Genomic DNA, 144,179 nt, shown 5'->3' on the forward strand with positions numbered 1-144,179 from the left:
TTCTTTCATAGGCTTTGAAAGCTAATTGTCTCAGTTCAAATTCTAATTCTACCATTTACTAGGTCTTTGTACTTTGAGATCATTAAGGAAGTTCTATAAGCATTCAGTTTCCTTGTTGGATACATGGAGATGATAGCTGAGCTTAGCCAGTAACATTTCTGTGAGGATCAATTGAAATAATATATTTAAAATGCTCTCTACATTATTGGCACTCAATAAATACTATTAATAATATTGTAATTAGGGATCCCTGGGTGGCGCAGCGGTTTAGCGCCTGCCTTTGGCCCAGGGCGCGATCCTGGAGACCCGGGATCGAATCCCACATCGGGCTCCCGGTGCATGGAGCCTGCTTCTCCCTCTGCCTATGTCTCTGCCTCTCTCTCTCTGTGTGTGTGTGTGTGACTATCATAAATTAAAAAAAAAAAAATAATAATAATATTGTAATTAGAGTTGATCTACAGCTGCCTCTATTACGGATCTCTTGACCTCTGGGTCAGACATATTTGAGTGGATAGTTAATGCTGATAAAATTTAATTTATTAACTGAACTATAATAAGCTATTATTTGTTCACTCCAAATGCTTTATATAAAGAGAACTGTCCCAAGCCTCCAAGTCCTTGGTATTTTCTCTCCATACTTAACAAAACAGAATCACTAAGCTTGATGATCTATCCCTTTTTATTTTAATTTTTTAGCTAGCTTTAAATAGTATGATGTGTTCACATATATCTTATAATTCATTGGTTATTTAATCTGAATAGAATATAAACCCACAGTACATTTTTAAAAAATCTAGTTCTAGTGTGTTAGTCTTAAAAGGATGTTGACACAGTTACTCAATATGCCTTTACTGTGAATATATGACACTGATTCAAGAATTGAGAGGGTTTAATTGCTAAAATGATTAATTTTACTCTTATTTCTGAAAATGAAATTTTTGTGAGGAGTATTTTATTGGATTCTACTCAAGTTTACTAAAATCATCATTGGCGTTAGGAATACCTTTATAAAGTTCAGAATTCACGTTTGATGTCCAGATTATTTAATAAAGTCTTTTGTGCTACATGTTAGCCAGATCAAAATGATTGCAACCATAGAACTCTGGAGCAACAGCAAATGAGCTCCCTTGTCAATGAATACAGCAAAATATTTAGAAAAAAAGGAGAGTCCATCATCAGATGGCAAATTAAATTATATTTTGAAGATCTATCAATGATATAGAGTATATAACTTCTAATCCAATTTCACATATCATTTATTAAACATAAAATACATTAGTCTGGGGGTACCTGGGTGGCTCAGTCGGTTAAGTCTGCCTTCAGCTCACATCATGATCTCAGGGTCCTGAGATCGAGCCCCACATCAGGCTCCTTCTTCCTCTCTAATTCTAATTCAATTCCTTACAAAAAGGAGAAATTTGACATGTGTGCCAGGAAGTCTAGGAGCAAACACATGAAATCATTAACTTAAGTAGCATGTTTGTCATGGATGCCTTTTCCTGATCCTTTCAGGTCCTAACTATTTTAGTCCTTTGACTAAATTAGAGAACAGTTTACACTGTGCCATACCTGCTCCACTTTCTCTGTGTAACCAGCTACAGCTCAAAGTCATTTTGGTATATAAAATGGATCTTGATCATATTCAGGGATATTCAAATAAACTTGAGATCAGCAATTTGAGATTCAGTGTCATGACACTCACTGCCAGTTTGACTCACCATATGGGTTAGTTCTACTTTCTAGTTGTCAAATCAAGTCCCTATTTCTAGAAAAAGAGTAAAACATAATGTTCTTCTTATTATATTTCCACCCTTTCCCACAGAGGATAGAATGTCCAGCCAAGCATGTGCTTCTGACTACCCACCTTATTAGCTCCTCTGAGAGGATGGATTGATTAGTAAGATTAATCAGAAAGAAAGTCATTGAACAGACCACTTTTCACCAGCATGCAAAAATGCCATGTGTGTTTATATGAGGATGAAACAGGGGGGTGGGCAGGAAAGAGGGTGGAGAGGAACAGAAGTACTGCAGGAAGCATCCAACAGACTCCTAGATCTTAGCTTTAGCACTCCCTTCTAGCCAAACTCTGAGTGTGGTGAGGATTGACTGCCAGGGTATCAGAGGCTTCTTTATTAGAGAAGGGAGAAAAAATAAAGTACAGAATTCAAACACTGACATTCATTCCCCAAAACTCTGATTTCTCAGATCTTGTCACTGCATCCCTGTTTTGTTCTCTAAATCCAGATTTCGGCTTGGACCAAAGATTTTCAGTTTTAGAGAAACTTAGTTACTCTATCAAGTCCCAAAATTAACTAGAATATGTGCTAGAAATCCTGTCAGGAGCAGGTTCCTGTGACCAGCCATAACTCCCTATGCCAACTACTCTCAGATGAACTAGTAGTTTGTATGTCCCCCCTTCCTGTCTTTGAGGCCTCATCTTACTCCATGTTACTACTGCCAAATGTTGGATTCTGTTTTGAACTAAACTGTTGTGATTTCTTGTTATATTTCCAACATTCTAAGTTTCTCTTTCCTCTCATCCTTCCACCTGAAGTAGTCAAACTCTCCCCATGCCTCATTAGAAATTATTGCAGTTTTAGCTCTAGGCTGTCGATCTTCTTTTACAATTGTGCTGTGGTTGCTTGGTCCCTGTCTGGTCATATTTTGAAATATGGTAACTTTACTTGGCTAAGAATGTCAGGACAAAGAGATCCTTTGTAAAAAAGTTTCACCTTTGAGTTTATGTTTCTGTCATGAAAAGCCATCTGGATAAGGAATAGCTCAATAGATAAAACATTTAAAGAGTTATCAAAAGCTTCTTTGTTACTTTTAGCCTATGGCAGTTTTGTGGTTGCTACCATCTTGAGAAATATTGGTATGCCTTATACAAGTTTGTATCCTCATCACGAATGTGGAAGAAGTATTTAAGAATACTAGCCAGCATCCCTCAGTAGGATGTCTGGCTGGCTCAGTTGGTAGAGCGTACAGCTCTTGATTTCAGGGTTGTGAGTTTGAGGTCCACAATGGGTGCAGATATTACTTAAAAAATAAAGTCTTAAAAAAAAGAAGAAAAAAAAACATAGATAGCATCTTGGATTTAAATCAAATCTCAGGAAAAGTCTCATTGACTATTTAAAATATATAATAAATAACAAAATAAATGTATTTTCAGCAGGGGAGACACATTTATTTTGTGGTCACTTTTTTTGTGAAAAACAACAAAACAACAACAACAGAATAAAAACTCATTTGCTTTTCTCTCCTTTTCCTCTTCTTTTTCTTTCTTTTCCTTTTCTATCTCTCCTTGGAAAATCTTAGTGTGATTATCCAGTTCAATGCAGGTTACTTTCACATCTGTCTCCTTCTTCCCTCCTGAGCTTGGATACACACTATTAATTGTTGCCTACAACTAAACATCTCATGGGCATCTGAAATATAATACAATTGTAAATGACTCATCCTCATTGTCCCTGCCACAGTACACACCAAGCTGGCTCCTCCTTCTGTATGCCTTATCTCTGGTAAGGAAACCATGCAGTCTTCCAAGCTAAAAACCTAACAAATATCCAACGCTCATCCTTTTATTCTAATAAAAATCATATATTTGATTAGCAGGTATTTGCTCTAATCCCAAATTATTTAGCAACTTTGTTCCCTCTCATTCATCCTGCCGTGCCTCTGCATTAGTTTGTCACCCACCAACAGTTTTCTTGGGTTTACTGCAAGAGTCTCCTTGTCGAATCCCATGTCTTCACATTTCCTCCCAACCAATTCTCAGAGTCACTTCCTGGAACTTCTTTTTACAAAATCATCATTATCAGGGCACCTGGGTGGTTCAGTGGTTGAACATCTGCCTTTGGCTCAGGTCGTGATCCGGAGATCCTGGGATCTAGTTCCAAGTCGACTCTCTGCAGGGAGCCTGCTTCTCCCTCTGCCTATGTCTCTGCCTCTCTCTTTGTGTCTCTCATGATTAAATAAATAAAATCTTAAAAAAAAAATCATCATCACCATCATCGTCACAGCAACAATAATCAAGTTTGCTCCATACTTAAGAGACTTCAAAGATTTCTCACTGCTTCCAAAATGCAGTCTAAACTTTAGCTCAACACATAAGATATATAATTCAGCTCTAAACTTTCTTTTCTGACATTAACTGCTCCTTCTTTGCACCCCGATAAACACTGAGATCAAACCACACAAACCTCTTCATTGTTTTACAAAAATGTCATGCCTTTTAAACATTTCTTTCTTTGTATATGCTTTCCTTCTGTCTAGAGTATATCCTCTACTTTATTTTACTGGCATTCAGTATTTCCATTATGGCTTCTCATATACAATACTGTTTATTTTTGACTCTTGGCTCACTAAACTGTGTTCCTGAAAGGAAGGGAATATAAGTAAACCATAGATATCAAGCGAACAATGGACATTTAATTTCAGTGACTGAATAATAAATGAATCCAAGGCAACATGCATAGTAATTACATCTATAAATAAGGATCTTGGTATTGTTAGAATAAGGTTGATAAATCAGTGAGTAGTAAATTGTTGAAGACATACACACTTAAAGGACGAAAACTCCAGAAAGATAACATTTTTTTCTCTTCTGTTACTTGAAGAATGAGGAAAAACTTGACTCTACATTGAAAGGAACCCAAAGAAGGTTACTTTACATTCCCATAAAAGACCAATTCAGAAATTATGTCATACATTTCCAACATATAGTATCTATTCAGTCCCCCATGAGTAATGTCAGGCATACTTCAGAGATAGTGACCATGAATGATACAAATAAACACATTTTTAGGTATTTGATGTTATTAAGGAATAACTGATAGTGGTATTACAGTTACATCAGGAAATATTCATTAAATTTTAGTGATGCATAGTGAAAATACAAGTGTGACATCAAAGATTGCTTCAAAAATAATATGAAATGGTGAGGTAGTAAGAATGTAGATATGGCAACTTTACCTAGTGTTGATGGGTGTTTAGGACAGGTGATGGATAATGGAAATTCATTAAAATATCTGTCCACTTTTGTATGTGTTTGAAATTCTCTCAATATATTTAAACAATATATTCAAGAACACTTTCCATTCATGACCAGTGCCTACATAGTTGTGAACAATCAAAGTGACATCCAATACTTGTTATTGCTACTTGTAAGGCACTCTGGTACTTTCTATTTTTTTCTCTTCTCTTCTATTTTATTTTTTTAAAAAAACATAATGATGAATGATTAAATTTATTTGTTTTTGCTAATGAGTCATGGGAAAACACGGTTTTACACAATGGAATAATTCTTCATGTGATCATTTCGCCCCTGTCCAATGCACAGTGTTTTCTACATTTCATATTAAATATCAACCATCTCATAAGGCTCCCAAACTTTTAAGCATCTTATAGCTCCCTGATGTTGCTCCAGTTTTGTCACATGTCAAAATGTAGCATCTTAAAAATAAAGTGGCATATTAAAATTATGTTCCCAACTATATATTCGAATGGAAACATTACTTTGAATAAAACAGTATAGTTCCAAGTGATGAAATTGTATCCTTTATTCAAACTTGACCCTAGTATAAAAGGAGAGTCCTCTTGAACATACACTCTTCCCTATGTTCCACTCTGTATGTAATGTCTGTATTCTGGTTTTACTGGTCTTTCTAGAATTATGTTCTGATCGTTCTTTGACTTTGAAGCCACAAATAAATGTCCAGATTCATAGACTCTCCAGGCATCCAAGTCATTCCTTAGCTTGTTTGGAGAGCCTATTTTTCAGATTTTTAAAAAATGAATGTCATTCTGTGGTTTTACTTTTCCATATACCAAGGTGATTTTCTATCTTTTTTTCTATGGCACAAGCTAGGCTTCCTGGGATGGCGCCATCTACAAAAAAATAAAGACTTTTTATATAGAAGAATCCAGATAAATGATAAATTTGAATACAGTCCCACCGTACAACTTTTTTTACTGTCACCTCAACATAGTGATACTTTATTTCAAGCCTCAAACCTGTTCTGATCAAATAAACGTAATAAATAAGGAACAACTGTGTACCACTAAGTTCTTGCTGCTAAGCCATATAGATTATCTAAAAAGTGACAAACAACAGTTTGGGGGTGATTTGATAGATATTCATTTACAGTACTACATTTAAGAACCATAAAACTTGATAAAATGAACATACATATAAACTTACACATTGTGTTATAGTCTCTAGCCTTCTATAATTGTTCTTTTGCGTGTACATAATTTCCACAAATGTATGTTATAATCCTTGAGATCTGTACTCCATAATGTGGAAGATGGTATTTGGTGTCTGCTAGGTAATTTAATATTATGCATATTGAATTAAAATGCAACTGGTCCTATTTCAGTATTACTCTGACATAGGAAGAAATAAAGACAAATATCCAGGCACAGAAAAAATAATTTGTTGAGTACATGAAAAAATTTACCTACAAATAGATTTTGGTGATTCCATATGGAGAAATATTATGAAAACAAACAAACAAACAAAACCTTTAAAAAAAAATAAAAGTTGAGTCAGAAGGAACTGTGGACTTAATCACAACATCTGGCTTCAGTATAGTCATGTTTCTGCAGTATCATCTCAACAGCATGGAGATGATGTCTTTACACTGAAGAAGCCTGACCCGGTGGGACAACAGACCTCCTTGGCTCTTCCTGCTGGGCTCTCTCCAGATGACAAATATTCTCGACACTGAATTACCATCAAGAAATACGCCAAGGTGCTCATGACCCAGCAACTAAACCCTGTGCTCTGAGGGTCCCTTAAATTTCATGTCTCTTCTGTCTCCTGATCCCCTGAGACTTCTTGAAACCAAGATCTTCAATCTGTGAGCCCTGAAGCCTTCTTACCCCCTTGCTCTTCGGAATCCTGTGTCATTGTTGCCTTTGATCACATTTGTGTGAGGCAATCATGGTAGCATCCCCCTTAAGGTAACCAGTTTGAAGCTTCTTTCCTTATTTTGAATCACTGTCAGGTTATTAAAATGATTTTAAAGAAAAAAATAAATTTGAATTTGGATAAGTCAATAATGGAGCCTGATGTAGAAAAGTAAGTAACTAATCTAAAAATCCATAATTTAGTGTGGATAAGGATCATGATCAGTTGCCACAGTTTAAAAACAGGTTTTGCCACTTAACCAAACTAAGGTGTATTGCTATCGTAGCACGTGGTCTGTGAGAATCCCAAACATTCTTAAGATTCCCTGACATGAGACAAAGAGCACTTAAAACTGACTTCTCAGGTTCGCTGTACATTAAGACATCTCACAATCTCTAAACCATTGCATTTAGGAATCTAATAAAAGTAAATGGGATTCTATCACTTTGACAAATGGAAAGGCTGTTACTTCATGAAAGTCACAGAAAGGCTGGGAGGGAACACGTGTCGCAAGCTGACACTGGCACAGCACCTGTGACCCACCTGCTGCCGCCCACCTGCCGCCCACCTGCCGCCTACCTGCCGCCCACCGGCCTGCCCCACCTCCCAGTCATTCTGCTCTAGCGAATCTGTGACCTCTGGTTTTCTATTTCTTGTAACTTGCTCAGAAACATTTCAAGCTAGATGATATTTATTATTTATTTATTTATTTATTTATTTATTTATTTATTTATTTTTAAAATTTTTATTTATTTACGATAGTCACACACACAGAGAGAGAGAGAGAGAGAGAGAGAGAGAGAGAGAAGCAGAGACACAGGCAGAGGGAGAAGCAGGCTCCATGCACCGGGAGCCCGACGTGGGATTCGATCCCGGGTCTCCAGGATCGCGCCCTGGGCCAAAGGCAGGCGCTAAACCGCTGCGCCACCCAGGGATCCCAAGCTAGATGATATTTAAATATTTTCTTTACCTTCACATGTTTAAAGTTCTAATTCCCAACATCTGAAAATCAACCTCTTTGTCGAACTTGGAGTTCACTGGAAAAATACTGCCAAGAGTTTAAAAGTTATTATCGCCTTCATCCAAGAAAACACATTTAAAAAATGCTGGTCCTACTATGCAAATATTTACCTGTGCCCTTTTTTCAAGGGCCCTCAAATCACATGGTAAATGTCTTTCATATTCAAAGACTTTTATGAAATACCAAATATTATTATTTTCATTATAATAAAGGAAATCAAGCACAAAGATGTTCAGTGCCAATACGTGGTTTGTCAGAAGTATATTCAGCTTTTCACTTTCCCTCTGTTCTTCCTTCCATTTTTATCTAATTTTATTTTAAAACAAAGTCTTTCATCTTATCATGATTGGAATGCAAAATATTCTCAAGTTTTCCCTCTGGAAATCAAATGAGATTAGTGCTTATAGACCCTCCCTTGTGCCAAGCACTGTGAAAGCACTTGATACAACAAATGTTTAACTCTGAATCTCATAAAACACGTTTAAAAAAAATTCTTTGCAAAGCTCAATACACGTTGTTTTTTGTTGTTGTTGTTGAATTAGCAAAATATATAACAGAATTTTCTCTTCTCTTTAAAAAAGCAGTATTATATTCTGCTTGAGGGATAACAATAAAACATCAAACCAAGTTTAGACTCCCATGTGCATGAAAACTGCAGTAGGTAACTGATGCCAGCCTTCTGTGAGTGTCTCAAGTGACCACAAGGAGATATAAAAACAGGAAGAACCAGAAAACCAGTGAAGCAGAGGCATGCAGGCAGTACTTTTGAATAATCAGATATGACAAAATCATAATGTATTAAGATGACCTAAGGGTTTTTCTTGTGTCTAGGTGGAAATCAGAAAACCCTCATTTTTATAACTGTAACAAATTATATCTTATGACACAGAACTATTTGGAGAATTGCTTGTAACCATGTATCCCCACTTCTCCTTTTTGTATGTATAACCCCCCCCCCCCCCCCCCCCCCCCCGCAGTTGCTAACAAGCTTTGGAGCAGTTCTTCAGAGCAATCTGAAAGACTGCTTCCTAGGCTATGGTCCTCAGTAAGACAACTGATAAAGTATTTACTAACCTATTTTGAGGTTGGCTTTCTTTCAGTTGACAATGTGGCAACCACAAAGGGACCCCAAAACAGACACCACTTTCTCATCTGGATTCCACCAGGAAACAGAGCTTTGGTACTGGTTCTTGTGCCCAAATGTGTCTTTACATTGAGTACAATGGACTGAGTAAGTTCTTCCTGAGATCCAGGGCTCCCCACTTGATAGATGATCCAGAGCTTTATTCATTGTTGCTATTTTTCTTTCTTCTGCAAAGTTAGGAAAAGGTGCCATTCTGCATATGAACCATATTTCAGGTCTTAACCTTTATTTCTCTCTCCTGCAGTCAGGAAAGAGCCCCATTTTGTACTTAACTCAGGTTCCTGTTCCATCCTTTGTCCCTTCTTCCTGCGTACTTCAGAAAGGGGTGCCGTGCTGTGTAGAACACAGGTTGCAAGTCTATTGAGGGACAAAATTTTTATCTCAGAAATTAAAAATTCTTCAGAATTTTGCCAATTTGAATACTCGATGCTACAATGGCATAAATGAGAATCTGAAGAAATTCAAAGACAAGGGACAGGAGCTCCTCTCATTGGAGAGTGTAGAGGTTAATCTTACACCCTGTAGTGGTCTCGTAGGGATCCCCATTTACAATACAGATAATTTGGTTTCTCTATGGAGGGATACATATAAGAAACTTTTGCTCATCATTCTGAACACTTTCGTTTTAGCCCGACTTAATGGAGAGAAACACTGAGACACAAATACCATCAACCAACCCCAGGATGAGACCTGGAGGTACAAGGTCACTTTAATCAGCACACTGGTCCACACCTAAAACCCCTTAGATAGTACCAAGCATTTAAACCCACTAGGAATGAGATAAACCATTACAACCAGAAAAACAGGATGAGTAACACTTTCAACATTCCAGGGGATTCATGTTTAACACACATGGATCATATATTTGCAAGCTTCTAAATAAATGAGAAAATGTTATTAAGGATGATTCTAATGTTCAAATGGCCTAACCGGGGATCTTTTGAAATACCTTGGATTTACCCACCCAACTCAAGAAAGCCAGCAATTAAATCCAACAACTGGAGTGGGAGGCATATTTTGATTGGTATTTAGAAGCTTCTAAAAAAAAAAAAAAAACACTGGCCACATACTATGTATGCAAGAAACTAATAAGAACCTTTCTGAAATAGTGACAAAATTGAGCTTAAAATCATCAACTCCTGAAGAAGTATTTCCTTTTATTCCACTTTCTTTTTATCCTTTAAATGAGTTGCCAGGAGTGAGGTATTAAAATCAAAGCCTCCTTCTCCTCACCATGCTAAACCCATGGTGGCTTTATAGTCAAAAGTTGGCCAGATTAGAAGCTGAAATTCAAAGCCTAATGGTTTCTTTTAGGTCTTCTCCCCTAAATTAAAGTTAGAACTATACACCCAAATGGAAAAAAAGGAAGTTGAGGATAATGTAGTTGGATGGGTAGATAAACCTGTGATATTATTTAAATTGTCACCCAATTCCTTGAGGGATTCAAAGCAACTGTCTTAATCTTACAAATCTTTGCAAAACTAGACCTATGGCCCCAAAAACAATTCAAAGTACTTCAACCTGTCCTTTTCAGAATCTCCAAACCTCCTTTATTTAGGTCAAGGTTTGTAACCTCTCTGGTAACTCTTATCTAAATTATCCCTATTCCTGAATTGGAAGAAAAAAAAAAAAAAAGGAAAAGGAAAAAGAGGGCTTTTAAAAATTCAAATGAGTATAGAAACATGCCTGCTCAAAATCTAGCCCACAGCTTCTGAGAAAGTTTACTTACCAAAGATAATATAAATATGAAATGTCTTTCTCACAAATATTAAAACGAAGAGCTTTAACAATCTGAGGAAGTGTCCTTAACTTATTCTATCTGCCGAAAAACCCCAGTTTGGATCCAGTTGTTGTGTTGTAAACTCACGTGTTCTGTATTATCATACCCATCTTATGGTTTAAAAATTGAAAAACAATAAGACTTCTGCTTGAGAGTGTCTGCATTGTAGATTTGTGGTATTTTCCACCTCTGGATAGTATTGCCAAAAAAAGTAATTTGTAAAAGAGTTCTAATTGGCTTACAGAAAATTCAGCATTTGTATGCATTAACTTCTCAGAAATATAATAGAATTAGCCCAAGTAAGTTTTCAGTTCACATGACCTAGGATTAATCTTAAAAAAACAAAACAAAACAAAACAAAACCCTAAAACTAATTGAAGTTTGTTGGTTTACTTAAAACAAGTTTGTTTTTGTTTTTAGAACTGTCAACATTCAATATACTTGTATCCTATGTTTACTCAAAGTCAAATAAGCTCGTGTTACCTCTATTACAGAATTTGTCAGCAAGAAAGATAATTTTTTAAAAGATTTTATTTATTCATGAGAGACACACAGAGAGAGAGAGGCAGAGATGGAGGCAGAGGGTGAAGCAGGCTCCATGCAAGGAGCCCGATGTGGGACTTGATTCCGGGACTCTAGAATCATGCCCTGAGCCAAAAGCAGATGCTCAACCACTGAGCCACCCAGCATCCCTGCAAAAAAGATAAGTTAAAGATGATAGCTGATAAGCATCTCAAATTTTCTATTAATAACAAGTGAATTAAAATAGATATAAAAGCTTTAAAATTTGTCACCAATATTTGTGTCTACTTCAAGTATTTTCCCCTACTTTTTTTTTGTTTGTTTGTTTGTGTAACTTAAAACCTTAGAGTTTTGCAAAGTTACATGATGGATAGTCATTAAATATCTAGATCATTTTCAAATAAGATAAAATACTGAAACATTAATTACTAACGTAGGTTTATCTACCTTTGACTTTCTGTTATACAGAAACTAAAGGTATTTGGGTCTATTAATAAACATTTTGTGCCATGTTGAAACATATACTATAGAGAAGGCATGTATTTCTAAAAATTACTAAATGTATTTGTAAATTGTTCATCTAAAGAATACTGGAACCACAGGCTCATAATTGCTTACTACTTTAGTTTCCACTAGAAACTGAGGTTCCCAAGAGTTAAGAATTCTAGTAAATGTAATTAAGATTAATGAACATAATAAGGAAAAAAACTCTATACAAGGAAAGTGGGATACATGCTTTTGATATAAAAAACAAAAGGCATGAGGAATAGGAATGCATTTTTGTTGAGGAAGACAAACATTATTTTGTCCAAAAGTGAGACTATTTAAATAGGGAAAACACAGGACAAATCTAAATGTAAAAAAAAAAAAAAAAAAAAAAAAAAAGAGAGAGAGAAAGAGAGAGAGAGAAGTCAAAAAAAGAAAGAAAAGAAAAAACAAGTTGTAAAAAGTTCTTAAGAAGGAAATCTTTGGAAAGTAATTTTATATATGATCAGTAGTGGCTAAGATTAGAATTAATTTATATAAAATGAGTTTTAATGTCAAAAGTACACTGGTATAAGATTGGAATTTGGTTTTTCTCTGATAAAATGACAAAGTTTTCTTAGACTATTGGTCTACTCTTAATGTGAAATTATAAACAAAGTTTCTTAACCTTTAATGTTATCACCTAGAAAAACAAAGTTTCTGTTTTGTCTTTATGAAATCTTTGACCACTTAAGAAAACTGAATCTTATATTAAAAGAGCTAAATTTTGCCAACAACTTGTAATTTCTATATTTGCCTCTAGAATCTTTTATTGCAAAAATAAAAGGAATCTTTTATTGCTACCTTGGTTAAATAGATAAGCATTATTAAATATTAAGTTTTGATCTATAATCTTATTTAGGCATGTTCTTTAAAACTTTGATATTTTGACAAACTTCACAAAATTTAAATTTTAAGTGAAGTCTTTTTGACTCATTAGTCTTGTTTATTGATATGTTAAATTATTTGGGAAGCATTGTCAGATAAATGATAAAACTTCTTAGATTATATGAGTGAATGCTACTAATATAATTGTTCTAGATATTACATGAAATTTCTCAAGTTTTGATATGTTTTGGTATAATATTATCACTTGTAAGTCTAATTATTGAAATGGTGTGTGTCACAGAAATAGCCAGATTTCCTTGTCAACTGCCTTAAAATGAACTCTCATCAGATCTCTAACCATAGCCATTTTTGAATCTTTTTTCACTTACCATTATTGTTTTTACCCTGAAACTCTTACAAATGTGTTTCAGCTTCAAGGAGATTCATGGAAAGACTTATGACACATGCAGGTATCTGATACCCTTACGGTTATAAAACTAATCTGGGTAAGGAGTTGCCAGAACTAGTGGGAAACTGGATTCAAACAGAACAAGAATTAGTAACACAGTAGTGAACGGACTTTTGTTTGAAACATTTACTAGTTCTATAATGTTTGCTCTTCCAGATTTAAGGAAACTTTCTCTTAAGCTACCCATGATTTAGAGGATTTGGAAACTCTCAGTAAGTACTCTTACTTCCAAGGCAGTTATAGTTATTTGCACGAGTTCAATAAGAATTTGTTCTCCTAACAGGACATCATTGGAAACATCACTTATATTACCAAGGCTTTGACTGGAATGTCATTTTTGAGAGAGACATACATAGACTCAGAGATGACTAGACTGCTTTGAGGAACTAAAGTTGATTTTATGTGGCCAATGAAGCCCCTTGGAAAAATCAGCCTGATACTGCTGACAGGGTTCCAGGGAGCCTTACCAAGTGAATAAGGAAGGTCACTTCCTGGCAGGTGTGAACATCAGAATATTTCGGGGACCTCAAGAAGAAAAGAAGTAACCCAAATCTATAGGTATTACAGGCAAATCTGATGGCAAGTATTTGGCTTGGCTTCTTAGTCTCAAGGGGCTATTAAAAACTCAATTCAAAATTCTTGCAGCAACACAGATTTGAAAGGATCTATGTGGACAATTCCTATTATTGCTGGCATTGTGTAAATAATTAGGACAAGATTTTTTTTTTAATTTTTTTATTTATTATTTATGATAGTCACAGAGAGAGAGAGAGGCAGAGACATAGGCAGAGGGAGAAGCAGGCTCCATGCACTGGGAGCCCGACGTGGGATTCGATCCTGGGTCTCCAGGATCGTGCCCTGGGCCAAAGACAGGCGCCAAACCACTGCGCCACCCAGGGATCCAGGACAAGATTTTTAAGACTGGACTTATTTACAGACAAAGTGGTTTTAATTTGGCAATCTTCAGTGGAAATGAGAGTGATTTCTAAGAGAAAAATTGTTTTAGTAACATAATTTTGTGTATGTTAGATTCTAGCTCTGATGGTCTCTGAGTGTTTGTTGTTTGCCTATAAAATTGGGCTGGATTCTGAATTATTCTGGTTTCCTCCAATATCTGGCTATGATTCTCCAAACTAAGATTTCCCATTTTCTTCTGTTCTTCTGACTTAGAATCAGTGAGAACTTTAGACTGAAGCTAGAAAATTTGAGGTCAACTTCAGAAAAATTGCCACAACAGTCATATTTAGACAATCATCATACTTGTTGCTAAATGGGCCACTCAGAAAAATCACCAGAGATATTCCAAGTGAACCAGGAAAATCTGTCAGACTGCACTGCCTGCCTTACTCCATCTGAAGATGCTTTGAGCCTGACATCTAGACTTGGTCTTACGGATAGAAAGTAGGACTCAGACACTGGGTTTATAATTTGCTCTATTAACCTGTGTTTTTCTTTTCTTTCCACTGGAAATGCCTCTATTAATTACTTGCTTGCTCAATGAGAGTCCAACTGTAGGACCACCTCTTAAATTAAGACAACTGTTTAACTGAACTAGTCTCAAGATGAAGACTGGTTCATGAGATGTGAAACACATTTCTTACCTAAGATCCAGTTAAACTCCAGCTAGGAGGGAGTAAGGTTGATATGTGATGTTATTCTAAGAAAAAAAAAATCTTATCAAAAGGGGGAATGTTAAATTGTACCCACACTACAAAGACTTTTGGTGAAAATTTATTCCAGATATGAGACAGATTTATCTGGATGACTCTCAGAGTAGCTTAAGTCAAAGGGCTCTACTCTGCTGGAACATGCCAATCATACCAAATATCAGCCTTAAGTGACCCAACACCCAGTCTCAGGAAAATTTTAGCTCAATGGCTTGGTTCTGAAATTCTTGGTTTTAAATCTATTCTAATGGTTCTGGCTAAGATGTCAGCCTTTTTACTGCTAACACACAGTACAAATTAACTTGTGTGCACTGGTGTACTCAGACTTGCCTAAGCTAATGGTCAAATATCTAGATGCTATAAATAATATATACATTTCTGTATAAAGTTTGACAGTTTATGCCTAGACACAACAAAATACCTCAGGCTATAAAATTCATAAACTTTAGCAAATGTAAAAGTTTATAGATAGTTTTCCTTTCTAGGAGATATTTGCCTCGTATATCAGGATAACTGAATGAACCTTCCTAATGCCCTGGGACAAAGAGATATTTGGTCACCATTGCCTGCCATAGGTTGCAGTTGCCAAAAAGAGGGATCATGCATGAAAACTGCAGTAGGCGACGGATACCAGCTTTCTGTGACTGTCTCAGGTGACCTCAAGGAGATACAAAAACAGAAAGAACCAGAAAACCAGTTAAATAGAGGCATGCAGACAGTACTTTTGAATAATTAGCTATGATTAAAACATAGGTATTTGATGAAGAAATCAGAAAACCCTAGTTTTACAACTACTACAAATTATACCTTGGGACACGCACATATTGGGAGAACTGCTTACAAGCATGTATGTCTCCTTTTCCCCTTTTTGTATATATAACCCCCTGTAGCTAGAAATTTTCAGAGCAGTTCTTCAAAGCAATTTGAAAGACTATTTACTGGGCATTGGTCCTCAGTAAGACAACAACAACAAAAAGACATTTACTAATTTACCATTTTGTGGTTGGCTTTCTTCCAGTTGGCACCCCAGTTATAAAAACACTAAGTCTAAGCTTTCCGGTAGACTCTTACTAACAAAAATGCTTATTTTGATTTAAGAGTATCTAACTTACTTAGCCTTAGTAGTGAACTCAAAATTTTGATAGTTTGTAAACCAATCAAATGAATAAACCAAAAAACACTCCCTCTCACAACCTAAAAGAGCCTTCTTTTAAAAATGTGGTCTATTATTTTTTTTTTTAATTTTTATTTTTTTATGATAGTCACAGAGAGAGAGAGAGAGGCAGAGACACAGGCAGAGGGAGAAGCAGGCTCCATGCACCGGGAGCCCGATGTGGGACTCGATCCCGGGTCCCCAGGATCGTACCCCGGGCCAAAGGCAGGCGCTAAACCGCTGTGCCACCCAGGGATCCCAAATGTGGTCTATTAAATCTAATCAAATGAGCCTGATACCTGAGACACAGAGAGATTGTGAAAAATCTTTATTCCTATAGCTAGAGAAAAGTTTAGAGACAAAATGTGTTAATGTCAGGATAGACCCTGAAAGTTTTTCTTTAAAATAAGTCCCTGATTAAATGTTCTTGGTTTCGTTTTGTTTGGGGTTATTTGTACCCCCCCCCCCCCCCATTTACCTCTTTCTAATTAAAGCAAAATCGTGGGAACTATTCTGTCAAGTTGATTTTGGGAATTTTGTCACAATGTTTTGTGTTTTCTTGTGGCTCTGTTACAGCTGCAACTTGTACTTCCCAAGCCATTCGCATTCAGTAAGAATAAGGGAACAGTAAGTTCCCATCTAAATATGTCCTGGTGGGGTGTCCACCTTCCCTTATTTTTTACCACATATGTTCTAGGAGTCCCTAGAGAGACTTACTAGCTTGGCTTCCTCATGGTACCTATTCTTCACTGCTCTGGCCCTCTGTGATAATACTGCCAATTACTGCTCACACCAAAAGTGGTAGATGTACCTACTTGCTGCTCAGCAGTCTGCAGTCATTGCTGTAACATTTTAACATTAGCACAGAGGCTGCTGTTGCATACAGGAAGCTGTGCTGAGGATCATGGTGTGGATGTCCATGGTGGTGGCCCAACACCTGACTCCCTATGCACCAGCCATGTAGAATTTAGAGAAGCCACTCTTCCACTGGCAGTGTAGCTGACCTACATTGATTGCCGATTTGAATGACTTTACACACAGTAACCATTTCCTTCCCTTGTGTGCCAACTGTCTTTCAACTGAATTTGAATAGCTCTACTCCATTTTCCTTTAGGATATATTCTTCACCAGGGGCTTTCTTTCCTTAAAAAAAAAAAAAAAAATTGTCCTCAGAAGACTAGCCCTGTTGGATCTATAAAGATGACAAGATCCTAGGGTAATGTGGCTGAAATTTAAACTAGGACCCATGTTGCATTAATTCATTCATGTTTTTTTAATACAAAATGCATATTTTAATGTATGGATATTAGTAGTATATATATTTATGTAACTGTAGTTAAGGAAATGACTGGATATCCACATAGAATATTTATTAGGCATCTCTTCTGTGTACTTTGGTAAGCATTAGGAGTATATCAAAGCACAAATTTGGACAAATAGGCTTCGGGTAGCATACACATTTTTGCTATTTGTTTGGGCTATTCTTAAAACACTCATGAAGATTTGCTACAGCTTCTGATTATGCAGACATTCTCTTTTCTTCCTTACATCAAGTCTACTATAAGGGCACCTGGGTGGCTCAGTCATGATCTCAGTGTCCTGGCATCAAGCCCTGTGTAGGCTCCTTGCTCAGTGGGGAGTTTGCTTCTCCTTCTGCCTCTCCCTGTGCTCATGCTGGTGCTCTTTCTGAAATAAATAAGATCTTAAAATAAAAAAGAATCTACTATAACCTACATATTTGGAACAAAGTAGGTTCCCAGTATGTTAGATAAAAAATGAGCTAGATTGGATTCCAGTGGCAGCACTGTGGATGACTCCATGCATGGCAAAATAGAGATTTTGCCACGCATGGCAAAATAGAGCTGGAGGCAGCACCGTGGATGACTCCACACATGGCAAAATAGAGCTGGAGGCCAGATACACCAGCCTTGCTGTCTTCCCCCATCTGACTGTGGTGATCATTAGCATGTTCTTCACTATCTATTTCTGTTTATGAGGTTACTTCCACCAACCGCACTTGGGATAGCTAGAGTGCCTCATCTCCTTGGTGGCCTTGATCTTCATTGACTTTGGAATCTTATTCCTGTTGCTCTAGATTGGCATGTATGTATGAACTCCCAAGGCTTTCAACTAGGTGGCTTCACTGAATACCTGCTTTGTAAACCATTTTTTTTTTACTATTGTTGCAAATGTCCTACCTGCTGCTCACAATAAAGGCAGATGTGTGACCACCCCCCCCAAAAAAAGAGCCAGATTGTTAAAACAGCATGTAATTATTTCCCATAGGCAGGACACACACCTACTCCCTTCAATTCTCTTTTATCTTATGTCCAGCTACCTTTGATTGGTCTTTGACTCCTTAAATCAACAGAGCCTAGTTGTGGGTTTCCTCTAGGATGGTCACAAAAGTAAAACTTTACTTATTTTCCTCACCATCCCATTGTGAAACAGGGCTTTTTAAACATCTGTATTTATAGTAAATGGAAAAAAGAAATCAAGTTTTTTTCTTAAAATTATACTTACCTACTCAAAAATTACATTTGTCTTTAAAATGACACTATTTAATTCCCAATACACAGCATTTCAACTGCATCTTACTCTGTGATATATAAGGGATTATATAAGGGATATATATATCCTGTGTGAGATAAGGGATTTTTTTTCTAGGAAAAACATATTTTGAATTTTAAATAACTTTAGGTTGTTTAATGTCACTAACTGATCTACTACAGATGCATTTTTAGAATATTTTATTCAAACTAAATGCTACAAAGTTATACAAAAGACAGCTATCAGGTTTTTCTTTTTTTTAGCAAAATTGTCCTAATTTTCAACATCCCAAGTTATTAAAAATTAAATTGATGAATTTAAAGTAATGAATTTAAAGTAAATTAATTTAAATTAATTTAAAGTAATAATGAAGACAATGTGTATAGGATATTGTTGTTTAAGGGAAGAATACTGTCACTGGCTATCAAATATGGATAAATATTGTATGAAATATAATTGCTAATCAAAAGTAAAACGAAGTGTTTGACTTTATTTCAAAATTCATAAATATTAAAAATATGCATGATGTAAATCATATAAAAGTAAGTAAAAGCATGTATTTAAATGGAGAAATGCAGAGTATGAAGATAAAAAATGACTTACAATATATTGATGTTTGTACAAAATTATTTAATATTCATTTATTAGATCTAAAAACAAGCTACTTTGGAAGAATATTTCTTTGATAACATTTAGATATATAAAAAAATGACTCTTTGGTTTATAATTTCATCCTTTTCATTTTAAATATGCTAGAACCAAACTAAATATTAAAATAAACTTTTTAAGAAACAGTATCAGACATGGTTAATGTGAAATAAATGATTTACTTATTTCCCTTAGCCATAGTCACATTGAGTCATATTTGTCTTTCATGACAAATCTTTGGAATAATAGTTGAATAACTAGATAATCTTGAGTAAAGTTAATGTTGAATGTAGCCAGAGTTCAACTTCTTCCTTGCTTATCTGGATCACACTAGATGTCATCTTGATTAAACGAGATACTTGCTTCCATAAAAGTAGACTGCCAACATATACCCATTACTCAATATGCCACATTAGAATTATGGCTAATCCCAATCATTCTAATAGAGAGATACCAGCATGTTCAGAATATAGGCACTTAAAACTACTGTAAAGGTATCTGCCAAGACCTATTTGAATTCATACTTACTTTCTTGAGTTTCTGCTTACAAACTAATATATTACGTAGAGAGTAAAAACTGCCTTACCAACCTTTAATATGAAAGTACACCTAAGTGTCATTATCTTTCCACCAATATTAATATGGGGAGAAAACAAAAGTATTTTGCTTGAAATGATTACATTTGTGAAGTCTGTTTAAAACTTAAACTCTTGAGTAAATTATTTGAAGTGTTATGTGCTTGCTCAGCCTTCACCCTGAGGAATTTCTCAGCCCCAGAAACTTGGGAAAGTTACTACACAAAGATTCTGATATACAGATGTTTCTGAAGTGAAAAATAAATAAATAAAAGGAAAATAAAGACAAAAGTCAGAAGAGAATAAATCTGTACAAAAGCTGAAGCTACCTGTCACAGCATCCTGAAACAAAGCATCCTGCACTTCTCAATGCCACTAGGGAGAGGAGCAATTCAGCAACTATTTAAAAGCTGTCTGCTTCCAGAAATGGTAGCAGTTGCTGTAAAAAGGCAACAGGCTTTTTGCTTGTAATTTAAAAATGATTAAAACTAGTCTATGTAATTTCAGCTTCAAAGTTATCTTGTTCTACATCTTAGGACTTCCACTTTCAGAGCGGCCCATTATCCCCTTACACCTGAAAAATGTCCCATCTAACAGACAAAGAATGGTTAATATTAAAGTCAATCTGGTTTGGGTAACTGTGGGTTCTGTCTTTGGCAAGTGGGTAAAGGACCATGATCCAGAATTTAAAAAGTGAATTGTTCTAAGAGCAAAAGGAAAATTCTCTTTCATTCACTGGACTCCAATTCTAATGCTTTTTAAAAGTTGATACTAATATATGAAGATGATACAATTTCTAGAATTCTAAAAAATAATCCACTAACAATCAGATTGTTTCAATGCAACTTAATTCCTTACTGGATGATAGGCAAATGCACATTCCCATGGTTATTATTTTTTTTAATGCAAAACTTTGGTAGATGTGACTACTTTTCCTATGAAAGATAAGTTTTCTCTCTCAAAGTTTTATTTGTATGCTATTCACTTATTAGAAAGTCTGCAAAATTTTCAATCTGTTACCTGTAGCTTTCCAAAACAGTAAAATCCCATGTTGTAGTAGTTGGGAATTCCTATGTTATAATGGGAGTTTTAAAACCTTCTTTTATGAATGATGTTAAACTGAGTTTATATTCTGGATTTGTTTATAAAGTGTGATAAAGTGGCTATGTTACTGCAAGATTTCTGCAATTTGTAAAGATAGAGCAAAAGAGAGAGAACATTCAGAAGTTCCCTCAATCATAGTGGAGTAGGAGCCAGCAAAGTATGGTGTTGTTTAGTAATAAAAAGAGGCCTTTGCATTTAAAACCAATTTTGTGTTCAAACCTAGTTCTACCAATGAAGAACCGTGTGACTCCTGGAAAGTTATGTAACTTCTCAAAGGATTAGTTTTCTCATTTGCAAAAAGGAGCTACTGACTTCACAGGGCTATTGTGAATATTTAACAAGGTTATATTATTTAACACTGAGCTTCATTCCCTGCCTAGCTTTCTAACCTAATGGGCTGCTTTCCCTAGCATAGATACAAGTTAAATCTGTAGTTCCTTTCCCTTTTTCATTGTCACAGGTCAACCAGCACAGCAGATATTAACTGTGGGAACTATAGGTTCTAGCTCAAGACCTGGTCTATACATGTGCTCAGCTAAATGTTAGGTTTTCTTTTCCCTACTATTATGTTTTCTCTTGTCATGTTATCATGGTGTTTAACCACTACAGAAAAAGTATCTTAATGATTGATATTTTAATGCTCTTGTTTTATTTAATGACATGGATATTATTTGACTGAATCTTGAATTTTTGAAACAACATACTGCCCCATATTATAACTTAGAAGGTGTTAAATAATATATTTAAAGCGTTATAGAAACCCTTCACACCTCTCAAATGACACATTATTTCTTGAATTCTGTCCTTTGTGGATGAAGCAAAACCAAGGTAAAGTCTCTTTAATGCATGTGGGGCTTTAATTACTCTAAGAAGGTCAAAAGGGCATCTTATGATCTAAATATCATCAAGTTAAGATACGGAGAGATTTAAAACTTTCAACTGTCTATGGTCATGAAAGAATTAGGCTAGATAGCACTTCTCATGTTCATCACAGTACTTTTCATGCAAACACTATGCACTCACAGTATATTTGGCCCAGCGTGAAAAAGAGCAAGGACTTTTGCAAGCAAAACACCTAAGCATTGTCATACTGATCTAAGATAAAAAATTACATAGAAGTTTACATTTCTAAAAGCTTTTTTTTTTTTTTTATCTTAGAAAGAGAGGTATAACTCAGGTTTCCTAAATTATCTGCTGCTTGCTCTAATTTCAGGGAAGGAATGACTATGAAAGTTCAGCAGCTCACTGATGAGTGAGGTATGGGCTCCCTTGGTCCAGAATAGAAAGAAGGACAACGTGTATGGTTTTCACAAAATTAGGAAAATAAATTTCTACCATGTACTACATGAGGCTGATCCTTTGCAAACACTTCAGTCAAAATTAAAGATATGCTGAGCTACATGGTTTAAACTGCACTGTTGCTGCCCGACTAGTTGTATATGCTTCATAGGAAAATTAATGAAATATTAATAAAACATAACTTATTCTATAGAGTTTAAAGGGAATTAAAACCCAAAGAGGCTTTGTCCTATTTTCTCATAATTTGGAGATATGAAAACCCACAAAGATATGTTATAGAGGGCCACTGATAGTACTATGATCCTTTTTTAAAAGGAAAGACTTCAGAATAAATGCTTAAAATCCATACATTGTCTCTCCACTAAAGTTTCTATTTGAGACTTAAGAATATCTTGAGTCTGAAGAAAATATTACATTTTTTGCCATTACCATTTAAAAATCATGTATATAGAGACATTCCATTTACATTGTAATTAAGCACAACTAACTTTATCACACAGAGCAACTTCAACTTCACTGTATATCAGTACAGTGGTAAACATGTCGTACCACAAACTCTCTTCCCTACAAAAATCTATTGGCATGTTACAAAAACTGTCCACAATATTCTTTGGAGAAATATTTATAGCTATAGTCATTTGTGTTTTAACAACTATTTGAAATTATCCTATTTCATTTATTTTTGTGTATAAAGTTTCCAAACTTCTGCATAAATCCTCGGAACTTGTTTTCATTTGGCTGGTATGAGTGATAAACACCAGTGTTGTAATTAAGCATTGGGCTGGACCTGCCATAACTATTGCCCACAGTTGTGGATTTTATTTCTGGGCGGTGCACACCAGTATTTGGTACGTTGCTTGCTGGCTGAATAGAACTTTCGATCTTATAGAATGGCTCGAAGCGACTGTAAATGCGCCTGTCAGTTGAATGAGATCTTAGAAGCTCATTGGGTTTAGGCCTTGGAGAAGAAGCTGGTTTTCTTTCAGGAGCAAGAACTGTATTAATCTCCTTTGAATCTCGGTATTGGATCTGTTCAGTGTTAAATCTAGGGGCAGAGGCATCTCCTGCTCTTTCCAAGAACTTGTTTTCAACCGGACCTGGAGAAGGCATTCTTTTACTACTTTCATCGGGTGGAGAATTCATCCCCTGAGGTGAGCTAACCGTTACATCTTCCTTACTCTTGTGAATACTGCCTTGAGAATTTGATGAGGAAGAACGCTTTCTTCTAGGAGATGAATCCATTTTTGGTTCTGATTTTTTTGGTTTTTGATTATCTTCAGACTCAGAAACTAAAGTGTCAGAACTACTACACATTCTATAAAAGGCAGGTGCTTTATTTTTGGATAGATTTTCTTTCTTCTCTGGGGTAAGGCTAAGTAATGACCTTAACTTCTGAGATCCCTTTTTCAAGAAACTTGGAGAACCTTTAACTTCCTTCTTTGAAGTGAGTTCTTTGCTAGGTTCATCTTTATTCATATCAAGCAAAGCGGCAATGGAAATTGACTTGGCAGTAGGGCCACTTGGAGGTTCTCTCTTGATGACCTCCCTGTCCTCTTCTATGCTCTGGGTCACATTGTGCATGCTTTTAGAACTTTTCAACAAATCCTCTTTGGGTTTTTCTGGTTGTCTAACTCGATTCCTGGTAAGTGTACTATAGACATAATGCTTACTATGTCCGTGATCTAAATTGGCTTTTGAGTGATCGAAGAATGGGAAACTTCGCCTTTTGAGCAGATTCTCATTTTGTTGATTCTTCAGATTTTCTGTCTGCTTATTTACACACAAGGATGTATATAAATAGTTGTTTGAGTCTGTATGGCCATTTGTAGTTTGATTTAAGACTGCTGAGTGGTTTTCGGGAACCTGCAAGGTGTGCATTTTTGGTGCCTCTGACTGCAATGGGAGCTTAGGGGCTGATTCTGGCACAGGTTTGTCTGTCGTATGCTGTACACTCGTAGGGGTGTCCGGAACCTCTTTAGGTGTGTCACTTCCCTGGGAACCAATGACTGTTGAATTTGAGGAGCCAGTTGTACAACTGTTAACTTCTTCCTGTTCAGGTAATGTTGGTTTAAACACAAAAGAGGAACGAAGCCGAGAATGAGTGTAATGGGCATTGGCTTTCAAATTTTCAGAACTATCATAGCCCTCAAACCGGTCACCTAGAGCCGATCCATTTGAATCAGGTGCAGCTTCTGAATGATCATTTAAGTAGGATTCAATTCTCCAGTTACGCAAGAATGACTTTGTGGTATGTTCAAGGGTTGGCATTCTTTGCTGCAAAAAGCGAATATGATTATCCGTCCCATTGAAAGATCTCCGCACATTTGAGTTCCTTTCTGCAAGATTTGTTGTTTTTCTCTGGGCAAGCCGATCAGCAAAACTCTGGGCAGGTGTGTTACGGTGGCTTGCATAGCCTCCTCGTGATGAGGAGGCCACACTAAGACTATCTGAAGGCTTTTTCCAATTACCTGGAGGATTAATGTTTCGATTCAGAACCCTGTTAAGCAGCAGGTATGGTGCTGTTTCTGGCTGTTCCCCAGCATAACTATGCCTCTTCCAATTTTCATTTATCTGACTGGATTGATACTGACGGACTGTATTTGGACCATTAAAGTTTGGAATAAAATGAGGCTTGTATCCATGATTTCTTATGCTATATTTGTCATGTTCATTTAGAGTATATATTCCTCTGTTTTTGAAATAACTAGATTCTAGCTTATGAATTTTGTCTTGTCTGCCAAAAAGGTTTCTTTGGCTCGAAACGGAAGCTAATGAAGAAAGTGAACGCTGGTAGGTGCCATTCTCCCAGAGTGTTTTGCCATGTTTCACCCTTGCTGATTCTTCCTGAGCAAATGAATTGGGGACACAGGATCTGGCATAGAGAGTTCTAAATTCTTCATCAAAGGACTCAACAAGTTGTCCTGTAATTATCTGAACCATGCTGAGGTGAGCTTTTTCAAATGACCACATGTAGCTGAAAAAGAATCAAAATAGGAAAATTTCAATTTTTCTATCAGAAGATTAATGACAATATATACCTCCACTAAGAAAAATGTGTCATTTAACATCAACAGGAAGAGTATTTTTGTTCATTTTCCCTGGCTACCATTATTTAGAACATCTTCAATCATTAAATTATTGTAGTACCTTTATTTTCCTACTCCCATTTTCATATCCTAAATAACAAAGCAACTCAAGTCCTGGCTTTGAACCCACCCATAATTTCTGACATTACTTTCTAGAAGTCCAAAGAAAAGCCTGCTGTGCATTCTGCATCTCTGCCTACTAAGATTTTATGTATAGAAAACATTGCATTCCATATCTAATATCCTGGCAGAAGGTATCAGTGGAAAAGTTGAGAGACTTGGCTTTTATTGAGTTCTCTACCTACACAAGCTTGGGCCTCAGTCTCCAAAATACTAGCACAATCCTATCATTCCTTATAGTTCTAGCATGTTAAAATGCAAGATAGGTCATTGCTAATACATTCATCTTATCTCTGTGGCTTACTCAGGAAGTGCACTTTGGGATGCCAGGGCTTGTGGACAGAGAGAGGATCTGTGGGCAGTAGCCCCGGTCCATAAAGGGCACTTTATGCTTACTTTGCTGCACGCAGTGGACAGGGAACTAGTAAATTTAGCCTCAAAAGTCGTGCCAGTCAGAATGCCAAATAAAATCTTTTAATATAAAATATAATCTCTAGGAAATTAAAGTTTGTAACTACTTTATAGTTGTGAAACTATACAGTTTAAGTTATGAAACTTCTATAGTTTAGAGGGGTCAGATGAAATTTCATATACAATTTCAAACCTGATTTGTAAAAATTTAGATAATCTAACCTACAGAGTCACTGAACCAAAAAAGGAATTGCTAATATGCTCTGTACCAAATACTATACATGATATAATAGGAGTTAATAAAGGAGAAAAGGAGACAGAGACATTCTTTACCATGAAGGAACTTACTCGTTATAGAGGAGACACAATAACAAAAGCAGATGAAATACTAAAAGAATGTAGAGTATGAATTTAAAATACACAAAATATCATAAATAATAGTGTAAAACTTAAGAACTTTATTATTCTGATATACTGAGCTTTATACAGTGTACTTATTGAATACATGGTAGAAGAAGAATAATTCACTAAGTGCTCTTTTTGTACAGATGTGTGGGCCACCAGGCTGACTTAAAATAAATGATACAAAGTGAATCACTAAAGGAATTTTCAACCCCATTGAAAATATCAATACAAAATTCATAAGAAACAGCAAATAAAGGAATGAATAGTTAGTTATGACATATGAGAAAATTCCTGGAGACAAGTAGAAGTTAGCTGTATTTTGACAGAGACCAGACAACCCAGAAGTTCAAACACAAAAAGGTGTGGAACAGTTTGTGGGGGGAGAAGAAACATATGGGAATAAAAAGGAAATAAAAAGGCCATGTTTTGGTTGAACAAAGAAAACATATTTAGCTGATGAAGTTATATAGGAGACTAATGAACGAGTGGGGAAAGTCTTGAAAGCAAAGCAGAGTTTGCATAGGAATCCCCCCCCCCACCAAATTCAGATAAATTATCATAAAAAGATGTTTTGGGGTGATTTTTTTCCAGTAGCTATTTGTAATATAGACTTGAAGGATGAGCAACCAAATTTACTGTGATGAGTAAAATAATTGGAATAAGGTGGTAAGAGCCCAAACCAGTGTATAAATTGGAATAAAGGATAAAAATATTGAGCTGGTAACAAGAAGGGAGAACCAGAATATTGGCATGTCATAAAGGACATGTATAGATTCTGAAATATAAACAGCTTTCAGGTGTTGAGCTCAGGAAACTGAGAAGATAATGGTACTGAAATATATGTTGCAACTGGAGAAATTATCTTGCTTTGGTAAATCAGAAAACAATATTGTGATATCACTTTAGGTAACAGCAAGACATCCAACTGTATATATTCAATGTAGAAATTATTCTCCGGAAACACTGAACAGCCCTAAATAAAAGAGCTATTTTACTGACATCCAGGCAACTTTCAATAAAACTGTCAAGACTCCAGCCAATCACTCTCCTGTAAACTCAGCTGTTGATAAATATTTCCCATGCAATTTCCAATAAGCATTAGAGTCCCTCATTTTTTAACAAATTCACAGCATAAGATCAGCAGACATCTGAAGAAAGTTAGAAGATGGCTTATAAAAGCTTAAAAGCTTAGATGCAAAACAGAGACCAAAACAAAACAGGAAACAGGCACCTGGAGGAAACAGACATTGCACAGAGAAGAATACATATAAAAACAGAGACACAAAAATACTATAATTAATATCTTCAAAGAAAAAGAGAAAATGATGCATCTATAAAACACAAACAGGATGCATTGAAAATGGTACAAGTAGAAGACATTCAAAATATTTGACAGCAAAATTTTAAAAAGAAGTTGTAATATATGTGTTAGAATAAACAACTGAGGAAGATCCCCCAGGCAGTACAATGCCACTCGGCCCCAAACAGAAAATCAGAAGAAAAAAAAAAATACAATGGGAGCAGAAACCTAGTTAGTAAGAACCTGAGAGAGAGAGAGAGAGAGAGAGAGAGAATAGAGACAACTGAAGAGAGGAAATGATCCAAGAATAAATAAGAAAATGTCCCAGAATTGAAATATAGATTTGGATTGCCTAGAACAATACATTTTTAAAAAGCTTACACCTAGAAACATAATAAATTTTAGAATAGCAGGGGATGGAAGAGAAACCTTAGAAGTTTCCAGAAAGAGAAAAAAAGTTACATAAGAATGTGAATAACAATTGTTTGAGACTTCTCAAACAACAGTAATTTTGATTGCCAGGCAGTGTCTTTCAAAGTTGGAGGAAAGATGATTCGATTTAGAGTTCCCATCCCCGGTTAAGCCATTAATCACCTAAAATTATACATTTTATATTTATATTTATAAATTATATTTTTAAAACATTTTTATAAAAATATAAATTTTAAAATTCCATACTGATGGAAATTGTTCTTGAGCAAACATAAGAGAAAAACTAGGACTTGAAAAAAAAAAAAGAAGGCAAAATGGGATTAAATGATATTTAAGAAATTGTGGCTCAAACTACCCAGGGGTATGGGAAATTGCAGGACCCCAGCAGTGCTTCAAGTTAAAGATCTGCTAGTCTGGATGGGACATGACAGATTACTGGTAGTAAATGAGCATTTGGAAAAGTTGTTCATGTGCTAAGAAATCTGTAGAATCAACTGGAAAAAAAAATAGCAATAGATAAATAAGAAACAAAGACAATGAAAAAACCAAAACCAAATGGTCATTATTAACTTCATTATATAAAAAGGAAGCATATTATAAATGACTCCATGGCTCATCAATGATCAATTCTGACATAGTTTCAATAATGTGAACTGAGACTTCTCCTTGAACAAATAATTGTGATAAAACTGTACTGGGTGAATGGCAACTAGGAGGGCAAGTAGATATGGGTGAATAGGAAATGTAACCCTTCAATTATCATACTATAGAGTCAAGAGATAAAATCTAAAAGTGATAAAGTGAACATTCATAGTATAATCACATTATGTAAGAGAACGTAGTAACTATCAGAAGAACTAGCTGAGAGAATTAAATAACTGTATCTGGAGATGAGGATCCAGGAATGGATACAGGATGGAGAACAAAGATTGATCAAGGCTTGAGCTGAGATCAAAAGTCAGATAGTCTTCAAGTCTGATTAGAGATGGTACTCGGAAGCCAACAACTTCAGTGAAACTTATGTTTAAAGTAGCTTTTATAGAAACCATAAGATTTAAAAAGAAAAAAAAAAAAGCTTATAAAGCTCTCTCTCAGTCAAATTTGTGGACCATATTTACTAAATATGTTCCAGATTTTCACATGACAATATCAAATGAGGGTATCCAATTTATTTTTATTTATTTAATTTTTTGGGTATCCAATTTATAATTTGATTTGTACATATTGATTGAAAATGTCTATGTGTTTTGTCTTATCAATGTTAGTATCATGATAAGACAAAACACTTGTGTTTTTCTGATAAAACTGTCATCATGATGAGTGAACTGCCACACAATGTAGGAGTATGGTGAGTGCAGACAACAGGCCTCTTTGGAAATGCTTGGAGTTTAAAATATGAAGACATTTTATGGCAAAGAATTTTGAATTAAAGAAGGTGGCATTTTGATTTGGGGTATGAGGAAGATTATGGCAATATTGGAAAAGGAAACAATTTTACCCTAAAATAAGTCAACTTTTAATCAGTTTCTACAAAAACTGGTTCATGACTGTTACATCAGATCCTGTTACAATACTATTAATACGAAAGGTTCATAATAATTAGGAAAAAAAGATAATCATTTTTTAAAGAAGTATATTTACAATTAACATGTAATAATAAGGCAAGCAGAATTGGTACATAAGAATTTTGGTGAATTTTTATCATCTGTGGTCCTAGGCATTCTACATTCACTTTTATAAACAGTAACTTAAATTCTGCCTCTGTCTTATGATATACATAGACAAAGAGGTTTTGTTGCTGCTGTTTGTTTTTCCCAACAGCCCTTTAAAGTAGTTCAGGCATAGTCATTTCAACATACAGAACCTATTAATGCCTAGTGGTAGCAAAACAAAGCTAAGGCAAATTTATTGTTCATGGTAATCTTAAAAGTCAAGTTAAATAATAAAAATAAAGCATCCATTATGATGAGATTAATAAATACCATTCTATAAGTTAACTCCTAATTTTAATTAAAATTTCAATTAAAAACCCTATAAAACCAAGTGTGTCTGAAGAAATACATACATGTATAATGAGTCTTTAAAAGCATTCATTAATTTCAAGCACTGGTTGCAATTTCTGTTCTTAACAAGTTTTCCTTTAGAACTCCAAATGGCACTTTCAAAAAAGGTCCCTGAGCTTAAAGGGAAAGTTAGCAGGTAGTAACAACTAAAACATTCCTAAAATAATAGGTGACTTTAGGGGCTATGATGCATTTACTCCTTTAATTCTTACACCAATGACATGAGATAGGCTTTAGGATTATTATTACTTTACAGAGGAGTAAACGTAAGTGCAACCAAGATGAGTAACTTGCCTACGGCCAATCACTTCAACATGTTATCTCCTTCTTGTGGACTTTTTAAATTCTTAAGAGAAAGGGTAAAAGTTTTCCTTGACATCATCCTATTTATACCCACAGCTCTCCTGGCTCCTTCCACAGTCTTTAGTAATGAGTCTGTGCTGCCCTGGTGACCTAGTAGTTTGCATGTGCTTGTTGGTATTTTTATCTGCCTGTTGATATAATCTTATTGTTTATCCCATTCAGGACTGATGCCCAGAATTTACAAGAGACTATTAGGGTAGCCCTTGTACTCTGGAGACAGCAGGGCTCGGACTGGGCTGCCAGGGCTGCCAGGGCTGGACTGCTTCTGACCTTTAGCTGTGGAGTTTTTAGACTAGTCACTTAACCTTCTGGAACTTCAGTTTCATCATTTATAAATGTAGATGAGAACAGCTGCCCTCTAGATAAGTAGTAAGGATTGGGGGATGGCATAATGCAAAAGAGCCAAGCTGGAACAGAATAGATATTCTACCAGTGGTAGCCTTCAAATATGCCAGAAAATAGTAACCCAAGTAACCTTGTCTAATATCTACCATGGGATTTTAAATAGCCTGACTCTAAAATGCTTTTTTGGGTAGCCCTATATATAATGACTACATGATGATAACCATCAGATTCTTAATAATACTAAAATAAGGACAATCCATATGTCAAGTTGCTCAAAGTGATAAAGTACTTCTATTTTTACGAGCAATTGTTATTATTAAGTCCATACCAAGACTGTTTTTGTAAGGAGCAAAATCACTCCTAGCATTACAGAACTGTAAGGAACCTGAAATATTAGTCACAATCACCCCCCAACCCCAAATTTGGGGATGAAGAACTTGGAGCCCAAGAAAGTTATATGACTTGCCCAATGTCTTAATGTTCTTTAAAGCACAACCAGAACTAAAACCCAAGTCTCCAAGCTTCCATGCAAAGGTTTTTTTCTTTTATTTCTAAGAAATAAGTAAATAGATTATATTAAAATTTAAAACTAATAAATTCTATAAATGAATGATAATGCTGGAGGTAAACATAATGATCTTACCTGTAGGAACCATACATAACTTTCTGGCAGTCAATTAACAAAAATTTCTGTTCCAATTTTCCATGAAATTTTGCTCCTGTCTTGGAAAGATAATCTTGGCCTTTTACTGTCCGCACTCGAATATTCTAGAATTACATGTAAATATAAAGTAAAATTATAACTTGAAAAGAGTTATTTTGAAAGTGAAATACATGTCAATGTATAATCTTAGTAACAAAAGAGTATATTGAAATAATGTTTTAAAACACATAACAGCAACAACAAAAAATGGCAAAAGCAAATTTTTAAAAATCACCCAAAAAAGAAATACTCAGGAAAAAGTCACTTAAAATATGTACTTTGACATAACATGAAGAGGAGCCATTATTTTATATTTTACACAGAATGACTTCATAAATCACCCGGGATCCCATGTAAGAGAACCTTTCAGGTTACAGGTAGCAATGATTCCACAATAACTACGATTAAAATCCATGTTCCTTTTAAACGTCAAATGTAACTGAAAACACTATGCCTAACGATTGTGATAAGCAACATCTGCTGAGTGAAAGAATCACTTGAGTCAGTGGTTTCAGGGTTATGCATGGAGAAATTGAAGCACTTATTATGACTGAGCAAAGTTAATTCAGAAGCTTAAGTGCCCCATCGTCAAGAAAAGCACCTTATAAAACCATCATGAAGACGTGTGTTTTCAGCCACATTCCAAAAAGTACAAGGGTACCCTTCTGTGATCAAGCATTATACTACCTTAAATATACTAATGCATATTTGTATATGTTTTTATTTTTGGTGTAATACAGCTTACCTTGCCTTAAATTCAACTGAGATAAAAATTGGTACACAAAAGGGACACCTGCGTGGCTCAGTGGTTGAGCATCTGCCTTTGGCTCAGGGTGTGATCCTGGTGTCCCGGGACTGAGTCCCACATCGGACTCCTCGTGGGAAGCCTGCTTCTCCCTCTGCCTATGTCTCTGCCTCTCTTTTTCTGTGTCTCTCATGAATAAATAAATAAAATCTTTAAAAAAAAATGGTACACAAAATATTTGAAGAACAAACAAACAAAGATGGAATTCTTACCCTGAGTCGTTGAACTTGACAGCCCTGTTTTTCAGTCATATTTAGGAAATGATTAAAGTTGGACTCATCAAGCAGAATGTATATAGATATTCCTCGAGTTGATGCCTCTACTATTTCTTTGAAAATGTCCACATCTGTAAATATATCCATCACTAAAGCAATGACCTATTAAAGATGAGAATATGAAACAATTTTAGATACCCAGTAGGGAAAGGTTTAGAAATTGTTTGTTTTCAATAATAACTGGATAAAAGAAAATAATCAAATACATAATATTTATAAATATATACACAATATGTTTGCAGTTTCCTAAAGATGCAAAGGTATACTGAAAATAAACAAGTGACTACATACACATTTGAAGAAGTAATTTCATACTGACTTTAAGTCAAAGGGGATCTTCACTCTGCCTGTGTCTCTGCCTCTCTCTCTCTCTCTGTGTGTCTTTCACAAATAAATAAATCTTTTTAAAAAATGGGGGATCTTCATTTCAGTAGGATGCTGAACAAAGGGCAAACCCAAATCACAGTCAAAAGGATGCAAGTAGGGTAGTAGTAGAAGACAGGAAGATTGAAGGTGGAAACCAGTGTTACAAATTTTTGTGGGAAACATTTCAGGGGAAAAATAAGCTCTCTGAAACTAGTTGTTAGTAATAAATGTCTTGCAGTACTGAGAATGAGAAAAAAAAATCTTATAGAAATAGAAATATAGCTAGGAAGCAGCCAAAGCTGAGAAAAGGTATACGGCTTGAAGACTAGAAAATTAAATACATGTGCCTAAAATGAGCTTAGCAGGCAAAATAAGCAGAATAAACAAAAGAAAGAAAATGGCCAAAAAGGCAGTAAAATTAAGAAGATGGACACAGAAATTTCCTGAAGAACAGATCCCTAAAATGGAGAGAGTCCAAGTTAACTGTTGGCAACAAAACCATTATTGACTCTGAGAAGCAGTGGAGTAAAATAAAGCTTAAAGAAAGGGGAAATCATTTCACTGACCACCTACTATGTGCTAGACAAGAACACAAAATTCCTGCCCTTGGTGAAGATTACATTTAGGTCAGGGAAGAAACCATAAATAGAGTAATTCAGTAATAAGCTATATATATATTTTTAAAGAGTTATTTCAGAAAGAGAGAGTGCATGTCGGTGTATGCATGAATAGGGCCAGGGGCAGGGGAAGAGGGATAAGCAGACTCCTGGCCAAGCATGGAGACTGACACAGGGCTTGATCTCATGACCCTGAGATCACGACTTGAGCCAAAATCAAGAGGTAGACGGGGCAAATGAGCCACCCAGGTGTCCCTATACGATGAGAAGTTTATTTGGAAAAAAAATAGAAAAGAATAAGGGGGATCATGAGCCCCAAGAAATTGAGAAGGTAGGGTTTGGGACTTTCTAGATAGATCTCTTTGATAAAGTGTCCTTTGAGCAAAGACATTAAAAGGAACTGAGTTAGTTATCAACATGGATATCCTGAGAAACTGTGTTCTAGGCAGGGAGTACTAGCAGTGCAAAGGCCGAACATCAGGAATTTGCCTGGTATATTCAAGAAACAGCAAGGAGACAGTAGAAATGAAATGAAATCACAATGCCTTGAAGGTATTATAAAGCCTTCAGCCTTCCATCTGAGTAAGATTGTAAGCTATAAGCAGCTCTTCAGTTAAGGGAATATGCAATCTGATTTATGTTTGGAAAGGACTGTTCTGGCTACCGTATTGATTCTAAGGGGGGAATCGGGGTGGAAACAGAGAGGCCAGTAAGAATCACCGGAGCAATTTAAGTGAGGGGTGATGGTGGCTAGGAGGAGGATGGTCCTGGTCCTAATCACCATCAATGATGAAGACAAATGGCCAAATGCTGGATATCTTTGAGCCAAAGAATTTCTGAATGGATTGAAAATAGGATGTTAGGGGATCCCTGGGTGGCTCAGCTGTTTAGCACCTGCCTTTGGCCCAGGGCGTGATCCTGGAGTCCTGGGATCCAGTCCTACATCAGGCTCCCTGCATAGAGCCTGTTTTTCCCTCTGCCTGTGTCTCTGCCCCCACCCCCGTCTCATGAATAAATAAATACAATCTTAAAAGAAAAAAAAAAAAAAAGAAAATAGGATGTTAGAAGAAAAGAGGGGAAATAGAAGGTGACTAAAATTTTTAGTCTCACCCACCTGAAGGACAAAGTTGTCACCTACTGAGATGGGGAAGAATGCAGCTACACTAAATTTTAGGTAGAAGATTATAATGGCTAGTTAAGTTCGAGGGGCCAAGTGGAATGCTAGGTAGAGAAGTCTAGGCTAGAGATGTCAATTGGGTATCAGTTGTGCAGAGATAACAATTAAATCCAAGTAACCAAGGGAGACTAGTTTAAATAGAAAAGGAAACCAAGGATTCAGCCCTGGGACAAGAGAAAGTGCCAACAAAGAACACTATAGTTTTGGTGGAGTGGTAAGAGCAAAAGCCCTACTGTAAGGGATTCAAAAGGGAATGGGAAGACAGATACTGGAAAGCAGGTAGGTGCAACTCTTTGAGTAAGCTGGCTATAATAAGCAGCAGAGAAATGAAGAGGTAGCTGTGGGTAAAGCTGGGTCAAGAGGAGTTTTACTTTTCTGTTTTAAGGTGAGAGAAATAACAGCATGTCTGTATGCTAATGGAATGAGTGTGAATGAATGATGTAAGAGATATGAGGAAGAAAAGAATTTCTGAAGCAATGTATTATTAGGCAATAAAAGGGAAAAGCTAGTGTAAAAAATAATTAGAGCACGAGAATAAAGACCAGTAAAAGATCATCTATAATATCAAGACAGAAGACCAAGGGTGCAGATGCTGGTGGAAAGGCAGGTGTGGTAGTGATGCTGTGCAAGTTCTCTGGTGAATGCTTCGATTTTTTCCATGAACTGGGAAGCAAAACTTCAACTGAGAAGACCCTAGATTATGGAAGACATGTTAAAAGATGACAAATGGGGTATTTAGTAATCATTTAGGATGGTAGGAAACAGAATAAACTATAGAAATATAGTATAATTACAGGGCAGTATTAAGGATTCACTAAATTACAAACTTAAAATGAGAACAGAAGGGGTGCCTGGGTGGCTCATTGGTTGAGCATCTGCCTTTGGCTCAGGTTGTGATCCCAGGATCCTGGGATCGAGTACCATATCAGGCTCCCCAAGGGGAGACTGCTTCTTCTTCTGCCTATGTCTCTGCCTCTCTCTCTCTCTCTCTCTCTCTCTGTGTGTGTGTGTTTCTCACGAATAAATAAAATCTTTAGAAAAATAAAAAAAATGAAATGAGAACAGTCAATGTGGTTGTGAATTATTCTTCAACTTTATTGAGCTGCATGGATGTCGTCATGGAGCAGGCAGAGAGTTTTGACCTAATCATGGATGTAGTTATAGCCATGAGAGTACAATGGAGTGAGAGAAGGAAGGGGAACTGAGGACATAGGTAATGGGAAGAGCTAAAGTGACTGGTCATAGGATATAAAATAAACATCATGGGTATGAGATGCAGTGAAATGGGAATGGAATCAATGAATTTGTAAAGTCTTGAGGGGGTTAAAAAACAAATATTAATAAATTATTTTTTTTATGTTGACAGTAATATAATAGTAATAAAAGTCCTATCTTTTAAATATACATATTAACATATTAATATAGCTACAGATGAAATGATACACTGCCTTGTATTTTTTTCACACTGTAGTTGAAACAAAATTGGCAATGAATTGATAATCGTTGAAACTGGCTGATGGTACATGAGGGTTCTATATACTTACTCTCTAATTTGGAAACTTCCACAGCACAAAGTTTAAAAAATAAATAAACACAGGAATATTAGATGTTAGCAGGTACCAAAGGGAGTAAGTCATAAATATATAGAGAAGTGATAGTCAGATGGGGGATACCTGAATTAGGTTCTATAGGACTTGCAATTATAGGTTATGTTATTATCAAGGATATGACTGGGAGTCAACAGCTGAGGTATATGTAGGACAAGATCATGGGAAGCAAGGAATTGGATTTTAGAAGCATCTCTTAACATACAGCTAAGAAAGGATTAGCATTGCAAAGAGTGATAGAGACCAAGGAACAAAAATTGTCAGGAAATGAGCGAGGATGGAATAGACACCTGGCAACAATAACTAGGAAAATGTAATGGACATATCACGAATATGTTAAAAGATGAAGAAAGTCATGGATGATACGTAAACTTGTTTCTATTTACTCTAATGAGATGTTATAACAAATTACTGGACCATATCCAAATTATACAAGTTGACGACATTCTTCAATCTACCTATGAAACATACTTCAATCAGCTATTTTCTGGGAAGAACAATTTCAATCATTCTAGTAGCCTCACATGACCCTTTTGTTACTTATGAATGGTATGAGGTGTCAGAAGAAGGAAAAAAAAGTGATAATAACCTCATTCATGTTTTGTGCATATTCTTTATAAAACTAAATTTGTGAAAAAATCTTCATATCACATCAAAATTATTAATTAATGCATTCCTTCTGCAATAATAAGTGTTATGTTGATGTAGAATACTCATGTAAGGAAAAGAAAATGTCCATATTATAAACTTATTTTACATAATAACTTCTAAAAATATAAAAAAATAATAAAAATAAAAAAATATGTCTGGAGCAGCCTAACACTTTTTTTTTTTAATAGGGAGGAAACTAGCAGCTTTTTTTTAACTAGGGAGGAATTTTTTTAAAAAATAAGGAAACATTATTATACAACATGGTATTGTTTAAGAAATTAATCAGCACATCTAAAGAATTTATCTTTTATTTGCTAGAGTCTCATGTAATAAATTAATTAAGACTTTGGAAATAAACAAAGTCAATATACAAATATTACCAGGATAAATAAAGGTTTCTGTTTGCAAAAAGGTAATTGGAGTCAGTCAGCCAATGGATGATTCTAGCATACTAAATGTAGAACAAATTACAGTCTCTCTTGCATGACAGATAATACACTGGATCAGGATCCAAGAGACTAGATTACACATCTTTGACAAGCTTATCTGATGTCAACTGAGCCAGGTAGCTTATCAGAACTTCTGATTTCCCGCATCCTCATGAGATGGAAAATTACATAAAGTCTACAGAAAATTTCAGCTGTGCCAAGAAAAGCAAAATAGAATGTAGCTTTTTATTTTTATGGTGGGTTATATTCCTGGAGAGGAATAATAATTACTAATGAGGTATGCCAACCTGATCTGAAAGTATTACATTCCCAGGTAGTTAACTAAATCACACTGTGTTGTAGAAATGACCACAATGACTATCAATAATGAAAGAAAAATTATATACCTGATTAGCATAAGACTTTTCAAAAGGTAAATCAATTGATTTTCTAAGTCAATAAAGAAACCAGTCACACTCAATGGTATTCATTAAACTATTATGATGTTATATACTGTTTAAATTCTTATTTTGCTTCTTCATTAATTCCTGCTTTATTCTTACTGTGTAAATTGAAAAAAGTAAACAAATAAATATATTCATCAGCAACATGAGACCTAGGAAATTCTAGAAAGATATCCTGGGTCATTTTTAAAATCTGAGTTAAACCTCATATCTTTTAGTAGTTTCAGAGAACCTGACTCAAAGACACTGGTTTTCACTTATCTTACAGTAGCAAATTTTCCCAAAGTGACCCAGACACTATATTAAAATAATATGAATACTGACAATGAATTTTTCCTACGTTCATAATCATGACACAATTTAAGGCCATTCAGGAGATTATATAATCAGTTGTTAAGTAATATACTGTAAATATAATTTAGAGAAAGAAAAAAATGCTCTATACATGCATGGTTGTTAGGGGTTGGGTACACAGCAGAAGGAAACAGACTACCAGAGCTTCATGGATAAGCCTTAAATAATGAGTAAAGATTACTTTAGCCATCCAAGCTAGAGAACCAGCATTGCAAAGACAAAAAGGGAAAGATTCGAATGAAGATGATAGTAATATTTTTAAAAATGTTTATTGAATTAACCTAAAGTTAAACACAAACGTCATTACTTATGAATATGGAATGGACTTAGTTAGGATTTATACAGGTTATGAAAGATCTTGAGAATCTGACAAATGTTTAGATTTGATCTGGAATGCAATATAAACCCTGGGAAATTAAATATCTGGTCAGAATAGTGTCCTGAGAAAAGGAGTCCGAGAGCAATCTTCATATTGAAAGTACCTAAATTCCACTGAGTGATACTAAAGATTATGAAGCCCCATTATTCTCATTATAATGTTAGTATTTATAAATGCACTAAAATACAAAAAAAAAAAAAAAAAGGTGAGGTAGAAACCAGTGATAAAATGAAAAGAACTGAAAATTGAAGACGGAGTTGATAGAAAATGTTTATCACAATGTTAATATTCAATACCTGTATTGCCTTCGAAAAATGCTTCACAATCTTCAGAATTTTAATTTTGAGCTCTTATTTTTCTCATTGTAATCCATTAGGAAAGAAAGCCATTAGCAATATGCTTTTATATGACCTAGATACTTCATGAAATGTAAGTATACCTTGGGTTAATGTTCTGTATTCACAGAACTGTCATTATCATCCTCAAAATTGAAAAATTGAATATTATACCTTTTATGCTTCCAAATACTAAGCACCATTTGAAAGGGTTCGGACTTCCTTGGTAATTGCCTGCATAGATACAGGAGGACTTATTTTTTCCGACAGAAGAAAAGCTAATAAAGAGTTCAAATTTTAAAAAATAAATTAATGGAGTTCTATAATAACTATATTTCTAATAAAATTCAACATAGCTAGAAAACTTCGGATTGAATAATAGAAATCAAAGGCAATGATCACTTAGGGAATATATATTTTGAGTCTGTAAAACCTGTCAAAAGCAAAGAGCTAAGCAGATTTCAGAAAAAAAAGAGAGGCTGATATTAAGTGCTTTTGGCCCTTCTTCTGCAGCCTAAAGTAAAAGTGTTCATTTTTTGTAAACTGTTATATACAATACATTGTATGCACTATACTATTGTTTAGTAAGTTATAGTTTTACATTATGAATACCTTAATTTCACAGACATTTAAGTACCTGTACTAATAGCTGTTACCACTATTGTCATTTGCCTCGTCTATCACAAGAGACCTTAAGGAAGCCACTGAAACCATTCTGAGTGTCACTGACTTTTGTTATACATTAAATAAATGAGAGAAGATCTTTCATTTTATCAAGCTTTAGAGTCTGTTTAAAGAACTGTTGATTTACTCCCAATTACCCAAAACCCGGGGGAATGTCTGGATTCTAATATGGCTGTGACATAAATTTGTAGAACTAGTTATGTATGTCTGACAACTCAGAAGAGAAACTGCATAAATTATTTCCTACATCTTTTTACACTGTGTTATATAATTGAAAGTACTTACATACCACTATTATGGACTGAATGCTTGTGTCCTCTATGTGATGGTGTTTGGAGGTGGAGACTTTGGGACATAACCAGGTCATGATGGTAGAGCAATTGTGAATAGAACAATGACCTTATAAAAAGGCCCCAGAGACCTCCTTTGTACCTTCCACCATGCCAGGAGAGTGAGAAGAGGGCGGTCTATAAAGCAGGAAGGGAGTCCCCACCAAACCCCTGAAACTGCCAGCATGTTGACCTTGGACTCCAGAACTATGAGAAATAAATGTTTGATATTTAAGTTATCCAGTCTGTGTTATTTTTGTTATAGTAGCCTAAACAGACTAAGACATCTACAAAAATGAATTATGCTTTTATCTTTATAATTTAAGCAAAGCCTTTTATCAGCTCTGTGCAAGTAGGATCTTTGCTTTTTTTTTTTTTTTAAGATGTATTTATTTGAGAAAGACAGAGTGAGAGCAAGCGTGATCGAGAGGGGCAGAGGGAGAGGGAAAGAGAATCTGAGGCAGACTTCTTGCTCAGCACAGAACCAAAAGTGGGGCTCGATCTCACCAACCAAGATCACGACCTGAGGGGAAACCAAGAGTCAGATACTTAACAACTGTGCCACCCAGGTGCTCTTCTTTGCTTTTTAAAATAGCTTTAACTCTAATACTTCAAGAAATCAGAAATCAAGAAATCAAGAAAGAAAGAATTGGGGGCAGGCCTAAAAAACTGAAAACAACTTGAAAGAAGAGCCATACTCTTTTCATTGATTTCACAGTTCAGTACTTCGCCCGAAGTGGATATTCCTAAAGTCTGGCCTGGCAAGGGTCTGCTAGCCTGAGCCCCCAAAGCTGAGGTGCTAGAGGATCTAGACAGAGTAGTTAGCAGTGGGGAAAAAAGAGCTCAGGACTTCCTAGGGTCTGTGATCAGAGCAGGAGCTCCACCAGGAGTGACTTTGAGAGCCTGGATGAGAGGAGGCAGTACCAAAGCCAATTCTGTTCAACCAGCAACAGTTACAATCCCACTGACTTTGTCCAAACCCTAGCTCAGTGTGTCAAAAGGATGCTCTTTAAAGATTTGTGCTCTGTCATCATAGCACTAGAAATGCTAGTTTATTCTGCTGCTAAGGAAGAAACAGTCACATTTTAGTCAAATACTGGAAACATTTGTAAGAATATGAGAAAGTTAAATTTATATATTTATTTAAAAGTAATAATAGGGATGTCTGGCTGGCTCAGTGCGTGAGCATCTGCCTTCAGCTCAGGGTGTGATCCCAGGGTCCTGGGACTGAGTCCTGCAGAGAGCCTCCTTCTCCTTTAACCAATGTCTCTGCCTCCCTCTGTGTGTCTCTCATGAATAAATAAAGTCTTTAAATGAATAAATGAGTAAATGAATAAATAAATAAATAAATAAATAAATAAATAAATAAATAAATGTTATAATAGACTTTACTAGAAAATTATGAAGCATTCATAATTTTTAAAAGACACAGTACATGCTATATACTACCCTAATACTTAAGGTATATAGGTATATGGCAATACAGGTATTACCTCACTAGGAATGAGTTAAAATGTAATATTTATGTGTGGCTTAAAAAAAATCATTTATTATCAAAAGTGTCAAACATACAGAAGAGTTGAAAGAACACCAGAATGAATATCCATATTGACGCCAATATTTAAGAAGGGTTAAAATGTTGTTATGTTTAATTCTATGTAAATGTATTAAGAGATTTGGGATCAAAGTTCAGAATAAAAGTTGAGATAAATTGGATTATGGCTATAATTTTTACCCAGGGTATTGGAGAGGCTTGGGATGGATACAAAAGGCACCTGACTAGACTAGAACATTCACTTGATACCAACAACCACTCATTGATAGTAATAAACATTTCTCTACTTAATTTAACAGCTTGCTATTAACCTTTCAATTTTGTACTAAAATTGTATGTGTAATTGGTTATTTTCACTGATTATGTTTAAAAGAAAATATTATGGGAAAATGAGATTATAGTAATTATTATTTTAAATCATTAACTTAAACCAAGCAAAACTATGCAAAATTATGACCAAAGAGGTAAAACTATGGCAAAGGGTATATTGTTGTTATATTTTTAATTTTGGGGGCTTCTTAATTTTTACTAATCATGAATATTAGCATGGCATTAAAATGATAATTCTTTAACAATATTTTAAATTTAAGAGGAAGCCATTGGGAAAGAAATAATTAGGAGTCGAAAATTCTTAAAAATCATTTTTAAATCTTTAAATCTTAAATTCTTTAAAAATCTTATAAAAACTGTAATTTTAGATCAAACCTCTATTTAGATTAAAACATATTTAATTGTGCTGTTAATTATTTGGTCTTTCTATAATTAACTCCACAGAGTTTAAATATATTTACATTGTTACCCAGCTCCCAAGGTAAGTATACCTGAAATAGATCAGGTGCTTAAATTTTGTTGGGATGCAGTGGCTACAGGGTGCCTGCATTCAAGGAGTTTTATGAGACACTCATTTATAGAAGTATACATTAATGTGATACTTGCCATCATAAAATTATGACCAAACTAGTGTAAAGGAAAAATTCCTTCTAACTAAGAATTGTATGCCATCAGTACCTGGAGCCTGAGTGAGGTGTCTCCTTAGATCTTGTTAAATAAGGGAATGAGACTACTTTCTACGAATTCAAAGTCACTGAAGAGTGGATCAAAGCACTGGTACAGAGTCCCTTAGCAGAGAGAGCAAGGTCTGCATAATATGACTAGAGCTAAATGAATACAGATGAATGACAGCAACATAAACAAAAGTAGATACTTCAACAGAAGAATATAGCAGTTGGATGATTGTGGAAACAAAGTCACAGAAACAAATACTGCCCCAGTTCATTTAAGTACTGTCCAGAGAGACAGGTGAATGACCAAAGGCACTTATTCTTTCTGTAATATTGGCCAAGTAGACTTGGTTTAGTAACAGTATCTGAGCCAGACACATTTTAAACCTCATGAAACAAATTTCACTTATTCTAATTTTGTGGCCTTCAAGTATACCAGGGCTTAACTGTGCATACTGCCACAGGAAGACTGGAGACAGTTAGATAACTAAGATCTGTGAGGACAGTGAGCCCATACAACAGGCACTGTGAAAATGGCATTCTGATGTCAGATATCAGTGTTCAAAACTTAGCTTAAATAAGTTTACTTTCAAGTAATGGATGAGGCTTTTAAGTCTAAGGTCCAGAATGTAGATCTTAGTTAAGTTGACTAAACTTAACTTTCCTTCCTGAGACTCCTGGGAGATCTTTTTATTCTGAAACATAATCATCCATGGGCTTGAAATACCTCATATGTGAATTTCTGCAATATAATGGGCGTCATGAAGAAAGGAGTGAAGGGCACTCCAATCAGAAAGAGAGTGAAAATCCAGATGTGTTTAGGAACATCATAGAATAGTGTCTGAAGAGGAGGAGGAGTTTGGGTAATATGAACTGAATTATGAGGGAGGCTCAGAGCACAGCAGCACTAGAGTGGGAACAGCTAATGATCCAGTTTTGCTGAGACTTCATCTGCTGAGGAGGAGTTAGCCATTAGGCTAGAAAGAATAGAATGGTCAGTTTGGCCCAGATTGCAGGAGGATGTCCTTGAATGCCAGTCTAATCAGATTCCATAAGGCACAATGGGGAAACATTTAAAGCTTTATATTCAAAGAATGATGTGATCAAAACAATACTTGAGAAAATGAATATGTTGGTATGTATGGGATGAATTAGAAATTGGAATATCTACCAGCAGGAAGAGGAGTTAGGGGTTTTTGATCTTAATGCAGCATAAATGCATATGATCCCAAAGTTGATTGTTGTAGCAGAAATAAAAAGAAGGGGTGGAGGTAAATTTGCAAAGGATATTTTAACAAAACTCAATGGCTTGAGGAATACAGAGCAGCTAGTCTGGGATCATTAGGGATAAAAGACCTAAGTTAAATGGATAATTATAGCACCATTATAAGAAAACTTAAGTATAGTATTTCATTTTTGTATTCAGGGAAGCCAAAACAATGTGATAATGTACTAAAAAAGATGTATTCTTTGATTTTTCTATCTGCCAACCTGCCTACCATCCACCCACTCACTCATCCATGCATTGTCCTTTTTTTTTTCTTTTTAACCACTGAAACGTCAGCATTTTTAGGCATACAGGAAAAGTTGGGTGGACACCAAAACAATAAAATGGGAAAGAGGTGATTAGATAGATGGTATAAGATCTCAATGTTGTTAGAATGGGATGGGGTGAGCAAAGGAGGAAGAGTTTGTTTTTGACTTAGGTTACACAAAAGTGTCAAAACCACAAGGTGGAAGAAAACAAAGGGTGGTAACTAGGAAATTACCATACACTTCATAGTTGGATTTAACCTGTTCTTCTGGGTGTATGTTCAGTAAGAGCTCAGATTGTCTTTGCATAGGAATGAAAAAGAGCTGTTCTCAGGAATACAGTAAGAAGTTAAGGGGAAATTAAGTTTGCTATGTTGAGAGACCAACTGGGATAAAAAAATGTTAACTTGTCATTGACATTTTAGCACGTTTCTGAGAAATCTCCAGCAATGTTCAACTATCAAAGACATTTATATAACAAACAGGGAAATTTTAATACTGGTTAGATATTTAATAATAGTAATGATTTTTTTAGGTTTGATAATACATGTTTTTAAAAAATCTATTATTTTTTAGAGAATGAAATTGAACCAATTATAGATGAAATGATCTGAGGTATGCGATTTTCTTTAATTTAATTCTGCAACCTTGGGGAATATGGAGGAAACAAAATTGACCACAAGTTGATAATTATTGAAAAGAGTGGTGGGTGTATGAGGTTTTCATTGTATTATTTTCTTTTTTATGAAGGTTTGAAAACTTCCCTAACAAGATAAGGAATCTAGAAACTAGACTTTGACTCAACCCATTTTATTACTTATCTTCTCTTTTTTTCCCCTATTTTTATCTCTTTAACTCATTTGCTATCCATGCTAAAATTTCCATTTGTTTTTGTGCTCATTCTTCCTAAGTCAGTTTTCAAGGTTTCCTTATGTCCTTACATATTTATTTAAATCTGGGATCAGCCACTTTCTAGCTGGGTGAACTCCAGATAGGAAAATTAACCTTTTAAAAGAGTCTCAAATTTCTCACCTATAAAATCAAGTAAATAACTCTTATCCTAGGATTGTTAGAGAAATTTAGATGACGTGCATCAGGTTGCTGTTACGTGGGCCACGATAAAGAATGATACACATTATAAGCACATGGTAAGGATCATTAGATAGTTGCTATTATCAATAAAAATGTTGTTGATAACATAGCTTGAAGAACAGACACTTTTGTTATATTTGAGCAGAACTTTACAGTCCCTAACTTAAAAAGAAGATGAGTGAAGTGTTGCGCATTTCTCACATCATTATTCTCTCCATTTATAATGCTGGTCTTGATGAAATATTCTTGAATAATTATAAGAACAACTACTACAAAACTTTCTATTCCTGCTTAAAGAGGCTGTTTTCTTTACTTGAGCAATAACTGTTCTACTTTAATGCTAACCCTAAACAATTAACGTGACATAAAAAAAACCAAACATACCTCAAGGCAAAAATATGACAAATCCTATTTATTCTAGTAATTTCTATTTGAATAAGGAACTTCAATATCAAAGAGTTACATTAAAATCACGAAATCATTACAGCAGCTTTTTCATTTAATGCAACTCATTCCCACCTCTTACCTTACAGTCAAATCGTATTCACTTAATCCCCAGTTTATTTAACTTGCCTACACCTCTTTTCCCTCTACGGTAATTTTCACACTACTAACTTCTGTGAGTTGTGTATTATTTTTCACTTTGATGTTTGAAAGTTGCAAGACAGCATTCCTTTGGTATAGGGAGCAGTGTTTCTAAAAGCCAGGAGATACGGGCAATAATTTTCAGGAGACCATCAAACTAAATTGAAAAACTTTAGCCACATTACTTAGACTATTTCCTGAATAATCCCTCTCCCACACACTTCAGGTTTCTTAAGCAGTTTGAACACCTAATGACAGTCATTCTAAACAGGTAGACGATATACAGACACAAAAGAGTAAATGTTTTTCAGTGGGGCTCTAGTCAAAAGACACAGATTTTGTATTTTATTAGCAACTATTTTATTTTCAAGTTTTCAATAATATTATTAAAATCCCATTGTGAAAATCTTCATTTTCTCTACTGATAAAATGAAAAAGTATTATTTACTTGTTTTCCTAAAGCAGGTTCATAGCAAGAGATGGGTCAAATGTCTACATAAAGTCTGTTTCTCTTTATTATGTATTTTGCATCTGAAAGTTGAGGTTTTATTAAAATGAGGATGACATCAAGAGCTGAAATAATCACATTTATTCCAGCTATTTCCATTACATTAAAGCCAACTGTTTCATCTATAAAATTAAGTTCCATGTCCTCACATATCACCTTTGATTGATAATTTTACATAAATATGTCATTTAAAAAATAAAATGTGTTCCATATAATATATCCTCAAGGATTCACCAGTCAGTCTGTAAATATAGGCAAAATGGAAGTTAATGATTATAGAGGAACAGAATGAGATGAGGACAAAAAGAAGAACAGCCATACAAAAGCTCTCTTGGAATAATACATTAAATTTGTACTTCCATTCTAACAAAATTCAGACTGGAGTTTCAATTTGGGCAATAAAATAGTTTTTAAAAAATTTAAATATGCCTATAATTTAGGTTTCTTGAGGCTTCATTTTTGGAAATAGATCAAATGGTAAAGAAATTTATACCAAAGAGGCATTAAGACATTCAGATACTCACAGCAGAAGAAAAAATTATCCAAATCATTAAAATGTGGAGAAACTCAATAAGAAATTCAACCATAAGCTTCTATTATTGAACTAATATGCAGCTGTAAGCTTGCCTATTGATAAGGGGTCTAAAGTAATCTGTCCTCTGAGAGAATTGTAGGAAAGGGTTACATAAAATACTCTTGGGAATTTAAATATCTGACTGAATGCAGCATTTTAAATAACATATTTAGTTTTAAGTTAAATTCTAATTCATGAGCATCCAGAAGACTCACAATCCTACTTCATATATCCAGTTAAAAGATCATCTCACTGTTTTTTTTAGACTTAACGTTAGATTTGCCCTTTTTTACATTGAACTCAAACTTAGAAAGTTAAATTTAAGGCCATTTCCTTCAATTTTAGCATTTGGATCAGAAAATAAACAAACCAGCAGTTAGCAACATTTTATAGTATCAAAAAAAATTATAAAACATTTGTCTATTATACAAATAACACAGTTTGTCTAATTCTCTCCCCTCCCAGAGTAAAAATTACAAAAACAAACAAACAAAAGTAGACTAAGAAAAGAAAAATAGTGGGATGCCTGGGTGGCTCAATGGTTGAGCATCTGCTTGGCTCAGGTCATGATCCTGGGTCCAGGAATCGAGTTCTGTATCGGGCTCCCTGTGAGGAGCCTGCTTCTCCCTCTGCTTATGTCTTTGCCTCTGTGTGTGTATCTCTCATGAATAAATAAATAAATTCTTAAAAAAAAGGAAAAGAAAAATAGCAATATTTTCAGTTATGCCAGGGACAATGGCATTTTTATTTCATACTGGAGTATATACATTTTTTACAAAACTGAGATTATTTACATAATTCCATATGTTGTATATTGGTCATTACAGAATATTCTCCTATTATACAAACTGTCATAACATCACATGTTCAGAAAACATAGTTCTCCAAAGTAGTGTGAAGAATGCAGTCTGGATACTGGAAGACCAGTTAGAATTCTGCTACAAAAGTCCAGAAACCTAATTGGAAAAGGAGATTCCATCTTTTAGAATTCTGGTAGGAAAACAAATTTCCCACAGGGTTATAATGTTAATAAATTTATGAAAAGACTATTTACAGAAATGTGGGCACAGTTAAGGGTACCAGGAAGGGAGACAAAGGCCTGGCACTTAAGCAGGGAGTGTGTCAGCGTAAAAAACAAACAGAAAATGAACTTTTCTCTGTCCTGTTCACTCTCCTGCTGGTGCCTCCCACTGGGTATCCCCCATCCCCAAAAGGAGAGCAGGCAGCAAGGACCCAGCTGATGAAGCCTAGTGCACCAAAAACCAAAGGGCAGAGAAAGGTGGAAAATAGATCCGATAAGTATGGGCAAGCAGATAACACACTCGCAGATGTAGAACAGAAGCCAGATTTCAGAGATATTTAGGACGTAGGTGACAAAAACAACATGTGACAGTCAACTGGCTGGCAGGGTACATGAGGAGAGTGTACTCCTGGAGAACTTCCAGATTTCTAGATTGTGTCACTGAGTAGTTGGTATCACCGATGACAGACATAGGCAGATGGGAGGTTGGAAAGCGTGAACTTGGCTTTGGGTCTGCTGAGTTTCAGCCATCTATGACACAGTAGGTGGAAACCCATAGATAGAAGCTGCTGGTCTTTGGGGTCTGGGATTCAGGAGAGGACATGTGGTCTCCAATTTCACATATTCCATTCTATATTTCAGACAATTTAAAAATAATTTATGAAATCAAATGTAAATTCTTTATAATGGAATTCACCATCTATTACAATCTAGCTTCTCTCCTTAGTCAGAGCATATTCATGCATCCCACTCTGATGGCCATGTTCTTTCACCATCTTTCATACTGTACTTGTACAGTTCCTTTTGTTTAAAATCCCCATCTTTCCCTTTCTTTATGAAAATCCAACTTACCTTTCAGGTCTTAGCTTACCTTCAGGCCCCTTTCATAAAGCCTTTACCAATTCCCTAAGCCTAAATTAAGGGTGCATCCTAATTTATATTCCATCTATAGGTTATTTATACTTTTAGCATAGCATTTATTTTATTCAGATGCTTACTTGTTACTTTCAATGAAGAAATAAGCTACCAGAGGGTGGGAGGTATACCAGTCATTTCTCTGTCTCTACCAATTTACCAATAAAGCTTAATAAAATTCATTAAATTACTGTTATTTCTCCAAAGCATCATTTATTTTTAAATAGTAATCAAGTAAATATTTTAAACGAGTATTTACATATCTTCTATTGAACTCCTCAAAATTCTTGTGATTTTCTAAATAAAGCAAACCTCTCATGGTTCTTTTCATTTCAAACTGACAGAGTTGGGAGCCTGGGTGGATCAGTTGGTTATGTGTCTGCCTTTGGCTCAGGTCATGCATGATCCCAGGGTCCTGGGATTCAAGTCCCACATTGGGCTCCCAGCTCAGCGGGGAGTCTGCTTTTCCCTCTGCACACCCCCCCCCCCACTTATATATGTGCACACTTTCTCTCTCTCTCTTTCTCCAAATAAATAAATAAATAAATAAATAAATAAATAAATAAATAAAATCTTTTAAAAAGACACAACAGTGTTCTGGGAAAGAAGTATATATGAGCACTTGGACTGCTATTACTATGATGTTTAGAGTCTTGTGTTTGTAGACAACATTTTATGTATGTGTACCTGTATGAAAAAGCTAGAAGACTCCTAAAGGTTATCTGCATGCTATTCAAATAAAGTATGTCCTGAAATATATTGTAATTGCCACAGATAATAAGTGCTAAAAATATAGGTTTTAAGAAATTGGAATAATAATATTGGCATTGTGGAAGTTGTTGGTAAGAATCATATTTCTCAAAACAGCCCTAAGAGTTAGGCTGGACTAGTAGTAGTATACATCAATGACATCCATGACAAAAAGCTAAAGATCACAGAAACTAAGAAATGTATTTAATATCACGTAGGAAGTGATGAAGTTATGACGAGAACTAATTTTCTTCTAGTTCAGCACTCTAATACGATGCCATATGACCCCAGGCCTCTGTCTGAATCAGTGGAAAATGTATATATTTGAGAGAGTTCCAGGACATGGTGGCCATCTCATTTGGTAGAATCCAACTTGATCCCAGATGTGGTTAATGCTTCACTGATAATAAGAGGCAAAAAATAGTTTGATGCAGAGTTGCATTCTTGAAATAAAACTGTATGCTATGTGGGGATCCCTGGGTGGCGCAGCAGTTTGGCGCCTGCCTTTGGCCCAGGGAGCGATCCTGGAAACCCGGGATCGAATCCCACGTCGGGCTCCCGGTGCATGGAGCCTGCTTCTCCCTCTGCCTGTGTCTCTGCCTCTCTCTCTCTCTCTCTCTCTCTCTCTCTCTGTGTGTGTGACTATCATAAATAAATTTTAAAAAATTAAAATTAAAAAAAACTGTATGCTATGTTCTGAATTTTGTCTAAAAATTCTGACAGGGATCCCTGGGTGGCGCAGTGGTTTAGCGCCTGCCTTTGGCCCAGGGCGCGATCCTGGAGACTCGGGATCGAATCCCACATCGGGCTTCCGGTGCATGGAGCCTGCTTCTCCCTCTGCCTATGTCTCTGCCTCTCTCTCTTTCTCTCTCTGTGACTATCATAAATAAATAAAAATTAAAAAAAAAAAAATTCTGACAATCTCCATGTTATTATCATTGGATTAAACTAGTATTGAATTCTACTTTCTCTCTCTCTAGTCTATATAAAGCCATATCTAAAGTCACTATAGGTAGAACCTTATTCTGAGAGGCTCTATTCTAAATGCATTACAAGTGATTTTCAATACATGCATAAGTTTATGAGATACGAAAATTCGAGCTAGATTTTTTCTTAAAAAGTATAGTGAAAAGTGGTTATTTGAAAAATCTATTTCATTAATATAAATTTTAAAAATCAAGTAATCATAATGAATCATATATTCATCCATGCTAAAATTCATAGAATACTTAAATAAGACAGGTTTCAAAATGTTTAAAGGAGCTCTTCAGTGGTAGAATTATACCTTAGAGATATTTCTCAGAATGGAAGAACCTTACCTATCTATCAAAGGAGTCAAAACTGAAAAAGTATAAATAGAATGGCTCATCAAAGAAACTGCTTAGTCTGTAATAAAGAAATAGAAGAGAAAAGACTGGAATCAAAGAATAAGAAATTTGAGAGTGAATGAAATCACGGACTACAATTTCTATTAGTAGAATATCTTTTCCCAGCACCTTTGCCAGTATTTGCTAGTCCCCACCCCCCCATGAAATCCCAAAAAGGCAATGCCCTCCATTTGGTCAACAAATGAAGTAGCAACAGTTGCTTTTTATTTCACAAGCATCAAGTCCACTTATTTTTTTCTTCCTCTAAATTTTGGTAAAGGAGAGCCTTAAATAAGTAGTGGTAATTTTTTTAATCCCTTGAGTGGATTTTCTTTCCTGAGTTCTATATCACATCTGTTTAATGCCATTCCTTTGATAAAAATCATATGGTGACTCAAGCTAAATGTGTTATCATAACATTTATAATATTTGGTCTCTTTACAACCCATTATAAAAAACATGATAGCTTTAGAAATTGAGATTCCTTCAAATTTTAATACATTCTCTGAAATTTGGTCAATACTAGTGTTTAATTGGAATCCTGCACAGAATGGAAGAAATTAATTTGTTTATCACAGGAATAAGTTAAGTCAATTCTGACCTCTGAAATTCTTTCAAACTTTGAGATTCTATGTTCCTATTAAAAAAACAAAAACAAACACAAACAACAGCAGCTTCATAAAACACATCCCCTATGCAAATGTTATCAAGACTTCTATTTCCTTGGTCTCATGCTCTCAGGAGACTTCTTATGCTCCAAGAGCATAAGAGCATCTCTAATGAGATGTTAGGTATAGAAGTTGAAAGTAAAGATCAAATGAAAGCAAAGAGAATAAGGAACTGAAGAGACACAGAATGGCTAACAGTACTCAAAAGTGTTAGCCACATGGAATGAAACTTTTTACTTTTATATTTTAGCAACATTAACAATCCTTTGGAGTTTATGGTTTTCCATGGTAGAATTTCCAAACTGAGATCTGTAAATACAATTACACTGTCTAAGAAAAATAACACATTCTTAAATTCTTAAATTCTATTTGATTGAATAAAATAATGACAGGAATTATCTTCCTTAGTTTAGTTAAAAATATAATAAGACATCTCCATAATGGCTATAAAACACTACAGACGCCACAAAAGAGGATAGAATATGTTTCTAACATTTTGTTTGTTTGTTTTCTTTTGCAGTTAACCAGCATTCAAGAAAGGGCACAGGGTAAAAATGGATGCAAAGCACATATTTAAAAAGTAGGCTTTCTCCCTGTAACTCTAATGAGGTTTATATTTGATGGTGCTATTTACTCAAAATACATTGCCATAATAAAATAAAATGGAAACGGGCACTTCATAAAACAGAATGAATTTTAATATAACTGGAAAGGATGTCTAACCAAAATGGTTCATGAATACATATTGGATGAAAGAGACTGCATAATACTTGCTATACCTATGGATGGATATTTCACTATGTTGTTATTTAGTCATAATATTTTACCAGGACTCAAAGATAATTCTTAGCAACATTATATCAAATCTACTTATTTTTTAAATCACCTATAGCAACTGTAGGAATAGTCAATAACTTGTTTTGCTTTCACTCTGTAGTCTACAGTCCAGATTTAGATTGAGTTCTGAGTCTAGGAAAGTATGGATTTTTTGAAAATTTCAATTTAGATGATCAGATGAAATAGATAAAGTAGTAGCTCCAGTTAGTCCATGTATAACATATATGGGATCACTGTCAACAGCTTTTGGTGCTTTTATCTCTTCTGAATAACATAAATGACCTCATTTATTTCTGAACTGAGCCATTCTGTAAGTTGTGGCCCTTTGAAAGTGCCACAACTTGGGTTAGTTTAGGTTCTCCACAGTGATGGAACATGGTGGGCAGCTGAAGCAAGATGGGATGCTGCCTTTAGTCTGGTCAGCTCATTCACAGACACACTGAGGGCTCTGTAAGGGAGCACTGAGGGGGACCCATTTCCTGAGGAGTGGACTCCTGGCTCGTGGACAGTAGGAGAGCAGCTCTGAGAAGCATGGCTGGAGCCCACAGGGACTTCCACCTGCTCCAAAGCCTGACATTTTCTCTGCAGCAGTTCTTCTGCTTCCCCTCCATCCTTTCCTCATCTTCTCCCTCCTGCCTTGAAACAGAGAAGACTTTACACTAAGGAAGCAGCATGACACTAGCAGCTCCTCCTCATCTCTGCCTATTCTATTTCTACTTCCACAAGGCTCCTGCCTCTGGGAATCCTCTCCGTGCCTTGCCAGAACATCCTTTTCCTTACAGGTAATCAATCTTCCCATCCTGTCCCCTCCCCTCTCCTCCTCTTTCTCCTTTATCATTTTGTTTCTCTGTCTGTCTCTCTCTCTTTCCCGGTTTCTCTGTCCCTCTGGATATATATTATTTTCTTTCCTTCTCTTGACCCCTTGGCTTCTCCACAGAGTTAGTTTTTGCCTCCCATGGCCACTTGGCCAACTTTGGCTTGCGTGAGGTTCACTTAGCCCCAGCTAAACTCTGGGTCTGACTATTCTTGGCCTCATGACTCTAATGCTAATGTCAACTTAGGGCTCAGGCTCTGAATCTCTTAGTCTAATGTCTTAATGATCAGAACCTCTTAAGCCACACATGAAACAAACACTAATAACTGAAATGGGCAGAAGTGGGGTCATGTCTATCTGTATATTTTTTAATTTAAAAACAAAACAAAACTGTGTACTGAGCTCTCATTCTCTGCCAGTCACTATGAGAGGTAGTAAATCAGGGCCAGAGAGGGAGAAGGCAGAGTACTTTGACTATTTATCTTAAATTACCTTAGAAAAGCATAGGGAGGAAATAATCTAGATCACAACAATACTTAATCATTGGACAATAGTACTACTAGACAGACATGGCAATATCTGAAAATTCACTCAACAGGGGGCTTTTAGGACTTTTGGAAGATAATGCTACTCCCTGCTTTTGAACAAATTTTGTTTGTTCAGGTGAACTTGTTAACTGCCTTCATATCAACATACTTCCTGATCATCACTCCCTAACACTATTAAATATCTGAGAAGAAAAACTACTTTGCAAAGTGTCTTAGAAGAGAAATAGTCTTGCACTTGTAATTTTTTTAAAGCACTGACTTGTTACTTAATAACTGAACACTGAACAGTATGTCAACAAAGACTTTAAACCATTTATGATTAGTCATGGGAGCCTTAAAATAAAAAGCAAATATCTTAGCCAAATGGGATGGGACAATAACAATCTAGGGTGCATGACATAATTTTCACTCTGACGAAGAACTCTTCCCTTAGTCATACCGGATAGTCATTAGGGTTGACACTAATTCCTTAGTGAGGAAGAGCTGGGCAGTGCTATCAGAACCTACCATACATGTGCATGATCTATAAATATATGGAGTCATGATTCTCATATTTACTGGGAAAATTAAACATGAATATATAGAAATTCACAAAAACTTGAGTAAGTGAAAAGTAATATTTTGCTAGAATTAAATAGCATGCTACCAGCACATTAAAAAAAAAAAAAAAAAAAAAAAAAAAAGAGAGACCAGTAGAAAGGAATGGAGCAAAAAAGAAAGGAAAGAAGAAATAAAAAAATATACTCAAAATGTTTTTTGATAATGGTAATTTTACAACAGTTGAGAAAAAATAATGTATTACATTAATGGGGTTAGGAAATAAAGACTAACATTTCTATAGAAAAGTGATTAAAACCAATACACAGGGATCCCTGGGTGGCGCAGTAGTTTGGCGCCTGCCTTTGGCCTAGGGCGCGATCCTGGAGACCCAGGATCGAATCCCACGTCGGGCTCCCGGTGCATGGAGCCTGCTTCTCCCTCTGCCTGTGTCTCTGCCTCTCTCTCTCTCTGTGTGTGACTATCACAAATAAATAAAAATTAAAAAAAAAAACACTAGTATTAAAATAAAAACTTAAAAAAAAATAAAACCAATACACATAGCCAATAAACATATGAGAAGATGTACAAGACCTCAATTACAGACAGGATTGTAAATTAAACCAGCTATTAGGTTTTACCTATCATCATGTCAAAAAATTGAAGTGGTTAACAACACTCAATGTTGTAGGTAATGAGAGAAAAGAGGTACTCATATGAAATCTCAGAGGGAGTACAAATTGAAATAATTTTCCTAGATGACAATCCAGCAATGGTCTTTACAGTTAATAGGTTACCAAACTATACCTTTTTGTCACACCAGACCAATTCTCTGGACCTATCCCAAGCAGAAACATTACTCAAATGTAGAAATGTATGTACTTGCATGTTCAACACTGCATTCTTTATAATTATATAAGCAATCTAAGTATCCGGGAAATAAAAGGGCATTACAAATATGGCACATCCATATAATGGAAAAGAAGTGGCAAAAGTAAGCCAGGTTTAAAGCAGTATGTAGGAATAGAAACCCATATATTGAAATACAGAGAAAAACATACATAGAAAAAAACTACAATTACAATCACAAAATTAATTCAGGTTATTTTTATTGTCTTCTATCTACCTCTTGTGTTGTATTAATATGATAAGTAGAATTAATCCCATTTGTTAGGTTATCAAAATTTGTTTTAAATAGCTATGGAATTAAATTATATAGATTCTAGCTTACATAAGAGGGACTTCAGTCATTCTGAACAGATCATTTTGTTTTATCCTAAAGGCTGAAGTTAAAGAGCCCCTCAAGATTCTTGTGCTTAGAGAGAAAACACAGTAACCAGCACCCTAAAAAATTCTGTTTTAATAAGACTTACTTCTGTCTGAGTAAACTATGGGTTACACATATAAAAGATTTTGGTCATCACTAGAGTAGAGTAGTAAAAGTAAAATGAGAAGAATAATCTTAAATCTTACTCATACAAAATAAGGAAGGTCTGCCTGGAATTCTACAGTCCTTTTATCTTGAGACAAACACAAAAGTACGGGAAATTGTCAAAAACAAGGTAACTATAATTAAGAAGGGCATATGTAGCCTCTCCAATAACCACGACAAACTGATTAGAATTTGCAGAAAGACTATTATCACAATAGAATTGATGACTCTCAAGAGAAGCATAGACAATTCCTACTAATGTGTCCCTAGATAAGATGAAATTCCATATAGGAATCAGATTTCCAAAATTTCTACTCCTGGAAGTTGCTGGAGTCAAAACAATGGAAATATGATCCAAAATTACTTAAAGTGAATTCATGATTTATAGATTCACATATGCCTCTGAAAGAGAAATGCAGGGCCATTTAGGGACACAGTCTTCCAATTTCAGAGTCAACATCATGAAACACAATTACTCTGCTATCTCACAACATGCAGTTTGATTTCAGTATCAGAAGCAAAACACAGAGATATAGGAAACAATGTTCAACCCCAAAAGGCAATGCCTTTGCTATGAATTAAATGAAATAAACAACTCTCCTGAAAGTGATTCAAGCAAATAGTGGCACATTCGCATATTATGAATGCAAATAAAGTCAGTCTTATCCTCCCTAAATAAGAAAGACTCAAGGATGGGAAGACAGCTGACCTCTATAGACTGGAAAAGGAGGCAGGAGAAACTCCTGAAAGTACAGTCTGTCAGATTAGCTACTTGCCATACAAATGACATACCTGTCACTAAACAACATCAACCTGTCAGAGTTAAAGTGCTTAATTGCCTTAAATTATTTCTTTATAAAGCTGGTTAATAAAAATGATCTGAATGTAAAATACTAACTTCTCTTCAAAGTCATTCCAAGGTAGAACTTAGTATTACCTCAGCAGCATGACTTCAGCCAGCGACTGCTGTTTCTTTTGTTTCAATATTAAGGAATGGACAAAAGAAGCAAGGCTATTTTTATAAGAACCTACATGTTCTTTTATTAGCTGTCTATATCATGGCAATGCTGTGTCACCACATTTTTAAAAGCTTCTTTCAGTGAGAATGTGATGTGTTACATATTCTTTCATAGGGCAAGAAAGTCTTGAACATAGTGGTTTCAGGGGATAAGACCATCACCTCTTTGCCTTATTACAACAGGCTTCTGCCACATTTGTTTCAAGAGAATAATAATATACAATTTTTTATAAAGTGAGCAACACAGTAAACCTGATACAATTCTGCTTACTGAGATACTGTATTGAGCTAGGTATTTACCAAATTCTCCATCTCAGCAGTGTTTCCAATCTAGGAAAACATGGTAAATGTATTAAGAGAAGGGCAATAGATTTCAAGGATAATAACCTTAAAAAAAAGGCAGGATCAACATAAATTATATTCTGAGACATTTTTCATCTTTAACTTTTGTTTTTAGACTATTCAAGAATTCTGATTTGGCTAGATACATAGACAGATTCCCAGTTCTTCCTACATGTGTGTCAATAACAGCTTTTGTTGCCAGCAGGTCAGCAAAGTTGACTAGTGTCAAAGAACAGTCATGTTCTATTGAAAAAATTTAAATTCTGACCTATGATTGCCCTTTAATGTCTGAATACACAAATAACGTTGCTTTGAATAGTGAGTGCACCAGTGTCTGGTGTTACTTAGCAGTTACATCTGTAGACAGAGTTCTTGTGGTCTTGCATCCATATTTTCAAACCATTCATACTAAGTAGAATAGGTGGTGGTCTATCATGCTCTTCAGTTTCGACATCTCTCACTTCATTGTTAAAGGAACATTTTTGAGGCTTACTATTATTTAGCTACAAGCACAGAGTTGGTTCAGCCTTCCAATGTCAAGCATTGTATTTGCTATGTATATGTTACAGGTGTATATGCATATATTGTCACTGAGAGGTCCCTTCTTCTCCCCTTAGTCATCAATATTTACTTAAGAGAAAAGACAGAATCTTTAGCACCAAGATTATTACTTTACAAACGCTTCATTTTGAGTATGTGAAAATATAAAAGGCATTTTATTCTTGGCATTTTTGAAATCTGAAATCAAAGTGCTATCAACCACTGCTCCTTTTGCAATAGTCCTCTCATTTTTTTCTGCTTTAATATTCTTCAAGAATACCACACTCCCGTCAAGTAAAAGCTGTCTTTAACATAGTGAATCCTACTGCATCCAAGAAGAATAAAAAAGTTTGAAAAGGCATTGAGAGATTTTGATACACTGCCATGGTGGGATGAAGCTGAGATGCCTTACTCTCTTCTAAACACTCCACCTCACTGAAAGGCAATGATCTAAAGACAGATTAATTCTACATTTTTGCTTTCAAGTTGTGCTTTGTAATTTACATGAGGATACTAAAAGCTGCAAAGCCCCAGCATTAAGCTGAAGTATAATAATTATTACATTAATAACTTCATGCACACAAGTATATTTTGCACAGAAATGTACATTTTCACAAAATTGCAGTCCATTTTCATTGTGATACTACATTTTGTAATCATTCATAAACTATATGTCATGGAATAAATTATTTTAACCTATTTCATATACAGGTTTCATTTTTGTCTGTTTTTAACTGAATCATTTAATTTCATTATGATTAAAAAGTTGCTTTGAGTCATTGGTCCCCTGGAGCTCAACTTATCTTCATTCATCAATGAACCCTTGAAAAGCATTCAACTTGGCAGTGTCCACTAGCTTTTGAACCGAATACTAACAGAACCAGGTAGAGTGCTGGAATATTAGGTATGCCAAAAGACAAAATGTGTATCCTGAGTCAGGCACAGAGTTGCCACATTTACTACTACATCCTAAAATCACAGTGTAAAGTTATCTTTGCTTGTAATTTTTAAAATGCTTACAAGATAAACATTTGGGAAAACCTGGAACCTATTCTCCCATTCACATAAATGCTGTACACAATGTCTGTTTAAAATATAATAATAAGGCCTTCCTAATTTCCACTTTATCAATTTAAACCACCAATTTTGGATTTCATAACAAATCAGAACCTTTTCTATGTACCATTTTTATTTAAGAAAGATGCTGGGCATTTACTAGGTGCTAGGAATTTTAAAACATAGAAGGCAAAGATCCTATCTCGAGTGCTTCAAAGTCCAGTTGGAGAAACAGAGGCATAAACAATATGTGAATCACAGCATGAGTAAGTGCTACAAAGATGTGCATTGAAGCACAGAAAGTAATACCGAACTAATGTGGGGAGTTCAGGAAATGCTTAGCAGAGAAGACATGTTAATTAAAGCTTGAAGGTTAAGAAGAAATTAGTAGAAAGGAACACTGCAGGGGAACACACAGATAAGAGGTTCCCAAAACAGTATGGGCAAGAGACCATGCCAGCCTGAAGAAGAGCAGATGGCACAGGGGACAGAACAGATAAAACCAATTTGGCATACGTTGGTGAGAGAATCAACAGGTCTTGATCAAAATTTTAAATGAGGATAAAGGAAGATATATGGGAGAGGGAGGAGTTCAAAAACTGACTTCAAGGTTACAATTTTTTTTTTAATTTTTCTTGATTTATTCATGAGAGACACACACACACAGAGAGAGAGAGAGGCAGAGACATAGGCGGAGGGAGAAGTAGGCTCTTCGCAGGGAGCTCGTAGGGAGCCTGATGTGGGACTCAATCTCAGACCCTAGGACTACACCCTGAGCCGAAGGCAGACATTCAACCACTGAGCCACTCAAGCATCCCCAAGGTTACTATTTTTCATTGCATGGTAAGATGGTGATGTCATTATCCTAATTAGAAAATACAAATGGAATACTCAATTTGAAAGAAGGGTAGAGAAAAAAAGTTCAGTTGGGGAAGTACTAAGTTTGGGGTACCAGAAGCACTTGGATGGAGATGTCCAGAAGACAGTGACTGTGAACAAATGATAGGCAGCAATTTGTTCTTTCTGCTTTTGTCCCAGTCCTCAGCAAGAAACAAATGACCTGCAAGACCAGCCATCTCCATGTCTGAGTTTCCGCATGACATATAAGGAGTACCTGAGCCTGCTTCCCTCCTGAGCACAGCTAGTGATGAGTCTTCCCAGGATTCCTATTATTCCTGCACAGTTTTGGGGGGGGGGGGGGTGGCGTGCAGAAAATTATCTCTGGAGCTACAGGCAGCTTGGGAGGAGAAAAGCAACTGAGGGCAAGCAATAGGGCAGTTCGAGTATGCCAGAAGCTTCTTGATCATCTCAGGCATTAATTCCCAGGGGATATGGAGAGAGTTATGTTGGTTCCTTGAAACTGCTACTAAAGCCAAAATAAAAAAGAAATAAAATTTTTTTTTAAAAAGGAAAGAAAAAAAAAAGTAGCTAAACATCCAAAGGGGTAGGGAGAACATAACATTAGCCACTCTAAGAAAGGCCAATCTGAGTAGAAAAAGGAAAAGTATGTAAGTGATAGCATGATTCTGAAAATGCCTAATAATGCTAGGCAAAAATGTATACTAATTCAGATGTTTTCCTTATACAGGTCTTCTCTTTGGCACAGATAATTGTTTTACTTGATTATGCTATAACACTGCAATTGCTTAAACTGTAAGGTGGCTGATTAGGAAAATAGGACAGCCATTGTTTCTATTTTATACATGCCTAATCCCTCCCTGCTCCCCAAAAGCATTGCTGACTGTGAAAGGAGCTGCTCAATTCTTCTTTGGTCAGATATTTTAGTGTCACTTCCACATCTTTTCTACCGTCATGTTATCCTTACTAGTCCAGAAAAAACAAGTTACTAAGAAGTTCCAGAATATAAATCTATCAAACAAAAGCTTAAACATTGTGACCTGAATTTGACAGCTAACTTAACAGTTAGATTTTTGTGTTCTTTTGTATTTTTCCAATTCTGCATAATTTTTCAGATAGAAATTATTAGGATTTCTGTCAAAAGTTCTAAGAAAATTTCCTTAACCCTCTGCCCTTCGATTCTATTCATAGAGAATATGATACTATGTAAGTAAAGGCCAGACATTTTGACTCTACTTAAGAGCTTTCTATTTATAAGATTTAAACTTATCCAGAATACACAATAATGCAGTTAAGGCTTTCATTATCAGTAAGATGATAGACATTACTTTAGATTAATCATGGTACCCACAGCTGTTTCCCATCTGTGGTTTCCCTACTATCCAGATGTCATTGCTGTGGTTTTCCACTGGGTTACATGCTGAGTTATCGCCACACCAGTGTGGCAGCCAAATTAGCAGGTAAAGCCATCCTCAGGTCTGTCAGAGGGTAGTAAGTAGCCTAAAGGGTCTCAGGGAAAGGACATGGAAAGGAATGGATACAGTGTTGAATACAAAATTAAATGAAGTATTAATAACAACAGAGAAGACTCAAGTGAAGAAAATACAGGGACAACTTTTAACTAAATACTAATAGGATGGTGTCAAATCTATTTTTATATTATCTTGCATTCCTGTTTTTTTTTTCCATTTGACCTCTAAGAATCTAGGCTTGACTATAATACTCAATTATGTTGAAGTTTTAGTAAATATACTTGATTTTTTTTTTTTTTAAATTTTTTTTTTTTTTTTTTTTTATTTATTTATGATAGTTACAGAGAGAGAGAGAGGCAGAGACACAGGCAGAGGGAGAAGCAGGCTCCATGCACCGGGAGCCCGATGTGGGATTCGATCCCGGGTCTCCAGGATCGCGCCCTGGGCCAAAGGCAGGCGCCAAACCGCTGCGCCACCCAGGGATCCCTATACTTGATTTTTATTAAAGAAGTTCCTTCCAAGTATTTTGGCTAACACATATACACTGAACTAAGTAAATTTTCCTGACAGTGGTAGAAACTTTAAGTACTAAAATATTTTTGTTGTTTTTTTTTTTTTTCTATCAGTTTTGAATAGAAAACATTCTTACATATATAACATTCTTCCCTGACTTTTCAGACATAGTATACTGAATGTAATTTAAATCTGGAACTATTTAAAGGTTTCCTAAAACTCTGGCAATTTAGAAGGTTGTTGACAGTGCCAGTCACTACATTCAAGGGCCTTAACTACTATACTTAGGGTATTCTTTTGTCTGCTTCCTATAGTTTTTTTCCTGCTATCAAGATGCCAAACTAATCTTTCCTTTTCTTGTCAGTATGGCTTCTTGTATTCTAATTTAATAGCTGTAATCTGATCTGGGTTGGGAAAGATTAGGGAGTTTATTTTAATTGTGTGTAAAATAAAGGTAAAGGGGCTCCTGAGGAAGACCAGGAGGCATGCTACACCAAAAAAGCTGTAGTTTTTTGTCAGGTCTCTCTTGGCTGTTTTAGGGCTGACTCACTGATTTCCCCTTCTTTGCATCATTCTACATAAATGCTGTAAGGTGGCAGCTGAATCTGGAAAGGTAGAATGTTAAGCATATACTTTTGGTTTAAGCAATTGCTAAAATATTTTAACCTATGATTTCTTTAAAAATAAATTCTATGCCATGTTACTGGTTATTGGTTTTAAAGCCCATTTCCCCTAATTTAGTTGAAGTGTCTCTCAATAGAGACAACCAATTACACATACATACATTCCATAAAAAGTTAAAAGCATGAATGTGAACTTCACATGCTTAATTTTAGAATATGTGTCACCTTGGTGACACGAGTATTTATTAACAGTCTCTGATGAAACAACTGTGTTTGAACACATACCACTTGTGAAAGTAAAAGCCAGAACCACAAACTGGTTAGAAAAGGTACATATGTATTATAAAAAGAAACACACAAATCTTAAGGAAGTAAAAAGATGTATAATAGAATTTTATGCAAGGTTAAAATGATAAAGACTGAAGGGGCCTTTTACCCTCCCCTTTACCTTCCCAAGAATATGCCTGCTCCAGTCAAACCAAAACTTGTCCTCTCTCGGCTCAAGAGTAATCATTTCTTCAATAGGTCTTTGTAATGCTCATTCTCACTGATCCAGTATTTGGAAATTATTGTTGTTATTGTTTTCCCATATCCCTTCTGAGTTACAAAGTCTACAACAATAAAGTACTTGTAATACTTTGGCAATAAGTCAGAAACTGGTTACAGTCTTCGATCTACCATGTATTTCAGCTGTTAATCTTGGTCAAATTACTTCACTTCTTGAAATCTCAGTTTCTTTATCTGAAAAAATGGAATAATACATACACACAGTGTTTTCAAGGGTCAAATGAAATACTTTATTTAGGCATGTAGCACCATACTTAGCACATAGTAAAAGTTAAGTTGGTAGAGCTGAGATTCAAAGCCAGGCAGTCGGGATCCAGAGCCCATGCTCAAAACCACTGCCCTAAGCACAACATACACTTGTATGTTCTGAAGTTTCTCTCTGAAAGGCATAATATCAGATTTGTCCCTGCTTATTTCTAATACTTTTCTGGCCAAACAAAGCTATTCTCCACTAGAGTCCTAAATTTCAAGAGCCTGTACCCTTTCCAACACATCATCTACCAAAAATTTAAAAGAAGAGGTTTTGTATTCTATTCCAGTCAAAAACAAAAATGTTAATTCAAACACCAGATGGTTGAGGACAAACCCCTGTAGAGTTCTGTTTCTTAGGTTCCCCAAGATGACACATATTCTTAATTAAAACCTCTTCAAGTATATTCTCTCAAATATTAGACACCTGCCCAAACCAGATTATATCTGTTTTTTTGGCATATGTGTTTTTTATTGGCAGATACCACATACATATGTTAGGTTACAGAAAGTAGATTTCCCCAATTTACTTATGAACTGTCATCCTAAACAAAAATCAAGACATTCATCAGATCCAATAGATTATTTGTACCATCTAACCACTATTCTATCAAGAAATTTTAAAAAATGCTTTTAGGACTTAGGAGTTTACAAATTCTTGGAAGATCCATTGCTTCCTGAATTTAGATATGGAACACTTAGAGAGCCACTTAAAGCAGTGGACACCACAGTCATCAAAGGCCACTGTCTGCATATGCTACAGAATTAATGTGATTAAAGAGCAAAAGACACACTCTTAAATATGAGCCTAGAAAGAACTCTTCTCCCTTACCCTTAAACTAACCCTCTACAAATATAAATGTCCAAATGAAAAAGAAGAGTTTCCTTGGTGGAATAATTAAAGAATATTATTTTCTGACCACCATAAAATATAGTGATTCAGGTTAAAATAAGATGACAAAAAACCAATTATCTTTTAGCACTTGTAACACTTAAAGTGATTAGATTGTCAAATCACTTCCAAAATGGAGAAGTAGGAGGGCTATTGTCACAAATATTGAAGCCTCACACATACAAATGTCCATTATAAAGTACTCTTTGAGATTCCTTTTTCTATTTCTCTGCTTATAAATGTTATAAAAAAGTGTTATCAAAGAAGAAGCCTTGATGCTAAACTTTAGGTTTTTATAAAAAAGAATTACTTTCCATCTATATCACTTTAAGGATTTTCAACCTTAGATTTAACTTAGAAATTGGCCCTGTATGTAACTTGTAACTTGATATAGTACAATATTTTATTTGGTTCATGGATGTTGACATATACCTGGAAATATGAAACTTAAGACGCTGAGAATGTCTTTTAAGAGCCACCAGGTGATGGTAAACATTCACATATGGAATCTCCTAAGATTTAGAGTGTTAAGTTACTGAACTGATACAGGAGTTTGGTTCATATTTTAAGGTCTAACGTACTTACATAGTTAATAAACAGTTAAGACTTGCAAAAAATTGCCCTAACACACCAAAGTATAAAACTTATCGATGAATAACTACAATACAGACAGTGTCAAGAAACACGTCAGTGGTACAAATGAAGAGAATTCTAAGGAGGAGTATCATCTCACTAGTAGACATCAGGCTTCCTATGTTAGTTATCTATCACTGTACATTAAATTACTCCCCAGATTTAGTGGCTTAAAATAACAAATGTTTATGATCTCACAGTTTATATGGGTGAAAACCTTGAGCGAAGCTTAACTGAGTGGTACTCACTCAGAGTCAAGGTTATAGTCATCTGGAATTGGCTGGGGAGGTGTATCTGCTTCTAAGATGCTTCACTTACATATCTGTTGGTAAGAGGTCTTATTTCCTCACCCCATGGGCTTACTTATAAACTGCTGAGTGACCTAAGTCACAGAAACTGGCTTCCCCAGAGAAAGTAATTAAAAGAGAGCAAGGAATAAGCTGTCTTTTGTAACCTGGTCACACCATCACTTTTGCCATGTTCTTTTCATTGGAAGGGAGTCACTAAGTCCAGTCCGCACAGAACTGGAGGTGTAAGATGAGAGAGAGAGATGAATCATATGTGATTCCAAAGTATTATGGCCTCAGTGTCTAAAGAAATGATGATGCCTTTCACAGAGAGATGACAGGAGGGAAAGTCTAGTAAAGTTTGTAGACTTCCAGCTATTATGTTAGACATATTGCATTAAAGTGGGCCAAACAGGTAAGGATGTCGGATGGTCAGCTTGAACTAAAGGCCAAGTTCAGAAGACAGGCTATCCCAGAAGATGTGGAGTAGAAAGCAGCACTAAGAAATAAAATGCTCAGAGAGAGAGGAGACCCAAGGATAAAAACCTTTTAAACATTTACTTTCAGAAAACATTAAGAAGGGACAGCTGGGTGGCTCAGCCGTTGAGCCTTTGGCTCAGGGTGTGATCCTGGGGTCTGGGATCGAGTCCTGCATTGGGCTTCTTGTGGGGAGCCTGCTTCTCCATCTGCCTCTCTCTCTCTGTGTCTCATGAATAAATAAATAAATAATATTTTTAAAAAAGAAAAGAAAACATTAAGAAACATCAGTTAAAAGTACAGGAAAAGGATGAAGAGAGAAATATCATAGAAACCAATGGCATGGGAATTACAAAGGACGCTGAGCAAAGCAGAATAAACCTAGGGTGACTTAAAAAGTAGCCAGTGTGTCTCAATCACTCAGACAACAACAGCCTATAAGGTACCCACAGAGGAGAATGGAAGAGAAATCTGGACTGCAGGGTTGGGAGGAAAGAAAAATAAGGAAGTACAGACACTTGACAGCAACTATTTCTTAAGGAAGCATAATGGTTAAAACATGAGAAAAAAATGGTAGAAAAAAATGATAGCAGGATGGAGGCAAGCAATTCACTCTAGAGGAGTACCATACTGGAGAGCAGAAAGGAAATAACCATAAATACAAATTAAAGGTATCAAAATCAAAGTAGGGATCCCTGGGTGGCACAGCGGTTTGGCGCCTGCCTTTGGCCCAGGGCGCAATCCTGGAGACCCGGGATCGAATCCCATGTCAGGCTCCCTGCATGGAGCCTGCTTCTCCCTCTGCCTGTGTCTCTGCATCTCTCTCTCTCTCTCTCTCTCTCTGTGACTATCATAAAAAAAAAAAAAAAAATTAAAAGAAAAAAAATCAAAGTAAAAGCTTCCCTCATTCGGTAGGTTGCCTTTTCATTTTGTTTATTGTTTCCTTCACTGTGATAAAGCTTTTTATTTTGATGTAGTCCTGATAGTTTAGTTTTGCTTTTGGTTCCCTTGCCTGAGGAAACATATCTAGAAAAATGTTACTACGGCCGACATCAAAGAAATTACTGCCTGTGCTCTCTTCTAGGAGTTTTATGGTTTCAGGTCTCACATTGAGGTCTTCAATCCATGTTGAGTTTATTTTTGTGTATGGTGTAAGAAAATGGTTTCTTTTTCATTCTTTCACATGTTGCTGTCCAATTTTCCTAGGACCATTTTTTCAGAGACTATCTTTTCCTTACTGTATGTTCTTGCCTCCTTCGTTGTAGATTAATTGGCCATTTAAGTATGGGCTTATTTCTGGCCTCTATTTTGTTCTACTGATCTATTTTTGTGCCAGTACCCAACTATTTTGATTACTACAGCTTTGTAGTGTATCTTGAAATCTGGAATTGTGATACTGAGTAAGGGACAGGCAAGGCTGGGCAGGGAGAGATAGATTGGGGGGAGGGAGGGAGCAGGCATGAAATCAGGCTCACAGAAATCCCAAGGATGCTGAAATGTAAACACCAGAGATCAGGAAATAGACCAGACCACCTGTTCCTGGATGTTATGGAGTATTTTTCTTTGGTGGCTACAAAGTAATTACAGAAACTCACCAGACCACAGAGAAGTAAGTCATTAAGTGTGTTGTCAATAGTCCTTACTCAAACCAAGACTGCACAAGAATCTCAAGGCCACAAACTCCCTGGTCAAGTTTTCAATAAAAGATCAGCCTAAAAACTTTCGGTGGCAACACTCACTTCAGAGAGCTTTCTCTGTATCCTCACTTAATAAACTTCTACCACTTTACTCACTCTTCTTTGTCCAGGAGATTCATTGTTTGACTCTGTGAGATAAGAACCTAGCTCTCCCCTTCAATAGCTCCAGTATTTTTCTTTCTCAAGATTGCGTTGACCATTCAGAGTCTTTTGTGATTCCATTCAAATTTTAGCATGTTTTTCTCTAGTTTTGTGGAAAAGGCTATTGGTATTTTGATAGATATTGTACTGAATCTGTAGATTCCTTTGGATACTATGGACATTTTAACAATATTAATTCTTCCAAACCACAAGCATTCTCTCATCAATGTTTTATAGTTTAAAGTATAGGTAAGTCTTTCACCTCCTTGGCTGAGTTTATTATTTTTGATGCAAATATAAATAGAATTGTTTTCTTTATTTCTCTTTCTGCCCCATCATTATTAATGTATAAAAATACAACTGATTTCTAAGTACTAATTTTATATCCTGCAACTTTACTAAATTCATTTATTATTTGTAATATTTCTTGCACAGGATATATACAATAAAGGGTTAGTATAAAGAACTTCTACAACTCAATACCAAAAAATAATAATAATCCAATTAAAAATGGGCAGAGGACCTAAATAGACATTTTTCCAAAAAAACCATACATATAGCCAAGTGAAACATGAAAAGATGCACAACATCACTTATCATCAAGGAAATCAAAACCGTAATGAGATATCACCTTACATTTGTTAGAATGATTAGGATCAAAAAGACAAGAAATAACACGTGTTGGCAAGGATGTGGAGAAAAAAGAACCTTCCTGCACTCTTGGTGGGGTTGTAAATTGGTGCAGCCACTGTGGAAAACATTATGGAGGCTCCTTAAAAAACTACAAATAGAAATACCATATGATCCAATAATTCCACTACTGGGTATTTACCCAAAGAAAATGAAAACACTCATTTGAAAAGGTACAAGCACCCCCATGTTTATTGCAGCAGTATTTACAATTGCCAAGATATGGAATCAGCCCAAATGCTGTCAATTATGTTAATGGATAAAGAAGATGTGATTATATAGAATAGAATATTATTCATCCATAAAAAAAGATGAGATGTTGCCATTTGTGACAACATAGACAGATCTAGGGGACATTATGTAAAGTAAATTAAATCAGACAGAGAAAGACAAATACCATATGATGTTATCTATATGTGGAATCCAAAAAAGAAAACAAATGAATAAAATACAAAGTAGAATCAGAGATATAAATAAAGAAAACACACCGATGATTCAGTGGTAGGGGCAAAATGGGTGAAGGGGAGTGGGAGATACAGGTTTCCAGTTATGGAATGAATAAGAATCATGGAAATAAAGGATACAACATAGAAAATATAGTCAGTGATATTGTAATAATGGTGTATTGTGACAAATGGTAGCTATACTTATAGTGACATGGCACTGACAAATATAGTTGTTGAATCACTGATCAGGTGACAAATATAGTAAAAAACAAAAAAAAAATCAAAGTAATAGAATCACAGGGTATGGGTCAAGATTACAGATTTTTTTTTTTCCTCTGAAGAAAATAGATTAGAAGAGGGTAGCATTTGAGGTGGAAAAGCTGGAAACTTAAAAGAATTCACCTGGAAAATCCCCAGTTGAGAAGGAAGCTTTGGGGATTTTTATCAAAGCAGCCCTTGGCATTTGAGGAGAACAAAGATGCTCAGTCCAGTTTTAAATGTTAAACCCCTGATAAATGTGTAATTAAAAAAAAATTGTTCTTGACACTGTTTCTTCTCAGTAATGACAACATCAGTTGAATATATTGTTACATAGGTTATAGCAATCTGTAGCAGTTTCTTCAGTAGTAACCAGGAAAAAAAATGGACTTTTTACTTCCGGTGTTGAGGGGATAATTTCACATGAGTAACAAATGAGTGCATTCTTTGGGTCACATTTCCCAAAATATTATTTTTAAATAATCGTTTGGCCTCTCAATTTCTTTGATATCACCTTTGAAAATAAAACAGTGTGGACACACACATTTATGTGAAACTAAGCTCTGGAAAATATGTGATTTTGAGCTCCAGGTATTTTGCTACTGTGAAACTATGTAAATAAATCCTAAAAGCTATGTTGATTGAATTAGAACAGGTCTACTTTTACAAAAACATAAAATGGCAACTGACAGGACAATCTTTTATTTTAGGAATGAGCTGCATGGTTTTTTAAATTGGATTGTTAACTGGAATAAAGTATTTGGAATGTATCTTACAAAGAGAAAAAGGTTAGTGTACTTGGCTCATTGAATACATTTACTGTTTGCGGCAAATATTTTTGAAAAAAGATGAAAAATAAACATACACTTGAAAAAAATTAACGTTATATTTTCCCAAACTCATATTTTCTAGAACAAAACTCTGAAGAACATAATGCTATAAAATTCTTGGTTTTGGCTTTATTCAGGGTTGTTTGTTTTCATCTTCATGTTTTAAATAGATTATGACATTATATACTTCGTTTAAAAAAGTTTAACTGAAAGTTAAAATATAAAAGTTATATATACATAAATAAAGTCTATATAAAAACTAATACTAAATTAAATACAGCTGTATATGATATTTATGACACAAAGTTAATTTTAATATTTTAAGCTTAGGAACATTTAAACTCTATTAAATTTCCTAGTAAAATGTTTGTATGTGTGTTTCAAGGAATTGCAGATCTCTCTCTAATATTTTAAACACACAAAACTGAAAGTCTATACCTAAACCATCATATGTATACATGAATGTCCATCCTTACATAGGTAGCATATCTGTATCTAAACATATTCTCACATGTATACTATTTGTGAGTAGTATTTTAAACACAAGAATTTACCATTTGTACTTCTATAGACAAAATTTCATTGGAATAATGGTTAAAATAATGAGTTGCATGACACGCACTATACAGAGAAATGTTTTGTGGGGTTTTTTTTAAAGATTTTATTTACTTATTCATGAGAGACACAGAGAGAGATAGGCAGAGACATAGGCTGAGGGAGAAGTAGGCTCCCTGCAAGGAGCCCAAAATGGGACTCAATCCCAGATCCCAGGAGGATGCATGCCCTGAGACGAAGGCTCAACGGCTAAGCCACCCAGGTGTCCTGAGAAATGTTGAAAAAGTAAGGCATGAGAAGTTAAAATAAGATACAGAACAGTTTCCATTCACAAAAATGTTGGAAATGTTCAAAGTAAGAATAAAATAAAACAGGCCTTTAACTGATTCACTGGATGAGTAATATCAAATTTTAATACTAGACATAAATTTTAAATAATTTTTCCTAAACATAAAAATAGTGATAGCTTATCAATTTTTTAACTTTTTGTTTAAATTCCAGTTAGTTAACATATGGTGTTAATATGGGTTTCAGGAGTAGAATTCAGTGATTCATCACTTACATACAATACCCAGGGCTCATCACAACAAGTACTCTCCTTAATACTCATTACCCTTCTAATAAAAATATGGCATGCTTCATGAATTTTCATGTCATTCTTGTGCAGGGAGCATGCTAATGTTCTCTGTATCATTCCAATTTTTAGTGTATGTGCTGCTAACATAAACACTATCACATTGGTTTTTATTTTAAACTCCTTTACTATATATCTGATATGTGTATTTTTTAAATTCACATACAGATTTTGTGATATTTAAACATACTAATGTATTCAAAATAAAATAAATGGGACTTCTCTAATACAAGACAATGATAATTTTATTAGACTAGTTCTCCTACTGGAAATAATAAGGTGAGGAAAAAATAATAAAGGCAGCCAGTATTTAAGGAGCCAAGATCGTAGATAGAAAAGGAATAACAAAGTAAGACAATTTTTTCCTGCCACTTTTTCACCCAATACTTTTAAACATTTGCCAATTCAGAGCAAGGCACTGATGCCAAACTGTAAGTTATGGTGAAGACTATTCAGCAATTTCAGAGGGGTAGACAAAACAAACAAAACCGGGAAGCCAGTACCACAAAGGCAAAAATGACTCCATAATTCCTAATCACAGAGCAAAGGAAATCACAATAAAGGGAACTCAAGAATCCTTGGAGTATTGCCCTTAAGATACTTGCCAAATCCTAAATTCCTCACTGAGTAAAAGGATAAGAAACCAAACAAAAGGAAGTTATTAAAAGGGGAGAAAGCTTAAGAAAGTTTTTGACAATCACATTAGAGTTCAGATTCTTCTAAGAAAGAGTCTCCTGTAAACACCTTCAGTGTTGAAAGCCCAGAAGTGTTATCCTAAGGGTAAGGAAAAACTGGGGATAGACCACTATTCTGAAAGACTAAATCTCAGCCTCATTATATCTCAAGCCCTATTTGAATAAGGCAATCTAATCTTATATTAGCTGTCAACCCAAGGAAAGCTAAATCCTCTCTAAAGAAAATTATCTCTGCAATTTTTTATACTAAATATCCAGCATTCAATCAAAAAATCCCAAGCACAGGACAGGACAGAACCAAATGACCAAATACCAAGAGAAAAAACAAACAATAGAAACAGACCTATAGGTGATCCAGACACTGGTATTATCAAACAGAATTTAAAGTAACTGTTATTTAGACATTCAAGAATTACATGACTGAGAAATACCAATGCTAAAATTAAGAGCTCAACAGATGAGTTTAATAGTAAATAATACTCAAATGAAGAAGGATTCATGACTTAACAATAACTATATAGAAAGTATCTAGAATAAAGAGAAAATTATGGAAATTACAAAAATGAATATGAAATTTATATGGGATATTTTGAATAACAAAGCAAGATGTATACCATACTTCTAATTAGAATTCCTAAGAGAATAAGAGAAATAGAATAAGGTAGAAGCAATATTGGAAGAGATGCCACTGAGATATTTAAAACAGCAGGAAGACTTTAAGACATAGACTCAAGAAGCTTTACTATGTCCAAGAGGGGGAAAAAATAGAAAAATAAGTATTCATGTAGTTATATCATCATATTAAAGCTACTGAAAATGAGAGACGAACGAGTCTTAAAATCAGACATAGAAAAAAATACATTACTTTAAATAACATTAAACGTTAACTTTACAAATTGAAATGAGTTTTTAAAAAATTCTACAGTAAACACTATTCATATTTCATGTTATATTCAACATTGTAACAGAAGACCTAGCAATGTAATAAGGTAGTCAAAAACTTTGAAAATTACATGAGAAAATAAAAATAGCATTATTTACAGATATGATATAGAAAATTCCAAGTAATCTATATAAAAACTATTGGAATGAATTTATCAAGTCATTGGACTCAAGTCAATATCTATTTAAAAAATTATTTCTATATACTAGTAAAAAAAAGACCAAAAAATTAGAAGAAAAAACTTTTAAGGTACCAATTTCAATAGGATGAAAAATAATAAATAATCCAGAACAAACCAAACAAATGATATGCAAGAACTATATACAGACAACTACAGAATCTCACTGTAAGAAATAACTAAATAAATGGAGGCATATACCTTGCTTATGGATTGGATGATTCAAACTGTTCTGTTCTATGTAATGTCAAGTAAAATTAGAATTTTTTTTAATTGAGATGATTTTAAAATTCTTACAGAAAAGCAGAGGATTTAGAATAGCCAGGACAATACTGAAAAACACAAAATAAAACAACAACAAACCCAGAGGACTTACACTACTAAATAGTGAGGCTTACCATAAAGCTAGGGTAACTAAAATACTGTGGTCTTGGCACAAGGTTAGAAAATAGATCAACAGAACAGAGACCAGAAATATACCAGTAGATAATTGGTTACTTGATTTAGGACAATAGTGACACTGTAGTAAAGCACAGAAAGGATGATTTGTCATTTAAAGATGCTGGTTCAACTAGATCTTTATACAAACATTAACATGGATCCTGATCTCACATCATACACATAAATCAATACTAGAAGCATCTGTATAGCCAAATATGAAAGATAAAATAAAACTTCTAAAAGCCAATAAATCTTAGGGTAACTATTTTCTCCAAGAAACCACAAAATAGCTAACCTTAATATAAAAAAATGAACAAAAAAATGAACAAAAGAATTCAGTTGGCTGTGTTAAAATGAAGAACTTCTGTTTATGTAAAAATACCATTACCAGGGTGAAAAAGTAAGCCACAGAATGTATTTGCAATATATGTTTCTAACAAATAATTCATATACAGCAAACAAAAAATTATTATGAATCAATTTTTAAAAATAATGTATTGTGACAGATGGTGACTACATTTATCATGGTGAGCATTCAGCAATGTAGAGAACTGCTGAATCAATATGTTGTACACCTGAAACTAATATAACACTGTATATTAATATTTCAATTAAAAATGAATCTATTCTTAAAAAGAAAGTAAACTAGTTAAAAAAAAAGAAAGAAAGAAAAGAATAAGAATCCTGAGCCCTATGACAGAATGGAGAATCTATCTCATCTAAAATCAAGGGACAAATACAAAGGTGACAATATCCTAGGAGGTAACTAATCAAAGTCTGGCAAGGGAATTGACCAGAGCTCATTCAAACAAGTAAAATTTAACACTGATTTTTAAAAACTGAATAGGAGACAATACAGAAAAAGATGCCTCAAGTAGACAAATAATCATTATAAAATTAAGAGGAAATAAGCTGCCATGGAAGGCCCAGAAAACAGAAATTCAATAATACTAGAGTTTAAGGTGACTGATGGAAGCAAGAAGATAAAGCACAAAGGTAAGGACGCATGAAAATCCTCATATATGCCATGGTTACTGAGTTGGACTCTATCTAGTAGATAAGCAGGAATCAAGTAACAGTATCTGCACAAAAGTGTGGTGAGAATTCAGTTGGTCTGCATGGTACCAGCATAGAATGGTCTATCAGACGTAATACTGATGGTTTAGTGCTCTGTTTGAGCCCCCTGCCTGGGCTCAAATACCAGCATTGCCATTTCCTATTTCTAAATCCAGGTATAAATTACTCAACCTCTTTGTTTCTCACCTCTGAAAGGAGGCAATAGAGGTCTCTACCTTAGAAAGAGCTGATGTGAAAATGTTAATACATATAAAGAGCCTAGAACTCTGCCTGGCACATACCACTCAATAAACATTAGATGATGTTAATGCCCTTGAGAAATTTAGTTCTCCTTCTCAGTAGAGGAGCAACATAACATTAAAGTCTGTTGATGGACAGGTGCTTGGGTGACTTGATTTCCGCTCAGTTCCTGATCTCAGGGTCATGTGATAGAGCCCCATGTAGGGCTCTGTGCTCAGTGTGGAGTCTCCTTGTCCCTCTTCCTCTGCTCCTTCCCCTACCCCTCTGTTCCTGCATGCATGCTCTCAAATAATTAAATAAAATCTTAAAAAATAAAGTCTAGTAAACAAAATTGAGAAGCTTGAATACTATCTGTCCTAACGTTGCTAATCAGTCGGTGACTTTGGACTTTTGGATTTTCTTAATTTCCAATTGTCCGTTTGTAAAAAGACCACATGGTTCATGATTCTTTTTTTTTTTTTTTTTTTCCCAGTAATTGCTGCAGAATTTCAGCAGGCTTCAATGTGATTACTACGACACAGCAGATACTGATTTTTTTCATGATTATGGATTTTCTAGTAGCACATATTGGATTGGTATTTAGCCAAATGGCAATGTTTTTGCTTTTCACATTTAGTTAGTTGTTTAAAATACCTGTTTGAATTCTTCAGGGGGAAACTGAAAGGTGATTATTAATAAGAAATTAATAGAGTCCAATGGAAAATGTTGGTTTGTGAAAGAAAATGTGTACTTACTGATTTCTCCTGCTTTTAAGCTTTGCAAGTCAACTAATTATTGAGTGTTTAATTATTATCCAAAAGCAGTTATGAAGCTTTGTTCCTTTCTAAAGGAGAATTCCCAGGAGACTCTCAACATATCAGCACTGGTGTACCAAGGAATGATAGGAGGTTACGATAAGGATGGGTGGGAGTAGAAGGGATCTTCCCTCCATGCAGCAGAGTCTGCCCTGGTGAGGAGCACCATATTATCACTGACATTGTTTACAACTGCCAGTATATGGTGTAACAAAAAGCAGAATGCCTTTTAGTGAATTTTATTGTTGTTTTTAAATTCCCTAGAGATAATGAACTTCCTTATTACCTGCATTCAGGGCAGGCAGCTCCCACTGTTTCTGCTTTGTTATGCCACTGATTATCAGTACAGGAAATCAATTATTTTATTATGGGAAAAATCCTAAGTGAAAGAAGTCAGAGGCAAACTTTTATACATAATTTCAAATATTATCTCAAGTATATTACATATAAACATTCTATTTCAGAAATCTATATAAGGCACTAAAATGCATACACAACACAGTTGTGTACACATGTACTTCTCTATCCATCTATTTATCATACAGGGAAGAAAATATCTAAATTTTATTTCCTTATATCTTTCTTGTATTTTTCTAGATTTTCTATAGGGAATATTTGTACTCTGATAATAGGAAAAAATACACTATTTTTATATATACCTGTGTTGATCCAGTTAAGCAGTGTTTGTCAATCAATATTTTGAAGTTCTTTTATTTATATCAAAATTTTTCTACTTTGAAACTTCATGAAATGTCTCCATAATATGCTAATACCTAAAAGGTGGGGAAAAAAATCCAGATCCTTTATAATACATAGGTCACTCACATATGTTCATACACCCACAGCATTTTATCCATATATCTCTATGAATCTAATCTGTTAGTTCAGCTTTCAAATATTAGATTGTAAACCATGTGAAGTGCTTCCTTTTCCACTTACAACATAACAGAGTATCTTACACCTAGCAGGGATTCAATAAGTACATAAAGATTTTAATTATGTATATTCATGTAAACTTCTTGTACAAAAATTAATTTTATTGACTTAAAATCTGATAAGATTTAAATAATAGCTTTCATTTTTTTAAGGGAAAGAGTGATTTTATTTATGTATTTATTTTTTGAAAGAGAGTGTGAGTGTGCATGAAAGAGGCAGTGTGCAGAGGGAGAGAGAGAAAACCCTAAGCTGACTATTCTTTCAGCACTGGGCTTGATGGGCTTGATCTCATGAACCTGAGATCATGATTGAAGTAAAATCAAGAGTCAGACACTAAACTGATGGAGCCACCAAGGTACCTTCAAATAACAGCTTTAAGATTCTACATAATCACCTTCCTTAAGATACAAAAGTAGTTACATTTTTCTATTATAGAAGAAAATGAAATGTATATTTTCACTTCAAAAAGGCATCTGTTTTTATACTGAATTTTAGTCCACTTCAAACTATTGTTAGCCTTATGGTGAGTATTATCCCAATATGTTACAGCCTATTTTATATTGTCCCTACATTTTAACTAACCAATGTGAATGTGAATAAGCCTAAGACCAAGTTCTACATCATCACTGACTTACTCGAAAACATTTCATGACTTCCTATTGGCCATATCCACCCAGATGATTTAAAAGATCTCCACAATTTGATCTCAAGCTACCTCTTCCAGGAACTTCTGCCTTTTTATCAAACCCACTCTACTCACTCCATATTCCCTACTATCTGAAAATGCCAAATTTATTCACCCAAATGACCTATATATAAAGAGACCTCCCAAGTGACACTTTCCCAGTATCTTATTCTGTCTTTCACTCACCTGACCCAGCATATCAGCATTGCTAAATAATTGCTTTTGGGAGGTTCCACGTCTTAGCAGGTTATGTAAACTCCTGCTTTATCAGGTCCTGGGTCAGCATCCAGCTAGTCAATCTTCTTGTCTCTCACATTCTCTATTCTCCCATTTTTTTGTATCTGAATCTTATGTAAGTTACTTTCCATCCCTCACCTAGGCCCTCAGGATCAAGACTGATCCTCCAAGTCCAGTCTTTCTGTGTTTAGAGTCAAATGTGAACCCTAATCTCTACTTAGATATGTCTGTAGGTCTTGGTCGCTAGGCTATTGGTCAACCATCCTGGGGAAGCGGTGGAAATAGAAATTTTCAGGCCTCTGTAACTTAGTCTCTGTGCTTCCTGATTCCAACTCTTTGATGACTGATACCACCTTCAAATGACAATGCCATCATTCCAACTGTTCAGGCCAAACATTTTGGGATTATTTTATATTCTTTAACCAATTTCACACCCATATTTACTATCTTCAAAATATATCCAAAAACTAACCATCACTGCTTGCCATCTCGACCATCTAATGTATCATCATCTCATACTTGAATTATTTTCAAAGCCTCTGCTGTGCTTACTCGAGCCTTATAGTCAATTTTCAATATCATAGTCAGATGTATTCTTTAATATAGCATATTTGAAATGGTATCTTGCTTTTGCTCAAAATTCTCCAGCGGCTCCCCAATTTACATACAGCATAAGCCAAGGTCCTTATAATGGCTCATGTGGGCCTCCATGTTATTTCTCTGAATCTACCTATTCAGCTACCCCTTTTTTTTTTCTTGGGTCCAGCAACTGGCATCTTTATTGGCATCCTATAACACAGAAGAAGCATGTTCCTGCTCTAAAGCTTCTCCTATGTCTAGCCTGCTCTGCTGGAAATAGATGCATGGCTCATTTCCTCTTTCCTCAACTGTCCCTTTCTTGATGAGGTGTACCTAAAAGGTTGGCCAAATCCGACTGATCCACTCACAGCTGAAGCCTCAGGAGGCCATAGAACAACTTCATAATTGGGCTGCTCTTCTTTTACTTCTTCAAATTTCCCCTGTATTTAAACTGAAGAGACTGATTTCTTTTTAGTGCCTCCTGATATGTAGTCTTCATCCTAGAAGCTCCATGTCATCAACTTAATCATAACCTTCTGTCAGTGACAGGTACATTAACTCTGACTTTTAACAGCAACCTCATAATGGCTTTGTATATGGTTCATTTAGAAACCAGTGCAACTATATCTCTGCCAACTGGTGTTAATCCTAGATCCCCTCAACTATGTCTTCTAACACCTCTATTTAGGAATAGGCTGTCATCATTAGTTTCCAATTATGATCATTTTGGAGTCATACCTGTCACAAAAAAAGCAGATTACTCATCAGTAAAATATGGATGATAAAAAGCATGTATTTCACAGGGTGGTTGTGAAGGTCACTTTAAGGTAATGCATGTAAAGTGCTTTAGTACAGTGCCTGACACAGAAGTGTTCAGTAAATATTACCTGATACTATTACTACATTACATAATATAAATCCATTACTCAAAACCAGATCCCAGTTTAAGTCCTTACTATAAAAGCCAACAATTTTTTTTCAAGATAATTTGAAGAGTGACTAGTTTAAAAAAAAATAATAATAATTAACATAAAAGTATATATCACATGATGAATCTGTGGCAACTACAGAACAGTATGTAGAATCCATTAAATACAAAATACAAGTCTGGTGTTTCAGCCCTCATCATTTAAAAAAGGCTCCTGCAGCAAACCCGTTACATTTTACATCTCATTAGAAGGACTGATAAGCAAAGGTCAGTTATATCCTGTTATTCTCATGAAAGTTAACTTTTGATAAGATGCCTCACTGTGCACTTGAGTTCCTAAATTTATCCCACTTAGCTGCAAGCTATGTTTCATTTATTACATTTTAAACAAGAATGCTTACAAATGATCTTCCTTTCGCCTATGTTGTTTTCACTCTCTACTGGATACTACATGTCTTCTCCCCCTCTGAAGTTATTTTTATAGCGTGGCTCTAAAGGGATCTGAGTTTGATGCCTGGGTGGCTCAGTGAGTTAAGCCTCCAACTCTTGATTTTGGCTCAGCTCAGGATCTCAGGGTCATGAGACTGAGTCCCACGCTGGGCTCCACACTCAGCTGGAAGTCTACTTGGGATTTTCACTCTCTCTCTCCCTCTGTCCCTCCCCCTGCTCATGTTTTCTAAAATAAATAAATAAATCCTTAAAAAAATTCCCTTAATCAAATAAGTCAACTGCATTTTCAAATAGCTCAAATTTCATATTGTTCTTTTCCAACCACTAATAGAGGTATAGGTTAATATTATCAAAATGGAGTTTCTGATAAATTTATTGTCCCCTGTAAGATTTTCTAATTTTTCTTATTAAAGCTAAACTCTTAAGTTACTATTTTTCAAATGAAATTCTGTTAAAAAAAAATCATGGGTGGTCTTTAGATTTTACTTGATAACACAAGCCTGGTAGAACATCTAAGAAGAATAATTATGGTAAGCCTTAAATAATATTCCTTATCATTTTATTTTATTTTACTTTTTAAAATAATCCCAATACCCAATATGGGGCTTAAACTCATAACCCTAAGATCAAGAGCTGTGTGCTGTACTTACTGAGCTAGCCAGGCACCTATCCTTATCACTTTTTGAATTATATCAGAAATATTCAGCAAGTGATAATATCTCATAAAGTCAGAGTTACTTAAACCAACCTCGACACCAAATGACAAGTCTATCATGAACTTTAAAAGTTTACAAATTCTTGTTCTTGTTCATAAATATGAAACCCTTGTACAATGTCTTTCTTTAAAAATCTAATAAAGTTATCACTTTAAAATTCTAGAGGAAAATGGAATGATTTCTTTTTTCTCATGACCTATAGAATATGCACCCCTCCCTTTGATATAACCAGAGCTTTCTCTCTTTTCAGGGCTTCAGATTTTAAGTAAGAATGTATGGCTTAGAATTTTTTCTTCAACATGTAAAGCTTTACATAAAAAATGTTATCATATTTGTATATCCTGAAGCTGTCTTCATAGTAGGTCCTATTTTCCAATTTACTTACATTGAATCAATACTTTCCCTTCGAAGCAAACATTGGCAAAATGTTGTGTTGCTCTATAACTGATGTAGAATGTGCAATCATTATAATGCTTCAGAAATTGGTTTAAGCCTTTTCAGGAATAAACTTTTCATGAACAGCTAATAATCCAAACTGGCATTCCTAGTAAGACACTATCTTGTTGGGTATTGAACTTGGTCAGATGTTGCTCTCACTTTTAAAGAATAAATGCCAAATCACAATGATGCAAAAAGATAGACTGATGGATATAGAAAAGCCTGGAATAATGTAGTAAGAGGAGAAGGAGGTGATGGAAAAGGAAAAGGAGGAAGAATTTCAACATCACACAACGGGTATTAAATATATGGTCGGTGTCATGTTAGACATATCAACTATTTCATTCCATCCCCACAAGGATCCTATGGAGTATTAGCATCTCCATTTTAGAGATGGGAAAAATAAAGCTCAGAGAACTTGTAATATAATAGCTAAGACAAACTGCTGTTTGAGCTGGGATTCAACCCAGCCCTAACTGACTCCAAGATTCAGAGTCTTTGTATAATTAATTCCCTGAAACCTCTTTAAAAAAAAGAGCATTATTTGAATTTGGATAATTAGAGAGAGAGAGAGAAACTATGGTGTTTTTTTCCTCCATACAAGTTTTCAAGTCAACTAAGAAAACCCAAAACTTGACCTTGCAATAAGGTTAGAGTCCCTACATGGTGTCCCCTTTCCTCCCTCCTCTCCCTTAAGCAATTGTGCTAAAAATTATATACTTAATGTCAACAGAGTTACTGCAGAGTAGGACAAAGGAAGTAGGTAAATGAACTGAGAAAAATGTGAAATAGCACAAGAAGCTCAAAATATATGAGTATTACAGACACAGCAACAGTTAGCATAGCAAAGCCAGTGCAATTTTAATAAGACATCTCTCTCTCTCTCTCCCACATATACACATAACACACAAATGTGTGTGTGTGTGTGTGTGTGTGTGTATATGAACATGTAATACATTTCACTTAGAGAAGAGATATTCAAATTAATGTCACAGGATTAAAAAAAAAAGTCATTAAATCTGACTTAGCAAAAAAAATTTCCTGGAAAAAAACTTAGATTGACTCCAATTCAAAGAATGAAAGTATTCACAGAGAGAGGTGCAACAGAAAGGGCAGAGAGTAAGTTTTCTTTCTTTCTTTTTTTCTTCTTTCTAAGATTTTATTTATTCATTAGAGACACAGAGAGAGAGGCAGAGACACAGGCAGAGAGAGAAGCAGGCTCCATTCTGGGAGCCTGACATGGGACTTGATTCCGGGACTCCAGGATCATGCCCTGGACCAAAGGCAGATACTCAACCCCTGAGCCACCCTGGCATCCCAGAGAGTAAATTGGGAACATCAGGAGAGTGATGGTACTGGCCTAATAAAGGCACTGATAAATACATCAATATCACTTAGTTGGGCAGGAAATAATCGCAAAGTCATACAGATGGAAGTGACACACTAGGCCACACACAAAAATATTCATGTACTGGACTAATTCAGCAAGGAGTACAACATATTGAAATAATCTTGAATTGGTAAGCACTCTTAGAGATCTGGATAGGAACATTAGATTTAAAAAAAAAATACTAAAAGGCTTTGCTTCATGTCTTTCACTACATAAATGAAGATACCTGGGGAGGTACAATGACTTGTTCAGTCTCTAACTAGTTAGTGGTAGGCCCCTGATAGTAGAGCCTCTAGTCTAGTACTACCTTTATAATGCCGCAAATCCTAGGAAAAGCCCCATCATCTGTTCACCTTCCCATTTGTGGCCATGGGCCAATTGGTGGTTAATGTTTCTCTGTATTACTAATAGCTCCCCAGGCCATAACAGCCACACCCAAAAACAATGACTCAAGAGAGGCAGTAAAGAACACCTCAGGAACTTCTTTGCCCTAATTCTCACTAGACTCTTGCTTACGTGTCTTCTCAGTCCCTATTTCAGAAGATTAAGAGTCAGACCTCACAGAAGAAGCTAGCCTAGAAGGAAACAGATGAAAATAGCATTCTGATTAAGCACATATTCAAGACCATCAGAAACTAGAACTTTATGGATATCCACCACTGAGTAGCTTGAAGAAAAATTACTTTAATGAAAGATGACTTTTTAAAGTAATTAGAGAGGATACTTTCATAAGAGGTGTTCACAGTAATTAGGAATACATGCATATATCATCTTGGGAACACCTCTTGAGAGACAAGTAATTACCTGGGAAAAGTTTTGCTAGACGTTATCAGACTATATAAAGTCGACCCAAATGTAATTACGGCAACCACATACGGAAAAATATAAGAAAGAGTTAGAAAAAAAGAGCCAGTAAATAAAAATATGGCCCTTTTTCAAAGGGCACAAGTAAGAAGTTATTTGTAATTGGATTTTCCCAAAGGAGAATTATTTAATAACAAAATAAGCAGATGTACAAAGAAAAAAAAACAAACAAAAGGAAAAAACAAGAAAACAAACCAAAAAACCCTCTATACAACTTCTAAGTGACAACTGGCAAAAATAAAAACGAATAAACAAAAACAAATCAATGGATTTTTGAGATACTATAAAGAGTATCTTCTGCTTATAAAAGAGTGATTCAGAGACTTGTGACTTTAGAGACAAGAGCATAGAAATCAGTAAAATTTAAAAACAAAAATATTTCCAGTAAAGATAGATGTTATACAGCATCATTTTTATTCCCTTTCTCAGGGGACTAGAAGGTTAATTTGGTAATCAGTCTTCTAATGTTTGGACCTCTAAAAAAAGTGTTTCTGGATTCTTTTCACTACTTTAAGATTTTTCCATAATATGACATTTATTTTCATAATTACCCTCTGTCAATTGCAAACAGAACAGTGAAAACAGACTTAAACTTTTCTCCAAGATCACTCTTCTTGGGTCCTGCTTTGTTAGCCCTACTTGTTTGGCTTCATATCTCAATAGTTTCATTATGTTGATTACCTAAACAATGTTCCTAAGAAATCTGAAGGCAGGAAAATGTGTTCTATTCATTAAAATAAACATTACTCACTTTATGGAAAAAAAATCATCCTCTTCATAATGCAATGACAATTCATTGAGAGTTATTCAATAAAGAGAATTTCTTCTGAAAATAGTTTGAAAATAAAAGTTTGATCCTGATAACTAATAAGTTTCCTTTGAATCTGAAGAATATAAGAACCTGACTTATCTGTTGAGTAAATGACAGTCATGAACACTACACATAATCTACAAAGCAATGGGTTCTGATAAGCTTTTACTTAAAAATAATATTTTCTCTTCTTAATTTTTTTTCCGCAAGACCTTTTCCAGTTATGGGCTAAATAATGCAACATTTTGTAAACATGGGGTCAATACGTTTTTTTATTCCTGGAGTACTAGATTCTTCAAAAATATTTAAACATTCATAATGACACACAAAGATATTTCCAAAAACACTAGAGAAATACACATTACGTACATAAATAGGCCACCGGACTTCAATATTTAACACATCTGGGTAGAAATTAAAATGTTCTCCAATACTTTTGGAAAACAAAACACTAAGTTATCTGGTATGATTTATATCCAATCACAATATACTCAATTCACAATGTTCAAATAATTCTCTTTCTTTTAATTCAGCGTGGGTATGTACACACTAAATCAAATAAAGGTAAAATTCTCTTTCTTATTCCATGCTATTTTGATTTTGTGGAAGAGAAGCAGAACATTAGATCACTGTTTTACAGTATGAACTTCACGTTCCTCATCTTGCCAATTCAAGTGGGAGTTCCCAGCAGATGATGACCAGGCAAGGATATTACTTTTACAGGCTCACTAAATAAATAGCTGCCACATTAGAGAGAAAAACACATCAAATGCTCATGACTAATGTTCAGTTTCCAGTGAGTGCTAACTCAAGAACTTATGATAGCTCCTGAATTTCACTTTGCATCACAGAAATGCAATGCTCCAAAGGAAACTAGCTGTGTTGTAGGCTGATGAATTCATAACTAAATTTACCATAATAACATTAATCTTCACTGATGTATTCTTAAATTTTAAGTTACTATTACAGTTCAAAATCATACTACCTCCTGGAACAGAAATTAGCAAATGATATGTTACTTGCTATTTGTTACTCTACCTTCGCAAGGATTCATATATATTCTTGACTTTCATTCTATTGCTTTATAAAATACAATTGTAGGATGTGTCCACAGAGTATAGAGAGTACAGTATTGAAAATATTCATAGTACAATTCAGAAAATTGAAACGACAGTTTAATTCATTCAGTAAGTTTGGACACCTACCATGTGCCTGATTCTGTAGCTAATTTTTAACAAGTGGAGTAGATTAGCACTTTCTTTAATGTAATACTCCTAAATTTACAGCTAAAAGCCAGGTTATTTGAGTGCAAAATGTTTGAGGAAAAAAAGTTGCCTTACTTTTGCAAAGCCTACATTTGACATTAGTCTTAGAACATTGTGTCTCCCTAACATGATTGCTAGGCTTTTAGTTGCCTACCTTGCAAACTACAATGTCACTGCGAATTTCAAGGGTCTTATATTTCTGTACTTCATAAAAGCAAGCTTTTGAAGCATTTCTGGGTCTTGGTGACATGAAATAAAGCAATGTCATGTATGTGTGGATGCTCAGGTCCCTTTTAGATCTACATTTCTATATTGCATGGTTTCCATAAACGAGAAATAGACACAGTGAAAAATTGTAACTCCTTATCCATCCATTTTTAAAAGTCTAGGTTGAGTTCAATAAACAGCTTAGGTAATTTTTTGTAATCTCAAAATTGTCTATCATGGTACTGAGTACCTAAAAAACGTTCAATAACTTTTATTTGATTGATTAAAAGAAAATTTCTACAGTTTTGAGCCCTAAAATAGAATTTCTGAGATTTATAAGCGAATATAAATATTTAATAAACAGCACAGAGGCCGTAAAATGCTAAGTCCCTCAGGACCCTACCTCAGAATTTTACATTGTCATACCTGATTTTATACCATTTCCATACAAGTGAGAAAATAAATAAATCTATGGTTTATTTAATAGCATAAATGATGTTCAGAGAAAGAATTAGGGCTCAGTCCTTTTGATACATAAAAAATTTCACCAGATTTACCAATAATACATTTCCTTTCAGAGATTAAGGAAAATGTAATGAACTCAATGAATGTATCATGTCATCTTGTTGCCAGTTCATACACCTTAGCCTTCACAGGCAGAAGAAGGTATGAGAAGAGAAGGTCTCCTGTAGCAGGGACCTATTGCTCTGTTAAGTATACACAAGATACGGGAAGTACAACTCTATGTATTCATATTATATTTTTCTGAGAATAATAGGCATGGCCCACAAATATAGAGGTTCTTTTAACATACATATGTTATACTACTTTGGTGCCTTTTCCACATGTTTCATGGTTTTCCTTTAGAGTGGAATGAATAAATCACGGAGATGAAAAGTGCAACATAGGGAATATAGTCAATGGGATTATAATAGTTTTGTATGGTGATGGATGGTAACTACACTTGTGGTGAGCACCATATAAGGTACAGACTTGTTGAATCACCATGTTATATACATGAAACTAATGTAACATTGTGTATCAACTATATTTCAATGAAAAAAAATCCATTTAAAAGAAAAATTTCATTTAGAAATGGAAAATGTTACCTTTCTTGCTTCTTTGATCATCTTCCGAATAGTTTCCTTAATTGTAAGTAATTGTGCTCTTGGTGGATGAAAGAGGAGGTCTATATGGGTGCCTCCCAAGAGTCCAGGCATCACATATGGCCAGCCTAAGTCAAGATTTGGAGCTTCCACATCAGACTCAATGGGCCAGTAAGTCCCTGAAGATGAGGTATCATCATAGGAGTTATCAGTGCTGTGTGCTGTACTTTGTGCAACTTTCTGGACGTTTTTCAAAATATAATTAATTTCTTCTTCAGCTAGGAAGTCTGATACTCGTTCCTTGGCAAGAAATTCTTGGTATGCTTCTAACCCATGTTCAATTAGTGCATCAATGGCTACTCGATACCATTCCTTGTAGTGAGGCTCAATGTAATTGTCTGATTTACACTCATCATTCAACGAGGACAGCATTGATGAAGTTTCCATGCTTGCAAGCATTTGACAACAGCACTCTCAAATGTCCATCCATACAATGATGAGAGGTATCTGGGTGTTTGAAAAGAAGGAAATAGAGATCAGAATTCTGTAATGAAAATTTTTAATGATCCACATAAATCATTATTTTTGCATTTATTCGTTTCTACTACCAGTAGCTCTATAGGACACACACATCACATCCAAAGTGGCATTAATTGCACCATAATTCACATACGTATTACAAATAAGCTAAACAGGTTTCCTTTTGCAGATCACTAGTTGATTTTCCTTCTCTAAGGTACCTCTACTTTCAGTTTCTCACCTAAAGAAAAACATCTCCCCTTCTCTGACATCCAGGAAGGTCACTCTTCTTAATTTTAATCTGACACTACACATGGTCATATCCATTCATTTCTATAATTTTTTTTTTAATTTGGATTTTACAATATTTTAAAATAGAATATAATCAGTACCTGCACATCCATTAATATAAGTTTTTACTAGTTACTTGTTATGCAGATACTCACATGCTAAGGGAATATAAAAAGCATGAAATACTTGCCTTCCAGAAATGTATTAATTAGTTGGAGAGGCAAAATATACACACAAAACTGCCTCTTACCACTTTGAACAAAGCCATATATCGCTAAGGGCCAAAATTAGTACTGCCTGTAGTCAATGCTTTCAGATGAAAGCAAATAGAGATCAATACAGAATAAATGATTTAAGTATATCCCTATGCAGGTCATAGGCTTCAGCTGAATCTGAGGTACTAAGTAAAAATATGATTAGGTGGCAAGAAGGAATATTTTAATTCACACAAGAGTGGAAAACATAGCAAAAGCACAGAACAGATATGAGCTTGATACATTCGTAAGTTAGTAAAAAACAAAAACTACTTGGTCTGCTGGAAAGCAGATTCTTTTCACTAGAAGTAGGAGATAAATTTTAATAGACCTGGTGAAGCCAGGTGTTGAGGGACATGGTAGATTTTTGTGGTTCAACAAAACCAGTCTTTAAAACAATTAGTCTGGCATTATCAGGGGAAAGAGGGAGAGACAAGTAGCTAAGTCTTTCAGTGTTCAAACACCCAGTGAAGAAGTGACAGGAATATTCAGGAGCTGGTTCAAAGTAAGAACTCCTGAGATCTGATAGTTTGACAGCATTTAGGTGATGAAGAAATTTAAGATATCAAAGATAACTCAAGGATTTCTCTTAGGAATTCAAATCTGCCTAACCAAGCTCGTACCTCAACTCTCACAATGCCCACAGACTGTCATTCATCCAATCCTTCACTGTGTAAGATCACACACTAGACTTTATCTCAACCAAATAAGGGACTTTCCAATCTTTCGAAGCCATGCTCTCCATTGTGTAGACTCAAACAAAACTCAGCTTTATGATGTGCTATGAGCACTAAAGGAATAATTTCACCAAAAACATCTTTGTCAAGGGCCCTATTCCAATTTAAGATTTTCCACTTAACCCAGTGTTTTCGGACTCAAGACTATCTTAACTCAAACCTAATTTGGGAGGGTAACCCACAAAGCCATTACCATCTATTAACTCCTCAGATCAAAAGATGTAACAAATCGCTAATCATACAAAGGAGTCCTGAAGGAATGGAAAACAGAGCCACAAGTTTTGCTGAAAGGGTGGGGAGATCTGAAAAGATTCAGCACCCATACTAAGGCAGAGCTAAAGAATAAGGAAGACAAAAGGGTCCACTTGATTCTTTTAGTGGAGACAATCCTATCAGAATTCCTAGGCTCAAAATTTTTTACCAACAAAGTCTTAAAGTATAGAAAGCCTAAAGATTAAAATGATACAAGAAAATAAAACTAAACAAAATATGTTTGTGCTACTTTCAGGTACTACATAGAGGTCAGGGATACTATTAAACATACTTCCATATACACAGGACAGCTACCTGCATTAAGAAATTATCTGGCTTCTTCTTTGCCAATTTGAATGCCTTTAATGTCTTTTTGTTGTCTGACTGCTGAGGCTAGGACTTCCAGTACTATGTTGAAGAGCAGTTGTGAGAGTGGACATCCCTGTCTTGTTCCTGATCTTAGGGGAAAGGCTCCCACTGCTTCCCCATTGAGAAGGATATTTGCTGTGGGCTTTTCGAAGATGGCTTTAAAGATGTTGAGGAATGTTCCCTCTATCCCTACACTCTGAAGAGTTTTGATCAGGAATGGATGCTGTATTTTGTCAAATGCTTTCTCTGCATCTAATGAGAGGATCATATGGTTCTTGGTTTTTCTCTTGCTGATATGATGAATCACATGGATTGTTTTACGAGTGTTGAACCAGCCTTGTGTCCCAGGGATAAATCCTAGATGACATGATACTCTACATAGAAAACCCAAAAGACTCCACCCCAAGATTGCTAGAACTCATACAGAAATTTGGTAGCATGGCAGGATACAAAATCATTACCCAGAAATCAATGGCATTTCTATACACTAACAATGAGACTGAAGAAAGAGAAATTAAGGAGTCAATCCCATTTACAATTGCACCCTAAAGCATAAGATACCTAGGAATAAACCTAACCAAAGAGGTAAGGGATCTATACCCTAAAAACTACAGAACACTTCTGAAAGAAATGGAGGAAGACACAAAGAGATGGAAAAATATTCCATGCTCATGGATTGGCAGAATTAATATTGTGAAAATGTCAATGTGACCCAGGGCAATTTACACGTTTAATGCAATCCCTATCAAAATACCATGGACTTTCTTCAGAGAGTTAGAACAAATTATTTTAAGATTTGTGTGGAATCAGAAAAGACCCCGAATAGCCAGGGGAATTTTAAAAAAGAAAACCGTAGCTGGGGGCATCACAATGCCAGATTTCAGGTTGTACTACAAAGCTGTGGTCATCAAGACAGTGTGGTACTGGCACAAAAACAGACACATAGATCAATGGAACAGAATAGAGAACCCAGAAGTGGACCCTCAACTTTATGGTCAACTAATATTCGATAAAGGAGGAAAGACTATCCATTGGAAGAAAGACAGTCTCTTCAATAAATGGTGCTGGGGAAATTGGACATCCACATGCAGAAGAATGAAACTAGACCACTCTCTTTCACCATACACAAAGATAAACTCAAAATGGATGAAAGATCTAAATGTGACACAAGATTCCATCAAAATCCTGGAGGAGAACACAGGCAACACCCTTTTTGAACTTGGCCACAGTAACTTCTTGCAAGATACATCCATGAAGGCAAAAGAAACAAAAGCAAAAATGAACTATTGGGACTTCATCAAGATAAGAAGCTTTTGCACAGCAAAGGATACAGTCAACAAAACTCAAAGACAACCTACAGAATGGGAGAAGATATTTGCAAATGACATATCAGATAAAGGGCTAGTTTCCAAGATCTATAAAGAACTTATTAAACTCAACACCAAAGAAACAAACAATCCAATCATGAAATGGGCAAAAGACATGAAGAGAAATCTCACACAGGAAGACACAGACATGGCCAACATGCACATGAGAAAATGCTTTGCATCACTTGCCATCAGGGAAATACAAATCAAAACCACAATGAGATACCACCTCACACCAGTGAGAATGGGGAGCATTAACAAGGCAGGAAACCACAAATGTTGGAGAGGATACGGAGAAAAGGGAACCCTCTTACACTGTTGGTGGGAATGTGAACTGGTGCAGCCACTCTGGAAAACTGTGTGGAGGTTCCTCAAAGAGTTAAAAATAGACCTGCCCTACGACCCAGCAATTGCACTGTTGGGGATTTACCCCAAAGATTCAGATGTAATGAAATGCCGTGACACCTGCACCCCGATGTTTCTAGCAGCAATGTCCACAATAGCCAAACTGTGGAAGGAGCCTCGGTGTCCATCGAAAGATGAATGGATAAAGAAGATGTGGTTTATGTATACAATGGAATATTCCTCAGCCATTAGAAACGACAAATACCCACCATTTGCTTCATCGTGGATGGAACTGGAGGGTATTATGCTGAGTGAAGTAAGTCAATCGGAGAAGGACAGTGTATGTTCTTATTCATTTGGGGAATATAAATAATAGTGAAAGGGAATATAAGGGAAGGGAGAAAAATGTGTGGGGAAATATCAGAAAGGGAGACAGAACATAAAGACTCCTAACTCTGGGAAACGAACTAGGGGTGGCGGAAGGGGAGGAGGGCGGGGCGTGGGGGTGAATGGGTGACGGGCACTTGACGGGATGAGCACTGGGTGTTATTCTTTATGTTGGTAAATTGAACACCAATAAAAAATAAATTTATTAAAAAAAAAAAAAAAGAAATTATCTGGCCCAAAATGTCAATGGTGCCATGGTTGAGAAATCTTCATCAAGTTGCTCACTTAATATGCATGGTATTGTACTACTAATTAAAGACCTTTTGACACTCATTAAAGTTCTTTTGTGCACATAATACTGGACTCATTTTAACAAAGAAGTAAGATTTTCATTTACTTGATAGAATCAATCCATTGGAATAGAGTGTAGTTCCCCAAGATTTAGTGAGGTGTGGTGTTCATTTGACAATTCTAGTTCATGAAGGGATGGCATCCAGTGATCCCATGAAAATCACATCTGTTATTTGTAATTGCTTAAGACAGTAGTTAACTGTTGCTTGTTTACAAAAATCTTAAATTTTCTTAGCACTTATTTCCTAATTTTTAAAATGTAACTTTTGGATTCCTATAATATGTGAGGTTAAACACCTATTATCTACTTAGAAGTTAAAATGCACGAAGTGCTTTAAATGCTTTATTGATTCCCAAGTTTTATCTACATAAATATATACTCTGCAACTGTAAAAAAAAAAAAAAAAAATTCATTCTTGAGCTATAGGTAAACTGTGAAATCACAGAGATCAAGAGGACCATGAAAGCAAAATAAAACCATGAGGACAGAGACAAAAAGTTAATGAGGGAAAAAAACAAAACAAAACAACAGAAGATGAAAAAAGTAAAACACTATATAGGATTAATCAAATAGGAATGCCAGATGCAATGCAGAAAAACACATCATAGAAAAAATGCAATGGCTATGAGCGTGGAAGTTGAGATATTACATAAGAGTTAAGATAAAAAATAAATATGCTTGATATTGTCCTGCTAGAGAAGCTATACCCTCTAACCACTGCCTAGAGATACACATTTATCACAAGAGCTGTTTACAAGGGATAATTGTGAAGGAACTATTTAGAAAAAATTTTTAAGGGAGAACAGTAAGGTAATGGTACTTGCATAAGTGAGTATTGCAATAATACAGCACCTGTATTTAGTTACAGATTTAATATGGCACTCTCAAGAGCTCAACTGCTGAACATTTTAAGGGTGTAATTTGAGGACAAAATTAATTGGGTATACCTTTAAGCATGTAAGGCTGCATTATTTTATTAATAACCATTAAAAACTCCTAGAAAGTATATATAAATATACATAATAGTTAATGAGTAAAGAAAAATAAAATTTCACTATCATGTAAAAGCTAAACCAACCACTAAGGTCATCTGCTAGTTAAGTGACTCATTCCAAAAAAATTGGCTTATAAAATAAGGGTTTCAAATCCATGCCTCAAAAGCATTACAAATTTATTTGATATTGAATCTTTGGTGTGATTTGTGGAAAGTATAAATTCTAAGTGTTAAATCTATAAAGGATACAAAACTAGGTATTAAACATTAGATTTCAATTCATGGGCTACTCTGGAAAATGTTTTGGCAGTTTTATCATAAAACTAAATATGCAAATGACATACTTGTTTATGGTTTCTGATCTAAGAAGATTCATTAAAAAGACTTCTGAAACAACAGGTTAGTGGAAAAATGCTCCAAAGAGAAATTACAACTTTCTTATCACAAATAGTTGGAGGTTATGGTTACTAATGTATAAGCAGATGATCGAATGTCAAGACTTTTTTTTTTTTTTTTTAATTTATTTAAGATAGTCACAGAGAGAGAGAGAGAGGCAGAGACATAGGCAGAGGGAGAAGCAGGCTCCATGCACCGGGAGCCTGATGTGGGATTCGATCCTGGGTCTCCAGGATCACGCCCTGGGCCAAAGGCAGGCGCCAAACCGCTGCGCCACCCAGGGATCCCTCGAATGTCAAGACTTTGAAAGAAACACAAAAAGGATCACAGCTGCTGGTATCTCCAAAATCCTCTTCCCACTTCTGTCTTAGGCTGTTAGTATACAACTCCTAAATGCTGTTATGGGTTAAACAATGTCCTCTAACAAGGTATGTTCAAGTACAAGCCCTCGGTACCAGTGAATGTGATCTTATTTGGAAATAGTGTCTTCTTTGCAGACATAATCAAGTTAAGATGAGGTCATATTTAATCCATGGTCCACAACAGTTGAAAATTATGTATCTCTTTTTCCCTTGAATTTTTAGTTGTCTAGATTGTGTTTGACTTGGAATTTGATTACCAGAAACTTAAGATGACAATTAAAATATTAAAGATGATACTATTAAATTTAAAAATTGACTATAATAGTCAAGTTGTCAAGTACAATTTGGTATCAAATTTTGGCATCCAAACTTAATAAAAAATTCTCAGCTGGCTTTATAATAATACTTACAACAAAATGGCCCAAGAGTACCAATTGCAGTCTGACACTAGATAGTCAAACTGCAGAGGAATACTCTATGCATAGCTTAAAATGCAAGTGGAATTACTCTATGCATGGCTTAAAATGCACGTGAAATTAAAGCAAATTACTGTTTTAACAACAACTAAACTGCTCCTGAATAACATTCTATCATGATACTAGCATTCCAGAAGCTCTAATGAAAAGAATAAGGTCATCCTAATGGGGTTGTATCTTGTGCTATAAAGTGTTCCATCTTGTCCTGATCCTGATCAATATATGTAACAATCATTCAGATGAATCAATAGAAACACATTGATACAGTTTGCAGAAACAAACAGCATATATATTAGGTGCCAGAATTAATATTTTAAATGATCTTAAGATCAGAAGAGTCATCTTTTAATTGTGTGAAGTGGGAGAGTAGGGTTGAGTGACAAATCACTGGTTGGTTCAGTGACACAGAGTGGGTGAGATGGCCCAAGTTTTGTCTTCTACTCTGCCACATACTGGTCTTAAGTTTTTGGTCATGAAATTTCAGGGGTCTGAGCCTCATGTCCCTCATCAGGAAAACAGGTAAAAGAACAGTACTGACTGCAAAAGGACTAAATGAGATAAAAAGCTCTCCACTCTGTATCAGCCATAAAGACTACTAAAATAAATTGTTAGATAGTAATGAAAGATGACTTCAAACACTTCCATTTTGACCTCAGTGTGTACTTTCTAATTGACTAAATTCTTCTTCCCAGCTTATCTCTTAACTCAGGCAAAAGACCCTACAGGCAAAACATCCCATGATGGGAATTTCAAGCAATAAGAACTGCTCTGAGCCAGCAAGATTCCTTCTGACTGACTCCAAGACAATTATCACCTGACCTCTTCTGCTCATCTGCATTTGCCCACTGACCTTTGTCCCACATTTTCCTTATAGAAATGTGGAAGTGCGACGCCTAGGTGGCTCAGCAGTTGAGCATCTGCTTTTGGTTCAGAGCGTGATCCTGGAGTCCTGGGATTAAGTCCTGCAATGGGCTCCCTGCATGGAGCCTGCTTCTCCCTTCCTCTACCTTGTCTCTGCCTCTCTCTGTGTGTGTCTCATGAATAAATAAATAAAATCTTTAAAGAAAAAGAAGAGAAAGAAGAAAGAAGAAAGAAAGAAAGAAAGAAAGAAAGAAAGAAAGAAAGAAAGAAAGAAAGAAAGAAAAAAGATAAAAAAGAAAAGAAAAAAAGAAAAGAAAAGAAAAGAAAGAAAAGAAAAGAAAAAAAAGAAAAGAAAAGAAAGGAAAAGAAAGAAAAGAAAAGAAAAGAAAAGAAAAGAAAAGAAAAGAAAAGAAAAGAAAAGAAAGAAAAGAAAAGAAAAGAAAGAAAGAGAAAGAAATAAAAGTATTTTCAGCACTTTGGAGACAGACTTTGAAGTGCTGGTCCACTGTCTCCCCAGAGGTGGCCTCACTACAATAAACTTTCTCAATTCACTACTTCTTGTCTGCCTTTGGATTTTGTAAGCAATGAGGGGCTGAGCCTGAGCTTTTGGATCCCTGAACCCCCACACCCTAGTAACAGTAATATAGGAGAGAATTTTACTTAACAATAAGGCTCTATTTTTCTCTTATTTTCTTCATGAGTATCCACTTTCTGTATATAATCAAGTAGAGAACAGATCTTTGAAAGAGTCCTATCGTGTGCAATGAGTTGGGCTCCAGGGCACCCTTGACAGAATTCTAACAGGATATTCATTTTACCTGCTGAAAAGATCTGTAATACCCACAAACTTGCTAAGGTTATTTGGGGGAGGGGAGGTGGTTAAAAAAAGTGCTTCTAGTGTGACAAGAACTGCCTAATGTCCTTCATCTCAGTTTCTCAGTTTCTCCTAAGTCAGCCTTCATAATTCAGCTTTTTTTTTTTTTTTTTTTTTTTTTGAGAGAGAGAGAGAGAGAGAGAATTCACTGGAGCAAGCACAGGTAGAAGAAAGAGTGCAGAGGGAGAGAGAATCTTAGGCAGGCTGGATCTCAGGACCCTAAGATCATGACCTGAGCTGAAATCATGAGTTGGATGCTTAACCGGGGAGCCCCTTAATTTTCTTTTTTGAACTTAAAGAATATTCTACACACCAATTTTCAAATGCAAAACAAAAAGCCAAGACAATCAAAATCTGCCTCTAGTAGTTTTAATAGCATACAAAAATGATGACACTCTATGGGTAACAAGCATGTTATCAAACTATATGAGAACAGAGTTATAATTAAAGAAAGCTCATCCAAAAATAAAAATAAAAACGCATACATAAAATTGAAAGTGGCTACCTTGGAGAGGTGGTTTTATGGGTGATTTTTAAAAACTTCTTTACACTTTTCTGTATTTACCAAATTTTTATCAATATATATGTATTCTTTTGCTTTGGGGAAAAAATTAATTTTTAAGAGATTTATTCCAATAGTTATTTTTTACTTTAGAATACCCTCCTGTTTTTCCATTTATGTACTAAGTTGACTGTCATAGGTAATTCAAAATGCCTCATCTAAAACAGTTTAATAATTCTTACAGAGCAACACGTAAACAAGTACAGAATATGGGAAACTAAAGCTATATAGGTTCAGTGACCAAAAAGGAAAAAAAAATTTAAAATAACTGCATACACTTCATGAGGTCTGAATAAGTAGCTCATGGTGTGCTGTGCTATCCCCAACTTCCCAGTGAAGGAACAGAGTCCCTGTAAGGAGCTTATATAGCAATGTTGCACATATTATCACCTTCCATGCATTATTTAAATGCATTACTCTCTACCTTCTTCACTAGACTATAAACTCTGTGATGGTGAAGATTATCTCTGTTTACCACAATTATTGATGCTCAGTACATAACTGTTACATAACAAGCTAATAATATACTTATTTAATAACTCACTATAACATTATGAGAGCTGATTATGATAGGCCAAAAAATCCTGAAGGGTAAGTTTTTTTAAATGATAGTATCCATGCAGAACTCTTCAGACTGAAGCACCTATTTGTTTCTATTAAATGGAGGTTAGTTTTTTGATACAAAATACTGCCCACAGAAAAGGACTCTTAAAAGAGTAATTAGAAACCCCCTGAGCATTATAAAACTAATTAGATAAATCCATAGATCTCTATAAAAATAAACATAAATACTAATTTCAAATGAGCACTTTGTCAGTAGGATAGAAACGTTATCAAGTGTCATTTGGGAATTCTCCCCTAAGAACTGCATTTTGAAATGTTTAATTATGTTAAAGTCATTCTGAAAATAGCTTCTGGGTATTTAATCTTCATGAAATGAAGTTCTAAGTCTTGTTTTTCAACATAGTGATACAAATTAGCTGTAAAATAGGACTTCTTTCTCTCCTGTTTTTGATATCACTTCTGTTATAATATGAACTTATTTCAGCAGGAAGAAAGGATTCCCTGGGTGTTTAAATGGATTATGATTATAGATGTGTGTATACCAGTAAGGTGAAATTAGAGTATTTATTCCAGAGCAGTGCTGAGTTTAAAAGCCTATATTTTCCAACATGGTAAAACAGCAGTGTAAGGCTGAAGTTTATCCAACACACAACATCCGATGCAAACCTAGATTCTGGTTTCAAGAAGTGTGTGTATATCTCTCTACACTAAAGGTAGGCAAAACTTACAACAGGATCAGTATCTGGGTTTTTGTTTATTTTCCTTGAGAATGCTACAGTACTAGGGGAAATGATTTTTAAGTGACTACTGTTACTACCAATGGTATCTGAAAATCATTGCCAAGATATTCTCAATACTGGATTGTAGGACAGAAGGTAAGAATTTCCTTCTTAAGTCATCAAAGCTATTTATTTTCCTGCTCTCTGGGCTCGGACTTGGGAACTTGACTTAACTGTACCTTCACTCTTCTCTGGCAATATTTTCCCCAGGATAATGTCATCTAGTCTTTCTTTTTTTTTTTTTTCATCTAGTCTTCCATCAGAAAATATTCTATATCCATGATGACTCGAAAATCTCTAGATGTGACTGCTCCCCCAGGCTCCAGACTCATGTATTCAACTGGTTTCTAGACATATTCCCTGGCTTACAGTCTTTACAGGGAACATGCCAAGTTAATTCTCATTTTAGGATGTTTTCAATAGTTGTTCCAACAGCTTGGAATTCTCTTTCTTTTCGTTCTTATTCATGGGGCACCTCCTTAGAGAGGTCTTCCAGACCTCCCATTTTAAAAAAGGACCTACCCTCTCTGCCATGTTTAATTCTATTACCTGGTTTTATTTAACATCGAGCACTTATTATTATGTAAAAATAATCAAGGTATTTGTTTACTTGCCATTGCCTGTATCCCCCTCACTAAAATGGAAGTTGCTCAAAGGCCACCATGCTGTTTATTCTAATTTATCTGTGCCTCTGTCATATTGGGAATTCCTTATTTTTGACTATCACTGCTGTTTAGTTAAGGCCTATTCTCTTACATTTTAAGTATGCTGAGATCAATGTTCCATTCTTCTCTTACTCTTAATCACAAAGGGGAAATAACAAGAGGTCTATTTCCTCACCCTCATCAGTCTGTCTTACCAACCCTCCCCACTTCAAAGCACCTATCTACAATTCCCTGATTACCACCGGAAGTGGGTTCAAGATCTCTCAACCTCAGTTTCTGAACCTCTGTATGATACAGAACAAGGACTTGATATATTTAGATGAGAGCACCACTAGCAACAAGGGCCCTAACAAGTGAAATGTTGAATGCGTCTCCGATGCTTTCTTGTCCCAGCTTTTGAATCTACGTAAGACAACAGAAAGTCAATCTTGGTACACACTGACATTTACAGAAGAACAGGTGCTGTAGGAAAACATCATAAACAAGTGTTCCAATATGAACTAGTAAAGTGGCTTTCCAAATACAGATAACAAAAACAGTGTCCTTCATCTATGAAAAAGTGAAAGTTTGCAAATAAAATGTCTTAAGAAAATGTATTTTCCTTATGCATGTTAGTAATGAATGGCTATCAAAAGTCAGTGTTTTATGTATTTAGCAGCAATAAAAAAAGACCTTGGACTATTAAAAAGTAGAGGTTTGGGGCGCCTGGGTGTTCAGTCTGTTAAGCATCTGAGACTCTTGATTTCGGCTCAGGTCATGATCTCAGGGTCCTGAGACAGAGCCCTATGTTGTGCTCCTGGTCTACTTGTCCCTTTCCCTCTGCTCCTCCCCTGACTTGCATGTGCGAGCTCTGTCTCTCTAAAATAAATAAACAAAAATATTAAAAAAAAATAAAAGTAGAGGTTTATAAGAGAAATAATATTGCAGAAACTGTGAAAGTGGACACAAGTTTATTTAGTTAACATGCCAAAAAATATGAAGTGTTAATAACCTATCTAGCATGGAAAGATTTTAATTTGTATAATTTAATTTGTATAAAGAGCCATATAAGTAAACAGAACATGTAAAGCAATCTCAATGTCTAGCAAGCCTACATTAGTCTTTTCCCTCAGGATTCACTTTTAATTAAGCCTGTGTAGATAGCTATATCAGAGATGAAATGAAGTACTTCTTTTTTACTTTCCCTCAGAAATACCCAAAAAAAATCTGATTGGAAACCTAGCCCACCCTACTTTAGATCTTTTGTTGTTTTCTTCATTGGCTCCTCTCACTTGCTCACAGAACACTTGCACACAAAGAAGTTAACCAAAAAGGTATAAATAAATATATATTTTTTAAAATGCATAAAATGGGGGGATCTCAGGGTAGCTCAGCGGTTTGGCGCCTGCCTTTGGCCCAGGGCGAGATCCTGGAGTCCCAGGATGAAGTCCCACATCGGGCTCCCGGCATGGAGCCTGCTTCTCCCTCTGCCTGTGTCTCTGCCTCTCTCTCTCTCTCTCTCTCTCTCTATCATAAATAAATAAATAAATATTTTTAAAAATGCATAAAATGCTGCTGGATTTGTAAAGATGGATTTCTAGGTCTTGTGGATTACACATAAACAGTGTTCCTTCACAATTGTGCTAAATTCCTGTGACAGTGGTTCTACTCTGGGTAACAGTAATGACTGAGCAAAGGCTGACGCTTATAAAGCTCTAGTCATCTTCTATAAACCAGACCTGAACCAGAAACTGCACCTGGCAGCTCTTCTGTCTCACTCCCATTTGTCTGTAAGGCCCACACCAGTGTAAGCATGATGGAAAAGAGAGAAGATACCCCAAATAATGATACCACAGTGCTAGGATATGAAAATCAAACATAATAATTAGTTTCTTTAACTCAAGTCATTTATTCTATGTGTGACACATGCATATAACTAATTAGGATGTTCACGGGCTTCTGTCCCAACTTTTGCGGAACTTTATTTTGGGTCCAAGAGCCTTAGAGTACTTTTGATTTTCTTTAGTGTCATTTTCCTACTGAAATTTCTTTAAAGTAAGTTTTGATTATATGTACAGTTGATCCCTACTTAGGTTTTTTTGACCTTTGAACCTTTCTACATTAGATGCTGACACTAAAGAGTACCTTTCCTATGATAAACCCAGTTTTCAATCCATCAATTAATAAACATTGCAACTTACTGCAGAGGCTGCGGGCATGTTAATATCCAGTTTCAGTAACACTATTCTTCTTTTTATTCTTATTTGTACTCTTATTTGGATATTTTATTGAAACTTCAACTTATTTTATGTCAGTTTTAGGAAAATGGAAAAATGAAAGTCTCTATGTTAGTAAAATGCTTATCTAAGAAGCTGAGTATAATAACGGCAAAGATGGTAATTATTGAACATGTCAAAGAAGGCAAATCTTTAGTTTTAATCAGATGATCACTGAACACATGTACACATGTCAGAACCATATTGTTGAATAGTGTTAGGGTTAAGGTTAGGGTTCTAACCTAACCCTAAATGATTCTAACATTTAAAGTAAACTGGCAATTTTATTTATATTTGATCTCTTATAAAATTACCTCTGCAATATATGTTATTGATTTTCATAGGTTTTTAGAAGCCCACAATGTACCAAAATAGAAAAGTGTACTGATACTGAGAGATGACGGACAGAAATAAAGACAAATAGGTGAACAGATGGAGAGATAGCCACATAAATAGAAGTAGGGAATGGGAGAGAAGGAAAAAGAAAAGATGAGAGGTGGAACAGAAAATGAAGATGAGCTTAAGGATGAAAGGGGATGAGGAAAGAAGGGAGGGGAAGAGAGAGGAAAAGAAAGAAAAGGAAGAGAAGCATGGAAAGGAACAAAGAGGCCAGAAACCGCCGTAAGATTGGACAAAAGATTAGAGAGACAAGAAGAGATGAAGGGCAGGAAGGCATGTATTTGAAGCAAGGAGTCACTGGGGTGGGGGCGGGGGGGGAGACTTGGTCACTAGCTTCTCACTCTAAGAACTTAGCTGGCTTTTGCCCTTCTTTAACAAATAATTCAGAAGTCACATTTTTTCAAGAAAAAGGCAATTATTTTAAAACAACAGAAACAGCTGTTGAATGAGTCAGAGGAGACAGTAGTTGGAGCAATAGGCTGTAAAGAATGAAAGCCATCATTGCCTGTGCATGGAAATAAATGACAGCCTGGACAAAAGTTCTGCTGAGTGACTCTACTGCAACTACTGAAGTGGAAGATGCCACTTTTTGGTGCTTTGAAAACTGCCTTTTCTTCCCCAAAAGAGAAATGCTCATTTAATCAGAGAAGCAACCTGACAATAAATAGAGAACTAAAACCCTTTGAAATGAAAATGTGACAAAACAAGTAAAAATAATGAGCTTCCCAGTGAGACTGTGGAGAGATGTTAGTTAACATTATTTTATGGTACCCTTAATACGAAGTGATCACAGAGAATCTCCCAGTAGGATGGGACACACCTGAGAGGCCAATAGAATTTAGATACTTTGGGGGCACCTGGGTGGCTCAGTTGGTTAAGCATCTGTCTTTGGCTCAAGTTATGATCTCAGGGTCCTGGGATGGTGCCCCCATCCCCTGTCCTAGGGCTCCCTGCTCACCGGGGAGTCTGCTTTCTCCCTCTCCCTCTGCCTGTTACTGTCAAATAAATAAAATCTTAAAAAAAAAAAAAAAAAGAATTTAGGTACTTTGTCCAAAATCACGACTAAGTCAGGTGTGCTAATGTTTAATTTCACAAGTGATTAATGGACATATACACTATCTGCTGGAACATCCAGAGAATATGAAGGAAATCGTAAGTGGACCAGATTCATTAATTTGTTTGTACTTGTAAATGTTATTAGGTCCTTAACTGTAAGCTTCCTGAGATCCAGGAACAGTATCTTATTAACCTTCCTACCTAGAGTGAATCAGCACATTGCTCAGCACAAAATAGTGCTGTTTTATGTGCATGTTTAATGGAGAGTATTAGAGCACAAAATCATAACTTTTAGATATCAGGACTGCATAAATTTGGTGTAAACTTTAGATATCAGGACTGCCAGTAACATGGAAATTACACCTGACCCTATGCCAATTCTCAAAAGGCTGACCATCACTAATTTACCTTCCCCAGAAATGGGTGCAGTCTACAAATCACTTGATATATAGTTCAAAAGATAAAAGTCATGTGCCTTTAGGGGACATCTGGCCTCCCTCCTAAGGACAGTATGAAAATAAAACAAAATTATAAACTGAGTAGTAATTAGATGTCCCTGAGGAAAAGGTTCCTCATATCAGCCATGATCAATGATTCAAACACTTCCCAACACAGATGTGCCCAATGGGTGAATAACCCTTATGTCTGGATCATCTCTCCAACCCAGTCTCATCGCCTCACAGCATCACAGCTGCTGAAAACATCATTTGCCTCTCTGATCCCTCATTCCTACCTCCTATATATGTTGACCTCCTGACTTCTTAATAAGCCTTCTCCTTCCCAGTCTCAGAGCCAACTTGCTCCCACTCCACTTCACCTCCACACATGCCCCTTTTACTGGAGCCCATCATTTCCCCAGTTCCTATGGCAGTAGCCCACAGTTCTCTGTTTCTAAGGATTAGAAGTACCGACCCCCTGGGAACCCTACTCCACCCTTGGGGGCTGGGACAGACATCACAAAACAAAGCTAATGTCCACTGGCCTACCTCAGTAAAAGGGAAGCTCCATCTGAAGGCCTCACATTTTCTCAGAGAAGTACTGGTGGATTTAATTGTTCAGTGGAGCTTAGGTGCTATTTGTATAAAATTTAATCCAGGGTACCTTAAAATCCATAACCATCAATTAGAACACTATTTGGGGGGTGATAGGGAGACTGTATGCTCATTTTCAAATGATAAACTTGCCAACAAAATTCCTCATACATCCCACTCCCAGATTAGAAATAATTCAATAAACAAAAGTACAAAATAAGCAGTAACACTGTGTTTAACAGACATTGAATTGTGAAACACCCCCTGGAACACTCCTATTTTACAAGTTACAGGAGCAGATATACAAACTTACCTAACTAGCTAGACAAGGACAACTTGTAATTTAATAAATAATTAGTTAAATTAAGCTAAGTGGGGCCTTTTCAAAAGCTCTCCTCCAGCCAGATGTTATAGAAGAGGCCTGCTTTACTGGAATCACACTTTCACCCACAAGATTCTCAAGACTTAAAGTGTAATATTACATCTTGGAAACTCATTACTGTATAATATAATTGGACAGGAAACAGGTAGGTGAGTTGCTGCAGCATTAAGTCATGGTCAAGAAAATACTCCATGTATGAACCTCCACCATAAACAATAAGGGGATATCGTAGCAGGAGAAGATATAATAGAAAGAATAATAAAATTAATTAAGCCACCCCAAAAGAGTTTAGTCTGTTATAGTAATAATCTCCAGAGAGTAATCACAAAAGACATTACTGAGTCAGCACCATAGGTGTGGTTTGTCTCCATCTATGCCAATCCCTTTCAGCAACTGTTCAATAGGTAAAGTTTCCCACAATAAGTTCTGAGCATCTGTGGTCTAGAATGTGCCAGCTTTAAAGGCAGCATCTACCCAGCCCCTCAGCTCTGCAGGGTGCAGCCAGCACTCTTTAATAGGTGTGTACACCACGTGTGCCCTAAACCCAAAAGCCAGGGGGTGGAATTTGAAACAGGAAGGTGTGGGGACTGCCACCATCCTGGGAAACAAACAAAACAAAGACTAACCCCCTAACTCCCACTTCATCCGGCTTCACACCATTCTCATTCCCTAGTTATTTTGAAAAATCAACCCAACAAACAAACAAAAACTCGATTTCTCTTCTAAGGCCCTTTCATCACTGCTCCCTTGTCCTATTTCATGTCAGGGCTGATTCAGCCTCAGTCACGATTTCCCTGGGGCTCTTGCATTGGTTGGGGATGAGAAAGGGAAAGAGGGGAGGTGCCTGCCAGGAACCTGGCAAAATGTGTAGCAAGTGGGAATCTGGAAATGAGTTGCTGGACATCGTGGTCTCCAGCCTTGACTGTTTGCGCCAGCACGGCTTTCTCTTTGTGTTCTGACCTCCTCTGAGTTCTCCTCTCCACTTCTGGGTCAGAAATCCTAGAACTTAGAACCTCATCACTGCATGCAGAGTCAGCAAGGTGTCCAGTGTTCGTTCCCACAGCCTCCTCCACATAAAGCACCATTGTCTCTTTACATCCTCATGAATGCAATAACTGACACACACACACACACACACACCTCAGCCTCCTCACACACCTTATAGGGGGTAATCATTCCCCTAACGTGTCACAAAGAACAGGCCTAAAGTCTCCGACTACCTTTCCAGAAGCTCTCTCCTCTGGGCACACTGGTTCTCAAAATCTGGTATGTACTAGAATCACCCTAGCGAGCGAACCAAGGACACAGGCCGCCGACGGGACTTGGGAAAGCACAGGTCTCAACTATTCTGAAGGCAACTGGATTCAAACAGAAGAGATTTCGTCCAGAGTAACTCTTGTCTGGCTTTCCCAGTCCATCCGCGCTGGAGACCTAAAGACACACGCGCTCTAGGGCAGCCTGCGCCCCCTCGGCCGGCCGGCCCGCGTCCCCGGTTCCCCCCTCCCGCCAGGCCCTTCCAGACCCCGCCCCCCGCCCCCCTGCCCCCACCCCCCGTCCCCCTGCTCCCCTGCTCCCCTGCTCCCCCGCCCCCCCGCCCGGGGTCTGCAGCGCGCTCCAGAAGCGGAGAGGAAACCAGTCCCGCGTCCAAGGTGGGCGGCGCCTGCCCCTGGAGGAAGCCGAGCGCGCCCCACCCCGCCTGGGACCTAACTTTTCAAACTTCCCCACGCGCTCTCAGCCGCCCGACGATGGAGGAAAGTTGACCAGAGGAAAGGGGCTTCTGCACCCCGGAGAGCTGCCGACCCCGCCCCGGGTGCTCGCCATCCCTCCTCCCCCGCCGGGCCAGCCCACCGCGCGCGCAGCCTGGGGAGCCCCCCCCCGCCGCCCGCCCCCCGCCCCCCGCGGCCGGGGAGGGCCGCCCGAGCCCCACTTACGGCCAGGAGCGCCCCGAGCCGCGCGCCGCCCCGCCAGCCGCCCGACGTTTGGCGCCCAGGAAACGGCGAGGCCGAGGGAGGGGACGGGAGTTACCTGGCGAGCGTCAGGTCCCGGCCGCTTCCCGCCCCGACCGCGCCTCCCCGGGGCCCGGGCGCACGGCCGAGGGAGGGCGGGCGGACCAGTCGCAACAAGTCCGAAGCGGTGTCGCTGCAAACCCCGCGCGGCCAGAAAGCGTCTCAGGACCTGCCTGAGCTCCCGACACCCAACCCTCTCCCCACCCAGCCCTCTCCCAGCCTAGTATAAAGCCTGCCCTCCCCGTCCGCCCCGCGGGCTCCGGGGCCAGTACACGTCCCGACACCTGGGCCCGGGCGAGCAGAGGCCGGGAGGACGGCGCGCTCACCTGGGAACCCACCGGTGGGCCTCGGCGGAGCGGGCTGCGCCCCGCGCACCTCGTTGCCGGGCTCCGGAGGGCGGAGGGCGGGGGGGACCGGGTCGCACCTCCCTGGGGAGGGTGGGGCGCGGGCAGCCCGCAGGAGATCGTGCCAATCGGCAGCCAATCAGCAGCCGGCTCTGCAGACCCCTACCCAACTGCAGGGGCTTTCCAGGCTCGGGAAGCAGCAGGCGGTGGAAAGGTGGTAGAAGCGGCGCTTGTGCACGTACCTTTTTATGTGAAAGGGAAATTCTAAACATCATCAAAGATTTGGTATCGACTTTGGATGACCCTGGTTGTTGACTTGAGATGGAAAAGATACTGTTTAAAACGGGAATACCTGCGTGAAAAGCAGGTCACTCTAGGTGGGCTGCTGTGGAGCAGGGTTCGGGGAATGACGGCATTATGTGGTTTCAACGTAAATTACAGCAATTAATAAAATTTATGTTTTAAAATTTTGTCTACACCTCAATAACCCTCAGGAATGTTTCTAACAACTGTATGATCATATAGTCTTCAAAACATAGCCGCTTGCAGCAAACGTTAAAAATGCAGCCTAGTACGGGAAAAAATGAAGCTGGGGGTAATAATAAGCATATTTTAAGCTTTGGGCATGATATGTAAATTATCATAAAATGGAATTGACCTTAAAAATGACTTTTATGGATATTTTGCTCTGAATAAAGTACCTGGGGAAAATGCTAAACTATTGGGATTTCAGTTACGTTTTGACTGATGAACCAACTTAGACTGGAGGATGAGATTTACATATCCTAGATGCTGAAAGAGAGCACACAGCAAAGGGCTATGTCAGAAAGTAAAAGCAAGTTCCAAGAGAGAACAAAGATAGGCTTCCCAGATTGTGGTATCTGTGATTTATAGTTTCTTCAATATCATGATCTTCAATTTATCTTATTTTATATATGTAACTTTTTTCTTTGGTTCCTGTGATTCCCATGTCTAACCTTTTAATATGTTTGCGATTTTGGTCTTCATTTTCGACATGCAATCATCTGACTCACTCAATTCATGTTATCTGTGTGTGGTACTTAATTTAGTTGTTTGCTTTTATGATGTTCAAAAATAATTCTGGATGTTTCTCAGGGGCATTTGGGACTGCATTCATAAATACACACTTAACAATAGCAAGAATATTTAGACTAAGCAAGTTAAAATGGGCCCATAGAAAGTCTCATTTTGTTAAAATGTTCATTCATACATAAATCAAGTGAAATTTCAAAGAAGGATATCTATTAAAGTGTCAATTCTTAAAAGCAGATGAAAGAGAGGAAAATGTAAATGGAAAGAGAGACGTCATTAAAGGTGCCATGCTAAAGCCTTTCTGCCCTTAGTGGGATGGGAAAATATGCAAAACTGACCTGACCCCTTAAAGGAGCCTACAAGCCAAGTAAAGAGAGTGGACACGTGCTCTAGGAAAGGGAGCTAATAGTACAACAAGTATGAGGAACTAGAAGTGGAAAGCACACAGGTCTTCAAAAGGTAAAAGGAAGTAATGATTAACTGCTTAAATCATTAAGGGATGCTGATGGAACTTCACAGAACTGTTGGAATTTGAATTGAATAATGACAAAACTCATTAGTTAGTGGAGTAATCTTGCGTCCCTTTAAGAGCTTTAAAATATACATATTTTAATGCAGTTTAAGACAATGGCTTCTAGGCAGTAAAGCCATCCATACAGAAAGAATGTCACATATAACAATAAAAAATCTAGAAGTGTTTATCAAAAACAGTTTTCCCAAGAACTCTGAGGTAAGTTAAGAAGCAAAATTACCAATAGTGTTGGCAAAACCTACCACCGGCTGAATCAGCTTATTAGTTTAATACTCTTATAAGACACTTCGTGTTAAGACTACTGTGAAATTTAGGGAAATGAGCTTCATAATCATTTCATATTCTTGCCACATTTAAATTGTTATGTAAACTATTATGTAAGTAATAGCCAGTCACTGGTTCAACCCACAGTTATTGAGAGTTTTGTGTAGGAAAGGCACCGTGCCAAGTACTGGGCAGAGGATGGAAAGATCAATAAAGTGTAGTAGATATAACTAGGAATCATCCATGTTAATCTGAATTCTTGACTTGCATGTGTGTGCGTGTGTGTGTGTGTGTTTCTCTGTGTGTCAAGATGCAACAATGCAAACACAGTTTAAAGCCCACAGAGAGGGATCCCTGGGTGGTGCAGCGGTTTGGCGCCTGCCTTTGGCCCAGGGCGCGGTCCTGGAGACCCGGAATCGAATCCCACGTCGGGCTCCCGGTGCATGGAGCCTGCTTCTCCCTCTGCCTGTGTCTCTGCCTCTCTCTTTCTCTGTGACTATTAAAAAAAAAAATTAAAAAAATAAAGCCCACAGAGATGTTAGAGTATTTGTGAAAAAGAGGTGTGGAAAGAAATATAATTAAAGTTAGATATAGATAAAACTATAGATAGATAGATGATAGATAGAGATAAAACTAATAATTATTTTATTTTCCATCACAAAATACCTTTAGAGGAATGAAATTGTGATTCCTTCATTTTCAAAATTACTATGTAGTACTGTGTAGTTTTTTTAATCTGAAGTATCTAAAAGGTTAGATAATTTTAATATTATTTCAGGGAATGAGGCCCTCTCCTTCCCTCTTCTTTCTCTTTTCAGCAGATCAGATACATGAAACTAGAAGGTGGTTTACATTTTTCGTAGCACAAATAAATGATTTTTAGGCTCTTGCCAGTATTTACTGGTAAAATGCATAATTATGCAATTAAATGGAGGGACAGAACATGAAGCAATGCTAATAGGACATATTTGATAAAAAGTACTGATTATTGTAATTGTTTAATGTTTTAAATATTCATTATTAGTCTTTTGTTGCCAGTATTTGCTAAGACATGAAAATTGTCCAATTTAAGTATCTTTTAAATTACTTCTCCTGAAAAGTCATGAGCTCTCTGTCATTGTTACAGATGAATATGAATGCTATCTAGAGGTATTTTATCATGGCATTATCACCAACATTATTAACACAATCACAGACATCCATTGCTATCGTATGTTATATAAATTATGTAGAAATACATCAGTAGTGATCATTCTAGGTGTCCTCATAGGCAATCATTACCTGGACTAGATTTCACAGAGTTCAACTGAAGTCAGCAATATAAATTATGTTTTTGTAATTAAAAGAAAAAACAATGAGAAGGTGAGAGAGAGAGGGAGGAGAGGAAGAATCAGTAAACTGCCAACTCCATGGGCCTTTTTTGGAAGATCTAATTTGCAGATGTCTGCAATGCTGTGTCACTGTCTCCTAGACATAACATGTTTCTTTTCACTTCATGCCTTTGCCCATCTCTGCTCAGCGGATGTCGAGTCTGTGATATCTCCCTTGCTTCTTCCTGCCTCTCTGTATGATAGCCATCACTCAAGATTTACCTCTACTCCTTCATTGTCCAATTCTAGCTTTGGCTGGTGTGGGCTCATTAAAATGCATAAGCCTTAATCCCCTTTCTACTTCTCTACCAAAGATATGTGACTTTATAACATCCCTATTACTGTGTGTGTGCGTGTATGTGTGTGTGTGTGTGTGTGTGTGTGTGTGTGTGGTTTTTGGGTTGTTGTTGAAGTCTTCTGGTATAACTTAATCCTCCCAGTATCTCGTCTTCTCTGCTAGTCAGATCAGGAGTTCTCAGTAAAGGGTTGCCAACCCTTTGGAAAATGCTATAATGATTGAGGGCTCCACAGGAACTTAGTGGGCGAGGATCCGGAATGATAGATGTCCTATAACATGTCCTTCACAATGGAAAATTACCCCATGTGTTGTACAAATAACAGCAGTCCTGCCAGACATAATGAAAGTGAAAAGGCCATTAATAATTACTTAAGTCTAGAACTTCTCTGTTATACATACAAAAGAAGAAATTTTTTTTGCACAGTTTGAATATATACCAACTTCCTGAAATCCAATTACAACATATTTTTAATTTACACATTTGTCAGAATTATTCTTTATTTTTTATGTTTATTTGAGAGAGAGAGAGAGAGAGACAGCAGGGGAGGGGCAGAGGAAGAGGGAGAGAGAATCTCAGGCAGACTCCCTGCAGAGTACAGAGCCCAATGAAGAGCTTGATCTCACAACACTGAGATCATGACCTGAGCAGGGATCAAGAGTTGGACACTCCACTAACGGGGTACCCCAATTTTTTTTATTTTTTAAATCATAGCACTGACAAAACTGCATCAGCTACCAATAAAACTGATGACTTTCCTTTAACATCGGTGGGTCAAGCATCTAACAACTTTATGTTTTTTTGGTCTACTTATGTGTGAATATTTATACACAAACAGCCTTCTTTGTAAATTTCTTATAATTAGGCACGAAATTACTTTTTTAAAATATGTGCATAGGTTATTTTATGAAGAACTGTCATTCGGTTTTACTATTATAAGGGGACAGTAACCTTATTAACCTCATTTGTTCAAACACATTGTTCAAACACATTCATAGGTATTGAATCTGAGTGGTTAGAACTATAAAGCTACATTATACTCTTTTACGGGAGGAGCAGCATGAAAAGGAGGGATAAGCAAAGTAGAAAACTAGGATTTATGGAGTAATTCCTTTGTACAAGGCATAATGTTTTAGATTCTAATATATGTTCAGTACTCTGCAGGACCCGCACGTGATGGCATGCAACTGCTAAGTGATGAAAGAATAAGGAGTTCAAAAGTATAAAGCATTCACTGAATGGTAACAACAAAGTCCTTCACGTGGATTATTCCTGTATGGTCTGGCTTATCTCTCTGCTTCAACTGGCATCTCCTCCTCCCCTCACATCCCACCCCCACCCCACCATTTTCTGAGATCTATCAGCCGTTTTTCAGATTCTTTTCTTCTTCACAGCTTTTGCAGATGCTGTTCCTTTGCCTAGAAAGCTATCTTCACCCTGCTTCTCCTCTTTTTCCCTTGAGGAAACTACTCTGTAGAATATTCCCTATGTTTATTTGTTTTAATAAATGTTCATTTTCTTACGCAATATCATTTCATGGAAATCCTTCTGTATCAAAAGGTAAAGTTCTAATTAATTTTTAATGGGTGCATAATATCCTTTTGTGAGGATACTTATTATATAAGTGGCATTCCCTCACTGATTAGACTTTTATATGGATGATATTTTTCTACTATTCACAATGCTGCATTAAACATGCTTGTGTATTAAAGAAAAAATCTATTAACTCCTCCATCAGAGTTAAATGCAAAGCTTCTATTCGCAGGAAAGCCTTCCCTAGACCAGTGAATTCCAGGTTTACAAGACATCATGTGCTTTTTCTTCCTAAAAACCATAAGAATTATAATTTTAAGTTTATTTATGCAAAGCTCAACTCCTTTTGCTCCCAGAGAACTACCACAAGTTCCCAGAGAACAAGCATCCATTTCTGTCCATCATTGTACCCCTTGTGCATAGTAGGGGCTCAAAAAAATATATGAAGAATGAAGAAGAGAGTGAGAAAAGCAAATGAATTCATAAAATATGAATGCCCTGGCTTTAACTCTTCTAGATACTGCTGATGTACTGTCCCTTTTATCTCTTAACAACTCCTGTAGCTGATATTTCCTCTTTCCTTCTGAAAACTGAGAACTGGTATAGAAGTGAAAAGGATAAATGGAAGAGACTGTGAGCTTCAAGGATGTGACTTCCACATTCTTCAGTATCAAACTTTCAGTATCAAAATTCATCTCTAGATCACTGCTATAATCACTAGAGTGAAGTTACTCATTTGTAAACATAAGCAGATACACTTTTGAACAATGTCCTTTATTGCCTTCACCACTCCCCAAATAAAACAACCAAAAGTATATTTTCCTGGTTGGAGATTAAACTGATATTTAATGTAAATACATTAAACTTCATAGGTAGATGTGGCATCAATTCTGCTTACAAAAAAAAAGGCAAAATAAAATGCACCGTCATTATGATTGCTAGTTGGAAAAAAGGAATTAGGGGAGAATGTTTAACCAAAGGAAAAAAAAATTAGCAAAACATAAAATACTACTGCCATAGACAGATTACATTGCTATTTGTTATTACATGAAGAATACAGGTTTTTATTAAAAAAAAAAAAAACTATTAAGAAAAGCAGTTGGGATTTTAGAGCAACTGGAATGAAAAAAAAAAAAAAAAAAAGATTAAGAAGAAAATAGAGGGTAGCCCGGGTGGCTCAGCGGTTTAGCGCCGCGCCGCTTTCAGCCCAGGGCATGATCCTGGAGACCCAGGATCAAGTCCCACGTCGGGCTCCCTGCGTGGAGCCTGCGTCTCCCTTTGCCTGTGTCTCTGCCTGTGTGTGTGTCTCATGAATAAATAAATAAAATCTTTTTTTTAAAAAAAAGAAGAAAAAAATAGAAATTCAGACGACAGAGACTGAAATCAATACCATTACCAAATCTACTGAGCCCAAGTTGTAGAGCCACTTGATTGTCATTGAAATCCTGGATGAGTCCTAACTCTTTAGCATGGCATCTTAAATTCCTGTGTCTCCATGTCCCTAGATCTGGTGTAATTATAATAATACTGACTGACCTCAAATTGATGTTGCATAGCTTAGAAAACCTGCAATTATCATACAAAAGTCCAATATTACTACGATTATCATTACCGCAGACATTCCTCACATACTGCAAACATCAAAGCCAAGGCAAGCTCTAGGATGACTTAGAACAGAAACACAGTCTTAGTCTCTATGTGGCAGAACTGCATTCTGGTGCTTCATCTAGGATGATCACATTCTAAAGATATCATCTGATGTTTCAAAATATCCCCCCAAAATTAAGTTTTCACCTTGCACACAACCTATGAAGTAAAGGAAGGCATTTGTCTTAAATTAAGCCAATCAGATTTTCTCTTGGCATTGAGAGATAACTTCAGCGTGCATCTGGAACTATCATATTAGTCTGTGGAGTAACCATATTTGCCATGTAGACCCATAAAACTGGATTGAAAGAGGACAAGGACACGCAAAGGTACAGTGCCAAGTAGAGACAAAAGAGAACACTGAGTCCTAATTGTTTTCCACTTCCTAAATCCAGATTCTCTTGTGGGCTTGAATGCAATCCTGTCCTGGGACGCTGGGAAATAGTCCTCAAAACATATTTTCCATTCCTATGTTTATAAATACAAGCTTGTTTCTGTTGCTTGTGATCTAAAACTTCTAACTAGTGATGCACTTTAGTATCAGGTGAAGGACTGAGTTTAATAGACCTGAGCATAATGTGGAACTAGCTAAGTCTGTAAATGGTCAGGTCCAGGGGGCAGGGAGGCAGTTTCTCACTCCAGAGGAGGAAACTGATAGTCCAAACCTACCACAATGAAATATTAGATTGAGCTATTATCTGTTGGCTCTTGAGACTTAGTCCAAATGCTTACCAATGATGAACATTAGTGGAAATAGTAGCAAATAACAGCATATGTGGGAGTGTATTGTTTACACCTTGAAAGTTTTAATTTTTGTCCAGGATATGCTACACTCCTGTACTCAGCTGTGAAGCATACAAAAAAAACCTGTGTCACTTATTTAAAATATTTGAGGTTTAAACAAACAAACAAACAAACAAACAAAATCATGAATCACATGAACTACAGTAAGTAGATTTATCGAGCACTATAAACAAATTTGATGCATGGATTAAGAAACTACAGAATCCAAATATTAGGTGTATATATATCAAACTTGAACACCCTCTCCCACTCCTATATCTTTAAATTAGCCTTCAAACATTTGTCTCTGATAGTAATGGTCTCTGCATTTCATTATAAAGTTCATTCCATCACTACATGGTCAGGAAAAAGTACCAGGATGGGGCCCTGGTAAGAAAGGCCTCTTATTTTTTTTTTTTTAATAAATTAATTTTTTATTGGGGTTCAATTTACCAACATACAGAATAACACCCAGTGCTCATCCTGTCAAGTGCCCCCCTCAGTGCCCATCACCCATTCACCCCCACCCCCCACCTTCCTCCCCTTCCACCACCCCTAGTTCGTTTCCCCGAGTTAGGAGTCTTTTTCTTCTCCCTTCCCTTATATTCCCTTTCACTATAATTATATTCCCCAAATGAGTGAGAACGTACACTGTTTGTCCTTCTCCGATTGACTTACTTCACTCAGCATAATACCCTCCAGTTCCATCCACGTTGAAGCAAATGGTGGGTATTTGTCGTTTCTAATGGCTGAGTAATATTCCATTGTATACATAGACCACATCTTCTTTATCTATTCATCTTTCATTGGACACCGAGGCTCCTTCCACAGTTTGGCTATTGTGGACATTGCTGCTAGAAACATCGGGGTGAAAAACTAAAAAAAAATAATATAAAAATAAAAAAATAAACATCGGGGTGCAGGTGTCCCGGCATTTCATTGCATCTGAATCTTTGGGGTAAATCCCCAACAGTGCAATTGCTGGGTCGTAGGGCAGGTCTATTTTTAACTCTTTGAGGAACCTCCACACAGTTTTCCAGAGTGGCTGCACCAGTTCACATTCCCACCAACAGTGTAAGAGGGTTCCCTTTTCTCCGCATCCTCTCCAACATTTGTGGTTTCCTGCCTTGTTAATTTTCCCCATTCTCACTGGTGTGAGGTGGTATCTCATTGTGGTTTTGATTTGTATTTCCCTGATAGCAGGTGATGCAGAGCATTTTCTCATATGCATGTTGGCCATGTCTATGTCTTCCTCTGTGAGATTTCTCTTCATGTCTTTTGCCCATTTCATGATTGGATTGTTTGTTTCTTTGGTGTTGAGTTTAGGAAGTTCCTTATAGATCTTGGAAACTAGCCCTTTATCTGATACGTCATTTGCAAATATCTTCTCCCATTCTGTAGGTTGTCTTTCAGTTTTGTTGACTGTATCCTTTGCTGTGCAAAAGCTTCTTATCTTGATGAAGTCCCAATAGTTCATTTTGCTTTTGTTTCTTTTGCCTTCGTGGATGTATCTTGCAGAAGTTACTGTGGCCAAGTTCAAAAAGGGTGTTGCCTGTGTTCTCCTCTAGGATTTTGATGGAATCTTGTCTCACATTTAGATCTTTCATCCATTTTGAGTTTATCTTTGTGTATGGTGTAAGAGAATAGTCTAGTCTCATTCTTCTGCATGTGGATGTCCAATTTTACCAGCACCATTTATTGAAGAGACTGTCTTCCTTCCAATGGATAGTCTTTCCTCCTTTATCAAATATTAGTTGACCATAAAGTTCAAGGTCCATTTCTGGGTTCTCTATTCTGTTCCATTGATCTATGTGTCTGTTTTTGTGCCAGTACCACACTGTCTTGATGACCACAGCTTTGTAGTACATCCTGAAATCTGGCATTGTGATGCCCCCAGATACGGTTTTCTTTTTTAAAATTCCCCTGGCTATTCGGGGTCTTTTCTGATTCCACACAAATCTGAAAATAATTTGTTCTAACTCTCTGAAGAAAGTCCATGGTATTTTGATAGGGATTGCATTAAACGTGTAAATTGCCCTGGGTAACATTGACATTTTCACAATATTAATTCTGCCAATCCATGAGCATGGAATATTTTTCCATCTCTTTGTGTCTTCCTCAATTTTTTTCAGAAGTGTTGTATAGTTTTTAGGGTATAGATCCTTTACCTCTTTGGTTAGGTTTATTCCTAGGTATCTTATGCTTTTGGGTGCAATTGTAAATGGGATTGACTCCTTAATTTCTCTTTCTTCAGTCTCATTGTTAGTGTATAGAAATGCCATTGATTTCTGGGTATTGATTTTGTATCCTGCCACGCTACCAAATTTCTGTATGAGTTCTAGCAATCTTGGGGTGGAGTCCTTTGGGTTTTCTATGTAGAGTTTCATGTCATTGGCAAAGAGGGAGAGTTTGACTTCTTCTTTGCCAATTTGAATGGCTTTAATGTCTTTTTGTTGTCTGATTGCTGAGGCTAGGACTTCCAGTACTATGTTGAATAGCAGTGGTGAGAGTGGACATCCCTGTCTTGTTCCTGATCTTGGGGGAAAGGCTCCCAGTGCTTCCCCATTGAGAATGATATTTGCTGTGGGCTTTTCGTAGATGGCTTTTAAGATGGCAAGGAATGTTCCCTCTATCCCTACACTCTGAAGAGTTTTGGTCAGGAATGGATGCTGTATTTTGTCAAATGCTTTCTCTGCATCTAATGAGAGGATCATATGGTTCTTGGTTTTTCTCTTGCTGATATGATGAGTCACATTGATTGTTTTACGGGTGTTGAACCAGCCTTGTGTCCCGGGGATAAATCGTACTTGGTCATGGTGAATAATTTTCTTAATGTACTGTTCGATCCTATTGGCTAGTATCTTGTTGACAATTTTTGCATCCATGTTCATCAGGGTTATTGGTCTGTAATTCTCCTTTTCGGTGGGGTCTTTGTCTGGTTTTGGAATTAAGGTGACGCTGGCCTCATAGAACGAATTTGGAAGTACTCCATCTCTTTCTATCTTTCCAAACAGCTTTAGTAGAATAGGTATGATTTTTTTTTTTTTTATGATTTCTTTTTTAAACGTTTGATAGAATTCCCCTGGAAAGCCATCTGGCCCTGGACTCTTGTGTCTTGGGAGGTTTTTGATGACTGCTTCAATTTCCTCCCTGGTTATTGGCCTGTTCAGGTTTTCTATTTCTTCCTGTTCCAGTTTTGGTAGTTTGTGGCTTTCCAGGAATGCGTCCATTTCTTCTAGATTGCCTAATTTATTGGCGTATAGCTGCTCATAATATGTTTTTAAAATCGTTTGTATTTCCTTGGTGTTGGTAGTGATCTCTCCTTTCTCATTCATGATTTTATTAATTTGAGTCTTCTCTCTCTTCTTTTTAATAAGGTTGGCTAATGGTTTATCTATCTTATTAATTCTTTCAAAGAACCAACTCCTGGTTCTGTTGATCTGTTCCACAGTTCTTCTGGTCTCAATTTCGTTGAGTTCTGCTCGAATTTTAATTAGCTCTCTTCTTCTGCTGGGTGTAGGGTCCATCTGCTGTTTTTTCTCTAGCTCCTTTATGTGTAAGGTTAGCTTTTGTATTTGAGTTCTGTCCAGTTTTTGAATGGATGCTTGTATTGCGATATATTTCCCCCTCAGGACTGCTTTTGCTGTATCCCAAAGATTTTGAAGGGTTGTATCTTCATTCTCATTAGTTTCCATGAATCTTTTTAATTCTTCCTTAATTTCCTGGTTGACCCTTTCATCTTTTAGCAGGATGGTCCTTAACCTCCACGTGTTTGAGGTCCTTCCAAACTTCTTGTTGTGATTTAGTTCTAATTTCAAGGCATAATGGTCTGAGAATATGCAGGGGACGATTTCAACTTTTTGGTATTGGTTCAGACCCGATTTGTGACCCAGTGTGTGGTCTATTCTGGAGAAAGTTCCATGTGCACTTGAGAAGAATGTGTATTCAGTTGAATTTGGATGTAAAGTTCTGTAAATATCTGTGAAATCCATCTGGTCCAGTGTATCATTTAAAGCTCTCGTTTCTTTGGAGATGTTGTGCTTAGAAGACCTATCGATGGTAGAAAGAGCTAGATTGAAGTCACCAAGTATAAGTGTATTATTATCTAAGTATTTGTTCACTTTGGTTATTAATTGGTTTAAATATTTGGCAGCTTCCACATTCAGGGCATATATATTGAGGATTGTTAAGTCCTCTTGTTGGATAGATCCTTTAAGTATGAGATAGTGTCCCTCTTCATCTCTCACTACAGTCTTCGGGGTAAATTTTAGTTTATCTGATATAAGGATGGCTACCCCTGCTTTCTTTAGAGGACCATTTGAATGGTAAATGGTTTTCCAACCTTTTATTTTCAGGTTGTAGGTGTCTGTCTAAAATGAGTCTCTTGTAGACAGCAAATAGATGGGTCCTGCTTTTTTATCCAGTCTGAAACCCTGCGCCTTTTGATGGGGTCATTAAGCCTGTTCACGTTCAGAGTTACTATTGACAGATACGAGTTTAGTGTCATCATGATATCTATTCAGTCCTTGTTTTTGTGGATTGTTCCACTGAACTTCTTCTTAAAGGGGAATTTTAAGAGTCCCCCTTAAAACTTCTTGCAAAGCTGCTTTGGAGGTCACATATTCTTTCAGTTCCTGCCTGTCTTGGAAGCTCTTTATCTCTCCTTCCATTTTGAATGAGAGCCTTGCTGGATAAAGTATTCTTGGCTGCATGTTCTTCTCATTTAGGACCCTGAATATATCCTGCCAGCCCTTTCTGGCCTGCCAGGTCTCTGTGGAGAGGTCTGCTATTACCCTAATATTCCTCCCCATAAAAGTCAGGGATTTCTTGTCTCTTGCTGCTTTAAGGATCTTCTCTTTATCTTTGGAATTTGCAAGCTTCACTATTAAATGTCGAGGTGTTGAACGGGTTTTATTGATTTTAGTGGGGGGGATCTCTCTATTTCCTGGATCTGAATGCCTGTTTCCCTTCCCAGATTAGGAAAGTTTTCAGCTATGATTTGTTCAAATACATATTCTGGCCTTCTGGCCCTTTTGGCGCCCTTGGGAACCCCAATTAAACGTAGGTTTTTCTTCCTCAGGCTATCGTTTATTTCCCTTAATCTGTCTTCCTGGTCTTTTAATTGTCTGTCTCTTTTTTCCTCAGTTTCCTTCTTTGTCATCAACTTGTCTTCTATGTCACTCACTCGTTCTTCCACCTCATTAACCCTCGTCATTAGGACTTCTAGTTTGGATTGCATCTCTTTCTATTGATTTTTAATTTCTGCCTGATTAGCTCTAAATTCTGCAGTCATGAAGTCTCTTGAGTCCTTTATGCTTTTTTCTAGAGCCACCAGTAGCTGTATAATAGTGCTTCTGAATTGGCTTTCTGACATTGAATTGTAATCCAGATTTTGAAACTCTGTGGGAGAGAGGACTGTTTCTGGTTCTTTCTTTTGAGGTGAGGTTTTCCTTCTAGTCATTTTGCTTAGTGCAGAGTGGCCAAAAACAAGTTGTATTGGGAAAAGGAGCAAAAGAGAGGAGAGAAGGAAGGAAAGAAAAGAGAAAAAGAAAAAAGAAAAACGGAAGAAAAAAAGGAAAAAAGAGAAGAAAAAGAGAAAGAAAAAGAAAGAAAGTGGAAAAAAAGGGCAGGGGAAGCAATCAGAAATCAAAAAGAAAAAAAAAAAAAAAACACGGGGGAGTATCTTCTGACTCTGTATACTTTAAGTCCCTTGACTTCCCCTGGAACTTGTCCGTCTCGCTGGTGTTCTGGGGGAGGGGCCTGTTGTGCTGATTTTCAGGTGTTAGCACTTGGGGGAGCTGCTCAGCCCCTGCCTGGTGCAGGGCTCAGTGGGGGTTGTACCCCGTGAGGCCGCAGGAGGAACAACCGCAGTGGCGGGGCCAGCTCTGGAGCCCTGGAGCCAGCCCCCGCAGGAACTCCGGAGCTCTCGGTCTGCAGGGCCTGGAGGCTCCGGGACGGGGCCGCTGATCTGCTCAGGTCGGGGCAGGAGCGTCCTTGCTGTCCTGGGCCCTCCTGGCCTCTGCCTGTCCCGGGGGGTTGGCCGGATCCTGGGCTGTGTCCCGGCGCCCTGTGCTCCGGGGCCTGCGCTGGTGGATTCGCGCTCCCGCCCCGCAGCCCCCTCCGCGGAGCCGCCCCCGAGCCCCTCCGAGCTGCTCCGGGTCCCGCCGCCCGCGCTGCAGCCCTTAGGGAGCTCGGCGCACTCTCCCGGGGCGCAGGTCCCTGTTACTGTCCCAGGGAGCCCGAGGGCATCCCCGCCCTCCTGGGTCCTGCTCCACCTCCCTGCGAGCCCCTTTCCGCCCGAGAAGGTCGGTGCAGCTCCCGCTTCTCCGGGACGGGGCTCTCCTGTCCTGGGGACACTCGCCCCGGCCTCAGCCTGGCTCCTCGCGGGGCCCCTCCCCCTTGGATGTCTTTTGTTTATTTCTTTTTTTCCCCCGTCTTACTACCTTGATAGAAGCACGAAGTCTTCTCACTGTAGCGTTCCAGCTGTTCTCTCTTTAAATCTCAGGCCGAATTGGTAGATTTTCAGGATGATTTGAAGGTTATCTAGGTACTTTGGTGGGGACAGGTGACTTGGGGACCCTACTCTTCCACCATCCTGCCCCTCCATCCCTAAAGGCCTCTTCCTTATCCCATTATAACCAAATCCATGATTTGTGGCTTAGGTCCCTGAGCAGAGAATAACTGGGATGGTTGAACATTGGTAACAGCTCATGATCGAAGGGAGGGAGCTTTTATGGTAAAATAAAATTGATATAGTTCCCCAAAATGAAGTCAAAAGACAATCTAGGAAGTTTCAGGGCAATATGAAACTTTGAGGAACAGTGACCCATGATAACAAATAGTGTGGAGAGACTGGGTCACCCTCAGATCCCAATCCAAGCACCACCAGGAAGTAAGGGGTGTTTGCATACCTATGTACTGTGCATACACACACACCCACACACAGAGGAGTCTTCCTCATGCTCCTCTTAGGGGTGGCTCTAAAGGGCACTGCATAAGGAAAAGATTAAGATTTACTTCATTAAGCTTTCATCTTGTTTTTTTTCCCCATCATTGTTTATCAGCTATGTTGACCAGGGTTAATGTTTACTTTCAGGTCATAGTATATAAGGTGGTGAGAATCCATACCAAGACAGATTTCAAATGAACTAGAGAAGGAATGAGTTTCATTCAGGGAAAATTAAACCCTTAAAAACTCCGTCAATTGCTTTTGTCTGACCAATAACCTCCTTTTTGGGAAAACCATATTTTCCCTGTTCCTTTTGTGTCTGATGGACTGAGAACCATATACTTCTTCATTCTTCTCACACCCACCATGTCAGCAGATGACTAGCCTTTCACATTTTACTGGAAAAAAAAAAGAATGAAAGAAGGAAAGAAAGAAAGAAAGAAAGAAAGAAAGAAAGAAAGAAAGAAAGAAAGAAAGAAAGAAAGAAAGAAAGAAAGAAAGAAGAAAGAAAGAAGAAAAAGAAAGAAAAAGAAAAAGAAAAAAAGAAAGAAAGAAAGAAAAAAAGAAAGAAAGAAAGAAAGAAAGAAAGAAAGAAAGAAAGAAAGAAAGAAAGAAAGAGAGAAAAGGGGGCAGGCTGTTCAAATCAGACAGGGCCAATCAGAAATTGTCTCTGGAAGCCAACTCCCAACATTAATAACATTTTTTTCTCTTTTAAGTTATAAAGTATCTTGGTCATACTAAAATGTATAAGGAATAATATAACAAGGACTCTTGTAAACCAACACAGCTGAAGTCCCTATATACCTCCCATAGCTCATTCCCCTGTGATCTCGCAGAGGTAATCAGCTCCTGCTCCTCAGTTTGGTGTTTATTCTTTTCATGTCTATACTGATACTTGTTTTCTTCCTATATGTATGTATCCCTAAGTGACATATAGGATTGGGTTGTAAGGTTCACAATTCTATCAATATATCACAATGCATTTAGAGAATTAGAATCTGTCTTTCTGCTGAGATTGGTGACCTGAAGTGAAGAAGCCTGGAGGACTGGCTTCCTTCTTTCTTAACTGCATGAGAGAATGCTGGAGGAGGAAATCAAGCCAAATTATGAAGGAAAATAAACCATAAATGGGGGATAGGAATATTATATGACAATTGAGTCCTAGATACAGTCAAGTATAAAACCATCAACACAGTTCTGTTTTAGATTTAATCCGAGTTGTGTTTTGACACTTGCACTTATAAGAGTCCTCATATATAGAATGGTGTCTTTAAAAAGAATATTTTGGGTAATACAGCCCTGAAATAGGAAATTATCTGAGTCCATGTATCATTGTGAGCAGCAATGGTCTCTGCCTCTGCATGGAAAGTTGGAAGTATTTGATATGTCTCTGATGTATCCTAGAATTCAGATCCTCTGCTTTCCTTAGGTGGAACCTTTGGGGACCTAGCAAATATATGAGAATGTTAGCAAATCTTGGTCATTTTTAGCAGCCTCCAATGAAATCTGGCAAGAATAGAACACGCTTAGATTCCCAAGCCAGAAACCTGCAAGCAGAAAGAGAACATTTAGATTTGTTAATATAGAACAAGACAGAAATCTGAGGTGGCTGAGGGTCAGAAAACCAATGCCTTGTTAATTATAAAACAAAACAAATTATCTGCACCCCCCCCCCAAAATTAGAACAAATAAAAGCAGAAAGGTGAGAAAACACGATTGGTACTTAGTGGTTTAAATCATGGACTTCATCTTCCAAATATCTCCTAATGTTTGTACCCAAACTGACAGTTAACACTCTCTAGGAGGTAAATAAGGTAAAGCACTATCTTCTGGGATGCAGCAGCACAAGGCAGGGGTCGGTTCACCCTTCTCACCATCAGCTTAAGGCTAAGTGGAAGTCCTATACCAGTGACTTCGAGAGATCAGCTGTTAATACAGTAACAACTCTTGGGAGAAAAAAAACCCATGGTTGGAAGATTCAGTGCTCTTGATCTAGGATTTCTTTTTTCTTTTTTTTAAGATTTTATTTATTTACTTGAAAAAGAGAGCAAGGCAGAGAGAGAGCACAAGCAGGGATGTGGGGGATACAGAGAGAGACAGAGAAGCAGACTGTCCACTGAGCAGGGAGCCCATCTTGGGGTTCCATCCCAGGACCCCAGAAGGATCATCACCTGGGCCAAAGGCAGATGCTTAACCATCTGAGCCACCCAGCTGCCTCTTGGTCCATGATTTCTATAGCTAATTATCATTCTGTGGACATTTCAGATATAAATGAACAAGTAGAAGAGTTCTGGACATTTCAAAAAAATTTAATTTTCAGAAAAACCTCAAGCCTGAAAAACAAGAATCTATTCTATTGCTCAGCCATTAATTCAACACTCAGGTCATTATAGCCATATCTACTGAAAGTGGGTGCATTAAGCAAGTATAGCCCTACAGAGGGAATCCTTCCATATGCTCCTTTCAGACATGGCCACTGTGAAAAATGGTCCCTCATAATCCTCACAGCAGTGAGAGCAAAACAAAGTAGATCAGAATTTACTCCAAATCTACACTCACTCCACAGCCAAAGAGGGGTTCTTACTATCCCTTTCTATCGAATATGATTTATGCTAAGGCTCAGTGACAGCTATTACTTCTTACCCCCTTTTTCACAAATAGGAGGCTTATTATAGTTATCTTTTTCTCTCCATCTACCCCCATTGTGGATTGTAATTCTTAGGGTGGTTAAATGCTTCAAAGAGACCCACATTGGGCCTGCTCCAGGGGGAATACACATCAGAGGCTGTGCCATCTAAAGGTAATATTGGTAATATTGATGTGCTGCCCTTTGGAGAGGGACTGAGTATATATTCGGTGACATTTGTAATTATTATAGCATGTTCGGTGAAGACATTTTATAATTGGTCAAAATACAGATGGTGGGCAACCATAGTTGGAATATAGGAATGGGTTGGGAAGTATTTTATCAGTACCTCTACTTTGTGGATCTACTCTTTTCCTAATCACAAGGTCCCATGGGGGCTGTCAATCATATAGCATGTCCCTACTCCCCATATATATGCTTAGTCTCAGAAGTAAACACATGATGCAAGCATGGCCACAGAAAGAATTCCATTTTTCTTAAACTGAACAACTGATCCTAGATGGACCTATGACCAAAACGAGATTAATCACAAGAGTCCTTCTCTGTACTGTATATTTGATAGTGGAGAGAAAGCTGGGGGAACAAACCATGATCACTAATAGATCACTACATAGAGAAATTCCTTTTGAAATAGAAATAACATACAGAGGGAAGCAGTGGAGATAGAGAGACACATATTGGAAAATTGTTTGAACTTTGCAATCTAATTGAGCCTGAATCTAGAAGTATCTTCGCACTTCCCAATTAAATGATTTAATAAATTTCCATTTTAGTTTTAAATTGATTTGAATTGTTTCTCTCCTAAAACTTCTGATACATGCCCCGTGTCATGCCAGAGGGTGCAGTAACGGATTTTATTTCAGGTTTCCTCCTGTTATGGAGCAGTTGAGTATGTTTGTTGTTATGCATCAAGCAGTTTAAGCATAGAATATATTTGGATATATGGAAAGAAAGATATATATGTGCTAAGAAATCAAGAGTAAAACATGGTGGGTCTTTTTTGAAGTGCTAACAATAATCCTCTATCCTCAGGAAACTGATCTAAACATCATGAGGGTGAGAAGACAGCCAGCCATTTTAAAATTTTACCAACTCTTTTATCCTAACAGGGTCAGGAGATTAGTAAATCCAGTTGGATTGATCACATTTTCTCTCCTATTTATCAAGAGAAATGGCTTTGAGAACTAGATAGTTAGTCCCAGTATATGACTTGAACTATAACATGTAAACTCAGAGGCTGTGGCAATGTCTCTAAGTTCACATGTTGTAGTAACATGTAAATTCCTTTTTCAGAGAAAAGCAGAGAAAGCCATTATGTGGAGATGAAATAATGATGCAGATGTGCAGGGATAAACAACAGAGATGGAAGGACAATTTTGATGGTTCTCTTGGGCCTAATTCTATTGTCTTCCTAGGCTCAATGCCAGTCCAACCCTTATGTCACTCTTTGATCTCTGCAAATTCAATTAAACTGCATTGTGTTCTTGCCCTACTACTAGTTGGGTTCTCTTTACTTGAACTGGATGTTTCAAAATAAAATAGTTGTGAAATTATAATAATAATTTTGATGGTAATGATAATAATAACGCTAGCTAAAATTTATTGAGCATTTTTCATAGCTTCACATGTGTCATTTATTCTTCACTATAACCTCATGAGATAGATGTTATGATCCCTAACTCAATGATGAAATGAATGTTAACATATATAGTTACAAGTTTTTTTTATTGTTTTATGTTTAATTGAAAAACTGATATTCAACTGAGTCATTATAAATTAAAGAATCAGGGCAGTCCAGATGGCTCAGCGGTTTAGCGCTGCCTTCAGTCCAGGGCGTGATCTCAGAGACCCAGGATCAAGTCCCACATTGGGGTTCCTGCATGGACCCTGCTTCTCCCTCTGCCTGTATCTCTGCCTCACTCTCTCTCTCTCTGTGTCTCTATGAATAAATACATAAAATCTTTAAAAAAAATAAAGAATCAATAACTATAGAATCCTATAAATAAACTGATATTGACTTCCAACAGAAAAGGTAAGGAATAATCACAGGAAGAGAGCAAGTTCTCTTGTTGGTGTTGGTTATTCAACAGCATGGTATGATAGTTATTAAGAGGCAAATATCAGCCATCAGGTGGCATTATGAGTCATTTTGACAGATACTATTATTTGATCCAAAAAAATCCCCCTAAACAACAACAGCAAAAAGTGATATCTCACTGTTTAAAGTTCTCAGTAAAAATCTTGTATATCTGTTCAGAGAGATGGCACTTAGGGCATTCTGTCTTCAGTATCCAATTTTGTTTTCCTCTGATATTTTTCTTAGCTCAAGTTCTGGCTTTAAATTTTAAGCAAATGCTTACATGACTCAGACAATTTGATGTAACATGAAAGGACAATTGTGTCCTTTCTGAACAGAACTCATGTGACTGCCTTAATAAAATTAGCTGGAAAAAGTTAACCATGGGAAACCTTACCTATGACATGACTCATCATAAAATAATTCAATATAAAGGCAGGGTTTGAATCTAATATATCATTGTATCTTCCACCGCACTTTGTGCACTTTTATGTAGTACCCACTAGATATTCTTGAGAAAATCAATGTAAGGTAGATCCTAATTTGAACTGCATCCAAGGATGACTTGTATATGATCTAGAAGGCTTTCATTTCAACAATTCATCATGATTACAATTTCCTGTTAATGTGCCACAGATTGCTGGGAGGCATTTTCACTGTATTAGCATGTATTTTCATATTTATCTCTCCTATTAGAACGATTTCCTTAATATCAGAAACTGTGCCACCCTTATTTGCATTTCCTTCTGGATGCCTAGTACACTGTGAGCTTTTGATAAAAACAGGTAAAATGAATCGATATTATATCAAACACAAGAATATTTCACAGTTCTAGTGTACTCACATACCTCAGACCGTTCAGCTTGAGGAGTTATACAAATTGTTCGGCTACCTATCATCTCTTTTTGTTGTTGCCATTGCTGCCATCTACAGATTTCTTAGTCACCCTCTCTACTTCCTTGAAGATTTTAGAATCTGGTTTGCTCTCTAATTCTTCGTGAATGAGGATCCACAGAGATAATCTTTCTAATATATGTTGGTGACTAAAGTTTTTAATCTCTTTCCAACAATTTTAGTCTTCAATTTACCTCAAGTAACCACTTTTGTGGTCATACTTTGGACTTTGCCATTATCCTCAATGATGTCCCCCTCCATGATACCAATGTCAAACATCACACTCTCTGACCACCACCTTTATTCTTCTGTTCGTTCCCACTACACCTCTGAAATCTAAGACACTAATTCTAGTAGACCTTCAGTTCATCAACTCCAACACTTTTCCTTTCTTCTTTGCCTCCTCAACCCCTCACTTTTCTCCTCCCTGGCTTAGATTCCATAGTCCAACATGACATACAAACATACGTACATACCTTATACATACTCTCAATTCCCTTGCCCTCTTTCCCTCTATTGTATAATCCTAGCCAAGAGCCCAATTCTGAGTGAATATAACCCTCCATCTATTCTGTACTTACATACACCCAATGAGAGACTGACTACAGCTGGAGAAAAACTCATCACCATGCTAAGTGGTCCCAGTTTACATTTATGATTACTAACTTCTAGCAACACCTAGAACAACACCTGTCCTATCCTTGTCTAATTCACTCCATACTGTACATCCTATTTTCCTATATTCTCTTCTGTCCCTGAACCTCAAATATCTCCACCTTTCCACTCTTGGCTAATGATTTTGTCTCTTATTTTACTGAGAAAACTGACAAAAATCTAAGGAAAATGTCCCAACATTCCAGCCACCAAATATAAAGACTTAAAAATAAAATATTGCTCTAACCTTTGGATAAACTATTTTTACTCCTGAAAAAGGCTAATTCCACCACATGTGCACTAGATTTCAATTCCTGGCACCCACTCAAAGGCAGGACATGCTTTCTCTCTCTCCTGCTTCATTCTTTCTACTGACTCTCTCTACTAAATCTTTTCTGTGAATATACAAACACATTATAGTATTTCCCATCTAAAAGAAAATTTTAAAAAATTAAAAAGTTACTTTCTCATTCCTTTGTTCCTCTTTACAACAAAGGTTCTAAAAAGAGTTGTCTGTACCAAGAGTCTCTAACACCTGTCTTATTCTTTCTGGAATCCATTCCGATAAGTTCTTTCCGATCCCTCATCCACCCAGTCCACTTAACACAAATAGCTCTTGACAAAATCATCCACATCATATCATTTGCATTGCCAGTTCCAATGGTCAGTTCTTGATTTACATTTAACTGGATATATCAGCAGCATTTGTCACAGTTGGTCAATCTATTCTTCTTGGAACACAACCCTCTACTCCATGCCTTTTGGTCTCTAAGACACTTCACTGGCTATTCCTTCTGATTTTTTTTTTTTTTTTTTTTTGCTAATCCATCCTCATCTTCTGGATTTGTATACACTGACACTTTTCAGTTCACCTTTTGATCATTTCTTTACACTTATTCCCTAGTGATCTCTGATGAGTACATAATTTTATTTCCAGCCCCGTCTTCTCCCTTGAACTGTGGAATTATTTATCAGATGTCCCCATCATACTTCAATTTGGAAAAATAATAGCATCCTAAAACAAACATGTCCAAAATAAAGACTTACATATTTTAAGACTTCAAAAACAAAACAAATCAAAATTCTGCCTTACTTGTAATCTTCTCTAGTAAATAGTAACTCCATGTCTTTTCATGTCAGCTAAAAATATGGATGCATGTTTGATTGCTCCTTTTACAATATAATCTGCATTCAATCCACCAACAAATATTATTGAATTGTTCTTTAAAATATATCTAGAATCTCTTCACTTATTATTTCACTGCCTGTTACTTCTGGTCATTTCTTACTTGAACTATTGCAGAGCCTCCACACTTGTCAACCTGCATTCACCTTTGCTTCTATGATCAGGAAGCTTAGATGCTGCCATATTTAACAGGAATGCACAGTAGTGGTATGAATAAGACAGAAACTTCCGGGAGGCTCCATGGTCATCAGGGACTCTTTCTCACTGTTGCCCCGTATTAAGAGAATTGCCCCCAAATCTAAGATGTCTGCTCCAGCCTGGGCACCTGTCTGTATTCTGAGGACCCAAGATGGAGGAAAGCACAAAAAGACATTACTCCCATTCCTAAGGAGACTTCACATAAAATTTCACTTATTATTCACCAGAACTTCGTCACTTGGCCATGCCTAACTATAAGAGAAGTGGAGTAGTATGTGAATCCTCCCGTCAATGTGTTGAGCTAATGAACTATTATCAAAGAGTAAGGGAAAAGTAAATATTGAGAAGTATCTAGCAGTTTCTGCCACACTTTCCTATAGTGCATTCTTCAGCACTTGTAGCTGTTTTTGGCAACAACAACCATCCAGATACCTAGTCACTGTATGGCTGGAAAAAGACTATCACCTTAATTACTGGAAGAGCCTCCTAGCCCATCTCCCTACTCTTGCCCCATCATGACTATTCTCACAGAGCAGCCAGAGTGAAATTTTAAAAACATATCTGATCATATCATTCTTCATAATAAGACATTCTAATGGCATCTCTTTTTTTTTTTTTTTTTTTTTTTTTTTTTATGATAGGCACACAGTGAGAGAGAGAGAGGCAGAGACACAGGCAGAGGGAGAAGCAGGCTCCATGCACCGGGAGCCCGACGTGGGATTCGATCCCTGGTCTCCAGGATCGCGCCCTGGGCCAAAGGCAGGCGTCAAACCGCTGTGCCACCCAGAGATCCCTAATGGCATCTCTTTCTACTCAGATTAACAGCTTATGTTCTTGCAAAAGCCTGAAAGATCATACGCAAATTTTCCTCTGATTACCTCTCTGATTTCATTACCATTGACTTTCCCCTGTACTCATTATTCTATGTACACATTGTCCTCTTTGCTGTTACTTGTACATCCCACAACATAGTCCCACTGCTGTGCCTTTGCACTCACCATTCCTTCTGGCTAGAATATGCTTCCCTCAATTAGTAACATGGTTTCCTCGGGATGACCTCATTTGTGAGGTCTTCCCCAACCACGCCACATAAGAGAACCATCCCCAGTCATTCATTAGTCCTTTCACTCTTCTTTATTTTTCTTTATAAACTTCCCCTTATATAACATTTTTCTTGTTGTTTTATGATTTTTGTGATCTTCTCCTATTAGCATGTAGTCTTTTCAAGGGCAGGGATTTTATCACATTTGTAACAAATAGTATTTGGCACACAGAAGTCATTCAGGATATAATGAGATAATAAATTAAGTTTATTAGTGGGGGGTAGGAAAAAGTTAATAACTATTGTAGAAAATATTTTTTTGAGTTCATTAACTTTGCTTTTCTGTATACATCTGGAAGAATATTAATTACTCATTTAATAATATCTTCATGGGTGAGATTAGAAGTGCTGCTATGTGACTGTTTTTTTTTATCATTTTGATCTCTTGGTATGGAACATGACAAATACATGCCTCCCATATTAAATGTTTATGAAATTTAAATAGATTTTCCTTACCAAGAAGTTTTGCTCAAGGAGGAATCATTCCCAAAGTTAACGAGGCTTCTTAGAATTATACTTAAATAGTCAGAGACTCACTAAAATGCCCACATTTTAAAGTGGGCAAAGACTTTTAGAGATCTTCATGAATGATGTGACTAGATATCTCAACCTCTGATGATGAGAATGTTGAATGAAATTTTTGTAGTTCCTCCTCCAATAATTTTCTGTTGCTAATATCCAAAAAGTTTAAGATTTATTCTAGAAATAGATGTTTGATTGAAAATTTTCCCTATATTCTTTCTGTTCTGTAATTACAACTATATTGAAACTAATTTGACTTAATCATATTCAATAATCTGGCTCATATTTTAATACCTTATGTTTATTGTTTGTCTCTTACCTTGCTGCTAAAGAAATTACTTTCTTTTTAGCTGAGTTCCAAGTTAAAAACTATTTTTTTTCTTATGTCCTAGTCCTAAGTGGATTGCATTGCTCTATTTCCTGGAGACTCCAGATGTTAATTAAAACATACAGAATTTATTAATTGAGTACTTCACACTTGAATCTGTATATTAGCCTAATGAAGAAAATATCATTAGGCCATTTCTAACTAGGTCACTTAGGCACATACTGTCTTTTCACACATGAGATCTATTTGAATTTTTATTCTGTTAACCTTTTAATTCTAACTTTTGCCCTCTTTTCAGTTGGTTGATGATTATTTGTTTGAAGGAGAAGGATTGTTTTTTTTTTTTTTTTTTTTTTTGTAAATCAGGGAAATTTACTTTTTATCTAAAAGTTGCAATTATTTTCTAGTTTGTCTTTATATTGATTTTTCTTATGGTGATTTTAACCAGGCAGTCATTACTTAAATTTTTATTTCAAGTAATGAAATTTATCAATATGTTATTTCATGGCTTCTGTGAGGTTTTTTTGTATTATATTTAGAAAACTTTTTTAATTCTGAGATTAATAAAGGATTATTCTGAAACCACAATGAGATATCACCCCACACCTGTTAGAATGGCTATTAACAAAAAGACAAGAGATAACAAATGCTGGCATGGACATGGATAAAAGGGAATTCTGCTGGTGGGATTAGAAACTGCTATAGCCACAATGGAAAACAGTATGCAAGATCTTAAAAAAATTAAAAATGGAACTACCATATGATCCAACAATTCCACTTCTGGAAATATATCCAAAGGAAATGAGAATACTAACTTAAAGAGATATTTGCACCCTCATGTCCATAGTAGCATTATTTACAATAACCAGACATGGAAACACCTAAGTGTCCATCAATGTATATACAGATAAAAGAGTTGTGTGTGGGTGTGGGTGTGTATACACAATGGAATATTATTTAAGCACTAAAAAATGAGGAAATCCTACCATTTGTGACAACATGGATGTACCTTAAGGCCGTTCAATGAAGTAAGTGATGAGTGAAATAAGTAAGATAGAAAAAGACGAATACTGTATGATTAGCTTGACCAAGTGGTCATTGAAGGCAATGCCAGCCCCGGTGTCAAAGATGGAAGGGTGGGTGTCACTGTTGAAGTCACAGGAGACAACCTGGTCCTCAGCCAGGATGCCCTTGAGAGGGCCCTCTGAGGCCTGCTTTACCACCTTCTTGATGTCATATTTGGCAGCTTTCTCCAGGGGGCAGGTCAGATCCACAACTGACATGTTGGGGGTGGGGACACGGAAGGCCATGCCAATGAACTTTCCCTTCAGCTCAGGGATGACCTTGCCCACAGCCGTGGCGGCGCCAGTGGAAGCAGGGATGATGTTCTGCACAGGTACTCTGCCTTCAGGCCACAGCTTCCCAGAGGGGCCACCCATGGTCTTTTGGGTGGCAGTGATGGCATGGGCGGTGGTCATTAGGCCCTCCACGATGCCAAAGTGGTCATGGATAACTTTGGCCAGAGGAGCCAAGCAGTTGGTGGTGCAGGAGGCATTGCTGACAATCTTGAGAGACTTGTTGTATTTCTCGTGGTTCACACCCATCACAAACATGGGGGCATCAGCAGAAGGAGCAGAGATGATGACCCTCTTGGCCCCACTCTTCAAGTGAGCCCCAGCGTTCTCCATGGTGGTGAAGACCCCAGTGGGCTCCACAACATACTCAGCACCAGCATCACCCCATTTGTTGTTGGCGGGATGTCGCTCCTGGAAGATGGAGATGGACTTCCCATTGATGACAAGTTTCCCGTTCTCAGCCTTGACCATGCCATAGAATTTGCCGTGGGTAGAATCATACTGGAACATGTACACCATGTAGTTGAGGTCAATGAAGGAATCATTGATGGTAACAATATCCTCTTTGCCAGAGTTAAAAGCAGCCCTGGTGCCCAGGCGCCCAATATGGGCAAATTCATTCACTCCGAGCTTCACCATTGTGTCTCTCGGAGGCGGCTGGCACTACACCAGAACATGTGGCTCCCTGTCGACCAGGAAGGAGCAGAGAACCTGAAATGTATATTTTAAGAGAAGATAAAAATCAGCTTTTCTTAGTTTTATTAATGATATTACTTGAGAAAGGAAAGAAGGAGCTACTTCTAAGTCTCACTTTATGGTAGGTATTACAGAAAATCAAAGTGGATAATCACATTAAAAGTTAAGTCAAGGATGGAGTGTCTGGGTATCCCTGTTGGTTAAGTATCTGCCTTCATCTCAGGTCATGATCTTGGGATCCTGGAACCCAGCCCTGCTTGGTGGTGGGGTGTCTGCTTCTGCCCCTTCCCCCATCATGCCTGTGCTCCATCTATCTCTCTCAAATAAATAAATAAAATCTTTTAAAAAAATGATAAGTCAGGGTAAGATTTTTTCTTTTCATAATTTCTCTTCCTTCAGAAAATGTAAATTAATTAATATTTCTTGTTATATTCTTTCTTAATATATCTAACTAAAATATTTTTTTTCAAAATCTGGTTGAGGATTTAAGGATGATCTTTAATCCATTTTTTCAAGAACAGAAGTGTATAAAAAACTATATTTCCTCAAAGACTACAATTTCAACTATAATGATGATTGTTTTTACTCCCATAAGTTTTAATCAATATTTTTATATAAAACCCCAAGGTTTCCATCTTATTTTATCTTAACACTCCAGAGAGTGATACTATCAGGGAGTGACACTATATTTTCAGAAATTGCTCCTAATACATATCTACTAACAATACCATTTGTTAATATGACTAGTAAAAGTGATCAAGCACAAGAGTGGAAATAGGTCAAGTTAGAGATTGCTGGGGCCAGATTATGCAAAGGCTTGCACTCTCTGGTAAGGCCTTTAAATTTTTGTACTGTTGATATAGGGAGATACTAGAGGGGTTTTAACAGAGGAGTAATTTAGATTAAAGCAATGTTTCCAATGCAGTCTCTGGAAGATTCTGAAGAAACATAAGGGAAGAAGCAGCTGGACCAGTTAGGCAGCTATGTCAATAGTCCAAATAAGATATGATAATTACATGATCTAGCATGGTGGCAATGAAGTGTTGAAAAATTATTGGATTTGGGATATGTTTTGAAGTTAGTCAGTGGGATTTGCTGATAGATTGGCTATACAGTATAAGAGGAAGAGAGGAGTCAAGGATGACTCAGGTTTTGGTATTACAAAATCTGTGTTTTGTAGAAGTGGAAGATTAGATAAATACAATGGAGCTAAATAATAAGAATCTTTAGTGCCAGATGAGTAGTTTGGACTTGTTCCTGTAAGCATTACAAAGTCAGTTTGGATTACTGGGTAGGAGAATAACATGATGTAAGAGGTGCTCTGGGAGCACCTGGAAGCATTGTCTAGGTAGATTGAAAGGAGGATGACAAGGCAGGACTCAGGAAACAGGACTCTTCTGGTTTGTGTCTGACAGTGGAAAGACTTGTTCCTCGTCTTTCCTCCTCTGATAATGGAAGCCCTCTTACCCAGTAAGTCCTCATTGCTATTATATTTAAATTGCCCTCCATATCTGTTGGAGTGAGAACAAGAACATATTAGAATTAGTACAATTGGTTACACAACCCACCCCCCCCAAGACATAAATGGCGTTTTTGCCTATCACAGAAACTTCCAGACAGCAGAGTGAGCAGATTGGTGGAGAATCTCAGTCTAGACTATTAGATTTTGAATTTTGACTTCACTACTTATATCTGCCCAACCTTGGGCAAATTATTTATCTTCCCTATGTCTTAGTTTTCTCATCTGTGAAATGAGGTTAAAAAAATTCTTAACTCATAAGGCCAAGGTGAGAACTAAATGAATTTTATATTTTAATGCATTTGGAATGCTGCCTAGGACATGGTAAAATGTTCAATTTATGTAAGGGGATTTTTTCCCTTAATCTTCAAATAAAAAAATCAATGTAGACTAATCCTTTAGATATGTTCTTATAGTAATCTTGGTATAGATTGTTTAGGGTTTGTAGAAGATAACTGAGAATATCATTTGAAAATAAAGAATAACAATTGGATATCTGGGTAAAGGAAACAGAAGTGTACATGATGATGCTGAGGGACTAGAAGAAGAATAGTATCCCCAACAAACAATGGGAAAGTTTGGAAAGAACCCATATTTTTTTAAATGTTAAAAGCTATAGAGCTTACCATGCTTTATTTTATTAATTTTTTTTAAGTAAGCTTTGCATTCAACCTGGGGCTTGAACTCACAACCCTGAGATCAAGAGTTGCATGCTTTATGGACTGAGTCAATCAGGTGCCCCAAACCCACATTTTTAAAAGGGGGAATTTGATAAATTTCTTTGGAAATGTATTTATTTCAATCATTATTTTTTGATCATATGATATGTTATATTTACAATTAAAAATAATTGTATAATTGCCTGTAACAAAGTTTCTCTCTACCTTCAGTGAAGAGATTTATTGACTAGAAAAAAAGAAAAGAAAAACAAAGTCCTCAAGGTGTATAAAGTGATGTGTGATCATCACTTTCAAATATAATCTTATAAGAAAGGAACTATTCACCATTATTATAAAGCTGTGTTTTCTGTTTTAAAACTCCCAAACACTTTTCTCCTGGATTGAGATTTTATTCTTACTATCACGCAGATTCTATGTATGTATGCTGATTAGCTAATATTATTTCCAGTCACATATAATTGCGCGATTTAATGTTTTTGGATAATTATCAGCTAGAAATATTTTCATCTTCTTTAACGATAAAAAATTTAAGATACAAAAGCTTTGATATTCAAAAAATATTTTCTAACTGATTAAAATGATATTTAGGCATGCTAAAAATAAATTAGAACTGTTGAGATTAATAAGGTTAGTTATTGCAACAGTTTCCTATATCTACTACTCATTTGAAGGTCTTTATTTCTTTGCATCTTTGGTGGGCGGAAGAGTGGTCCTCCAAAGATGTCTATGTTCTAATCCACAGATTTTGGAATATATTACCTTACACGGCAAAGAAGTGTTGAGGTGCCAGATAGAATTAAAATTGCTAATCACCTGGCTTTGAGATGGGGAGATTATCCAGATTATCTGGGTGGGGGGTCACTATGTAATCACAAGGGTCACTATAGGTATAAGAGGAAAGCAAAGGAGGGATAACCAGAATGTTAGTAATATGGAAAAGATTAGATCAGCCATTGCTGGATTTGAAGATGGGAGTGAACAATAAACCAATAAGTGTGGATAGCCTCTAGAAGCTGAAAGAGGCAAGAAAACAGATTCTCTCCTAGAGACTCCAGAGGGAGCACAGCCCTGTCAACACTTTGCTTTTACGCCAGTGAAACCCATTTTGGACTCCTGAGCTCTAGAACTGTAAGGTGATAAATCTGTGTTAAGCCACTTAATTGGTGGTAATTTGTTACAACAGCAATATAAAACTAATATGTGAGACAGTCCAAAAGATGAATAGAATAGTTTAAGAAGTCCAACAGATAAAAAGGAAGAACAAATGTTTTAATTCAAGATTTATAAAATTCATTATTGCCTTTCACTAAAGGAATCAAAGTTAAACTCATGGCTCAAATTAGCACCTAGAGCATTTTAATTTTTTTTAATTTATTTTTTATTGGTGTTCAATTTACTAACATACAGAATAACCCCCAGTGCCCGTCACCCATTCACTCCCACCCCCCGCCCTCCTCCCCTTCTACCACCCCTAGTTCGTTTCCCAGAGTTAGCAGTCTTTACGTTCTATCTCCCTTTCTGATATTTCCCACACATTTCTTCCCCCTTCCCTTACATTCCCTTTCACTATTATTTATATTCCCCAAATGAATGAGAACATATAATGTTTGTCCTTCTCCGACTGACTTACTTCACTCAGCATAATACCCTCCAGTTCCATCCACGTTGAAGCAAATGGTGGGTATTTGTCATTTCTAATAGCTGAGTAATATTCCATTGTATACATAAACCACATCTTCTTTATCCATTCATCTTTCGTTGGACACCGAGGCTCCTTCCACAGTTTGGCTATCGTGGCCATTGCTGCTATAAACATCGGGGTGCAGGTGTCCCGGCGTTTCACTGCATCTGTATCTTTGGGGTAAATCCCCAGCAGTGCAATTGCTGGGTCGTAGGGCAGGTCTATTTTTAACTCTTTGAGGAACCTCCACACAGTTTTCCAGAGTGGCTGCACCAGTTCACATTCCCACCAACAGTGTATGAGGGTTCCCTTTTCTCCGCATCCTCTCCAACATTTGTTGTTTCCTGCCTTGTTAATTTTCCCCATTCTCACTGGTGTGAGGTGGTATCTCATTGTGGTTTTGATTTGTATTTCCCTGATGGCAAGTGATTCAGAGCATTTTCTCATGTGCGTGTTGGCCATGTCTATGTCTTCCTCTGTGAGATTTCTGTTCATGTCTTTTGCCCATTTCATGATTGGATTGTTTGTTACTTTGGTGTTGAGTTTAATAAGTTCTTTATAGATCTTGGAAACTAGCCCTTTATCTGATATGTCATTTGCAAATATCTTCTCCCATTCTGTAGGTTGTCTTTCAGTTTTGTTGACTGTATCCTTTGCTGTGCAAAAGCTTCTTATCTTGATGAAGTCCCAATAGTTCATTTTTGCTTTTGTTTCTTTTGCCTTCGTGGATGTATCTTGCAAGAAGTTACTATGGCCGAGTTCAAAAAGGGTGTTGCCTGTGTTCTTCTCTAGGATTTTGATGGAATCTTGTCTCACATTTAGATCTTTCATCCATTTTGAGTTTATCTTTGTGTATGGTGAAAGAGAGTGGTCTAGTTTCATTCTTCTGCATGTGGATGTCCAATTTTCCCAGCACCATTTATTGAAGAGACTGTCTTTCTTCCAATGGATAGTCTTTCCTCCTTTATCGAATATTAGTTGCCCATAAAGTTCAGGGTCCACTTCTGGATTCTCTATTCTGTTCCACTGATCTATGTGTCTGTTTTTGTGCCAGTACCACACTGTCTTGATGACCACAGCTTTGTAGTACGAGCATTTTAATTTTATTTATTTTTTCATTTAAGTAATCTCTACACGCAACATGGGGCTCAAAACTCATGACCCCAAAATCAAAAGTTGCTTACTCTTCCAACTGTGCCACTCAAGTGCCCCACAAACATTTTCATTTTAATTCTATTCCTGGATTACTATTTCATTCTGTCTGGAGAATTTTTACAGATTTGGCACAACTATAAAAGCAGTGAGTATCAAATATAAGAACTTTAAAAGAAAACACGTTTTACAATATTCTTATTTATTATATTATCATGCTATTCTTTTTAACCCAAACCAGTCAGAAAAATCTAACTAAAACAGTCAAGGAATTTATTTGATTCTGTTTAGATTTATACCAGTAATTTTATAAGCATTAGGCTGTATTTTTAACACTGTGCCTAATTTACAATATTACTTTCAGCACATCACTTAACCTCATCATTTCTAGATTACAAATTTACAAAGAAATAATTAGAGACACTTAACCCAATAAGTGAAGTGGTGGCTAATTAGATTATACCTGTAAAATATTCTATATATCTAATAACATTTCTCATCTGAATATCCCAAAGCACAGTCTATAAACATTAGTGAGTTTTATCTCAACTATCCAAGGGGGAAAAGGGCAGAGGGATTAACTAAATCAGAAAAAGCCATAAATTTCCCCCTGGTGGTAGTAGATTGTTAGGGCTATAGATGCTGTGCTTCTATCTGCTTATCAGTACTTTAATCCCTATTTTATATTACTAGGCATTATCAATAAAATCAATAATATCACAAGCCCTAAAACTCATGGAAAATGTTTCAGAGATCCTAGCTTTTGTTTCATATGATATAGAAAGGCTTAAAGTCAACTGATCTTTGACAAAGGTGGCAAAGATACACAATGGAGAAAGAACATTCTTTAAAAAATGGTGCTAGGAAAATTGAATATTCACATGCAAAAGAGAATTGGACCTTTATCCTAACTGGCACACAAAAATCAACTCAAAATAAATTAAAGGCTTAAGGGAATCCCTGGGTGGCGCAGCGGTTTGGCGCCTGCCTTTGGCCCAGGGCGCGATCCTGGAGACCCGGGATCGAATCCCACGTCGGGCTCCCGGTGTGTGGAGCCTGCTTCTCTCTCTGCCTGTGTCCCTGCCTCTCTCTCTCTCTCTCTCTCTCTGATGACTATCATAAATAAATAAAAAAAAAAAAAAGAAATTAAAGGCTTAAACACAGTATCTAAAACTATAAAATTTCTAGAGAAACATATGGGAAAACCTTCATGATTTGGTGTTGGCAAGGGTTTATTGGATCTAACATCAAAAGCACAAGAAACAAAAGCAAAAATAGACAATGGGGATTACATTACAACTTCCGCACAGCAAAGGAAACAATTAGAAGAATGAGAAGACAACCTAAGGAATGAAAGAAAACATTCACAACCATAAATAGGGTATATATGGTATATTATCTGGTATATTAGCCATACAAGGGGTTAATAGCCAAACAAAACTTCTTCACTAAATAGCACACACACACACACACACACAAATGGACAAAGGATTTAAAGAGACATTTTTCAAAACAAACAAACAAACAAATGGCCAGTACATATATGAAAATGTGCTAAACGTCATTAATCATCAGAGAAATGCAAGTCAAAATTACAATGAGATACCATGTTATATTTGTTAGGATAATTATTATAAAAACAAACTAAAGATAACAGTATTGATGAGGATGTGGAGAAACTAGAGTTCTTATATACTATTATTTTTCCTTGTATACTATTTTTACAAATGTAAAATGGTGCAGTCACTATGGAAAACAATACAGAGGTTCCTCAAAAAATTAAAAATATGATCCAGTAATCCCACTTCTGGACATTTATCCAGAAGCATTACAATAAGGATCTTGAAAAAATATTTGTACTCACATATTCATTGCAGCATTATTTATAAAGGCAATAATGTTGAAACAATTCAGATTTCCATCAACAGATGAATGGATAAAGAAAATGTGGTATAGATATACAATGGAACATTATTTAGTCTTAAAAAGGAAGACAGGGGATCCCTGGGTGGCGCAGTGGTTTAGCGCCTGCCTTTGGCCCAGGGCGCGATCCTGGAGACCCGGGATCAAATCCCACGTCGGGCTCCCGGTGCATGGAGCCTGCTTCTCCCTCTGCCTGTGTCTCTGCCTCTCTCTCTCTCTCTCTCTGTGTGACTATCATAAGTAAATAAACATTTAAAAAAAAAAAAAAAAAAAAGCAAGACAGTCCTGCCATATACAACAGAGTAGTGGTTACTAGGGGTGGAAGAGAGGGGAGATGGGGAATTGCTATTCAACAGGTGTGTTTCCATTATCCATAAGATGATTATGCTTTAGAGGTCTTTTATATTTGTCAAAAATAGACAAAAATATTTTTAAAAGGAGTCAGTCCTCTCATCAGAAAATGTCTACATTAACTAGGCAAACTTCAAAGATTGAAAATAAATATGTAAATAAAGTTCAAATATGAAAGTTGCAATAAAGTATTTTTTTGCAACTATAAATTCTTCTTTATCAATATTCACTTTAAATATAATTGGATTAAGCACTTCAATAGAAAGGTGCAAACAAAAACACTTCTCAAAAGTCATTTTTATGCTGTCTCTGAGAGATTCACCTTAGACAAAATAGGCACAAATAGGCTGAATGTGACAGGATGGGAAAACTATCCCATGAAAACAGTAACTAATAGAAAGGGGTTTGAATACTGTGTATATACAGAACTTTGCACTGTGTCTGGTATATTTTTAGATAAAATTAAATTTTATACACCATAAAAGAACATGCTGGTTTTTCATATTTATTTCACTCAATATTATTATCAGATTTTGATATCTCATCAAATATTAATAAACTATACTGTAATCAAATGCACTGGTGATGGTAGAAACTCAAAGAATGTGGGAAGTGAAACTGACTCTTAGAAAGTCATAATTGAGTTGGGTCAGTGGGGATATGGATAATGTAGACTCTTGTCCTTTAGCTCTTGCTTAATAAAAATAAATTAATAGAAAAAAATGACCAATTCAGAGAAGGTAAAATCAGTGTCAATCTAGTTTCACTTCTATGAATATAATTTTAGGTAAATGGAAAAATGTAAAGAAAATTTAAAAATGACATTATAAGAGCATTACATTAAATAGGATAGAGCTGATATCCCTGCCAAATCTTGCCACATGTTTTACAGACACACAAGAGTTATGGACCTAGAGGAAAATGAGCCAGTGATACACTCTCTTTGAAACCATGCTCTCTAACACACTGAGTCTCTGTCAAGGAATCATCTAGGAGAGTAATTCCCATTTCCAAGATTTGAAAATATTGATGGGAGAGGTCCAAGGCAGTCTGTGAAAATTGAGGGGGGCCCTAATTGGAATTACTATGATAGCTTCACCTTAGCAACCCAGAACATAAAATTATGTTTCAAAAAATAACACTTTCAGCAAAAGTGTATAATAATACCAATTTCTTCTCATAATTATCAGTATTAAATATTGTGTTTATTATTCTTGCCAATCAGATGGATAAAAAATGTTATTTCATTTTCAATCATAAATTATTATAATCTTTTTAAAAAAATCTTTTGAACATTTTATTTATTTATTCATAGAGACAGAGAGAGAGAGAGATGCAGAGACACAGGCAGAGAGGGAGAAGCAGGCTCCAGGCAGGGAGCCTGACGTGGGACTCGATGCCAGGTCTCCAGGATCACGCCCTGGACCGAAGGCGTCGCCAAACCCGCTGAGCCACCAGGGCTGCCCCAAATCGTTATAATCTAATAACACCGAAAGAGCAAAAATCTAGAGGTCTATTGTACAAAATTGCATCAATAGTTAACAATATTGTATTGTATACTAAAAAATTTGTTGAGACTAGATGTCATGTTAAGTGCTCTTACAATAATTAATAGTAATGGTAATAATAACAACAATAACAATAAAAGTGGTATCACATGTTTCTCATTTGCCCAAATTCAAACTTAATGCAGCTGGCACTACCTCTATCAGTATTTTTTCAGGATCTCCTCCTCACCGCTGAATAGGGACAGCCATGAAGTTTCAAGTGCTTATTTGATTCAGAAAAGAGTTTCAAGGTTTCCATAGCAACCTCCATTCCTAGTGGATGCAGAATATCTTGGTGAGTCTCTTGTCTCTGTTCAAGGCTGAAGTTGCATCTAATGTGGGGTCTTTCTCAGCTTCTTGCCCAAACCAGTAGAACCCATTCAGTTTAACAGTTCCACCGGTGACTTTTACCCCTCAGGTTTAAACTTTACCACTGGGGCCCCTCACTTGGGCTCTCAGGCCATGCTGCTTCTTTAGTTCCCTCCACCCCACCCACAGATACCCTGAAAACTCTGCTTTTTTTGTTAAGAATTTCATTCCTAAGAAAGAGACTATCCTAGCTCACTGTATCCCTCACAGAACTTTTAGTCCTGGCATTCTTTCCTGTCCCTGGGGAGGTGTACCTTCTTCTTAGGCCTGTCCCCACATATACACCTCAACTTTAAATACAAAGCTTCCATAAATTTCTCCTTCTGGATACTTGTTCCAAAGTTCAGAAAGAGTTACCAACAGGATTTCGATTTCCAGTCAGGAAACACAAAAAGACTATTTATTCTCTTTTTCCCCTGACATATTCATGTGAAGGAGATTCTACAAAAATAAAAACTGGCTGCTCTCTTTAGAAGGTAAACCAGAATAACTATCATTCTTCTTAAGGGGCCCATAGCAATGAAAAGTAAAACCAAGTTAATTTTTCAATGGTTTATTCATCAATTTGCTGTTAAATTCCTGATAAATCACTATACTGTATAGTCCTATAAAGTGTGTGTGGCTTCCTGGTCTTGTATAACAGCACACTTATTTTCAGATATCACTTCTCTCAGGAAGTGAATTGCTCAGCCAAAGGGGATTAAACTTTTTTTTTTGTACTGCAACCCCCATCCCCCACTTTGTAGAGCACAACTCAGCAGTGCTCTTCTCAGAGATACAGAGAGCTGCAGCACCCACAGCCCCACCTAGTATATAATGGATCATTTTGGAGAGATGGGAAGACTTCTGAAGAAACCTGCTAATGAACACTGAAACTTTGACTAAATCCATTTAAAAATATAGATGTAAAGGTCTGAAAAAGAAAGTGCTGACAAAACTTGAAAAGACCAAATGGCATAAAGCGAGAATTATATGAAAGATTTTGGGGATCCCTGGGTGGCGCAGCAGTTTGGCGCCTGCCTTTGGCCCAGGGCGCGATCCTGGAGACCCGGGATCGAATCCCACATCGGGCTCCCGGTGCATGGAGCCTGCTTCTCCCTCTGCCTGTGTCTCTGCCTCTCTCTCTCTGTGTGACTCTCACAAATAAAATAAATAAATAAATAAATAAATAAATAAATAAATAAATAAATATTTTGGAGAAAAATATTAAACTAGATATGACTATCACTTCAGGTGAGACTTTTCTGAAGGTCTGTTATAAGGAAGCCCTACAGAGAGATAAAATAACCCATTCTATATTCAGTAGGATTTACTGTATGTATCTAAGCTTCTCCTTACCAGTAAGTAGAAATGAATAAAGCCACATAAATATTATTTCCAAAATATGGTAGTCTCCACCTTTATGAAAGCAGGGTCTCAATTCTACTTTTTAAGTCTCTATAAGTTATCTGTGAGAGTTTTCCTAAGGTAGCCTCTGAGGTTTACTTATATTGTGCTCAATTATTTTCACTGAATCTTCTTCTGATGTCTGTAAGGTGCTAAACTGAAGAACTGGCCATCACAAATGGTTGTAACCTATTTGCCTACAAGAGTCAAGATTCACATCCTTGGACTGCAAACCAGACTGGGTAAATACCATCTCTAATGTGATGCTGTCCTAATAAATACTATTTTTTGTAGAGATTTCAAACATTTGGGGTATGACCTGTCAATATATATTTTATGAATATCTTGTAATATTTTCCTATAAATGGTTTCCTATTTTTTGACTGTGTTTCATCAACTCGTTTGATAAATATTTCCTGAGCATCTTCTGTGTGCAAAACTTGCTTACGTAGATGATGCATTCCTCAGCAAGGTATAATTTCTGTTCTGATATCTAATGGGAAAGGAGGACAAAACAATGGTAATTAAAAGAAAAAAATGAGAAAGTCTATATGAAAGGTATAACTACAAATACTTTATAGTTCAGAGGAAGAAAGTACTAGGTTATTTGGTTCTGTAAGAAGACTTTAAAGAGAAAGTGGCACTAAGATGAGCTTTTTTTTTTTTAATTTTTATTTATTTATGATAGTCACATACAGAGAGAGAGAGAGAGAGAGAGAGGCAGAGACACAGGCAGAGGGAGAAGCAGGCTCCATGCACCAGGAGCCTGACGTGGGATTCAATCCCGGGTCTCCAGGATCGCGCCCTGGGCCAAAGGCAGGCGCCAAACCGCTGCGCCACCCAGGGATCCCAGAGCTTTAAAAAATGTTTTAAAATTACATTTTTTAAATTTATTCTGCATCGCAACTGTTTATTACATCTAAATTAGAAAAAAAGTAAGTTTTAAATAAGGAAATAAAATTGCCTATAAGTCTGTCAGTCAAAATTAATTCCATGACTGTAGAGGATTGAATTATTGGTCATAATTTTTATCCTCTCTATATATCCATGATCTTGCTTTGTGACTTGCATTTCCTCCCGCTAAGGGTTGTGTACACTTCCCTGGATCTTGATTGTGGACTTAGCTATGTGACATCCTTTGGTTTATGGGATGTTAGCAGATGTGACACTAGCAGTAGCTTAAAATGTTCCTGCTCTCTTATGCTTCTTCTATTGTCATGAAAAAAACAAACCAAACCAAACAAAAAATTAGATTGCTTGGGGATCCCCGGGTGGCTCAGGGGTTTAGCGCCTGCCTTCAGCCCAGGGTGTGATCCTGGAGTCCCGGGATCCAGTCCCACATCAGGCTCCCTGCATGAACCCTGCTTCTTCCTCTGCCTCTCTCTCTCTCTCTCTCTCTCTCTCTCTCTCTGTCTCTCATGAATAGATAAATAAAATCTTTAAAAAATTAGATTCCTGGACCCAGAGAATAAGAACTCATAAAGATGATCCACTGGACCCAACCAACAAGATGGAGCTAAGTCCACCAGAGCCTTTCCTATAATAGCTAATTCCTAAACAAACAATAGACATGCAACTGGAAGTAATGCACTATTTTTGTAAGCCACCAAGTTTTGGGGCTGGTTTCTTATGCAAAATAATTTGTTAATATTTTGCTTTCTATGCTTTCACATCATACTATAAATGCTATTGTGTAAGCTGATTTTATCACTGAATATATATATATATATATATATATTTTTTTTTAAAGAAGTTCTTTTTAAAAAATTTTTTTTTATTTATTTATGATAGCCACAGTGAGAGAGAGAGAGGCAGAGACATAGGCAGAGGGAGAAGCAGGCTCCATGCACCGGGAGCCCGACGTGGCTCCAGGATCGCGCCCTGGGCCAAAGGCAGGCGCTAAACCGCTGAGCCACCCAGGGATCCCATCACTGAATATATTTTGATTCCATTCTGTTACATAATTTTAATGTCTGAATGATTTTTTTTTTTTTAACCAGTTCTCCTAAGTCAAAAGCTGCATTTGTTAGTCTTAAGTTTGGTTGCAAATCAAAGAAAACAAAGACTAAAATGAATTAAGCAAGGCAGAATTTTATTTCCTACATGCAAAAAAGAAATTCTGGGCTGGTATGGTGCCACCTGATGTAAAATCCCAGGACCATCTTTTTCTCAAGTTTTAGAATGATGTAGCAAAACTAAGCAGAGGCAAAAATCATTTTCTATAAGTGGCACAAACCACTCTTATTTATATCCAAAGATAGAACTAAGTTACAGGGTCACACCTACTGTAAGAAAACGTAAGAAAAGTATCTTGTGGGATCCCTGGGTGGCGCAGCGGTTTAGCGCCTGCCTTTGGCCCAGGGCGCGATCCTGGAGACCCGGGATCGAGTCCCACGTCGGGCTCCCGGTGCATGGAGCCTGCTTCTCCCTCTGCCTATGTCTCTGCCTCTCTCTCTCTCTCTGTGACTATCATAAATAAATAAAAATTTTTTAAAAAGTATCTTGTATTTCAGGCAACGAAGATCCAGCTAAGAACTAGAGATTCCAATATGAAGTGAGAATCAGAGAAAAAATAGTGGATTATAATTGAAACTCTCTGTGATTGACACCCAAGGTGTTTTTAGTCTTTGATTATAATGAATAACATTGTGATTAAATGTATAGTTTTTGACAAGCAGAAATGAAGAGAATATTAGAGAATGAAGTACATGTAGGAAAACTTAGAGTCTTGCTTAAGAGTAAGTAATATCACTTTGTGGTAGTGTACAGTCATATAGGGGAATATATAGAAATAAAACTTGTTTTTCCAAAATTATTTCTAATCTAGTGTGTCCATAAAGACAACAAAATCCTGAGTTCCAACGTCAGTGGTATTGGTCCTTTATTTTTAGATGGTTCTCTAATCAGCATATAAAGCATTTAGGTTTACTAAGCAAACTAGTTAACCCAACAAATAAAGCCATTCTTGACACTTTAACTCCTATATTATTTTTTATATTAAATTAGAAAACCTTTCTTGGAATAACTAGTTATTTTAAAATGTGTATGAAAAATATTCTATATTTTTATGTATAGTTTACATTGCTTGTTACAACAAAATAATAACTTTCATATATAGAACTTTTGATAAGTCACATTTTTTTGTATAAATGATCTTATATCATATTGGTAATGTCTGAAAAATGAGCAAAGAGATGTTATCTGTTATGCATGA

At 36.5% G+C, this 144,179-nt stretch overlaps 1 protein-coding gene, 1 non-coding gene and 2 pseudogenes across 3 annotated transcripts; 1 reads left to right on the forward strand and 3 right to left on the reverse strand.

Moving 5' to 3' along the window:
• The first annotated feature begins 6,597 nt into the window (after positions 1 to 6,597).
• LOC144316849 (H/ACA ribonucleoprotein complex subunit 3 pseudogene) lies at positions 6,598 to 6,791 on the forward strand (annotated as a pseudogene).
• A 12,390-nt stretch (positions 6,792 to 19,181) lies between these two features.
• Positions 19,182 to 104,324, reverse strand: FAM83B (family with sequence similarity 83 member B). Of its 2 annotated transcripts, none has more exons than XM_077903592.1 (5): positions 104,254 to 104,324; positions 85,396 to 85,899; positions 32,444 to 32,608; positions 31,367 to 31,491; positions 19,182 to 25,172 (listed from the first exon to the last, which is right to left on the reverse strand). In XM_077903592.1, exons 2-5 carry the CDS (start codon positions 85,849 to 85,851, stop codon positions 22,871 to 22,873), a joined length of 3,048 nt encoding a protein of 1,015 aa, XP_077759718.1. In that variant the 5' UTR covers positions 85,852 to 85,899; positions 104,254 to 104,324; the 3' UTR covers positions 19,182 to 22,870. The 2 variants fall into 2 exon arrangements, with proteins under 2 accessions (XP_077759718.1, XP_077759717.1); XM_077903591.1 differs by lacking the exon at positions 104,254 to 104,324 and adding an exon at positions 103,853 to 104,000.
• Positions 70,401 to 70,508, reverse strand: LOC144317977 (U6 spliceosomal RNA). Its single transcript, XR_013383840.1, has one exon. It is a non-coding gene; the product is annotated as a U6 spliceosomal RNA (small nuclear RNA).
• Positions 104,325 to 129,316: 24,992 nt separating the features above from the next.
• LOC144316718 (glyceraldehyde-3-phosphate dehydrogenase pseudogene) lies at positions 129,317 to 130,300 on the reverse strand (annotated as a pseudogene).
• Positions 130,301 to 144,179: the final 13,879 nt, after the last annotated feature.

Source organism: Canis aureus, chromosome 7 (assembly GCF_053574225.1).
Source record: "Canis aureus isolate CA01 chromosome 7, VMU_Caureus_v.1.0, whole genome shotgun sequence".
NCBI classification, from domain to species: domain Eukaryota; kingdom Metazoa; phylum Chordata; class Mammalia; order Carnivora; family Canidae; genus Canis; species Canis aureus.

Coding starts and splice junctions, on each gene's coding strand:
- FAM83B (XM_077903592.1), bottom strand. CDS start 85,851: ATGCTTGCAAGCATGGAAACTTCATCAATGCTGTCCTCGTTGAATGAT. Junction 32,609..85,395: donor TGATCAAAGAAGCAAGAAAG/GTAACATTTTCC, acceptor CATCTTTAATAG/GTCATTGCTTTAGTGATGGA. Junction 25,173..31,366: donor GTTATGTATGGTTCCTACAG/GTAAGATCATTA, acceptor ATTCTTTTTCAG/CTACATGTGGTCATTTGAAA.